Source organism: Anopheles bellator, chromosome 2 (assembly GCF_943735745.2).
Source record: "Anopheles bellator chromosome 2, idAnoBellAS_SP24_06.2, whole genome shotgun sequence".
NCBI classification, from domain to species: Eukaryota; Metazoa; Arthropoda; class Insecta; order Diptera; family Culicidae; genus Anopheles; species Anopheles bellator.
Window position 1 is genome coordinate 16,373,761 of NC_071286.1, and position 141,245 is coordinate 16,515,005.

Sequence of the window (141,245 nt, forward strand, 5' to 3'; positions counted from 1 at the left end):
GTGTCACGACAACCCGACGTCGATGTATCATATTTTTCTGACTCTTCTGACCGGGGCGAGAGAGCGATCCCACACACGATCATCTTCGCCCGCGCTGAAGATGAATGTGGCATGTGGAAAAATTATGCTGCCCTCGGGGGCCGGAGGTGGCTAAAGGTGTAACTCTAACCGTTTTCTGCCCCCCGGGCTCGGGGAGTAAATTGATCCGTAAACTTTCTTCTTCGAGGCTGTGAGTGACGAACCCTCGTGCCACGGCGCAACTCTCCAATTGCATCGAGAGACGGCGGGCCGCCGACGGCAAACTGCAACTTGTCGAGGATGCTGCCCAAAAGACTCCCAAAATGATTACCGAAGAATCTTATAAAAAACTCCTCCAGCTCTAAAGGTGGATCTCCAAGAGCCGTCTGTTGCCACCCAAAAATGACACGTGACACGTTCACGCTTCGCCTATTATTTATGGCACTTTCGTGGACATTTTTTCATTCCATTTTTGGCCAAGAAGACACTCCGATGAACCCATAGTGGTGGGCCTTTCGTTTTATTTAATTTCTCCAATCGTCATCCGCGCGCGGTGGTTCATTTGGAAGTGTGCCATTTTGCTGAAGCGCAGCGCGGCGCGGATCTAATCTCCGAAGGTTCGGTCAGGGGGAGCACCTGTCACCCCGGAGGATGTCATCCGATAAGCCGGCTCGTCGTCGTCGTCGTCGTTACCTTCTCGACCGCCAGCCTTGGGCCAAATGGTGGCCGGCCAAATGTCACACCACACCCTTCGGCGGGCTTCAGCTTCTGGTTTGGCGTGTCCGGGCCAGTTGCTGCTGTTGTGTCGCTGCACGGCGCACGGCTCCGGAACGAGAAGATTCATTGCATCGTGATAACCGCGATCTCCGGTGCTCCAGTGGTTGGGCTGGTGTTTTTTACGCCACGGCCCGGTTGCTAATTCGATTCTGCTCCGCTCGCGAACACTGCGGGGAGCGATGAAGAATTGTGCGCGGCTTTTTCCGTTCTTTCATCCGGGGGCCAAGATTTATGAGTTTCCTGCGCCGAGTCCTTGGTGCGAGTGTCCTTTTGCCGGGGCTGCAATCCACCTCGACGAGGCGATTATTTTAATTTCCCCGTCTTGCAACATGCTGTTTGGCTGTTGTTAATGAAGATTTTAAGATTTCGGAAATGGAGGACTAGCGACCAGCATTTGAAAAGAACTCTGATTCAATTTGCAGCTGCATCACCACCATTTTGTGCTCCAATTTTATGTGTACAGCTGGGGCGTTAGGATGGCCGCAAAAAAGGAGTTTTTGCTACTGGCGCATAATGAGGGAGTCCCATCGGAGTGGCGTTTGCGATACATTATCACACCACAAACACTTTCATTAATTATTTCGAGCAAATATTGGTTCTCGTCGTCTTCGTTTCGGCCCATCGCCCAAGAATTGGGGCGCTCGGGCGAAACCAAAAAAAAAAACAGGGATCAATTGACCGCCGCCGGCCTTCAGTAGTCCTTCAGCTCACATTTTTCGAGTGCATCATTGAACAATTCGGTCGGCAAACATAATTACTGTTAAGCCTTTACGGGGGGCCCGCCCGACAACAACAGGTGCCTGCGTGTGTTTGCTCCCATTTATTGGGCACACAGCATAATCGGAAGGGATTAAGCGGATTTTTGCCCTCTCGCGTTCGCTCCGGTTTTAACGTTTCAATAATAATTGTGGCCCAACAGTCTCCGTGAAAGGAGCCGCCAGATGCGGAATTCGAGCGCGAAGATTGTGGCGTGGCGATCGACGTAATCTTGACCCCCAACGACTGCGGAGCGCATCCGGGGTGAGGTCCCATCTCCCGTTCTGGTCTTGTGGATGTTGGCTGAGCATAACTGGAGAAAATGCGCGCGCGCGCGCGAGAGAGAGAGGTTTGATGGATGCGCTTTCGTCGGGGCGGATGCAAATGCGAGGGTAATGAAGGGTCGGGGCCATCTCCGGTGGTGGCCTTGTGGCGGCCCTCAGCTCTTTGCAGCGGTGACCATAGCCGATTGCCGAGGTCCGTTCCGCTCCGGACCAGCAGTAATCGTTCAGTGTGCCCTCTCTCTCTCACACACGCGTGGTCTGTGCCTCTCCTTCACTCCGCTGCAGACGCTTATCATCCACGTTGTCATTAGCCTCTCGGCCTTTAAATGGCTGCAAAATTACCTTCCAACCGACGACGACGCCGCGACTGCCGAGGGTTCCCCAGTGTCCAGTGCACTCTGCACTCACACCAACACACTCTCTCTCTCTCACACCCACAGACCCCACAGCATCAGCATAACCGCACTAATTAATGGGGCACGGCGGGCAGGAACAAGGACCGTCAAGGACGAAGGTGATATGGCAAATTTCCAAACTCCCCATCACAGAACCCCTTTTGCTGCCGGCGCCCTGCTGACGGTCGGGATTTTGAAAACCTGTCAGAGATTTCAGAGAAGGCCCATGGCACAAAGCCATCCACCGGGGCTCTGGGTCGGGCGGACGTGGTGGTTGATCCTGTCACTCTTTTCCTGTCGTCCGGAGGACCTCTTTCAATCACAGGTGGGGGTCCGGGGGCGACGGCCAGCCGACGGACGAGGACTTTTAATGGATGACGAAAGCATAATTTAAAGGGACCTTCGTGGGGTATGGAAAATTGCGGAAAAGCTATTTTTTTGTTGCGGGAAAATCGGTGTGGGAAATTCACCGCCGAGTGCAACTCGTGTTTCGCTGCATTTTAATTTGTATTTGAAAGCTTTGGTTTTGGTTTGAAAAATCAGTGGGGAAACTAAAATCGCCCCTAAGCGGAACGGAGCTCGTGTTGGATTTCCATCGTGTTATTTTATTCGCTTTACTGTGGTTTGTGGAAACTCTGTGGCCCCACGCTGTGCCGTTCGGTGTTTTAGGCTCGAGAGCTTTGAACCGTGAGCTCTTCGAGCTTGCGGCATTTTTGTGTCACTTTAAGTGGCTCGCCGGCTTCGTTGTTGCTATACTTTGGCCACCGGGCGGTCGTGAAATATCCATAGCCTTTCATCGGTGATGTCCTTTTTCCCCGTTTTTATTCCCAATACATGTGATTGGCGCTGGGCGACGTGCTGATATTCATGACGTAGACCCACGCGAGAGAGCAGTCGACACCATCAAGGACCTTCATTTGTGAGTCACTCTTTAGCGTTCGGGGGTGGAAACAAACCAAAAGTAGCATAATTATTCACCCACGCGGGGCGCAACATACGGGCGGGAGAACACCCACCCAGGGGGAAGGCACTTTATTGTTACTATTTTTGGCGAACTCCACGAGCGCCAAGAGCCATCACACGCTGGCTCTGGCGAGTGTTACTTTCTATTGTTTCATTTTCAAAGGTATACCATCAGCGCTTGAGTTTTCCACACTTAACGCGACCTCGCTCTTTATGCTTGTGAGTGTGGTTTGTGTCTGTGGCTTATACTGCCTAGAGACACACCCCACCTGGAGGATCTGTTTTTCCACGGCCGTTTTCTTTCCCTTCCGAACCGCGGTGTGCCTCGGTGTGCGGTTTAAAACGGATCGGTGCGAAAAGCGACCACGTTTTTATCCTTCCACGTGTGGCCGTGTATGTGTGTGTGTGCGAGAGCCGTTTTTCCGCAGTTCCGGTGGAAAGGCTGGCCCTGCCAAGCGAGGCGAGAAAATCGCAACGTACCGCATCGCGCGATGATGGGTTTTCATCGCGAACCACATCCTTGTGATGCGGCCGCTGACGCATCCTTTTCAGGCGTCGGCTCTGAAGGCCACCGACACACACGCCTGGTGGTGGGTGGCCATGGATCGGAAGAAGTTTTCCGCCCGGGGCCTATTTTTTGGTCGTCCTTTCACTCGAGGTCCACATGATGAGAGTGAGCACCACGAGAGCTGAGTTTCCGGTCGCTGGCTATCCGCACTTAACCTTTCTCGGTTAACATTCCCGAGGGGTGGTTCGCATTTTACCGTCGGAGACCAGCGAAAGTGAAAAGTTGCGGCCACAACAGTCGGTCGGTCGCGAAATTGTGTGACTCCCAAATTTTCCACCCATTCCCCCGATAACCATTCTGAGCTGCTTTTCCGGGCTTTAAAAATATTGATTTTCGTGATCGGTGCGGGCGATGTTGGCAATTTCCGGACCTAGATGTGCCGTTCCGTGGAAAAGGAAAAGCTGTCTCACGAGCTGTCGTTCTTTGAATGCCCCGGAATGTGCTTTCAGCCACGCGCCATCGCCACCGTCATCCTTTCACAAATCCTTTCAACACACGCGCTCCGGCTAACTTGGGGCGAAAGTTTAGGACACGACGGCGACGGCTAATGGAAGCGCACACAAGGAAAAAAAACACGTGGCACACCTTCCGAGCGGCGAAAGAGAAAAGTCTTGGCCGGAAAAACTTTGTCGTTTTCAATTTGTTTTCCATTCGAATGGAAAAATATGCCGGGAAAAGTTCCGGCTTCTGACCTCAGACCTCGGGCAAACAGCGAGAAAGAGGTCCTTTATCCCCCGGATCGGACCAGAAAGCGAGTTTCTACGACGAAGGAAACGGAACGCGGTCGGGTATTTGCTGGTGAAACGATCCCTGGGCTGGCCATGCTTTTGTGATGTGTGCTGTCCATTCACCTTCACCCATCCTTTTCTTGGCGGAAATTTTTCTTCCACGCCCATGTTCGGGTGCGGATCAGGACATCGGAAAAATTGATTTTGGCCCCTTTTTTTTCATGAGATTTTCCTGACCGTTCGGCTTGATTCGGCTTCGGTGTGGTTGATGGTTGTTTAAATTTTTCCCCGCCCACAGCTGGGAAAGTGCCACAAACTGCCACGGTGGAGCAGCATACGGTACAAATCGAACAAATCGCACACCACCCCCCGTGGCGGTCCGTCCGGTTTCTTCTGTAAACATGGAAGGTTAAAAAAAGGGAAAGATCCCGAAGACTTGTTGCGTTCGCCCAGGCGGACGTGGGCGCCGCCACTCCGAAGACCACTCGAGCGATAAGTTGCTGCTTGCGCTTCCGGGGCCGAGGCCCGGTCCAGCTCAGCGGTGGTCTCGGACTTCAGAGGAAGCCCCCGGAAGTGGAGTGGAGAAAATCCTAAACTTCCTCCAGGACACCGGTGGCTCGCGCCGTTCCCTTGCGTGCGCTGAACTGTGTTTAGAGCTCGGCTTCGTTTTTTCTTCCGGTCGGCGTCTTCTGCCCTATCTCTCTCGGCTACATACTCGTATATTCAGCGCAATCGGAACGTATCGAACCGGGCAACGGCGTGCGCGCCCTGTACATCAAACGCAATCGTCGTTGCCCGATCCTGTCTGTGCTTGTGGTCGGCGAACCGGAAAAGCTTCTCCCCTGGCTCCACCCAGGACACCGAGAGAACACAAGGCTTCGCAGGGCGCCACTTGTTGGCGTGCGCTCTCTACACACGTTACAACAATTCGTTCACTCTGCGTGATTTATTGTACGAGTTGATGATAAATGTTTGCTGAATGCTCGGCTATTCGGTTGGGCTGAGTTAATGGGAGTTGCTATAAAAAGTAATAAAAATAAACATCAGTAAAAGATCGATAAGATAGAAACATTAAAGACTGATCGGGATCAATGGGGGCAATGTTAACTTTTGTTAGCAGCTGCTATCTGAGCTCTACAAGCTTCATTCGACTACTTCTTTTCGATACGAAAACGGTTTACAAGCGGAGATCCTAATAACTGGAGCGCTTCCCGGGGCTTCTCAAAGCTCAAGCGAACCATCAGCAGCCAACTCACGGAACGCGGAAGTCACGCTTGGCCAGTCGCGATGGGTGTGCCATTAATACGACGTCCGGGACCACCAAACGAGTGTCCTGGGACGAAGCAAGGAGTGATACAGTACAGTGGGTCTACAGGGATCGCACCGCAGGACTACAGCCACAGGACTACGGGCAAGAGTTGTTAGAGCGCCACCACGAGAGCGCGCGCGCGGTGATGAATATTAATCGCCATCGCGCGCCAAGTCCTTGACACACTAGCGCGTCCCCGGGGGCCAGGACTTCCGATCGATCCGATACGGTATCCGGGGCGCAGAGCGAGCGTATGGAGCCTTCTCCGGTGGGAAAGTTGTGTGTGATTGATTAGCTCGCTTGTGTTGGTGCCGATACTCGCTGATGCTGATGGTAGTCAGGAGTTGGTTCCGGTCTCAATATCGTCATGATCGGGCCCCTCGTTGTGCATATTAATGTTTGTAAAAATCATTCACCCCGCGAGAGACATCGTAGCAGCAGGATCCACAGCGGTTAGTGACCCCGGGGCGCGCGGTTGCTTTGAACAGAAATAGTTTGTTTACATGCTCTCATCGCTCGGGGAACGGCCGCAACCATAGCGTACCATAAATGGACATAACATCATATGCAACGAGTCCCTCGCTCTCTCTCTGTCTCTCTATCGGGGGGTCTATAATATAAACAGCGGGCTGAGTGGGGTGCCGCCCGGGAGGATGTTGTCGAAGGGAACACCTTGCCCGGCGCGGACTCTCTCGTTGCGTGTGTCACCACTTGACCCACTACGCATTAGTCGGATCGAGTGACGACGAGTCGAAGCCGCATCCCGTAACAAAGGCTGCCTTTGATCCGTTAGCTACGGCGGCCTCCCAAAGGAGGCGGACCCCTTCAGCATAAGACACTACCAGGCGGCGGCGGCCCCCTTGTGACCGATGTTTGCTCTCCGGCCCAACAACGAGATGATATGTCGATGCCCGGGCTAGGGTATGCAAATATTTATGCCGACGCACGATTCTTCGGGGCGCAGTGGAAGAGTGTATTGTAGGGGCCTTTCTTCCACTCAGTGCCTCTGCATAGCCCTTTTCGGAGGTGACCTTGCCCGCTGCCGGTAATCTCGGAAGTCTCGGAGTAATTAAACATTCCACTCTGGGACACCCTGCAGTTTTCAGAAGCTCCATGGCAGGAGCCTGACCTGAGCCAAAAAAATAGGTCACGAGAGAGGCTGCCGGTGGCGGCTGTCAACGGATTGATCTTTCGGAATCACGAAACGTTTCTCACCAAACGAGAGACCCCCGCGAGGAGGAGGTGGAAAAACTCACCACCCTGCTAGGGGAAGCGGGGGGGCGCCCTATAGTTGGGGCAAAAACTCCAAAGTCACCCAAAGCCAATCACTCCGTCGAGCCGGTCCGCGGCGTGAGCTGAGAAATTGCGCTCTTCCTCAGGGGGCTAGAGGACCTTGCCCTGGTGGAGGGTCGACCAAGGCGCTCTCCGGCCATCCATCCTTTAAGACACGATCGGCCGCGGTGGGGTGCTGGCGGTGGTGAGGAATTTAATTTCTTCATTTTCATCTCACCGTGGTCTGGTTCCCGCGCGGTCCGAGCGCGCGCCACACACTCTAATCGGACGCGCTGATCTATCAGATGTGGTTGTTATACTGTTTTCCGTTTTTTTTTCTTTACTTCTTGCTTCTTATGCTCCGCTCTGCTCTTGTCTTCTCCGTTTTTGTTCGTCTTCTCGCTTAATTCTCTTGTTATTTCTTCATTCATCTCTTCGCGCGCTCGGTTCGGATTGTGTCTTATTATGCGTTTGCCGCGTTTTTATGTGTGTAAAAGATCCTCTTTGTTTTTGCGCTCTCTCTCTGTCTCTCTCTCTCACTCTGTCGTTGCGTTTAACGATTTGATTTAGACACTTCGCGGAAACGCTGAACGCTTTTTGCGTGAGACACTCCGCTCTGGTCCTTCCTTGGTCCGGAATTCATAAACTCCTGCACAGATCACCACAGTGGCGTGTGTCCGGACACGAACTGGTTCTGGAACTGGCCTAGCCAGCAGAGCCCCCCTGTGAAGCAAAAAGGCTATATGCAATGCAATTACACTGACGGGGCGCGCGCGACGGGCTGTAATTTGTCCGTTGGCATGTTTACCTTCCCTTTTTGTGCTCCGACCGGCCGCCGGGTGTTTTCTTGGGAAATTGACGACATCATCGTCATCATCGCATCGTGAATGAGCCGTGAACAAGTTGGTCGGCGGATCGATAGTTTCCGCCGAGTCGCGATCTCACTTTTTTCGGTACAGTTAGCCTCCCAATTTGCTCCTCCCTGAAACATAACCCTTGAGGTGTAGTGCCCAGGCGAAATCCCCAACTTCATGCCGAAAGGCCGGCGAAAGCACACCAATTCCTGCCGACTCATCCGGTTCGGTCTGGATCCGCCCGAACTGCTGATCCCCATCCATTAGAGTCCGTTGCTGGAGTTTCCGGCCCTGGAGGCGCTCCGATCCCACTGTGGAACCTTAGGTCTGGGGTGTCTCCCCAATTCTTGACCACCGAAGTAGACCAAACCGACGCACCGCAGCGTCATCGCAGCATCCGGCTCGATCCCCGGATAGTGGAGTCGTTTGGGGGGCTAGTGACGGCCGCCCCGCCGAAAAAGAAATGGACAACAACGACAACGGGGTCGTCCTCATCATCATTACCCCGAGCGTTGTATGCGCGGGTGCGCCCTTGATGATCATTGCGCGATCGGAGTCGGCGTCGACTGGGCAGAAATAAGAGCATAACAATCGACTCCGATGCTACCGCTCTTCCCGCACCCGAACGGTGGGAGGGGTCTCGTTTTCGGCCCACACGACTTGTGGGACGAGAAATAAAGCCCCGGCACAGAGATACATTTCCTGCTCGGTGGCGGCAGCAGCCCGGTGTAGAGTACGAGGGAATCAATTGTAATCGTTATTAACCCATCGACCGGTGCGGATGGAGTGGCCCACGGGGGCTAATCCGCTCGCCGCCACCAGGAAGTGGTCCACCAAGAGTTGGTCCCTGGTCTGTAGACTGAACGCCTCCAGGTCTTGTGTTTCTGTTCTCCTCGTCTCTTTCCGGGCGCGCGGCCGATTTGTAATACATCGGGCGGTGGCGCCGCCGCTACAGGATCCGCAGGTTGCGAGGTGTTGCGCTAGGTGCCATTCTCTTGGACCATAGATTAGGCGAGCTCCCCCAGGTCCGCGTCGTGGTGTGGTGGGTTGAGCGTAATTTCGAGCTGTGGCCAGATTGAGATCGCCGAGCCGAGTATTAGGTTGGACCTGGGGAGCCGAGCCGCTTACTCATATCGGAGTTCGAGACCATGATTGGGGGAGACTCCGAGTAGGATCGTCGTTACTTGCGCTCATGATGTCGCCTTCGTCAATTCTTCGGAGTCGCGGGTTCGGCCCAGATTTCTATTCTGCAATTTCGGGCGCATGTGGTGCGAATTGATTGCCGTCTGTCTGGCATTGACGGGCCCCGTCCGTCGGTGCGTGTACTGTCATTGGTAATCCGCAACGAGGAGTGGGCTCTTTGCACCGAGGGCCCAGGGACAGCGTGTGCTTGTAATCCGCTGTAGGAAATTAGCTTCCTCAATAGGTTTATCGTCCCGGGTTCTGGGGTTCTTTTTCTCTGGCTCAGGAAGGTATTATGTGCTGCACGTAGCGACGGGGCAGGTAGACGTGGAAGTTGTAGGCCGTCCTGCGTGGACGTGCTCAAACCGTGGTGCAATTCATTAAGGTATTAGCGCGGCAAACTGGGTCTACTTATCCCGCTTTTGTCAACTGTGGACGCTTCCCGAAGGTTGTGGGCTAATTCTTCAACAGCTCCGAGACTGGTCCGTCCGGACAACGGACTACGACATATGTTTGGTTCGATTGTTAAGCGGCGAACAGCCAAAACAGAGAGAGAGTGAAAGAGAGAGTGAGATGAAGAATTCCTATTCCAAACCCGGGGATGACGAGAATGTCGGTTCTGAGGCTCAGTCAAGGGAATCCCTGCCGCCGATAGACACGTACACGGCGCGCCTGGACGTGCCTTCGAACGCGGCACAATCCCGGGCCGGGGCGAAACCTGAAATCTCCCGCTGTGTAAGGATAATTTTTTCCTCGACTTTGCCTCCTATCGATCCTTTTCTGTTGGTCCCCGTTTCTGTCTTGCGTGGTCAGACGCGGCGTATCCTTTTTGCCGGCGGGATCTGGGCCTTCGGCGGCGGCCATATGCCCGACGAGAACGAGAGCTCGAACCAAAAACTTATTGAGTGATCAATTCCAAACATCATCATCATCATCATCCCTGTGCGCCGGGGTTTGGTTTTTGATTTATTTCAGCCCTTTTCGCTTCGTCCTCTTCTTCTGCTTCTTCCTTGCTGGGCGTGGGCTCTGGTGGTGCCGGCAGAGACGGGACGAGAGTTGGGACCCCCTGCCGCGCGGGCTTGCCGATTACTTGGGATTTTGTTTTCTTCGGAAAACTATCGCCAACGGGGAATAGGTTGAGATATTAGGTGTTGAGCCGCCGCCGCCGCCGCCGGCGTACGTGATGTTATCGCGTTTGGCTGGAAAAGGCTCCAGTTGGAATACTTCACCCAATTTTGGACGAGGTTTAGAGGCCTCGGAACCCGGTTTACATGGACGCGCCCGATAAGCGAACGCCTTTCGGTCGACATTCGACAGCGGCAGCCTCGGAGCGTTAACCAATTCAAATAGCTACACGGCTCCCTGGGAAGGAAGTGCAAATAGTTGAACCTTCGATAAGAGGGGTCCGTCTCACAACGATACGATAAGAAAGTGGGTGATCGGACGCAGGCTGTGAAGCGCATCACTGACGAACTGGCTCCGGGAACGTTATGGAATCGATCGAAGCCACGACTTAGAGAATGTTAATTAGCTTTAAATTATTCATAACTTGGGCCCCCGAGGACAGAGCCCATTCGCGACTTTGATTTAATGAGTTCCATTTCTTTCCCATCATCTTCCTAACGGGGCCACATCAGCCAACGAGCCAGCCAGCCAACCAATCAGATGATCGAATCGATCGGGTTAGGAAAATTGGTTTTTCTCTGCGTCCGACCACCGAGCGCAAGGAAATGGAAATTGAAAATTTATGTTTCAATGCCTTCCGTGGTGCCGCGGCCTTTTGGATTGATTTAAGGATTTTCCCCCGTTTTGATTGTTTTGCTATTGAGCCCATACACGCTGTTCCTCCGTGGGGTGTTCTTGTTTTTTTTGGCTTGGTTGGCGAAAGCGCCGAATTATGTTCCGCTTTTCATCGCATGCGCGCGGAGAACGGAAAATAGAAAATAGCGGTGGTTCCGCTTTCGCTTCTATCGGCGTTTTCTTTTCCGTTCGCCAAGGAAAGCCCGCCTTGCTAAACGCTTTCGCCTGGCAGGGAAATTTATTATCAATGCGTGCGCCGCGCGCCCTGAATGGTGAGCCCCCCGGATGCCGATGATGCCGCAAATCGAAGATTTTCGACTTCGACCCCCGGTTGTGTTTTCGGTGGCTGCAGCGGCGCCGTAACTGGAGTGTGTAGAATTTCCATAAATTATCTCTGCCGTTCGACCTTTCCCGTGGTTGTTGAACCTAAAGGTTTTTGGTGGGCTTTTGGCAAACTTTCTTTGGCCTGCGCCGCCTCGCCAAAAAGGGCATCGCCGAAGATGGTGTTAGTATGTGTGTAAAAAGAGCTACAGAAACTTTCGTTCAGCAGCATAATGGCTTTGTTTTATTGTTGATCGAACCCCTTTTACTTTACCTTTCTTTTATTTGTGGCACTTGCACCGTTTGACCGCGGCACAGTGCGACTACTGCGGATCGAAATTGGGTTGTAATGTCACTGGAAGTAGTGTCGACGTCTGCTGATTGTCATCTGAGTAATTTTTCGCCATACTCTGGAAATGTTCTTTCAATCATTTTCCAACTTTGGTTACATTTCAATCCCACAAACGCTGATCCCTATTGATAGTCGTTGACGGTTGTCGTTGAGTAACAACCTCATCCGCAAAAACACACCGTTACAGAAAGCAACAGAGATGAACATTCCCTTTGGTGCAGGCAAAAACCGTTCAGCGAATATAACCGAACGAGAAGAAGCATATAAAATTGTCTTGACCTGGTTCCATGAAGTGTCATAATCGGTATACTTGAGTGTTTTGGTTTGTATGCGCCACACAAGAGCGAATTTGGGAATTTGATTTGCGAGCTACAATTCCTTGTCTGTGCATCACATTCTGGTGATCGTTTCGTGATCATTGCACCACAAACTCGGCCGACATCGTTTAGAGTCGATCAGTGGAGTCGAAACGAAGAATGTTCTCGAGGGTATAGAAAAAAAAGTTTCGGACCTTTTTGAATATTGGAATCAATATTATATCTGCGTCGCATAGAGATGAATAAAAAATAATATTGTTGACCAAATTCCCGGGAGATTTAGTCCACATTTATACATCTGTCGTAATGATGGAACGCTACAGCCATCGAATAATCCAGTGAATTAAGAGGAGCTCGCTTGTGAGCAGTCCCTTAACATAATATTCGCACTGTTGCGTGCTCGTATTGAAAATTCGCAAACAAACACGGTCGTTCGAAACGGACACGAATTTGGAAGATGTTTTATGCGTGTTTTGCATTGTGCCGTGCAGTTCTCCCGTCCCGCAGTTTGTTTCTGGACCTCGCTGGGCCAACCGTAACCAAAAACTGCCCCATTAAATTGGGCTTCGAAACGAGCGAACTCTCTTGGGCATTTAACTTACACCGCGAGCCCCGCGACAGAGCAACACCACAATGCGCCATAACTTAACTTCCTTCGGAGCGCGGGGGTTGGTGTCTGTCGACACAGTCGTCGCGCTCACATTTACCGGAGAAATGCACGGCCTTCACGGCCAGTGGCCGTTAATCGACCGACCGACGGGAGTCGTCCGCGGAGTGCTCTTAGGGTTTGTCCAATTTTTCACGCTGCCCTGCATTATTTGACTGCCAAGGAAGTGCAGTGCCGCTGCCACTGCGCCCAGCGACCTCTCTTTTCTCACGGGACACACACCAGCGGGGGGGAGGACGTTGTGGCAAAACAAATAAATAAGTGTGATAATTAGGTGAACATAAATATTCGTCCACACGGCGGCGGATTGCGCTCTCGGGCGGAACTCCGTCGGGGCGGACTTCGCGGCCCCTTGCGTTGTCCCTATTGTGTTGTTGGAATGGAATTTATTATATTTTTCTTATTTATAGTCGATTATTTTCTCACACTGCGCGCGCGTGTTTGGGGTTTAAAAATAAAACTCTCGGCGCTCGCGGCCGGCCGGATGTCCTTGGCCGGCGCGGGCGGGGCCTGAGTGTCGTCGACTGGGTTCGCTAAAATAGTCGAAAGTTCATCTTTCTTGTGTGCCGCGGCTGACAACGGGTGCGCCCGGCCCCTCGACTCTCGGCCCTCTATTTATTTATTGCTATTTGACTTCCCGGACTTCGTCTTCTCGGCCCTCAGGGTGATGGTCCTCCATTTCGCCGCCGCCCGCCGGGGGTTGGTTAGGTGTAAATTAATTGCTCTTCGCGCTTCGCGCTTGCCTTGCCGCACACGGTTCCGTTGCGACGGCTTCGTAGCTCCATGCTAATGGATTTCAAAAATCCAACGGCCAACACGGCGCGATGTGTGGACCTCGGGACCGGCCGGCCGGTTGTCGACGGAAAAAGTTCTCCCAGGCGTGTGATTATCCAATAATATAGCCCCTCCCGTACCGGCCCCCGGCCGGCCAGCAGGGGAAGTCGAAGAAGGTCACCCGCCACCACCGGGCCGAAGACGTAGCGCGCCGCGAGGCTTAGCTTTTGGAATTTTCCGATCGCTGCCCGCTGCTGCTCTGCGTGGCATTTCGGAAACTTCGGACTGAAATAAGCTTCCCTTTCGGCACCTTTTTGTTTTGTTTGCTCTCGCCCCCCCCCCCCCCTCGCGCCCCCTCATTCATCTCCTCTTTCTCCGCTATTCTGTCCATGGCGCGAGGGGGTTTGCATTAGCATAAACGAGGAAACGGATCCTCATCAATTCGAGTGAGCAACAAGATTTCTAATGGCGTGGCAACATTTTTCGTCTAATTATTTCCCATTTGTTCTCCCGCCGTTCTCTCTCGCCCGTAGGATTCGGAGCTGGAGCGATGCTACTGGACCGGCCTAGCCCGGCCAACGCCGCCCCGTCCTCGACGATGTGCCAGTGAGGCAACAGGAGCTCTCCCAGCGATCGGACCCGGTGAGTAGTTTAATTATGGGTATGCAGTGTGGGTCTTCACGTCTTCCATTTCCCGGTGGCCACCCCACAAGTTGTGCGGGACGCCAACCTAACGGGACGAAAGGGTAATCATGGCCAGAGTGCTGCTGCTTGCCAATCGAACCTCGGACCGGACTCGCAGACCGGGCCGCAGCATTACGGTACTTCTTCGGATCCGGTGCTGGTAGTCTAATGTCGGTCTTCTAATAGTCGGCTTGTTATGGGTCAGCGAGAAAGTGCTGGTTAGCAGCTTAAGTGGCTTCGACTACTGTGCTGTTGGGAAGATGCATCGATTTCTGGTTCCATAGCTCAGCGAGCTCGATTGAAAGTGAGAGAATGTGTCTCTCGGAGGTACCGAGCTACAAACTCTGCCAGCCGCATCGTATGCATTCTTCACGTTCGAGTCTGTTCCAGGTCCGACCAACCAGTCTGGGGTTCCTTGCAAACCTGTTCCTATGCACTGCATACTAACTAGTCCGAAAAGCAGCACCCCGGGTTTTTTTTCCCGCCGGGGAGCACTCTGGGAGAATTGTTCCCTGGTACGAATTCTTGCACCCAAAATTACCGTCCCGAGCCCCCAGAATCTTAATTTGTTGATTTCCTGAGTTCATCAAAACCGGTGCCGCCGGAGTTCGTAGAGCCGGGCGAAGAAAGGTCCTTTCGCTGGGCCGGGCACTTCGCGGGCTATTCGCGGGGTTCCGGCGACAACCGGTTGCAGGAGATAATTGTATAAATTACTTGGCCCCCCCGTTTACCGCCTTGTTCGGCGGTGGTGGTGGTAACGCCACCACCAGCGTGCGTTGACGAGTGAGTTACAATTGCTTCATTTCACTGTACCGCGAATGCCGTTCTGGTGGCCTCGGTGACTTCGTTGACAGTTCGCTTCGCCCCCCCGGGGGGCTGGCTGGCACAGCGGGAGTTCCCTTTTCTGGGCTGCAAAAGGGACAAAGTTCCCGAAGCGAAGATTGACAACTTAACAGGCTCAAGTTTAGCCGCGCCGTGGAATGCGCCGTGTCCCCCCGACGAGTCGACGACGAGGTGCAGCTTTTCTCTGGGTTTGCTCGATCAATCGGTGGGACGGCGTGTTAGAATGCTGCCGGGAGTTGTTGGTGCCCGGGTTCGGACTGTTGTTGCAGCAAAAAGGAAAGGCTGCTGCCAGTAGTGGCCAAAGAGACACAGTCAATCGATCATGAATATTCATCCGCACAGCGCTGAGGTTTCGTCGGACGGGAAGTTCTCAGTTTTGGGTTGCCATGTCCAAAAAGTGCTCCTTGCTGCTGGCCGGAGTGTTTTTTCACCTTCGTCCTCCGGGTCGTGTCCCTTCCATGGCAACACACCCAGTAGCCCCGGTGTGGAATCCGGTCCCGGGTCGAAAGGACTGTTTTTGGGCATTTTGGGCAAATTTTCTCGGATTTCCTGACCCGCCGTAGCCGACAATTCACTCGCTCTCTCACTCTCTCTCTCGCTCTCGCTCTCTGTCTGTGCGCCTTTTGGGCGCAATTTAATTAATGCCAATTTTCGGGACAATTTCGAAAACCCAGCAGGCGACGACAAGGACCACTCCTTCTCCTGCCAGTGGCGGCAGGAAGGGTCACCGCGTCGCCAAGGCAGTGCGCCTCCGCCGGGTCCGGGTCGGATGACTTATTAGAATTGGAAATGGTCTGTGTAACCGAGAGTCGCTTTTGAACCCTCGGAACACGAAGAGGCTACGGGGTGTCAACTGGCGCGGACCCCGACCGAAATCGAAACTGCCAGATGAACAGCGGCAGCATGCGGACATGGACAAATCGTTCGTCTGTGGAGGACGCGTCGGTCACATTCGGGTCTCGGTCTCGGAGATCTCGATAGATTGACTTATAAAAAAGTATGACGACACTGCTGTGCGCCATGATGTTCGATTCCGATGCCGTTTGTGGGCTTCCTTCCTTTGTGACATCGTCCGAAAGAGGAAAAAGGGCCAGCTGTAATCCGCCGGAAAAAAGGGACACGCCGGCCGGGGGATGCACACAAAGGAGTCGACTGCCTGTGGCATCGGACAGAACCAGGACCAAGTGTCGTAGGTCTTTGGCATCAATTGAAAGTATTGCCGAGGAGCCCCCTCTGAACTATTGTAGAAAGTTTAATAATGACGTCGCTGGGACGACGGAGAACGGATCATTGGTGTCGGCTCAGAAGCAGAAACCATGTGGAGAAAGGTCTGTATGCATTATTAGACCGGCGGTTCCTGGCGAGAGTTGGCCTTCTGGATACCTTGATTTATTTCCCCTGCTGTCCCGGTTGGGTTGGGTTGGAGGTATTGGAATCTCGCTTGGAAGTCGACAGCATACGAATTTCTTTCTCTTGATACCTACAAATTGGACTATTTGCTTCTTGGACGTAGTGGACCCAAGTTCGGTAAATCTAGTTCCGGAGATAAAGACGATCTGAGGACAAAGGACGATTACACGACCCAGCAGGGTTCTAAGTTATTAACGGTGCTCATATCTTCAACTATTGGAAAGAAAACCCATTTCGGGGCCTTGAATTATCACTCGGACGTTCTGTTTCCATTAGAAGGTTAGCGAAACATGACCCCAGGTACAGCAAACGCCATGAATCATACGAGAGCCCATTTAGCCACTCGTGGACTCGTTTAGATTCACCGCGACACGCGCGCTCGGCTCACTCCCAGAGCTAGAGTCCTTTCAACCGAAATCAAACTCGCTCCGTTCTTATCCAATTTTTCAAACTGACATTTCCCGTGAAAGTATCCCCGGTTCCGGTTAGCATCATCACTCGGGCTCTCTCTCTCTCTCTCTCTCTCCCCCGTCGGTTGGGCCTCGCCGATTCCAACTTCATTTTCTTGTGTCGCCATTTCGCAAGAAATGAACTCGCAGCGCAATCAACGCGGACGCGCCCGCTCAACAAACTGACACTGGTGATGATTTGAAATGTTTTCACTCGGCGCCGTCGTCGCCCACTTCCGGAACCGGATGGTATGGCGGGGCACACACTTCCGGAATCCGGAAAGTATTTCGCGGGGAGTGCGGGATTCTTCGGCGAAATCCGGAGGCCACCAAAAAAACGGGCCTCTTGTTAGAAGCGGGCCGCCGCCGATCGGGCAACTTCTTGAACGGTTTTCGGCCTTTTCTTTTCTCGCGCGCGCGCGCCCATCCATCCGATGATGCCTTCCTGGAACCATTTGCTAAAATTGGTATTAATGCGAATGTGCTCTCTCTCTCTCTTTCGCTCGCCACGCAGCGCCATTGTTATGCTTATGATTTTTGGGCTTGTTGCTTCGGTGCCGGCCGGGCCGCTTCTGGGAAGGAATTCCACAAAAGGTTTTACAAAAATGTGTTTCGCCCCACAGCGTGCGCGCGATGGTCGCGAGTTGCCATCGCACCGCAGGACTTGTGATAAATGGAAATGCCGCGCTCGTCGTTCCGGGGTCCGCCGGGGGGGCCGCGGGAGGTTGACGGAGGCTCCTTGCTTCGGGAAAGGAAGGCTTTTCGGTGCCGGGCACCGGGAACCGGACGCCTTAAAACCGGCCCCCGTTCTTGCCGAAAGTCCCCCGGGGGCACAGCGATGGAACATATGCTTCGCGATGCGATGCTCGCGCTGCGTACGCGCCTTTTATGCGTAAACGACGACGGTGTCCCTGGGTTACCGCGGTCCGTGGTCGCGCGAGTTACTTTTGTGGACTTGCTCCATTGTGACAGTTGCTTTAACAAGCTAACAATCACTTTTGTTATCAATTATGTTCCTCCGGTAAAGGCGGGCGGCAGCTTGTTGTGAGCCGCGTTCCTACAACATTCGGTGTCCCATACGTGGTCCCTTATTTGTTTATCCCTTTTTTTTACACTGCACAGCGTGTGTAATTTAATCTTCAGAGGGCAGAGGGCGGATTGGTCCGAGAAAGTGGCTCCGAGCTCCGAGTTCAAAGAACGAAAGAATTTCGCAACATCCGCAGCAGGACGGAGCTTCCCACACCCCCGGGGGCTCAGCAGCTTGATAGCATTGATCATCATCAGCAGCATCATAATAATAATCAGCATAATGATGGCGCGGTACGGTACCACGATTGGGGCGTCATCATCATCCGGCTCATCAGCATAAGCACCGTTTTGATTGCGCCCGATAAGTGTGTTTTCCGATTTCGATCCGAGCGTGAGATGCGATTTTGTTGAGGCCCAAACATAGAGCATAAAAAATGACGCATCGAACATAAAACTGAACCTCGAGTCAAGAGACTGGGGCTGGGCTGAAAATCGGAAATGAAACACACCGCGCGCGAACGGGCGAATCAATAATGCAAACGCGCCCGATGCCCGCTGAATCCGAATTCGATTTCCGGAGGGTGGTGGTTTCCTTCCGTCGCGCCCACATCATAAGGAGCTCCGCGTGGTTTAGCGCGGAACGCGGATCCTTGCCACGTGCCTCGGGTGGGCGGCCGCCAGCCTTCGTTCTTCGTTGCCGGTGCCGGCGGTGATCGAAGGCAAATTTAAACCGACAGCCGTCGGTCGATTGACGGCATAAATGGTCTCCGGTTTTCCGGCTTCGACGTCGTGCTCGCGAACCGCGAAAGTTTTCCCGTGCTTTTCCACCCCGATGAAGATTGTGCGGTGCGGTGCGCGGTGCAAAAATGTGTTTTAACATTCTTCGCGCGCGCCCGTGAAGAATGTTCGCTGCTTCGGTCGATCGGGTCGGAAAACTTCCTAGCACGGCGGGGTAGTCAAAGGGATTTTGCTTCGGAGCTTTTTCCCAATTTTCCTCTGGGCGGAACAACGTCCAGTGCATAAGCGTCCATTTTTATTTAACGTCACGGTGATTCGGTTTACGGTTTTTCTTTGTTTGGTCGATCAGAGGTTCGCTCCACACCACACGGACATGATCTTGTCGGAACTTCCCGAACCAGAAATTCTTCCGGCCACGAGTTTGTTGAAGATAGCTGGCAACTTCATTTAATCTGTGCAGTGATAAAAATTTTATTTTTGGAAGGATTAAAAGCAAAGGAAATTTATGAACGAATGTTGAAAGTATATAAGGACTCTTCGCCTTCATTTAGTACATTAAAAGAGGGTTTCAGCATTCAATCGTGGTCGTGCAAGCCTTAAAGACGATCCACGTCAAAGACGTCCAAAAACAGCAGCAACACCAGAAATCGTAGGAAAAATACAGTACATCATATTGGACAATCGTCGAGTGACTAAAAGAGATTTTGTAGAGAGCCTAAGCATCTCGTTGGGCAGTGTAAGCAATATTTTGACTGATTTTGGGCCCTAGCGATTTCCATCTGTTTCCAGACCTTAACAAAATCATACGTGGAAAGTGTTTTTCATCATATGATGACGTCATAAGAGCTGCTGAAGCGTATTTTAAAGCCCTTCCAGATTCTCACTTCAGGGATGGAATTCATAAATTTGAAATCTCGTTGGAAGAAGTGTATTGATGTTCAAGGAGCTATCATCGAAGCTCAAAACTTATTGAACAAACCAGTATTTTCATTCTTATCCTCTATCTTCATCCGAATGGCGACCGGCGTTGACTTTTAATGCAGCCCTGCAGCGCCTGTGACTTTCTCTTGGGAAAGGTCCCTAAATCTGCGCCCAACTTCGCCCGGCCAACGTTGGCGTTGTATAGGACTCGCCTACGATTGAGCAATTTACTGCAATAAATCGTGACGACCACGACGGACCGATCTATCGACGATCACCGCTGTGCAACGAACCCCTTCGAACCCTGGCTAGTTCATGGCTCGGAGTCGCTTTACATCTTATGTGGCCCGCCAGTCACCGGCGTGTGGTTTGTTGCTTTGTAAAGATCCTCTTAATTCCTCAAAAAGAGCGCGCCCGGTAGAAGACGCAGTTTATGGCGCAGTGGACCGGGCGCGCGAGATACGTCATAAGATAACGAACGACTTCATCAAATTGCGCGAAGCTCGCGGCCGACCGGTAGTTGGCTGCCGAACACCTGAGAGCGACCGATCGTTGCCGGTGAGCGATCGGATCCTTCCAATTAAGACATTTAAGACAAACCGGCGGCCGCGGCGGCGGCGGCAGCAGATCGCCCGAAGGTGAACTGGATTATCTTGTTCTTGTTTTCTTCGCTCAAGACGCGCGAGGCCAACATCCCTCCGGAGCGCTGAGGGTGTCTGGCATTTGTCGGTTGTCTTTATTCCGGACCTCTGGCTCTTATCGCAGTTTGGACATTTTTTTTTCGTCGTCGTTCGGTTTCAATTGAGGTGTTCATTATTCCGGCTCCGCCGCCGCCACCGCCGCCACCACCGACAACTTCTTCGGAACTAATTCGGACGTGAAGAAGATTGACTCCTAATTGGGTTGGATGAGCTGTTGGAGTGAGCTGTAATCGTTTTATCTAGCGGCATCCATAACTCGCGCCGCCAAAGCGGCACTGGTAGCTAGCGCTCTTACTGCCAGCATCATCATTAGCCCCCGCTTACTGTCCGCCGAAGGTCCAAAAAAGTCGGGACGATTTCGGAAGACCCGTCTTTTTAGCGTCTGGTAGCTGGCGGGTCTTTATTTAAAATCCTGCATTCTGGCTCCATTTTAGAGGAGGCCGCTTTGTGAGATAAGCAGTCGGGTTTGGTCGGTGATTCCGTACCTGAAGCATCTCCCACAGCTTAAGTGTCGGCGTTCTTTGGACCTGGACCTGGGCGCAGCTTAGAACCGGTACCGCGCGCTCGCGCAATCACTTGGATCGCGGCCCGAAACAGCGTTGTTAAAATAGGATTTAACTGTTTTCCCTGGAGAGGGTTGTGTTGGCGCTCGCAACTCGCAACATTCACGCGCCAGCCTATTGATTCCGTCCGTCGGTCCGTCTCGTTGAAGCGGGTTTTCTAAGTTTGTAGTGCTGCCGCGCTGCGTTATCGGGACAATATTTCTTCCCCCGTCGCTCTCGAGTGGAATTTCGTCTACGATACCCACTTCGCTAGCCTCTGCAATCATCGCCTTTCTGTGTCTGCCCCGGCGGGGGTTTATGTAGCAAGTATTTTTAGGTTTAATGGTCTCAACGGCGCTAGAGAGAGAGAATGAATCACTTCAAGCACCCCTGACACTGGGTGCCGGGTTGGATAAGGGATTCTCTGGAGATAGTTTGTAGTCTGTTTGCCCGCTTGACTTGAGCCACTCCGGGACATATCGTGATGCTTCCTCCGGCGGGGGCGCTCAGATGCGTCTGGCCACAGATTCGTTTGATGTAATGAAACACGGGTCTCAGACAGTGGTCCCTCCCTCCGGTTAATGGGTAACACACAAAGCACGCACCAGAACGGCGGTGGTGTGACTTCCGCACAGACGGACCACAGGTAATGCGCGGCTTCCTGCAAGAGTTACAACACTTCTCCCGACCGGGGATGGATTACTTCGGTTGCGGCGGACACCGGCACGGCCATGTCGGACATGCTCCCCCGCTGGGAAGCGAACAACATACCGCGCCGAGGGCGACCCGCGCCGATTGGCAGCGGCAACGTACAAATGGCTGCTTGTCAGAAGGTAGCAACGAGCATGACCAGTTCGCGCCCTGCGATTTGATATTCGTCGTCGCCGTCTCGCTGCTGCTGCGGCGGTGGCCACGACACCGCGGGCAGTCCAGGTCCGGGTCGTGGTTCGCAAGAATAAACAAAGTCATAATTGCGCGCCCGTCCTGCTGCCGCGAAGGCGAAGAAGGTCCGCGCCACGTCCACGGGAAGTGCATCGCCTGTTGTCTGGGTGCTCTGTTGGCGATGATGATGCTGCTGCTGCGCTGCCGTTGATGATGATGATTGCTGTGCGCCGGAGTCCTGTGGAGTGACGCGACGCGCCCTGGCAGAGCCACTTCCTGCCAGCATGACTGCGATGCTGGTGTTGGCTACATGGCCAATACCTAAGCGCTCATTAAAAAGCAAACAGAGGAAAGGCAGAAAAATTACGCCATTATTCCAGGTGTCATTATCGCGCCTCGCTTTCGTCCGGACCGTCGTCTGCGGGCGGGCTCCTGGAGCCCCCCCTTCCCAGGGGGGTGATCTGGGAGCCACAAAGTAGTAGCGCGTCTGGTGGCAGTTGTGACTTACTCAGAGGAGTCCGCGGAGTCGCTAGCCCGCGCGGTCCGGTTCCGGCTGGCTGGGTGGCCGCCACATGTCACCGGCGACACGTTCCACGATTGTGCACGTGAATGTATGCGGCGGGAAGGAAGTAATTGTGGCCTGCGCCGCTTCTTATATGTCATACCACTTGAGGGGCCGTGGGGTCCCAAAATGGGAAGGCGAGCCGCTCCACGGCGAACGGCGAAGGTCGATCGGTTGGTCCCAAAGGATTCTCGGGCAGCGGGAGCGGGGCGCAGTAGACCCAATAGGCAAAAGAAGTCGCGGACCGATATGGGATGGCTGGTGTCGACCTGGTTCGACTGGGTGGTCCGCCTCTGGGAGGTCGGCCGCGGGTGGTGTGCTGTCGCCAGGTCGTTATCACCTCGCACCGCACATCGTCATTGCCATATTCGCATAATTCAATAGCCGGACCTCAAGACGACGGCACTTATGGTCCCGAGTTTCCGGAGACACGCGACGTTGTCTGGAGCCGCGTGTCTTAGGCATCGGGACTAACACACATGGGCTGAGAAGTACCGAGCCTAACACATTGATTTTGGCAGTCGTTTCGGTTAATATTAAATTGAATTAAATTAATCTTCAAAAGAAAGCTGTTAAAATTGCATTATACTCTGCTCATAAGTTTGAGTGTTTGGCTTGAAAAGTGTTAAAAGGACTCCGCACCGTTGATTTAGAACGCAGTGTAGAGAAATATTTCAAAATTCCACAAAATCGTTTCAAATGATCGAAAAGGGAAGTTGCTTGAGTTAGTTGACATTGTAAAGATATCAAAAGAACTTTTTAAAACCGGAATTTTTGCGTCGATATGTGACACTGGAAAAAACTTGGATCCACCACTTCTTTCCGGAGTCGAAACGATCGTCATCTGAAGGCGTCTTCACACCAAAATGAACTGAACGTAACGTAGCGAACGACGCGTTGTCTCATATGGGATTCTTTGCGACCCTTCACACCGCCGTCGACGAAAACTTCATACGTCGATGACGAATCTGTATGAAAAGACAACGCTCCGTTTGTGTCGCTTAAAAACTTTGGCCAAGGTTCGTATAGTTGGTTTTTGGGTGAGAGGGGCGAAGTTTGAAAATTCAAGACACATTGAATTTTTGGTGCGACAATTAAAATAGTTTCATGATGAATTTGTGTTTGTATTACAAGTAATAATTAAGTGAAAATTATTTTGCATGCTTGTGATACGAAAAAAACGTCAATTGAGTAATCTTCGATTATTTTTTAACTACCCAAGATGTCTAATTGTTTTCGCCCGAACGAGAGGGCGAAAGACTTTTCCGTTGCCTGTCGCCGCCGTCGTAACCGGTGTGAAAGGTCCGAAAAAGCGTCGCGTCGAAACGCACGTAACGTTCGCTGTGTGAAGACGCCTTGAATGGAGTCCAACGGCTGAATCTTGTCCGAAGCTCCCGAAAGCATCAATCAATTGGCTGGAATGTTTATGGGATCGATATTATGGGATGTGCATAGTGTAACATTTATCGACTATCTTCAGAAGGGAAAGACCGTCAACCGTGAATATTACAAGGCTCTATGAATTGAGCTTCGAATTGATCCCACATCCACCGTATTCGACAGATTTGACTCCAATCGACCACTGGCAAACAAAACAAATTGTTCTACAAAGTGTTAGATTGGAATGATGGATTGATTGTGTGTCGCTCTCGGTTTCCTACTTAGACTCGGGACTTTTCAGCCCATGTCGCCGCAGAAAAGTAGTCCGCATTCGCTCCATTGAATGGCAATGCCCAACTCAACTTTACGGCCCTTTGGGCAAGTGTGTTGTCCATCGTTAGCGCGCGCGCGCACCCCTGCGAGATATTTGTTTGATAGTAAATAATGCAGTTTGCGGGCGCAGGAGTCGCAAAAGAAGTGGAAAATCGCTGGACTCTAGTGGACTCTAGACAAAGTGGCCACAGTCCCTCCGCGCGGGAAAGTAATCGCGGCGACCTGACGGGCGTCCTCGTCCGTCTGGTCGACGCCGCCCAAAGGTAATCCAAAGTGGTTCGCTCTCTGACTCCATATTCCGCCATTACGGAGAGCAAATATAAATTTCACCTTTATTGCTCATTCTTTTGTTTTTCCCCGTGGTCCAACTGCCCCGTGGTGCTCCCCCGGATGCTTCTACTCTTGGCCTCGAAGGGTAATTTTTATACAGACGCCCTTTTCCGTGGCCTGCGTCTTGGGCTGCGGCGGTCCCAGGAATGGAAAACGGACCAAACTGGGCTGGGGTGTGTCGTAGGAATGTTGCGCTGATCCTTGCGGCTCCCTGTGCTACCAGCTTCTAGTGTGGGGGATGTGTCTACTGGCCGGCTGGCCGGTCGGTTAGTTTTGGAGTGGGACCTTCGGTACGCTTTTTATATCCGCCCGTCGGTCCGGTCTCCCCGGTGTGCCATAAATGGCCGACCAACGAGAAGTATCATATTTTGCCCGCTTTTATGCACTGCCAATTTCTTGCTCTTCCTCTCTCTGTCTCTCTCCCGCGGGAGGACGTTGACTGTCCGGCGAACGAGAAGCGACTAATGGCGAACAGCAGCAGGACCTGGAGCAAAAGTCCCCCCCCCTCATCCCGGTCGCTTGCGGACGAATTCGTTCATCCGGAAAGAGTCCATTTTGGGAGTGTGGCCGTCGTCGTCGCCGCCGCCGCCGCTGCACACCGCGCGTGTGTCTAGTTTATCATAAAATATGTACGGATTATTATGAAAAATTCAGCTAAGCGTTAAGACGGCGAGACGAGTCGGGACGAGAGAGACGGAGGGGGGGTCTACGTCTTTCGCCCGGCGACCGCCCGGCACCCCCGACGGCTGGTCTTTTAATATTTATAAGCCCCGTCCCCTTCGCTCCCCCGATATGAATGGTACGCCGCGGATCTGCCACCGCCGCCGCCGCCGTTGCTTGGCATGCAAAATCGGACCCCCGGACCACGCAAGTCCCCATCCGAAGAGCCGGATACCGCATTTGGCAGTGGTGCTCTGTTATTCGACCAAATACTTACAACTTAGCCCTCCGCGTTTCTTGCGTTTTGTTTTTGCCACTACCAAGGGAGCGACTCTCGAGTGCCTTGAGGGGGATGTATCGTCGTCGTCTGCTGGACTCCTGGACGGGACTCTCTGGGACCATAATTAGCATGACGGCGTGAACGCGAACTGGCTGGCAACCGAGTACCACTTTGTCCCGGCCGGAGAGTGTCGGAGATGAGGCCCTCCACCTCGACGCCGTGCCTGATTCCGGCTCCGCTCCGCTCCTTATCAGGCTCCTCTGGTGTTCTAGGCCGATGTGCGTGCGATGTCTGAGATGCAAAAAGGCTTGACCGCTTATTTTTTGCTTGTCGACACTTCTCAGAAGTGGACCCGAGTCCGAGCTGGCCAGTCCGGCGTATCCTGTCCGTTAACCGTTACAGGTTTTTCAACTTTTACGAACCGAAATGGGTTGCGTTTCTGCCACCCAAGGATGTGGCGGATCCGGACGTAGTTTGCTGCTTCGATTCTTGGCCGACCAACGGTTCAGCGGTTCCATTTTTGCTAAAAATAGTTGGGAAGTTTCCCGGACCAAATCCCGGACGGGAGTGGTATGGTTTGGCGCGCAGCGGCTAATGCTTTTAAAACTGTTTTCTTAGCGTCTCGCGCGTTGTAGCAAAGTGCAATATTTGACCCCCCTATGCGTACGTCGTACGTGCGTTTGTCCAGAAACTCCCGGACCCAGAGAGAGGACCCGGACCGAGAGCCGTTGGACAAACATTGCGGCGCGCTGGAAGCGTGCTGTGAGAACGACAAGCACAAGTAATTGTATTTACTTTACGACTCGGGTTTGAATTCCGGCCTTTTGAACCGTTCGTGGGCCGGGGCGGCAGGGAGGGAAGGGGCGGCATCCATTAGCGCCCCGCGGCGCCGCTGTGTCAATGCGTCATCACCACCAAGTCCAAGTCGTTGAGTTTCGATGGTTGAGTTTCGGGCGATTTCGGGCGAGATTTTCGAAATCCGCTCCGCTCACGAAAGTGCATCAAGTGCAGTCGGCGGAGCCACGTGGAAGTATCGGAATGTCCACTCCACGATAACGAAAACAGACAACAAACGCCAGCGGTGCCGTCGCGCGGAGACGTGTGGAAACTTTTACCAGCCAAAGACCCTTCGAGGGGGGACCATCGGGTGGATCTGTTTGCCCAAACCAAACACTGGAGACGATATTCTTACTCACCACACAGAGACGCGCAGAATGCAGAGGTTCGGTTTAACGTTTGTATGTTATTCTTTAGCCAGTGGTGCATCCAGAGGTGCTGGCGTTGGCCATTACCATTTGTGGAGTTACAAAGCTAAATAGCGTAAACAAACACTTGTCAAGTCGAGCTCCAGGCAGCAGCTCCGTTCGGAGCGTATCGGACTGGAACTGGTCCTTGTTCCGATTGGTGGCTACCATCGGCTAGCTGTCAAACCCGCTGTTTGCAAGAAGCGAAGAATTGGAGGAACTATCAGAAATGGACCCATCATCGGCGGTCGTATATGAACCGTCGGCCTGCTGGCCATCCTAATGTAGCTCTCCCGATCCCGGGGCTACTCCGAACGTTGGCAGGAGTTTTAATTGATTTTCCTACAAAATACTGGAACCTTACGCATCGATAGTGAGCCGAGCACCGAGCAAGCAGTTTGCTGAAGGCTTATCGAACGGCACCAAATCCGAGCGGCAGAAGCCGTAAGCCCGAACCTTATTAATCGTATCGCCGCTTTATGGCTCCGCATCCGGAACTAGAACTGCTCAGAGGACTGCGCAGAGCCCCCCGGTTCGCCCGGTGGTGGTCAGCAAACCAATTTAAGTCGACAATGACGATGACACATACCGGCCCCCTGAGCCGGAGGTCCTGTGGTGTCGTGTGTTCGGTGCGGAATCGGTATGCTCCGGGTTTTAGGATAAAACAATCAGCTTAACGACGATAAGCCAACAAGGCGGACTGGCGGCCGTAGCGTGTGCTGTGTGGGTGTGGTAAACGATAACCGTTAGGTTTGACCACACGGCTTACGTGTGCGGAAGAAATGATGGCCCCTTAAAGAAGCCTTAACGCTGCGCTCGATTCTTTACCGCGATGTCCTTTGCTGGCTAACTGGTATCGTTCCGGTAGCGCTTCACCGGCTTCCCGGCAGTGTTTTCCATGTTGACCACGATGCGCTGCATATTTTATCAACGGCACCAAAAACGTGGCCAATGGAATCCCAGGTCCTCGTCCTCGTTGTCGACCACACATCTGGGGTTCGCCGGACATAATTTGAAAACTTTCATCAAACTACCGCCAACCAGCAAAGTCCTTCGGTTCGGTTCCGACGGTGGTGGAGAAATGGATCGATCGGGATGGGTCGCGAATGGGCGGTTGGTCCACACCCGGTCCATGGCAGTGCAATTAATTCCGCCCGTTTCACGTTTGCTGACTTTGCGCTGGCTGGCTGGCTGATTGTTTTGCATCGATTGGAAAAGTTGAAGGTTTCGCCTGCTGCTGCTGTTCTGGTACACGGCGTCTTCTCCGTCGAAGTTTGGCGAGGGGATAGGTGTGATAACCGACCCGGTGGCCGGCCGAGGGCTGATGCTGTTCCAAGCGCCACTAGTCTGTGGTCGGCAAATGGTCCATGCAAACAGAAAGCCAACCGACGACCGGTATTACTTCGGTAAACCGAAATAACTACGGTTGTTCACCGACGGAACCACAGCACAATGGGAAGGTACCGTGTTATGTCCTGTCCGTAGGACTCCAAACTAGAGTTTCCCAATCAAATTTGTTTCAAAACATAAATAAGCTAAATTTGTCAGGAAACTTCTCCTCAGAGTCGTTGCCATCGGTGGCCAATTGTCATGTCAAAACTCCAGTATTTTTAACAAATTCGTCATGGGGCTTTGGTCTTCTAGTGCAAGAATTTTTACCTCTTTTGAAAAACAGTCTCGCTTATGCAGGATAAAATGCGGTACCTGGAACATGGCCACGAATCCACACGGGGACCGTTTCTCAGGGCTGGGGCTTCATCCTTTTCTTGAGGTACGCCCGGTAGGAAGAAGATGAATAGGCCAGGGGAATCGGCGCTCAATTTGGGCAGCTTCCGGACTCGGAAAGCCCATGTCCGAAACCCCATGGCCATGTCGGGCTTTCGTTTTGCATCTCTCCAGCCGGTGTGTCGGTAAAGTTGTTGTCCGGCCGACCCCCCGGGGGGAACCATAATTGGTGTTTTCTGTGCTCCGTTGCATCGCAATCATATGATCATCGCGCGGCCGGTGGGTGGATGGCGACCGTTCGTAGCACCGGAGTTCGATTGTACCGTCGGTGTTTTGCAATGCGCATAAAATCATTGATATATGTTCGGCTCGGCTTCGAACAGCATCGTTTAGCTGAAAAACAGCAGCAACAACCCCCGTTGCCGTTGCCGTTGCCGTTTGATCCCATTTATGGTGGCCTTCGCCGGGTGTGCGTGTTACGGGGTGGTGTGCCGGGGGCCGGTACCTGTAACAATCCTGGTTCCTCGGGGTTTTTTTGTTGCTACATCGCCAACGAGAACAACCGACGAGTTGATTGGCCTTTCATAGTGCTCGTTTCGAAACGACCTCTTTCCAACAGGTATTTAGGTGTTGTGGGCCGACCGTGTCCTGGCCGGCACAATGCGGTCGAAGGACATGGGTCGGTGGTGGGGTGGGGTGGTACTCGACTGTCATTTGTAAATGTTTGGTCCCGCGTGACACACCACGCCGCGGAAGTTCCGCTGTCGGCTCTACGGGGCCAGAGGCTCGTCCTCGTCCTGTCGTGCGTGTGTGTATTCCAAAATTTGGCCCCACTTTCGGTGTGTGTGTGTGTGTGTGTGTGTGTGGGCCAGACCCCCCCCGGAGCAATTACGCTGACAACGGCGGTGTACTCTCGGCACGTCCCCGTGTGTGCGAACACGATTTAAATGCATTTTTCGTGTTCCGTTAAATAGTCGGGCGGCTGTTGTCACTGCCGCCGCCGAGGACGAGGACGAGGACGATGGAATGCCTTTACACGTCGTTTTGTCGCGGTCGCGGCCTGTGCGGCCACGATTAAAGGTGGGCCCCCCCATTGATGGGGCGCGGTGCATGATGTAACATGGCCGCCCTCCCCGGTAATGGGCATGGTGTAGCGGGCTGGAGTTCTGTTGTGCGACAATGTGTGAACGCGATTTGAGTTCGATTTCTGTTGGAGTACATTTTTTTACGGGAGGGCAACCATTTTGGGTTGCGTGTTTACAGGAGACCCCCGGCTGAACAATGGACCCGTACTCTACACCTATCATAGTCGCTCTATGGAATGCAGTTGCCTCCAATTAGTGAAGCCAACCTACCGTGTTCAGTTCGTGCAATAAGGTCTTTATGGCGAGTACCTGAGCCAGTGTTGGCAGCAATTGTTGGCACCCTAGACAAGTGTCGAATAATGAGCTGGTTGGTTGTGATGCAGGACATTGTGTGACAGGTAATCCGGTTGCATTCGAAGCACTAGTTTTGGCCATACATGTTTTACAGGTTCGATCCTCAACAGGATTTGAGAATGGACTCTTAAGTACAACCGCATGTCGTCCAAGTTTTCAGCTTCAATTTCGACGAAGAACCAATCAGCCAACCGATTTCTCGGTAACGTACGCCATCGACAGTTAGGGCGGGTCTTCTTCATTTTCGAAGGGCCGATGATGCGGCCACGGTAGATGGAACAGTTTGAGCTGAAGACTCACCACTTTGGAAATAAGTTTTTAATATGTCCCAATTTTCTGCAATTTCCAAAATGTAATTTGATCGGTTGAAAGTCAAGTGATAGGTACATTTAAATCCAAACACTTGATGCATCACCCTATAGAATAATGTACCAATTTACTTAATTTAGCTTTGAAATATTAAATTATCGACTGCAGGTTGCTGTCGTCTTCCAGTCGAATGGCGATGTTGGTTTATGCGTTCGATGTTAGTTTGATATCCGGGGTCCATGTTCGAGTTCTGAGTTTCACACAATAGTATTGCCCACTAATCAGCCGCTATCATGTAGCTAATCAGTCATTACGGTTACGTGAACGGCTGATTAAAGTTGGGGCTTTTATTTGCTATTTGCCATATCTATGTGGAGGTTAATAAAGGGACACAGCATGATTTATCGCCGAAAGTGTATTGTTTTTCGTAGCAGAGAGCTTGGGCAGCAACGTTCATTAGTTGGCAGCGTCATTGTATATTGGTATCGGCCGCGGGAAATTGGGCGCTGAGCTATCGCGTATCCATTGTGTGCGTGCATTTTCAATTAATTAACAATCTTCAATCAAGCGGATGCACGTTGCCATGGACGCTGCAGCATTACTCGGGACGCTATTTTACCGAGAAAAACCCGGAAAATTGCCGCGGATGTTCGAAAGCAATTTCCGACAGGTGATGGTGGGCAGGATGTGTGATAGGGTCTGACGCACGCGGAAGTAGCACCCGAAACAATGGACCAGCGGCACGTGTTTTTGAATACTTTGAACCAATAGTGGGGGAGGTATGTAACGCGCCCGATCGATCTGGAAAAACTGGGAAATTCGACACTCGCCGCGCCCCTCTGTGGTCGTCATTGTAATTTTCACCGGGGTTAAGGTGGTTCTCCGAGAAGAGAGCCCCAGGACTTCCGATCGGCGCGTTCGTTCAGGTTGTTTTGGGCGGACCCGCGTACGTCATTACACCGTGTCGCCGGAGTCTCCGCGTGACTTCCGGGAACCGGTGATCGGTGACCGGGTTCCGTTCGGTAGGATTTCCCACAAGCTCCAGCTGGAAGGGCACAGCCCCACGGAAAACTAATACGCTGGACGGGATGTCTGCTGAGGGGTTTCCACCGCGAATCACTTCGCTCCGGTTACGGCCCTGTTATGTGGGGTAATGGGTGTTGGTGTGAGTTCAAAGATACAGCTTTCGGTGGGGCCAACTTTTTGGGGCCACATCCTCAACCGAAGTTCGCCCGGCGCGGCGTTGCCAGCCAGCGGCAAGAGAGTCTGTCTCTCCGTACGTGATCCGCCGGGGAACGAAGGCTGGCTGGCCGCAAACATTGTGCGGTCCACAGGTGTGGATGAGGTTTTACCTGCAGAGGGCCCCCAGCTCTCGTCGCCGGGCAAAAACTCTGCTGCTGCTGCTGCTGGCTACCGCAGCATAAATTTTCATCAGCTTCCAAAACGTGTGCGCTTTATTGTCTGCGCTGTGTTTGCTCAGCCATGCACGAGTGGGCCCCCCCCGCCAACCCGGCATGTGGCCATGGTGGGATAGAATTTGCGCACAACACAATCACCCTTGAAATGAGGCCGTGCTGAGCCGAGCGGTGGGCTCCTCCATCGATTTTGCATAAACAGGACGGTGGCGCGCTCTCCGAAAGTCCGCGGAGTCGCGGGGATGGTGGTAGCCACATGGGCACATGGGCGTCATGACGATTGACAGACACACACCGGCACGCATGAACACGGTGGACTTTACGGCAGGAGATTCGGATATTCGAACCCAATCGTCGTATCGGCAATTCCGCGGGATGCGAGTGGCTTGCTCTGACACGGCGAGACCCGGGGTTTTGGGATTCCGTGTGACTGGAATGGTTTCGAATGGCACCCCCGAAATGGGTCTGCCCGGTGGGTGTGCTGATGAACCCACTACAATTCTATGTGTCGCTCACGATGATAGAGTCCCCGGTTCCACGGGGTGCGGCCTCCAGGACACTCTCGAGTGCAGTAGACTCTGCGGGGTAGACACGTGAGCCTCTGATGTGCCGATGATTGGGATGTTTACTGAAACTCTGCTATCTCTGGCTCGGGCGTGGCGTGTCCGGAATTGGTGATTTATGTTCTACAGCTCTAATTCGCAAGTTGTTTTGCATCTGCTCCACGTGCGGCCCGGCATAGTGACAATTGACAGTGATCGTGTTGTTGTTGCCGTTGCCGTTGTCGAGCCTGTCGATTGGATTGCGGGTTGGATTTCCTCCGATACTTGGAATTCTTGTTGGAGCACAGGCTTAGACTTTAATGCCAATTAGTGGACTACGAGTGGTGTGTCAGGTTACACCACGCTCCGGGCTGGAAGTTTCTAAAGCAGAGGCCAAGTGCCACGCCGTAGTACTTGTAGACTTCTTAAGGGATTCTTCGTTTTTCGATTAGCCTCTCCCGGCAGGACCGATTTCGGGTGGACCATTCTGTCGACGGGCTTGGCTCCCTTATCGATCATAACCGAATAATCCACTTCAATCGACACGTTCTCTTAACTTTTGCCACTTTATGGCCACAGCGATTGGTGTGTGTTGGACGAGCACCGAATGGGGAGAAATCGATCAGCCGGTCCGGGCACACTGCTCTTCGACGGAAGTCGAGGCCCCGGCATCATAAACCGGCCTTTCTCCGGACGAATATTTATTTCGATCGCTCGCTTTTATCACTGCCATCTCACACTCATCCCATCCCGTATGAGCGCTGATCCGGCGAGATATGGTCTCCTGCCTTTCCTGGCTGGAACGAAGTCTGTGGGTTCGTTTTTTTTTACGGGAAGAGGTGTAGGGAACCGGCCTCCCCTTATAGGGTACTTTGCACGAACCCCCCAAAAACCATCCGTTTTTGCGCCCGTCTCTCTCTCTCTCTCAACAGCACGCCTCGTACGCCCTTCCGATTGACGGCGCGAAATACGGTGTGTGGAAACGTGAGATACATGCTAACGGGCGGATAAACGAAGTCTACTTCCGGCCGGCCGGTTCTAAGTCCGGATTCTGCGCTGCCGACCTCTCCGGATTTGGCTGTGGCTTTCACCATAACCGAGGCCGACACTTTGCTCGCGTAACTAAAATCAACGACCACGAGCGCTGGGCCGCCGTACTCTGTGGGCGAGATAAAAACTGGGCTATAGGGTGTTTCCTACTCTGGACGAGTGGTGGAAAATCTCAGTCGGGTGGCGACAGTGGCCAAATTTTTACACCAACTCACTTCACGAAAGAAAGTGAAGTTACTGTGAGCGGGAACCCGTGGGCCAATGACCCTGCCCGGCTGAGGATGACAGAAGAATTGTCCGGGAAAACCTGGGGTCGCTCAACCAATGTGCATTTTTCATATTCAAGCGCTGCATGACGACGTCACCGAGAAGACGAGGACAGGAGAAAATCCACTCCAATGTCCCCACGTCATATTTAATTGAAAAATTAATTTTGTTTGCACCTCCGGTCACCACCAGCTGTGGGAAGGAGAGGTCCTCGCGCGTCATGGTGGCTTTTTTTGCCGCGTCCATCTTTATTATTATTATCCTCCCGAAAAACCCCGATAAAGATCTACGGGCGTTCATCGGCGTTGTCGTCACGCGGAAAGGAAAATGTGAAAACTCACGGTTTCCAATCGCGACCAACAGAGCTCGGAGGGTAGCGAATCGATAGGAAAATTCCTGTTCTCGAAAGCATTGCTGGACATCAGCGCACAACCGCTGCCACTGAGATGCTGAGACGACACTGGAACGCAGAAAAAGGCTAAGTGAACGTAAACAAACGGACCGAGAGAAAGGAAAAGGAAAACTGTAAGGCAGGCTGAGCTCGACCGACAGATGGTGTAGGCGTGGAAAAACAAATGACGGAAAAGCGTCCGTGCGGGACGCGGAAGCAGCAATCACGGCGCGGAAAATGGGGGCCACCTTGAGTGGGTTGATGAATTTGAGAAGCGAACCACACAATCCGCAATCTGCTGAATCATCAATTTTAAGGGATTATCATATGATTTATTTTGATCACGCTCTGATTACGGGCCTTCGCCATTTTCCATTGGCCGTTTCCCGTGGCTTTGCTGTTTTATGCGCCTCTTCGCATCCAAGATCTTTGAAGTTTTTATTGATTTTGCTGATTTTGCGTCGTCCTTTTTGCCGTGCAACTGTCGCGCAGTTGTTCTTTCCAAACGCTTCGTGTTTTCTGTGTAGCCTAGTTAAGGAATTTTTCCTTCGTTACACGCGGCCTGTACTTTTTAAAGGACCTCAGATTCATCGCTCACTGCGCTACTTTAAACATTACCCTGTTGATGTGATGAATGTGCCTACCTCTGGCAGTAGGTTTAAAGTTTTTCCGGACGGTTGTAACGAGCGTCTTCGGGGTTTTTTTCGGGACCTCGTCTACAAAGGATGAAGTAAATATGACACCATCATCATCGTCGCTCATCGTCGTCGTCCCCGTTCCCGTTGTCGGCCCTTCGATCGATCCGAAAATACAAAGCTTAATTAAGCCATAAAATTTCCAATTATCACGATGAAGTAATTAATCGCCGTCGGTGGTTTTTACGCGTCCGGCTGTGTCGCTCCCAGGACAAGACTTTCTCGGGGCTGTCCGCCGTTTGACGTGATTTGCGTTGTGGATAGTCCAGGCAGCGGGCGAGCGTTGATCGGATTACGGTCATGAGCGTCGTAAAAGTATCCGTTTCTGTGGTCAAAGGAATTGGCGTTTCCTTGCGGTTCGGGTCTGAAGGATAAGCCACAGCTCCGGCCACGGCAGCTGCTGCCCCCATTGATGGTCGTCGTCCTGACGGACGATAGCTTTTAATTTCCGTTTGCTAGTTTGCTTCGCGCCAAAGGACCGCCCCAAGACGAACTACTTACGGTCTTACGAGTTCACGGTGACAGACAGGAGAAAAAAAAGCTGAAACTAGAAATTAAGCCACAACTTTCTTGTTGTGATTTCGTCGAAGGTTCGGCGGTAACGCGGCCTCACCAATCCCATTTGCCGCACGAGTGGCCAGCACCTTTTCTCTCTCCGTGTGCGCGTTGTTTTTTTCGCTGACTAATTGTGAACAAATTAAAAAGTTTAATAATTAATTAAAATACTCGAAACCTTCCATCATCATCGCGATCGCCGGGTAGCGCGGGGGACGGACGGCCGGCCGATCGGGTCTGAGGCCGCCGCACCTACGCGACGCGAACTTTTAATGAGCTTCGCTTCCGCGGCACCGATTTCCTAATTTTCCACGCCATTTTTTGCTTTCTACCTCTGCGCTTTGATTTTCATCCTGTTTTTGATGTGTTTATTAATGTTTGGAATCGCTTGTTGTTGCTCTCTCTCTCTCCATCTGCAGATATCGAACGACGGCCGCTTCCTTGGGAACGACGACATCATCCGACTGTCATCCGGTGCCGCCATTTTGTCCACCGTTTTGGACCCCGTCCTCCCAGCCATGTGGTGGCGAAGGCAGTGAAACGAAGCGAAAGTGTGCGGTGGGCTTGCGTGTGTTGTGTGTCCTAGCGGCCCTAGCGGCCAGTTGGCTCCTCGAATCGAGTGTGCCTGTGAGTGTCAGTTTCTGTGTAAACGGGGTTGTTGCGTGTGTGCATGAGTGCCGTTTCCTTCCGGTGAGAAGCAATAGGTTCGTTCTATGTGGGAAATGATGGATCCCGATCTAGAGTGTGGCACAGAGTGTGGCGGACCGGGGCCGCCCCCGGAGTTTCTGGTGCCGCCACCGCCGCGGCCACCGTTTCTGGCCGAGCTACTTAACTGCAACGAGGAGCAGCAGCAGCAACAGCAACAGCAACAGCAGCTACCGTTCGGTGTGGCCACCGGCGGCAGCAGCAGCAGCAGTTCCTTCGCCGACGTCGACATGTGTGAAGCGTTTCCGGTAAGTGGCCTCATTACATAATGGTCGCCGTTAAGACACATAAACTGACACCTGCGAAAGCCATTCAATTGACCCCCTTCTTTTGGTGGTAGCCAATTCTTCAATTCGCTTCTGACCAGATTTTCTCAAACCTATCTAAATGAGACGTCCTACCTAATGCTCTGTAGTATGGTGTGAGTCCATTAACCTTTTTTTGGTATGAATTTTCCCAAAAATATGGTTCCACAATATCGCAGTCCTCATCGACGGCAGAGTCCGGTACCATCCGGACCGAAATTGCATGAACCGGAAGTCCTACAGCTGGCTGCAATGCAAGAGCTGCAGGTCCTGCGTCCGGACAATAATCCGGATTGTCGAGTCCAACAACGGAGACCGAGGTCTTTAGAACCCTTCCCGAAACCCGGAGACGCACCCCAGCAGCAGCAGCAGCAGCAGCACATACGTTCGGTCGGTCAATCTTCACTCGAAACAGCCGGACTTGGACGTTTCGTTTCTCGAAGCGACACTCGAATCGGATTAGCTGTAATTGAAAGCCTTTTTGCGCCCCCTTAAAAAACCCCGCACGTTGTCCTTCCCTTGGAGGGGATCGGGAGGGCCATAATTCTTTGCCGCCCCATCGATCAGCTCGGCGGTCACAACACTCTCTGCTGCCATCGACGGCTGCTGAGGCCATGGCGGCTCTTTGGTCCAAGTTGTCGACTTGACTTGCGCCTTTTGTTTACGTGCACGTGTGTGTGCGTGGCGGAGAAGGTTTTTCATAATTGAAAAATTTCCCGCCGCCCACCCGCGGCCACCCAGGGAAACAGACACAATGGGAAATCGATTTTCCACCATCGTTTGGTCCGATTGCCCGGGACGGACAGGACTCACCTTTCCGTTGCTGGAGCTGGACTTCGGCTTATCACCAACTCCGGACCGACCCGGACAGGGACCGACCCGGACCGGGGAGAACCCTTTTAGCTTCCTCGAGCCTATCAGGACTCCGGCATCGCCACTGACCGGGACCGGGTGGGTTGTTTGCCGCTTGGTGCTTGGTTACCGGGGACCCCCCGATACACCTTATTGTTTGTGCGGAGCGAACAATAAACTGAAATCTTTTGCACCACACACTGGGGCACCCTCCTCTTCCGGGTGGCACTCCGTGGCATTCATTGTATGCTCCGCCACCACCAGCATAACCACCCCGCGCCCGGTTCGATTCGTTCCGTTTTTTTTCGGGCTTTGCGCCGACGTGAGTTATGAGACATTGCTTGGCTTTTCTTCCGCTGGATGGATGGATAAGGATTGTGATAGAGGGCCGGTGTGTGCGCGCCATCCTCCTCAGCCCTTTTGGGGCCGAGGTCCCGGGAAAACCGGCCTCCGGGTCTCCTCGGGAAACTAGTTTTGGCTTGGCCCGCCGGCCCGGCAGTAAGCAGGGCTTTGTTCTTCTTATCATAATAAATCAAACGCCAAGCAATGAGGAGGTCTGTGCTGTTGCCACGACGATAATGTCTGTGTGTGTGTGTTTGGATGGGGTGGTGGGGGAGGGTGGGGTTGTGTGGGGTCTAGACGCTCTATTGTGTGGCGCGCACTGGCCGACTCGGTGACCTTTTTCCATTCGATTCACCGGGATACGGGCCCACACCGTGGAATGTATGTGTGGAAAATGAAACCACCTTCCTTCTCGGCCGATACTGACCTTTCCCCCCCGTCGTACCATCAACCGAAGTCTTGCAAAGGAGTTACCGGAGGGGTCTTCAGTTACGACGGTGTTGCAGAGGTCCCACCACTCCAACGATCATTGCGCGCCCGCGCGAACTGCGATGGTCCGAATGCGATATGCTGTGGCCCGTTTCATTTGATGATTGCAGAAGGCCATCGGCAGATCAGCGGCCATCGCATCGCACGTACTCCGGCAGCAAACAAGCGGGCCGGAATCGCTACGGCGGACCATCTATAAAATTCTGTAATATCAGTCTGCAAAAATAATGGCCCGTGGAAGGGCCCATATTCTGGGGATTCCAGTCAGCGTGCCTAAGTTTTTTGAGACTACCCTGGACCTTGATAGAAAAACATTCCTCGCCAAAATCCTCTAGAAAAGCACCTGATTCTCTCCAATTCTCCGGGCTACCTGGCTTCCCGGGACTCTCAAGCAGCAGAAAAGGATAATTGGGGCGCCAGTGAGAGGGTGCCTAGGACCAGGCTTTTAAAGCCTCCGGAAGTGAAAGCTTTCAACAGTGCACTGGAATGGATTTATCTTTGTCTAGTGCCCTCCCCAGAAAAGGGATTCGCCCCTATTCGTCCTGTTATTTTTAACAAATCAAATACCCTCAACTCTACTGCTACTGTATCCTGCAGTCCTCTCTTTAGACAGTGAGGGAAAGAGAGAGGTGGACCCCTCGTTGCTCTGGAGAGCAGCGCAGGATCAGCACTTGGAGCAGGACTTGGACGGTCCCGGTGGAAGGCTTGCGCTATTTTTCCAGCTCCCACTAGAAATAACAGTCTCGTGTGGATTCTTGTTTTTGCTAGCTCGACCATCTTACAGCCCTTGCAGAGAGGATGGCTTCGTCCGTCCTGGCTGGGATGGTCTTGGGACGGCCCGTTTTTAGTTTACAAAAAGCCGGTGATACTCTAAACACACACAAACACTATGCCCTGCGCCTTCATCCCAGACCGGAGCTTAACACGAAGTTATCGTTCCGTAGATTTGGTTAGCTACACGACGTTCTTCTACCTCCGCCCGGATGGCCTAATGGCCGAGATTCCGGCTGCTGGCTGGCTGGCAATGCTCAGTGTGTGGGACTGTTTTTTTTCTGCCTCGTCGATTTGTGTCCCGTCGTGGTCCTTGCCTGCCAACTGTCGAGCAAGCAAGGCCGCCGACCTGAAGGCAGGGCCTAGCCTCGTGTTTGGAAATCCATTAACGGCACTATAAATGTCGAATAAAATTAAGCTTTATGTGAACGGCCAACGGTGTGTCCTGTTTTGTGAAACGCTAGTCGTTGCGACCCGCCCCGGATTTTCGAAGGCGCGCTCCGCTGGCGAACTTTGGAATATGGAATGTCCTTGTCGGGGTGCTGCCACACAGCTTAGCGAATCGTTTGTTTAGATACTGGTAAAGCCGAAGCTTTCGGAGCCCAATTAACGGGGTGACCGGGGAACGCCACCGGTCCGATGACCGGTTTCGTAAAATGGGGCCCCCGCCAGGCTTTAGGCCGCGCGGGCGTAAAGTGTCCGTTCAGCCAAACACCGTTCGGTGGACGTGTTCTAATGCAACCATTCAAGACTTAACGGGTGAACGAAAAAGCTGAAAGCACCAAATGTGTTTGAAAAATAGCAATTCATGATTCGGTTTTCAATGCTTCAAAGCTCCGAACGCGCGCAGGTGAAGGTACCCGAACAAGGACCCGAAAAATAAACAACCCCCGAAATATTGGCGGTTGAAATTTATCGCGCCAATAATCGCGGCGGGACTCCGGCGAAGCGGAACGGCCCTAAAGTGAGCAAACATATCAACCTCGCAACATAAAATCATAAAGCTACTAGCCCCGGCCCACCGGCAAACAGAGACCGGTTAGAGAGCAGCGAAGACCCTTGCGAGGTTCCGATTCGGGTGGTACTTTCGTGAGTTTCTTTTTCCACCTCATCGAGCGCGTTAGAACCGGTGCTTTATTTGAACACGGCGGAATGTTGTTCACCGTTCGTCCTTTTTGGTGACACGCTTTTTTTTCTCCATTCCCAAATTGAGACCCGGTTCTAGTGATTTAGGGCAATGGAAATGAATTTAAAATTCTTCAAAAATTTCCCTTTTTCCTTTTCCCGACCTGTTTTTTTGCCGACCGAAACGGCGACCATTCCACCGAGTGATGGTCGCAAACAGATGTTTTTGTCGTTGTAAAATGAATTTCAAACTTCAACAAGAGAAAATCAATGGAGCTTTTCATGGGTCACTGCAAACGACGATCCCCGACGATTGAGGGTCGATATCCGCTGGGCGCAATGTTGCTGCCCGCTGCCCGCTGTCCATGTCCACATGATTGAACAAATTTATGTTCTATTTTTACGCTCCATCGCGCTTTCGCCGCGCTCGCCGTCGTTCCAGCAAGGGCCATTTCCAAAGCAAGTCGTAAATGTTTTGCGCGCTGTTTTATGGTCCTTAATTATAAATTTTTAGCCATTTTCGTACCACCAAATGGTTACCACGGCGCCCGAGCGCTGGCTTTTGTGCGCGGGTTTTCTTGTGTTGTTGGGGCCATTTGTTTTTCCACAACCATCGCCATTGCAACTTTCCATAGAAATCCGCCACAGCACAATAGGCGAGAGGGGAAAAAAAGCTGCGCACTTTGGAAGCCGAAAGTTTTATTGTGAAACTTTTAAAGGATGGATCGTCTTTTGTACTTTAGCGTTTTCTACTTTGCTTCGCGGTCCGGACGGGCTTTGTTGATGTATTTAGTTGTTTATCTATCCATTTTTTGCGTCCTGCGAAAGCAATCAGTGGGCTTAAGTTTTTGCTTCCATTCTCGCCATTCATGTTGCTCTATTTGTGAGGTGATCATCTTGTTGGTGAGCCTTTGCACGACTCGTTAGCCTATCGAGCGTCCTCGAGCAGCCTACGTGTCGTGAATTTAACTTCGTTCGGATGCTCGTTCTTTTTCTCAGTTTTTCCCGCTCGGCCGGTGAAGGAGTGCGAAACTCGATGGGATTTTTATCTCCAAAGTTTTCACTTATGGCAATAAATTTCCCACAGCAGCAGCCAGCCTCCCCATTCAAATGAGTCGTATAAATTGCCTTCGAGGAGGTGACACCCTCGGGCTTCGAGCTCGGTGTACTTGAGTGCCCGTCGGGTTCTTTCAATTCAATTCTTCTTCCGTCGTTCGTAAAATAGTCATCCGCCACTCCGAACGGTTGGGCCACGAATTTTAATGTTTTCCCCCCTCGTAAGTTTCGTCGAGAGAAAGGCTCTTTCTTGAAACATGGAATCGAATCACATTCGGTGGCGGTGTATCTGTTGGGCTAATATGTTTCGAAAGTTCCCCGGGCGAAGGTAGCCCCCGGTTCGGTAGCCAAAGTTTTGTCATTAAAAATTGTTATTGAAATTATTTTTAATGCCCTCCTAGGCGATAGGCAGCCACGCCTCCCAGCAGCTCAAGTCCAGCAGCTGCTGGGGTTGTTGCCTTGGTTTGGACTTGGTTCGGACTTTTCTTATCAATTTTTCGCCACTGTACCAACAATTTGGGCTACCATTTAGGGGTCCAACTCTACGGTCCGTGTTGATTGGTCCCCTATATCGCAAAAGTTTTTCAATCAGCTTCATAGTTTTGTGTAGGTCCGGCTTCTTCCCGAAGTGTAGCATTGGACAAAAAATCTGGAAACTCCAAATACCACTGCTTCTTTCGGGTTCTGGGAAAGTGTGTCAGTAGTGATGTTTTTTTTAATCCCACGCCCATCGCTCTGGCGGCGTAATTTGGTTTTATGGATGCGTAATTGGAACATTCATAATAGACCTGAAGCCACCCAGCTATAGGGGCTATTGGTTGAGTTATTAATTGGGTGTTTAGTTTTCATTAACGTCAATTTGCCCGCAATGCATGATTCTTGATCAATTAGCTGTCCGGACGGCCATGTTCTCGCAGTTCGTTCAATGATCTCACACTAATGCTTGATTCTTTCGCTTCTCTTCTTTCCATTGCAGATCCTCGACGCCAGCTACCATAGTGGCCCATCATTCCAAACCTCCGCCATGATAGTGCTGTGTTCGGTGCTTCTGTTATTAGTCATTTTTATTTCATCGTTACTAGTGTGGAAGTAAGTATACCATTCCAGTCGCACTTGTTGAATTCTTCCTCACGACACGACGACCCACGACTTTTCAATGATATCCTCTCTCGACCGCTCTGGTAGTTCCTTTGCAGACATTAATTTCCCCGCCCGCTTTTCAATCATTCTGTCGATAGTGTCAGTCCCCAGACCTCAGAGGCGAGCTTTCTGAGGGCAAGGTCTTGTTGTGTCGTTCAGACTTCAAACAATTTTCCCCGAGAACCTCTGTCCGCTTGTTAGTGAGTTCGGTTGGTCCCCTCGAAGAGAGTGGTCCCGGTCCACTTAGTTAGCGTTGGCCTCTGGCGAGAGCCGTCGAGTGTGGTTGGTTTGCTTCCGTCGCCAGACCGTCGTCGAGTTCATTGATGTTAATTTTTGCCTCCGACTTTGGCTCCTTCGACAACACCGATCGCCGACCCGGGATAAGGACTCTGTTTTTTCTCCGACCCGATCGATTTTTCACAATCTCGCTGTCCTGTCCGCACCGCACCCGGCTGTTTGGTCGAGCTTTTCGCTGAAGTGCATACTTCCATAATGACCCCAGCAGAGAACGCGGGAATGATAAGACATCCGGCGACACTTTCTGAGTACGCGCCGGGCACTTCCGCACCAGGACCGGACGGGGCAACCGTTGAAGTTTGTTGTAAATATGCTTCAATTAAATTAATTAGCTGTTCACAGGGCGCAAAGGACGATGCCGCGCACTGTGAAACCTTCGCTGGCCTCGCTTCGTGGAGCTTTCACTAGTGGTTCTAGTGGCAGTGCCGGAAGTGCCGTACCGCACCGAGAACGGATGGCCTCTCGACACAATAGTAGTAGTCGTAGCCTCAGACAGGACCTTCGCCGGCACCCCCTCCCTGGCAAACAGGGTACAAATTATCAAAAGCAAAGCCGAGGCAAGGCAAGAGTTATCCTCGGGATTCCGGGCCGCTCGTCGACCCAAGACGGGGCAAGCATATCCGTAGCCGTGACGCTAGAATTTGTTGAAAGTAAGCGAAATGTAGATAAATTACGTGTTGTGCTCCGTTGCCCCGTGGCCGGGCCGGGCCGGGTATGGTACGCTTTTTGCGCAGCTTTTCACTCGTATGACGGCGGCGAAACTTGCCCTGCAAAATGTGGAAGATACTCCACCGTAGAACGCGAGATTGTTTTATGATATTTATGTTTTGAGAAAGGTTGATTGTTTTGTTTGGATAGTGGATAGCGGAAAGATTTCTCCGCTTCTCCCGGTGGAAGTGTTGTGCTTTGAGGGCTTCCGAAGGTTCAGGCTATGCGAGGTTCTGTGGATGAAGATAAGGACCGCCCTGGGGCCAAGTGATTGATGGCGAAGTTACGTGATGCGGCCAGCAGACTGCCAGAGCGGCACCAGCAGCACCATCCTGTGATAGTGGCGCTGTTTGCCGAAGGCCACCGTGTGAAGCTGTCTTTGGCAATCATTTAGTGGATCCGGGGGCTCCGTTGCTGTTCATTGCTCAAACATTAAAGCTGTTTGTGTGCTCAGGAGTGGTTTTCCAGGATAAATTCTGTGCAGGACGCGTCTGCACGCGACGCGGTTCGTTTGGCAGGAGCGTCGCTTCATTACGCAAATATTTAATTATCAATGGCGGGAGCCCAGAAACAGCACTCGAATCAGTTATGGCTCTTTCCCGATTTTTGCCATATGACACGCGAGGGAAGAATTTCAAATTAAATAATTTTGTCTCGAAAAGAATGTCCGCATGTGTGCTGGGGTTGATGAGCCAAGCGGCAATCGTCTGGGGTCAATTGTGAAGGACTCCCGTGTATCGGCGTTGTTTGCCAGCATCGCTATTTCAATCACGAAGTTTTCGCTTCGCTTGAACAGCGAGCGCCTCGTGGAGTATCTTTTATCTTCGCATACTTTTTGCGTTTGCCCAAAAGTATTTACTGCTCTGTTGTCAACGTTTTCCGACGGGCCGCGCGCAGTCAGCGAGTTTCGCCAAAGTCCTTTTTGGTTCCGGGCCGAGCTTTTGAGGCTTCCCCTGGCAACTCGTTCCGTAGCCAGCCGAGCTGCGTGCAATAAAAATTCCCCTGCTAGCAGTGCTTTCGGTGGCTGTGGTTGAGCTCACTCCGCAGTTCCCGGGTCCGCCCCGGTCGTCACAGTTCATATAAAATTGCTCAGTGCGCACTGTGTGTCGCATGAAAATCCCTATCGATCGTGAGTCCACCATGAAACCGAGACGGCACGGACCGAACTGAAAATTAAAGCTGAATGCCTGCCATGTTCTGGTTTGCGCGCTCTATTTAGAAAACTTCCCGAGTTGCGGAACGCGGGCACCACCAGCTACCGACAAACCGGCATGTTTCGGATGCCGCCCGAAGAAACTGTTTTTCTTTGCACACCAGAGCGTGTCGTGTATGAGTGTGTTTGCCGTGTGGTGTGTCCTGCACGCCCGAAAGATACTTCTTCCGTGTGTGTAGCCTAACCGACACCGGTGGTGCTGCCGGCCAAAAGTTTCCGGCCAAAAGTTCGATGCTGGGCCACCGAAGCCCTTCAGGCGACCGGCGGGTTCGCCTGCTGGGCATGTCCTGGGGGTGGTAAAATTTTCGTTGATGGTTATCCACGTGGAACGAAGCCCCGGGACCCGGGGGTTGCGCTGCCGAGAGACACTGCTGCTTACCGTGTCGCTTCATAGATATTTGCTGCCATCGACAGTCTTCGTTTTTGCCAGCCACTCCGGTCTGGGGAACAAACACAGGACGAGTTGGGCAGGCTGGTGGCAAGAGGGCCTTCCAAATAGTAGCGCTCCTAGTTGCCGTTTGGAAAAACTTGGAACTTAATTGTTCGGCCCAGTAGCAGTCTTCGGTCTCCCCCAGAGGCTCCTTGGAGGATACCAACCGAACCTGAAGGCCGGAGAAATATGAGTTCAGATTCCGCACATAGTTGGTAGCTTTTTTCGGGAGGTGCAGTTTAATTAACGCAAGTAACTGCGCGTGTGCCAAATGCTGTTTATCGAGCGAAGTCGGTGTGTCGATTTCGTGATAGTTTGGTTCCCTACGCAAACACAACAGGATTGACTCTTAGAGGGATTAGAAAACTTCCGGTTCCATCCTTGCGCGCTCCCCAAACAATTACCAATAACCGATGATTGCGAAATCCGAAAGTGCAAACGACGCATGAACGGATCGTTGAGGCTTCAGAAATCATGATGCTATCAAAACTGATGAGTTGGACATACCTGGGCCGGACCGGATTCCGGTTCCCCCCGCCAGGACCGGTTCTAAAGTTTCTGCTTTCGTCTTCGGTGGTCCACCTAAGTTTCGTTGCGGTAACGGTTTCATTGGTTTCCGACAGTGTTCGCGAGGGGGTTTTAATTTGCTGGCGAAAGGTTAATTATCGAACGAGTTTCAGATCCGATAACCTCGAAGTTCGAAGACAGACCGGGCAACGATAGTAAACTTTCGGTCCCCGTGGTTTGTATGGTTTCGGAGTTCGATGGAATGGAATTGGTGCTGACATGGCGCAGAGCTGGCAAATTGCTGAGACTTTCAGAGACTTTTTGCTACTCAAACCCGCCAGAAAGCCAGAATTAATTGGACGACTGGCGGCTGTGTCTAAATCAGAACCGTATCGACCACTTGGGAACCTCGCTTTTCCGAGCGCGGATCTCCAGAGGCTCTCCAATATTTCGTTATACACTGGGGCCCTCAGGGGCCCCAAGACTTTGAAGGTAAATTTAGTTTCCGAATCCATTGCCCACCCATTGCCCACTTAGTCGTGTCCCGCGACGGAACACGGAAAGGGTATAGATTTCAATTCCCCAAGGACCTCGTGGCATTTCGAAACGGGGCACCACTATTCCGGGTCCGAGCTCGGCGAGCACGAGACTGCCGATGTTCGTCCCGCCGATGTTGGGCGTGGTCGTAACCGATGTACTAGTTTCTTCGGTACGAAAATATTATGTGCCGTGCCGTTCAGACTGTCGGCCGTGCCCGGCACGCGCCGAGGGACTAAAATAAAACCTAAAAATATGTCATCCGCCCCAAGATGAACCCAGCTCTCGCGCGCTAAGACTAAGAACCTCGCGAGTCCATCTCTAAGTCGTTTTAATGTACGCACCGCGCCGGAGAGACCCTGATACATGGTTTTTTGAGGGGGGAAACTTCCTGCGCCTCCCAAGTTTGAACAGTTTACGGGCGAGAGAGAGACGCCTCGGAAGACACCGCGGAATGCGCGCCGTGTTCTACGGGAACGCCTCCCGAAACAGTGCGGTCTACGCGTTTGCGGTTGCTCCACGTTTAGTGTGCCAGGTTAGGTTAAGGTTTTTGCGGTGCGGTGTACCTCGAACCCCCCTCCGATTTTCTGGGGGCCCCACCAGACATTCCGAAGGGACGACGACTTGAAGACGCGAGCGCGCGCGCCAAGAAGTATCGACTACCCAGCGCGCTCGGAAACGAGAAACCCGCCCCGGTCGATGACAAAATGAAAGATTAATGGCATGTTTGTCTAATACCGTGACACGCTCTACTCTCGCCGGGCTCATTGACAGAAACCCATTTCACAAAACGTGAAGGAGATATCATTAACGGCGGCACCGTTGGCCCATAATGAGCTCTCTTAATGGGTTTATTTTGGGGGCTTAAATCAAATAAACCTTTCTATAAAGAACCATTATTTACGCCCAGTCCAGCCAAAGTCTAGTCCAAGAGTCGGTCGGTTAATCGATCCTCCTCTGACGTTTTAAACGATTCGGTAAGAATTTAGTATGTAGACAAGAAGACTTGTCAAGTGTTCCTCACACGGATCCCCCCGGGAAGCCGATACCTGGTGCCTTCTTTTGAGTCATAATTTTTCTTTCGAATTCGAATCCCCCTACGGTTGGTGCCGTTGCTGACGTTGTCCTAGCCAGACCAAAACCAGAGCCCCAGACCATTCGGGATCGGAAAAGTATCGCTTTCCGATTCGAACGGTGGACGACGGCTTTTTTCGGTGTGTCTCGCCCCAGGTATCGATTACTTCCAGAGGTATTTAGAGAAGTGACCCCCCCATCCCCGCAGATGAGATGGGCTAGAGAATGGGCGGTGGCCGCTCGTGTTCGCAAAAGATGCTCGTGGAAAGAAAGCTGAAATCTTCAGGAAAAAAAAAAACGGATGCCACTTCATTCTGCTTTTGTTCTGCTCCGGGGAGGGCTGACTTCGACACTTGTGTCTGACGCGCTCGGCTTAGTGGAACCGAGTTATGCCAAGAACTCGATATCTGGGAGCCCGATAAGCATATTCATTTTCCAATCGAATACTCATTTTCCTTTATCCGGGCCGGGCCAACATTTGCCAAGGCGAGGACGTGCTGCAATCCTGGCGCTGGAATATTGGACACATTTTTACCCAACACCCGGTGCCGGTGCCGGTGCCGGTGCCGGTGCCGGTGCCGGTGCCGGTGCCGTTGCCGGTGTGCGGTGGAATGCTTCTCGGAATGGAGGCAAATTTACACTCGCTCGAAATATGTGAATGGGAGTCCTTTGCTGTCTCGTAAGTGACACTTCTGTTGTCGGTGGCGCACAATAGACACTGCAGGCACTGCTCGTGCTCGTTCTCGATACGGTCCCTGCCACGTTCCTGGGCAGCATCCTTTTCGACCCCCGGGAGGAGTCGGACATGACACTTCGATTGGTTTCAATTCCACGCAACGCAATATTGCTCGCCTCACAAAGCGGATCCCGATCCCGTATCGCATTCCGGGCGTCCACTGCGTCTAGGCAGCACGCACACAACCCGGGCTGCTGCTGCTGGCTTGGCTTGATAATCGCACCGGAGATTACACCATTAGCAGCAAACATCGAAATCTGCACCGGGGCGGGTCGGGCATCTTCTGGCACAGTGCGAAAGCGAAAGTCTAAAGGGTTTAAGGCGCTCGCTCTGCTGGCCCGGGGCGCCTTTTGTCGATGCCACGAAGACGAAGACGAAGACAAATGCGCCTGTTATGTTGCCTATTCTCTCTCCCGTCCGCTCAGTGGTCTGTACACTAAACCGAGTGCTACCAATAAGTGGATATTGAACGATTGTGAACGGTTTTAAGGATTACAAACCGGTGGCCATCACCACACACCCGCATACCACAAGGACCCGACCCGTCGGTGTACGTTCGATAAAAGTACCAAGGAGCATTGCTTGGCACACTTCAGCCGGGGGCCGGTGGCGGGCGAGATTAAATAGTAATAAAATATAAATGGTCCGGAATCGAGCAGGCATTAAGGCGGGCTACCATTGCGGCCTGGCTGGCGCTTGGCAAGAGCTTTGCGGCGATAGAGGGCGATAGAGCTCTCGCTCCGTTGGGCACCCCACACTGTGCTGTGGTGCTTCTTGTGGTTATGGTTGCTGCTGTTGGCTGAGGGGATGCCTCTGCTTCTTACGACGCTGCCGAGCAATCGAATTCGATTAGAGAAATTAATAAATGCTCTTCGGCAATCGATTTAGGGCTTTGCTGAAATCATTTTGCGATTTTGCGAGTTCTCGTTCTTATTCCCGGTGCACTTTTCGATGAACCCAACCCGAATAGTGCTTCGCAAAACTTACGACAGGGCTTAAGGATTGAATGAAAAGAACAGACGAAAAACGGCGCGCTGAAAGAATGCAAACCTTGGCCCCCGTGTCTGGGGCCGCCCCGGCTTAGACAAGCACGAAACGGGAAAGTGTTTCGGAAACGATCGTGCGTCTTCTGCCTCTGTGGCTGCCAAAACTTGCTCGTTAAGATGGACCCAAGGAAAGGCGAAAGGTTTTCGGGGCCAGCCATCGCGTTGGATTCGAGCGTGCGGCTGGCAAAAAAAAAAACGCTCTACCGGAAAATGTAGTCGCAGACTTTCCCCCCCAGCCATGTTTTCCACGACTCCAGGACCGACTCACCGGCCGATTATTCAAATAACGAATTTCCAATCGGAGAAAGCTTTTCTCGCTCGAACGGTACAGAGAGTTCGTTTGGGGCCGTACACGTCGGTTCCGTCGGTGGTTTTCCGCTGCTGGGTTTTTCCTCGTTTTCGTCGGTCGGAACAGGTTCGTTTCCTAACTAACGATCGGCTGGCGGTGGCCGTTGCCCGTTTCGTGGCAGGGAGGATGGAGCAGCTACTAATGCCGAGAAGATATGAAATAGTTTATGGAAATGTCTGCCCGGGATCCGGGCAAAAACCCGCTCCACCCCGGTGCACAGGAATTTCGCTTTCCATTCCGAGGCGGGCGCGAGCGGCAAAAGCTTTTCCCTCGAGGGAGGCAAGGAATTGTTTTTCCACATACTTTTATCGGTTGTTTTCCCACCGAGAACCGGCGGTTCCATTCATCTGTGTCGGGCTCGCGGAGTGCTAGTAGAGCGGCATCGATTTTTGGGAATTTCCCGTCGATTTCCCGGTGGCCACCATCCCCGTGCATTGCTCGATTCGATTCCGGACAGTTAAAGAAAGAAGCATCTTTATGTGCCCTTCCTGCCTGCCTGCTGCAGCATCGATCGGCATGCAACGCAGCGGATGCAAATGGCAGCTGTTGTTTAAGATTAGTTTGCATTGTTGGCGCTGGGATTGAAGTTTTTCCCGAGTTTATTTGCCGCTGCTCGTTGCGGACTGGTGCGGGTCGAACGACGTCTGGCAACTCGATGTGGCACTGATTTTGATTGAATTTGAATCAAAGGCCAGCGGAAGGGCACGTCCCCCGGGTTGTACGTTCGTCAGGATCAGCCGGGGCGTTTGATGTGGCATTTGGTGTGGCAACCTGCCGATGAATGAACGGGAGATGTTTGCGCAAATTCCGATTTATTCGAGGAATGTTTATCGACTGCAAGTTTTCATCGTCTGTTTGCTCTCTGCTCTCGTCACGAAGCAAGGTTCTTAATTAATGTTTAATTGGCGTAGTTGCTTTTTTAGTTTTCTTTTAGTTTCTTCATTGCAAGCCGTTGCTCACTTGGAACTTGGTTTACCAGTTCTAAACATGTTCTAGCTCTCAATTTTGCCCTTTTCATTATGATTTTTTGGCAACAATGCCTTGACATCAGACAAAAAATTTCATTTAGAAAAACAAAGTAAAATTCAGTTTGAAACTTATCGTTTTTGTGCCTGAAAATGATGTTTTGGGAGGATCATTGCTTTTCTGCTAGTTACTGAAGAAAACTGCTACCGAATCGCATCAAATGCTTGTTGAAGCTTTGCTGTTGGTAGATCCCAGTGCTTTGGGCGGGTTGAAAAATTTAGAAATGGCCATTTAACAGTTAACAAGCAAAGAGCGTCGGAAGACTCCAAAAAAGTTTTTCTTTCTGATGTGGACCAGAAAGATGCGGTGTATCACAAGCTCCCAAAAACCTGATGAAACTGTTAATCGAGACTCATTGAAAAATTAAAATACAATCACTCTTCTAAAATATAAATAGGTAGTTGATTAGTTAATTAAATGATTCAATAACCTCATAGAGGCAAGCGAACCACGACGCTCAGTTTCAGATGGCTTGCCTGACTAATCCAGCTCGTCCTGGGCGGCTGATTCATCGATGCTGCGACCCACCGCGAGCTCGGCACCGGGTGGTGAATAATGTTGCACGACCAGACGACATGATGCTGTCGGTCTTCTGCGTGCCACACCTTGCGACGGACGGCCCCAGACAGAGCGACAGCCGACTGACACAACCTTTGATCCGCTTCCCTTCCCCGGCAGCCGCCGTGGCTGATCGATTGCCACGTCTATTTGCACATCGGAGCGCGCATCCAGCATGATGCGTGGACCTCCACCGAAGGACACCGATTTAGAACGCTTCTAATTACCACCGGGCGCGCGAGACGCGCGAGCTCGCGCAGTTTGTTCGCAATGTGGCAGCTTGAGTAATGGCCACTTTTACTGCAACGGCAGTGCATATGGTCGCGCTCCTGCTTTACGTACGTCCGTGTAGCGCCTTGTCTTTCGGGTGGCCGTGCTGCAGTCTCTCACTGCTGCAGGCGGCGCATAATTGCGCTTCGGCCGATTCTTCTCCCCCCCGAAAAAGGTTTGTTTGTTTTCGCTGCAGCGATCCGCGGCGCGAAACACGCGGCGGAACCAAAATAAAACGGACAGGGACGCGGAATTGCGAACATAATCATCATCTTCGCGCGCTTGTCTCGTCTCTAAGGCGGTGGCCGCGGCCGGAGCATAATTGAGCATCTTCTCTGTGGGCTGCATCTTAATTGAGAAATTATTTTTAATCCACCCATTCGGTCGGTCGGCCCGGCCGCGGCCGGCCTTCTAAACGCCGCCGGTTTATGCTGCCGATGATGATGATGACGATGATGGGGAACAGGAAGATGCGCGAGCGCGCTACGGGAGAAAATTTATTGAGATATGCCGCAATTAGTGCCGCGCGTTTTTTTTTTTTATTTCTCTCTCCGTCGACTTCGGGTTTTCTTCGCGGCACGAAGGCCACGAATCGCAGGCCAAAAGGGAAAATGGGGAAAACCAGAAAATTCGCAAAGAAAATAATGAACAGCAGGCAAAGTCCAGGCGACCGCGAAGCCCGAACGGGTCCACTTCCTTTACTGCGTTTTCTTCGCGTACGTCTACCTCCTTATTATATTCGTCTCTCTCTCTGTGGACCGCCGGGTCCTTTCGGGGAGGCAGGCCACCGACCCACCCACCGCCCCGCCGCATCGCGCTCTGTGCCGAGGAGACAAACTTGTGAAAAATGATGATGTTGTTACGTGGAGCACTTCAATTAAAATAATTGCGGTTTTTAAATACCATCTTTCCGATTTGGTTGCCAGCAGAGCTCGCCGTCGTCGTCGTCAACGCGGTCGTCGCGGTTCGCGCTCTTATGCTCCGTTGGTGGTAGTTATGCTGCCTGTTCCTTGGGGGAAGTTTGGAGCGGCAGAAAGAGAGACTGCGACTGTGAGAAAGAGAGAGCTACTCCGGGTTTGACGGGGTCTGGCTGCTGAAACCAGAACCGGGCTTTTGCTGTGGGTTGGGTTTAAATTTATGACAGTAGCATCATGAGCCCCGCGGCGGGTGCTCGTCCTCAGCCACCCAGCTGAAGATAGTTGTCCTCAGCAGCCCAGGCCAACCAGCGAAATAGTTGCGGTTCGACGAGTATCACCCCAGCGGGGGCCAGGATGGGGTTCCCTATCGTTGTCAGCGCACCGTCTTGTGTGAAAGGACTGTGATAATTGCAATTATGCTGCACTTTCGTCTTTGGAGCTGTCGCTCGCCGAGGACTCACAGGACCTTCTCTCTCCCAGAGATGGGTGACAGACGGTGATTTTGGGGCCGGCACCGCCACCAATGGCTGGAGGGTGGCTCATTACCCCAAAAGCTGACAAAGTACCCCCCAACACACACATACACCACTGACACAGACCACTGACTTGGCGGTTGGCGTAAAGTGATCTTTAGCTCATCTTCAGGGCGCACACTTGGCGCGCGGTGATTTACCTTCATTATGCTGATTTCTTTGCCTTGCCGTGATTATCGCACCGCATTCCACAACCAACCAGTCCAAGTCTCTCTCTCTCCCTCTGCTGATAGAGAGCAAAATGTGTCGCTCGGTCTTTGCCAGCCGCCAGCCAGGATAATGATGATGGATTGGCGGAGCACAACGCGGTGTGGAAAAAAGGTGACGTCGCTGCGCTAAGTGAGTCACAACATTGCGCGCCAACATCACCGCGGGCCGAGCATAAAATTGAAGTGCCTTCGGGTTTGTGTGTTGGAAACCTGTTTTCCGTACTCACCTTGCCGCGGTCGCTCTCTCTCTCTCTCGGTGTAATGCAATCATGACACTCATTGTTTGCTGTGTGTGGTTACCGCGCAGGTATTGTTTGCGGACGGCGCACCGAACGCAACCGACCGGCGTCTTTTATGCTGCCGTAGCGAAGCTGCTTCGCTGTCAAAATATTTTCTGCCCGATACGGACCCGCCAGCGAAACAGTTTTGTTTTGACAGACCGTCTCTGGGAACTCTCGGGGAGGACTCTACATCGACGCGGTGATAGTTTGCCAAATAAGGTTACTCTACTTAAGAGATTTTTCTTCTTTTCCTCCAACGTAAAATCCTTTTAAAGCGCGCGCCGCATTGAGCGCCGAATTCCGGTCGGTCCAAAGTCGAGTCACCTGGTCCAGAAAAAAATCGTTTCGGCATTCGGGGAAACCGAAACCCGAAAGTGTTTCCTTCCGTGCACCGGAAAGCCCGGAAACTAGGCTCCCGAGCGGTTCGGGAAAATCGGGCACACCGAGCGCAACGACCTCGCGTGAAAATGGTCGCTACTCGCCGAAATACTGTGGTTGCGCAGCGATTTGAAGTGAAATTTATTACCAACTGCTGGTCGCCGGGGCGGTCATAAATTTTCACCTTCCCATACGCGCCCGCCCCCTGTTCTGTCTCTTTTCGGCCCACTGGCGAAAATGTCGGTGCATCCAAAATTATAACGCCGCGTTCCGATCGATTTTTCGCTTCCGACGATTCGATCGCCCGAAGTCGCCGAGTTTGCTGCGCGGAATGTCGCTAAAAAAGGGGATCATAACTAAATTGCGGCTTAACTCGCGGCCACCAGCGCTCTCGCGCGCCGTTTTATGGCTAAAGAAATATAATATTCATCAAACACGCGCGCCACCACCGTGGTCGACACACAGGGAATGTCCACGATGAGCTCTTTCGAAGATCAAACCAACCGATCGGGAAGGTGAGCACACGGACGAGCACAGATGTTTCGATCAAGCTTCGCAAAGCGATAGCAAAGCGGACCGTTTAAGATAAAGTCGCTTTGGCGCGCTGTTTTTTTTTGCTGCCGAGGGTCTTAAGTATGATTTAATGACACGTGGGGAGTGCGGCTCTTGTGCCCGACCTGGTATCCCTATCGATCGCGTCGGCGCACCCGATCTTCGGTCCATCGATACCAGACTCCAGTTCTAATGAGCCGGGGCGGCTACCGGGCTTTAGCGGTGAGCCGCTTAATTCCATCTTGATGGGTGAGACACGGTGACATCATAGCAGCAGCAGCAGCAGATCTTGGGCTCTCATTCCACGGGCAGCGAAATAAGACAATTTTTTGTCCTCTTTTTAGAAACGGCACACAAAAAACTGTCCCAAAACGCAATTTTAGAATAAGAAAACCTCCAAAGCGACTGCCGCCGCGTAATCCGCTTACGGGAGTGCCCGGTAGCGTTTCGTCCGTACGAAGCCTCCGAACTTCAAACAATCTGACGGTCGTCTTTCCGATGGTCCTTGTCAGGGGCCAAAAAAAAAAGCGCAGACGCCGACAGCTGTCCATCTGTGTGGGGCTTCCGCGAAGGCAAAGGCCACCTCAGGGCACGGGCTGCCCTTTGCGACTGACGGACGGATTTCCATTTTATTCTCTCTCTCTCTTACACGTTCGCTATCGCCTACGGGACTAAGGAGTCGGCCAGACACATCAATTGGTGGCGCAACGAACGATCGATTTTCTGCCACATTAAATCAATTTTATTTACTTTTTCCCGTTTTTTTTTGCTGTCGCCTTTTTTAAGAGTTTATTTACTCGACCATCGATTCTTCCCCGAGGCCTGGGACCGAACTTCGGGACTCTCAGTCTGTCTCTCTCTATCTCGCAAACACTGCGTCGGTTTTCTGGGTTGGTCCAGTTGAGGAAAATCATTCCACAAAACCCCGTGCGAATCGCACGGTGGAAAACACCTCCCCATTTTACAGCAGCAACTGTGCAACAGATGTTTTTCGACGACGGCGACGCCGCGGATTGCCATCGTCGGGCCGAACCCGGAAAAGCATTTCCGGGAATGTCGAATTGCCCCAATTTAATGAAACTTCAAAAGGGTTTTGTGCGCTTTTGGTGTGGGGAGAGGGTGGAAAGTTTTCCCGGAGCGGAAATGGACGCCGGAAAGTTCCGCGAACTTCCGGTCCACTTGGGAGTGGGCGATATTTTCCTTCTCGACGGTCAAAGTTTTTCCCGCTCAGTGAAAACGCGGTGTAAACGATGGATTGTGATCCGGTCAGGGTTTGAGGTGGCCGTGGTCACATTGTCGCTTCATTGTGGTCGCTCCACTTCCCTCCATCCCGCCGGTGGTCCGAATTTGTCGAGACGAACACATAGCGCCCAGCGACCGTATCCTCGTCGGTTCGGCTTCGGCTATTTTATAGTGCGCGGCAGGTAAATCCTTTTCCCGCGCAAATAACAGCATGTTATTTGATACCAGTTCCTTCCAGTTCCTTTTCGTAGCATATCAGTTAGAAAGACAGTGAGAGAGAGAGAGACACCAACAGGATGATAAATAATCACAGCGCGTAAAACAGAAGAAAACAAAAACACGCCACAAACACCACACATGGAACTATGAACCACGAACGTGGACTTATTTATGTCCTTCCGCGTCGCCGCCGCCGCCGCCGCCGTCCTCCACCGGCAAAGGATAGGAATTCGACCACAAAAAACACCGAGCGTCGCGCGAGATGAGAAACGGAGAGTGGAGCACTGAAAATGAAGTCATTAAAACTGGAACTAAAGTGGGGAACCGAAGTCAGCCACGGCCAGCCGTACCAATTTCAAACGTGGGCAGAGTGCGGGCTGCAGCACCTCAAGTCTCTTTCCGGGCACAGCACCATCAAGTGTCGCGCCATCCCGCGCGGACGCTCGTTAGAGAGGTTACGGAGTGATATGTGGACGAGCCTTTTTTATGTGTTCATTTATCACTCACAAACGCACCACGCGAGAACCGTGTGCACGCACACACGAGAGACAGAGCATCATCAGAATTAGTTCTCCTTATTATGGCGGGCGGCCGGGGGTCCCAACCCGTTCGGTGGGGCTCATTCGCTCATTTTGTTTATGTGATTTTTTCTTCGATTTCACTTCTTTGTCATCCTCCCGTTTTTTTTTGCTTAACGTTTGTGTCTCCTGCGCGACGTCTTGGACGTTCGATTCCTCTTTCGCTTTCTCCTTCGGCCGCGAGCGCGCGCTGGATTGTTTTCTCGATCGACCGCGAACCAATTGGTCGAATATTCTGCTGTGTGTCGCTGATGAGCTTCTTGGGGCTGGGGACGACCCCGGCTCGGACGTTCTTTCCCGCGCGCCGATAACTGTCATCGTATATTTCGCCTCCCGCGGCTCAGACCCCGACCGTTCTGGATCATCAAAGGTTCCTAATACTCGTTCTGTAGCATCATTAACAAAATGATCACACCGAGAGGACCTGGAGCACGGGCACGTCCCACTCTCGCTCTCTCTCTCTCGCTGCGGCGGTTGGTTCCGTTTTGTGGTTTCATCTTGTGACGGTTCATTTCGATTCCCAGCTGGAGTCCGCGGGCCCCGGAAGAAGAAGCCGAGCAAGCCAACGATTAGAACGGCCGCTGGCCTCTCTAGATCGACAAGACGATGATGATGATCGTTTCGGGCGGCACCTTGTTGGCGGCGGGATTGGCTGTTCTGGCGTTCTCCGCGCGTGTGCGTTAATCGAAAAATTCCCCAAAAGCTTTCCCTTGAGCGGCCCAATCAGTGGCCCCCCAAAAATGAGCCTCATTAAAAGTCGTCGGAATCCAGCGTGTTCGGGGTGAAAGCTCGGAACATCAAGTCCACGAGAGTACTGCGCCCAGCGGGTTCACAGCAATCACCAGGATCACACAGGACCGTTAGTTTCCAATCAACACCGGGGCGACCTTCGCGATCATCTTAAGCACAATTTTTTTTTTTACGAGAAAACTCGCGACGAACCCTGGCACAGGTTAAAAGTTCAACCGGACCAGACATTGGCCTACGCGGCCTTTTTTTTACTCTATCCAAACTCTCGCTTTTTGTGTTCACTTATTGCTTTTTAATAAGCCGCTCCGTCGCTCAGATTCCCACCGACGCCTTAAGTTCCCTGAGGGTCTCTCCATTCTGGAGAGACTACGAAAGACTTGCTGCGGGGATATGACTCAAGCTCAATTAAGTAATTAAGACGGACAGTGCGTAACGCTCGCCACGGCGCCCGCCGGCCGTTCGCCGTTAAGTGTCGACGAGTGTGTGCAGTGTGGGTGTGTGGGTGGCCAAGATGACAACCCTCATGACGTTGACGTGTGCTGTCTGAAGTGTCTAGACCGTGTGGGCCGCCCGAGCTCCGATCAGTCTCGGTTCGTTAGACGTGGCAGAATGGAATGACCGACTGGCGACTGGTGTTCCCAGATCCCACAGTGCTGAAGTTGCGCTTATCCACGTTTAGGACTGTAGTCTGGCCACCGGTTTCACTTTTTATGTAGTCCCTCTTAAAACGAGCGACCTACGTCCTCGCGAGCACCCAAAAATACACATGGGAATGGACCGCAAATGGTGAGTTCCGGAAACTCGTTCGATGGACTAAAAATAACGCGCGGCATTCGGGGGCTGATTGAAACGCTTAACCTAAACTAATCAAACCCACGGGCCAAGAATAATTGGAGAGATATGATTGGAGATATGTTGGCCCTGGCCGGGAATTATTCCCACCGGGCGGGCAGCGATGGCCAAATTGTCGGTCGATCATGCAGCCTCGTATTTATGCGCAACACACACAACAATAGTTTGGGTGGGGGGCCACACGAATTGTTTATGCAAATTTGTCCTATCCGGCAATCGGGTCACATCTGTGCTCTGCGGGAATTCAATTTTCGCGCGCGCCCACTGCCAAAAAAGCACGGGACGCACTCGTTAGGGAATGGTTTTTTTGGGTTAGGTCGGGTGCTGCTGCCACTTCCGGATTTTATTTGGGAGCCCCTCGCCGTCGCCCGGAAGCAGGCCCCACCCGGGGCCACTTTTTTCTTCCTTTCTTAAATCGTTTGGCTGCCATGCCATGGACCCGGCGGAATTGCGCGGACGTGATAATATTTTCATCATCAGCGTTTGCGGAGAACCGCAGCAATCGCATCGGTATGCTCCAGGCGCCCGGCATGCTCACATAATGCTGCGCTCTAGTCGGTATTATTATTGTTTATTCCCGGGGCCGCAGTGCCCGGAAACTGATCGCTTTGACAGTTGCGTCACCGTGCGGAATGCGTGCGCCGCGACGTCTCAGTGGATAGTTGATAATTGAATTATTCCCAGTAGCACCGCCCAGTGATCCGTGCCAGGTTGACGGGAGAGTACGTGGTTCGTAATCGACACGGGGTGTCAGTTACGCTGCAAGTTACGCGACACGGATGCAAAGTTTTTTTTTATTAGACCGGACACAGAGAGCCATTTTGAGGCATCAAGTTACGAAGTGACCCGGGACCGAATGATCTACGGGCGAGCCACACAACGAACACTCAAAATATTACGGCTAATTAGCGACGGGATTGGCATTAAAAATTCAGAGCCACCAAAGGAAGAAGTTGCGCCGAACTGGAGGACTTAAAATTTTGATCTTCGCTCAGCAGAAGAAGATTGCGACCCCCGAGGCGATTGGTTGTTAGTGCTTCATTGTTGTCGCAATTCAATTTCCCCCCCAACGGGTGCTTCGCCCGCTTCCTTCCCAGGATGGAGGCTCCCTGGAAAAATCATTTCGAGTCCCGTACTATCACCGTTCTTTTGCAAAATTCGATGCCCACAATCTTCGATCTTTTTGCACGCCCGGCCGTCGGTGGCCGTGCATTTATGATCATCTCACGGCCGCGAGAGCTATGCTAAAATATGCTTCAATTTGTTGTGTGGCGGCGGCGGCGGCGGAAGACTTCATTGGTAGCGACCCAAAAAAAAAAAAACGAAACGAAAGACCGTCCGCCGTAAGATCATATCAAAGATCGGCTCGCTCAAGAAAGAAGCCCGAGTCGCTCAGGGATATCCGGACGACGAGCGGATGCCCGAAGCGCTGCAGATCTCGCTCGCGTCCTTGCGGACGCTTATTATTGGATTGTGGCCAATGGGATCCTTGGGCGGCCGGCCAGCTGATGCCATCGGGCCGATATGTCCACCGCAACAACTACCGCCATTACGAACACCACCAGCGGACACGGCCGACAGAGGGAGCCAAACACACCATTAGCATATTTATGATAATGAGATTATTATGCTTATTATTCTGTGCGAATGGTGGCGGCCAGCAGCGGGCTCCGCAATCTTTCGCACAAAAATACGTGTTTCCAGTTTTTGTTTTTCGTCGTCACATCGATTCCGCGTGACGACGCGGCCAACAAAATGGTTGAGCTGGCCCGAGGTCCGCTCCAAGAGTTCTTCGGCCCAGATGTTGCACACTCCATTGGGCCGCAAGATGTTTCAGGCAAGCAGGCGAAAGAGAGAGAGAGAGAGAGAGAGAGAGAGAGCGAGAGAGTCACTTCCGGTGCGGGGTTTATGGTTGGCAGTTTGTGGTTCAAAATTTTCACACATCTTGGTGTCGTTCAACTGCGTGCTGCGCTGCGCTGTGGCCAGCGATCTAACAGGGATTCGACTACCGGTGGGCAGTTTCGGTATTTTTTAGCCTTTTAGTCTTCCCCTGACAAGGCTGTGAAGGAAAGGGAGACGCGTGATGTACGATTTTAATTTCGTCAAAACTTCTGTCCGCAGCTTGCCGGACAGCCCGGTCGACTGAAATTGGCTGACCTCGAACCCCACCACGCCACTGTCTCCATTTGGTGTTTTCTCTTTCTTCGTCCGTGTCTTTTACGTTTTTTGTTTCGATTTGCAAAAGAAAAAAAACCGTTTAACGAAGTTGACTGAAAACTTTCCCCCACGGGGACCGGGACCGGGAAGACATCATCGGGAGAACTCATTTGATAATGGGGAGCCACCGAAAATACGCCCCAATTGTTGGGAGAGAGACAGAGAGAGAGAGAGAGATAGAGATAGAGAGAGCACGCAAAAAAAAAACCACGAACCGAAAGGAAAATTTATTGCAATTTTATTCTTCGTTTCCGGCGGAGGCAGAATTCCGGGCAGTTCTTTCGCCGACTCTGGGTCTGGGTTTCCGGAGCGCGCGGGAAAGCATTCATCTCTTGGTGGCTCTTTTTGCTGCCTTTGTTGGTGCTGTCTTGGGGCCGGCCAACATTGCCAGCAGAGTAAAGTTAACGGATTGTGGGAGCAGCAGCAGCAGAAAAGAAATCCAGCCAAAGCGCACGACGGCGCAACTTGGCAAGCCCTCGATTATTATGGGATTGCTCGCTGCTCATCCCCGGTGTCCCCGGTGTCTTTGGCCGTTGTTGGGCGGACATTTGGTGGACAAGAAAAGCTTCGCCACGATGAGACTGGAAAAGGCATCAAAACAATCCGTTCCATCGTTCGGTGGAACATTGTTGCATCGCTCGGGATACTCTCACGCGGCAGCGCACGTCGACACTTTTCTTCGAATGAACACAATTCAGCGAAGACACCGCGTCGTGGTCGGACTTCTCGAAAACAGGCGTGTGCGACCTCTAAAAATAGTCTCCCCAACGATATTTCTACGTACAAATGGACGTGGTAGTGCAAACAAACTCTCTGCCGGCGATGGCGATGCTCTCTTTCCATCAAAACACACGGCCTCGAGGCAAAAGTCCGAGAAGTCAACGCGATGTAAACAAACTCTCGAGGACGGCAACATTCAAACGGATCGTTTGACGACCGATTGGCCGAGGAAGTTGGTTCGAATTTCCAACGCCCAGACGTTGCCACGGCGAACGGCCCGGGAGCGTCCCATTTATGTTTACACGAAGCATCAACAACACGGCAACACGGCCCGGAGAGACCTCTCGGTTCTCGGGGACACACCACCACACAAGCCGAAACGAGTCGTGTAAGTGACCGTGCGCCAGGTTTTTGGTGTTAATATCGCTCTCTTTGGTGCCGGCCAATGCTCCGAATCCTTGATGAGATCCTTTCGCCACTGTCCTTCTTTTTTCGACCACCGGCACGAATCAATAAACCGAGTCGTGGTCGCCCAGGGTGGATAAACGGGGCCCTGGGCCCACACAGGGATGCACAGGATCGCGCTCCGAAAGCCTTCAGATCCCTTCACGCTGATAGGAGGGCTGACGGATTCCCGTATCGCCCGAGGCCACCAGCGGATCGATTGTTCCGCGCACGGAAAAGGTGATCATTTTACAATCTCACGCCGCCCCGTTGGGCCCACGAAGCGAAGGAGTGAGCGCCAGTCGAGAGGGTAATTTCCGTGCTGCAGGTCACGCGAGCCACACAAATGTCTTCATCACGATCACGAGCCCGCGCCCGCCCAGATGAAGACGGATGTCTCGGCAAGAAGAAACATGTGCCTCGCTGGCGACGGCGTTCCGTGATTACCATCATTGAGGGTAATGTTTTAGTTTGAACGCGAATAGGGCCAGCGGTGGGTGCGTATCCGCTACAGCGTCAGGGGCGATGCATATGGTCGAGGAGCCCTAGCTGTTGCGAATTGGCGGCTGTGAACAGCGACCTTCAAAATAATTGCTGACATATTGTCACGACCTCGTATCTTCCGGACTTGGACCTCGGAAATTTCCTCAATTGCTCAACAGAATTTAACCAAAATTGCTCTAAGCTTAGCGTAAGTTTCGTGTAGGAAACGTTAGTTGCCTTCTGAGCAACTTTTCTTCACTCGTCTTAAGTGAAGTGGCCCCAAATGAACTCCCTGCCCCAAGGTTGTGTAAACCTTCCCCCGATTGCTTTCGCCCCTGGCAGTGGAAGCTAATTTCGCTTCGCAACTTTTAACTCTCGTCAGCAGCATTTTTTCCCTCCACTAAAAACTACTTCCCAGAGCCTGAGGGCGAAAGAAAACAGGAACCCGGAGTCGTACTAAATAGCGAACATTAGCTTGCTGAACTTGGCCGAAACGTAAGACCCTGCTGCTCCCGTTCGTCCAGACTGCACGCTGGGGAAGCTCGCAAAACAAAACCCTGGTAATGAATCCTGCCTGGTTCCTGTGGGTGGGAAAGCGTCACCCTTCGCAGCGCATAATGAAAAATCAACAGAACTCTAACGCTCTCGGAAAACTTGCCGGCCCTCTGGGGAATGTGTGCTTTGCCGTCAAATCAACGCGCGGCGGGTGGTGCGGAAAACTTCTCCTTCCTTCGACCCCCGGACACGTAGACGGGAAAAACACTTTCCACCGAAAACAAAACCATCCAAAAACGAAACACAGCCGGAGATATGACTTAAAACAGGGCAAACGTTACACATACACATGCATCAGCCGCAGAGAGAGAGAGAGGTAGAGAAGGAGAGAGAGAGAGAGAGTAAGAAAGTTTTGAACAAATCGCGCAAAGTAGCTGAAGAAATTTGTGAACAAAGAAGCAAAAGCAAAAGGAAAGAATGCACACACAGTTTCTGGCTGTTTGCAAAGTTCGCTCCTCGCCCGGGCTGGCGGAACTGGAAAATGTTTACTCGCGAGATGTGTGCGTTAGGAGGAAGCATCCGGCGGTGCACTTCGGCCGGATTCCGGGCGGGAAAACGCGCCAGAATACCGCAAACAGCATGAAAATGTTGGGAAAGCTCACAAAAAACCCGTTCACACTGGTCAGAGTCGCGCCCGCCAGCCTTGGCACTCTCGGAGTTGGCGATGGAGGCAAAGAAACCAGAAAAAAGCCAACCCATCAGCCCGTTAAAATAATTAAAAGTAAAACTAACTAGTAAAACTGCAATAAATTTGAAATTAAACAGCATGCAGCGTTCGGGTGCGCGCCCGGCCCTGGGGATGAGAGCGTCCGGGCGCCAATGGCCGTCGCTGCTGGGTTCCGGCGGAAAAATCCGGCGCATCCTTTCTAAGTGGTGTACTCCAGTACGGTTTTTTGTGTCCCCCCGCTACTTTCCACGTTCGCGAAATGACCACCGAGGGATTATTGGAATGCGCTGGAAACGGCGGAACGGCGGAACGCGAAGAATTGGCTTCCTTGCGGGGCGATGTCCGGCTGGCGAGGATTGTTCGGAACGAGAAATGCTGGTTGGAATGCTGGAATCGCCGGAACAGCCGGTTCCGGAGTGCCACTGATCTTGATCACATTTAAGTATCGTCCATTCCCATCTGCTTAATGCCGACGCCCGGGCGGGCTGATGTATTGCCGACTTCAACGTGAAGATGGCGTAAACGTAAACGTAAACGAAAGCTAGCTGAATTTGTCAATCTACTGACAGTTTCTAGTCAAAATTTCCAAATTTCCTCGCCGCTTGGGAGACGTCCACACACTACCGGCTAAAATATCGCCAGAATTGTGCTAGACAACCACCGAATCAATGGGAGGAGATAGCAGAGGTTATGAAGGACTTTAATACCATTAATTATTGTAACCAAATCAAACTCATTCATTTGCCTAACGTTCATCCGCTATCGGATCGTCGTCGCAACATGGCACGGTTATTTTGAAGATTCTTTCCAATTTAATAATGGACTCTGCAAACTATTTGTGTGGCTCCCCAAGGACACTAAGGTGAAATGCATCTCCTTCACCGGCTGCAGCACCGTTTGCTGCAACGCGCGTAGAGCGGGACAGGTGACAGTTGCAATTAAATTTAATTAAACAGTTGCGCGCGCCAGCCGTCGCTTGATACCACGGCAAGATCCAGTCGGAAGTGGTCCGCAAGGCGTGTGCGGCGGGATCTCGAAATCTCCGCAGTGAGTTCCGCAGTTGGACGCAGAAGTTCCGTATCCCGTAGTAAACACAAACAGAGGAAACCCGGAGGGGGGGCTAACAGGAAAGATACACATACACGCTACCGAGCAGTGAAAGAGTTGCACACTTCCGGAAGCGGAAGCTGTGCCGTTTGAAGGCCAGGCCTGTTGCAGTTCTCGAACCAGGTTTTGTAGCATAAAACGTTCCGGTTGCGCCCGAGAGCGTCCCCAGAAAGTTTGCTGGTTGTTGCACGCGTGCATTTGCTAAATTAATTAATTAATTTTTGAAACTTTCCGTTCCGGAATCACCCGGCGCGAGACGTTGCGTCTAGCACCGTGTGTGTTTTTGGGGATCCCTCTTTTTTTTGCTGCACCCAAAAAGGATCGAAAGAAATAAAAAATTACCCACCAAAAGCACAGATCGCTTTTGACGTTTAGCGCGGGCGTGCGATAAATCCGATCAAAAAGCAATAACACCGAGACCGGGCAGTCAGAAAGGGTCGACACGGAGCTTCAGGGAGCGCTATAGGGCAAGACAAAAAACCCTGTGTTATGCTTTCGTTGGAGCATCCCCCGAAAGTGGCCGATTGAAAGCAACTGAACGCGCGTCCCAAAGCCGTAAAACGTGCCCAAAAATCACGGCCCTGTTGTTCTAACCCGACCCCTTGAGGGCTTAAGGGGCCCGCGAACCCGAGTCCTAACAAAACACGACCCAAAAATTGATCTGAAATCACGGCGCGCACTTGTCCGAGCCGAGGACTTATCGCGCTCAGCACACAAGTCACCGACGCAAGCCATTCGCGTGTGTGTTGGAAGATTTTCGGGAAACTTCTTCTCACGAAGGCCGTGCCCGTTCCGGGAAGTCCCGCGCGATGAGCTTGCACCGCGTGCGTCTCGGATGTGTTCGGGGTCCTTTATCCTTCCCTCACGGTACTTCACGGTTGATTAATCTTTTTGTTTTTCGGAACCTCTTCGCCGTTGTTGTTCGGCCCTCGCGCCTATTACGGCTTAGGGTTCAATCATGTTTTTGTTGTGTTTCCCCCGGCTGATCTCAGATTAATAGAACTTTATTGGACACGCGAAGGGCATAAGGCAGTTTCGGGGGTTCCTGTTGTTCTTTTCTCTTTCTGCTTTGCTTTTTTATAACTTCTTCGAACGGCCGGTGGACGGCGATTAAAACTTGAGAAATAATTACGGATTAAGGTGTTGTCCTCGGTGCGGTGTTGGCCGTTGTGTTGTTCTTGGCCTTTCTTTCGCCTCTAACCTGTTCCATAGACTCTTCTCCTAATAACATTAGGCCTTAAGCCCTATCTCTCTTTCCGTTCCTTCTTTTCCGTGCCGTGTCCCGTATGTTGACTTTGCTCCCTCTCTCTTTCACACGCCCTTTGGAGCCCGTTCAGTTGTGAGCATAGAGCTGTCGAAGTGTTTATGTAATGCCGCGTTTTTACGGCTTATCGCGGTTCTGTCGCTGTTCAATCTTCCGGTCCCTAGTTTGACGTTGACTGACTTTTGGGGCCGCTTGCAACACTTTCTAGCCCGGTGTGGTGTTTACTTTCCAACTTGTGCGCCGTGATTAGAGGGATTTTCGAGTGTGGTAACGCTTAGAGCCCAGCCCGGTTCAAGTTTCCGAACTAACTGGTCGTCTGTCGCCACTTGCCTGCCTGCCTGCCTGCCTGGATGGGATTAGTTCGTCGAAGCGAGCCCCCAATTGTGCTGGCGATTAGGAGAGAAGCCTTTGAAACGCAAAAAATGGACCACCATTTGGAACCGGAAGTGCCGGCGTGGAACCTGATACGAGTGTCCGGCTCGGCCAGGTCCGCCGGTTGGTCCGGTGTGACCATACATCACCACAGGAATACTAATTTGCTGGCCTAATAGTGCTTCTCGCGCCCGGCCTGACCCGACCACCCTTTGAGGCCTGCCTCGGTGTTGAAAGGAAAAGGACGCTTTCCGTCCGTCCGGATCCGGGGAAAGCGGATCACGTCGGCCGGTTTTCGGGGGGAAAAATGTGTCGTTCTCGGAATGACAAATTGATGTCGAGAGACCGACGGCTGCTGCTGCTTTTCTTTGTCCCGATAGCGGAAAGTGTTTCTCGATGTTGTTTTTTGTTGTGTTCTTTCTAACTTCCATAAATTAGCGACCCATCACGACGTCCTTTTTGGGCTCAGCGATCGTCTAGATTAATTTTCCCTACCACAGAGCGTCGTAAAAAACCTTCCATCGGAGGCTTGTTGGGTTTCTCATCGGCGCGACCTTCCTTCCTGGCAGCCGGGAAAAGGCGCAATAATTTTCCAATCAACCTTTCTCCGCGGCGGGTTGGGCTGAAACCGAACGCCAAAAAATGCTGCCCTCGAAGTAATTAAAATTCCCGGTACCGCATTTTCCACATAACGAGACGTGCCGATGCACCAAAAAATAAACCGAGCGCTCCCGTTGCGCCTTTGTTGGAAATCACTTTTCACTTTAACGCCTACATGAATCAAGATCGGGAAATCACCGGGAAAACAAAACCGACTGCATCCATAAGCCGCTGCCCCCCGGGGGAAATATGTCACGATGAAACCAATTTCCTTTCCCATTTCGCCCGCGCACACGGCGGGGCATTAGAAAGTCCCCCCGCGATGGCCATTTCCCGACCACCCGACATTTCTCAACATCAACATCTGAAATCATCCGGAAATCATCATACCGCTTGTGCGCCGCCGCTGCCGCGCAGAAACATTGCGTACGGCAAACGGGAACATCAAATCACCATTAAAGTGCCCGAGCCGAGCCGAGCGGATTGTCCTTTTTCGCCCGTGGTGTCTTTGGTGTGGGGCGGCCCACAACACACTAATCAATGTTTAATGGGCCAACTGATGCCTCCAGCCGGGAATGGACCTCTCCAGGACTTTTCCTTTGTGGAACTCTGGAAATTTCGGGGCGGCATAAACCGAGGGATAACCTCTACCTCGAGGAGCCTCAGAAGCAACGAGAAGGGAAAAAAGTCCCATATACAACACGATGGGCCGATTTTTTTCCCCTAGTTCCCGGGTGATGGAAATGATAAATAATTCAAATATTAATTTTCGGTAATAGCGAAGCCCCAAGAAGTACACTGTGTAGCGCCTTCGAGAGGCCAGTCGCAGTCCCAGCCAGCCAGCCGGTGGGGAAGAAACCGGATAGTTGCTGCTTACAGCGACGCTAATCGATTACTACACCAGCCCCAGAGCACCGCACGACAACAACCGGTGCAAATCGAGTTAGAAATACCCGGCCGCCTATAAAAGGGTCCACACCCGGGCAACGGTGCCCGACAACAATCGAACCCTACTGCTGGCTCCTTGGATTCTAGAAGGGGCCGACCTGAACAGATTGTCACGTTAAACTAATAAAATTATACAATCTTAATTACGATCGCATAATGTAAGCTTAATTTAAGCTCTCGGCACACATACGCGCGCGGACACACCAACGTGTTCGACCTCCATGTGGGAAGGACAATTTCGCCCGGCTTGGTCGGCCAACTCCTGGGGCCAATCTTGGCGCTGGTATCTTCTAACGGGGCCCGGGATGTTGTTCGCGCTTCGGGCGACCTGCGATTACAGGAAGTCGGTGGCCACCAGCGAATGGCGCAAGACGAGTCGAGGAGATCCACCTCAAGTTCTACGTGTCCGTTGGGCCGGTGCATCGGGAGCATCGGATTAACGGGCACCGCCGCCAAGTGCTATCAAACTCCCGGGACTCGGGCGCGCGTCAGGTGATACCCAATATCCCTCTCGATCTCTCTCGGCTGGGCTATCCAAAAACTTTCGACCCACCAGAGGGGAGCTTTTCGCGCGGAGAGCTAACGGTGCCGGCGGAGGTCCCGGGTGCGCGTTGGACGTCGGAGTTCGCTGCTCCCAACTCCCGAGAGTTGTGGGGTGCACCTTTGGAGCTTTAATGGCACCATTATCGCCGTCATTATCGCTTCGACTGGGTGGTGGTAACTAGAACATGGCCCTTCTTCTGAGAACCTGGTGCGTCCACACGATGGTTTGCCTGGCGACATACGATCTCTGCCCCACAAGAGAAGCCCCGCAAACGCGAAGCCTCTCTGCTGGATGCGCTTCGGCGGGGTTGGTCGGCTCTTGTGCGTCGTTTGAATCGCTCTAATTAAGAAGAACATTTAATTAAAACTAATCCACGTTGCGGCTGCGGAACGATGACGGCGTCTAGTGCTGCTGCCTTGGGTACCAGCGTTAGGATTGTCTCACAGAGGTCGGCTTTCTTGCATTTCTTGTACGGTGCCATTTGAACAACGTTGCAGATATCGACCCCGTGATAACATATAATCTGTTGCCATCCAAACAATTCATATTCCTTGTACTTCAAAGCAGGCAAAGGCCTTCGAAGGGATAAGTAGGGCAAGTTGTGTGACTTCTCAGAAGGCTAGTATCTTCTGACCCATTGTGGTCGTTTTTCGATCAATGGTTCAAATTGATCATTTGATGTGAGATGCGATCTGAATTAACGGTTTCACGCGGTGTTAGGAGCTTGTGGTACACCACACCTTTCTGGTCTCATCAGACACACAGTATTATCTTTTTATCAAATCGATTTGGTTGTCCCGGATTGACCCATGATTTTTTCCATTTGCCTTATGTCAAAACAGGTCGTTAGTGTTGCCCGAAAAACATAATGAGGAGGACCAAATTGACAGCTAGAGCCATCTGTTTACACAGTTACTCACCATGAGTGGGGTTGGATTGTCGTGGTTTGCAACAAAAAACCTGCAGCCCGTTGGAGCATCAGGTGCTTTCTGGGCTGACCTACATATGATTGTGTTTGGTCAGCCAGTGGCCGCCGATTTAATGCGCCCCAGATGGGTGTGAAGAGATAAACATTCATAACCCGCCGTCGGTTTGCGCGTTCTGGTATAGCAGTGTGCGGAATGTTTGCACGGCCTGGTCCTTTCCGGAGGCTACGTAATCTAAATGGAGCATCATCGAAACATCACAGAGCACCACACGAAGCGCTTCACTGACCCCCGTACCATAAATCGGCAGATGGTGAAAGAGCTTTCAATTTATGTTTGTTTGTGAATGAAGCGGCTGGCTGGCGGGCTGGGTGTTAAACTGTATTTACCCTCACAGGGAGTCACTCCCCAGCGTTCGTCCAAGGTCGGGTCAGTCGTGACGCGCAGAGGAACCCGAAGCCCAACACTCTGTGCCACGTGTGTGCCCCATTTTTAATGAATCCTTTTTCTTTTCACTTCTCGTTTCAGGTAAGTGTCAGCAGCAGTTAATCAACAAACTTCTTCTCCAGTGTCCTCGGGGCTCCTTCCTACATTCGCCGCTTCAGTCGGCGAATGCGACCGCCCAATGGAGGTGGAAAAGCAAATAGTGCCTTTCCCTCGTTCCCGAAGGCGCCCTTGCGATCTTTCAATTGAGTGTTTATTTCCCTTTCCGGCACTGCGTTCCTTTCCGGTTCCCCGGTGCGAGATTCATCCACGGTTCGTTGTGCACAATTTCCCTTAACGGGAAAATCTGTTCGGGTAAATGTGAACTTAAATTGACGATTCGCCCGCCCGGGCAAAATGGGTTTTCTCAGGACCCAGTTTTCCCGGCCGATGGCCAAGAAGAGTGTCAACAAACGGGGACGGGTGGCACACAGACACACTGCTTCGGTTCATCGATTCTCATTCACACAATTCGTTTGGTTTGCTTTCGCAAGGAATTAAGGACACCAGAAGAAGCGGCGTCGAAGGAAGTGGTCTAAGGTCCGGAACATGGTCCAGAATCAGTCGGAAGCTGCTGAAGTCCGCAGATAATGGTGTGAAAAATGCGTACCCAATGCAAATGGGGGTTTGCTTTAGTTTTTGCCCAAACGGAGAAAGTCGCTCGGGGCAGCTTTTAGGACGACAATCGTAAAGGCAGACAGCAGAGTTGCAAAAATGAAACAGAAATTTATTCGCACGACTGAAGCAGTCTTCGTCAATAATTTGCCTATTAGGGTTACGAAATTGCAGCAAAGTTTTTTGGAAGTGATCCGAGTATCCGAGTGTCGTTCCGCAACATACGAGCTGTGGGTTTAGACTCGGGACAGATTATTGCTCTATGAATGGACGCGCCCGGCGCGACTCGTTTTTGTAACGAAACACGACGCTCAGGATGACGGTTGCTTTCGTCCGGGTTTTCTCTTCTCTCTAAGCGAATGCCTGTCAGTTTCATAGAGTTCCTGTTCCGTTCCGGGCAGTGAATGCAATGAAAAATGCAACACTTGAAAGTGTTTAGTCTTGCATTTGTTCCTCCAAACGGTTTTGCCGTCCGACATGCGAGGGCAACATAACAGATTATCACTTCCACTGCTGACAGTCGCTCGCTCCGGAGTTGACAGGTTGATGGCTTCACTCGTCGCACTCGGGCCACAGTGTGCAAAAAGGGCTCCCGAGAAATAACACAGAACCTGTCAGTCTGCTGTCCAGTTGTGTTGACCACGCGCTTGAGTGTATGGAATTTTTCACGCGCCCGAGAGACGCGCCACTTCCTGGCGCATCGACCCTTAGAACAGCTTTCGCAAAAATTCTTTTTTCCCCGGCGATGGTTGGCCACAGCTCTACGTGCTCACGGTCCCATTTTGCAACTTCTGCAGCGGTTGCCGTAAATTTGGCGATTTATGCTTCTCATCCACACCCGGTGGCCGGCGGACAGCGAGTGGAAATGCTGTGGTTTTGTCACTCTCTCTCTCTCTCGCGGCTGTATGTTGCATCCGGTTGTGTTTTACACCAACAAAATGATAAGACAACACGGTTTTCAAACCCCTTTTTGCTGCGTTTTGTGGTGCAGCATGTCCTAGTTCCTTGAGTCAGCATGAATATGAACGTTTCCTAACAGCACGTCGTCGCATGTTGTGCATGTTGAGATGTTGGTGCTCGCTTGTAGCGTACCAATTTTGACTCTCGCTTAAGGGGTAAATTTGATTTATTTATTTATTCATCAACGGGTCATGAGGCCTAGCTGACACTGAATACTAAACAGAGGAAAATCTAGAACCGGGCGCTGCAAGGAGCGTCAATAAGGACAGAAAGCAGAGTCCAAATTGAGCGAACATTTTACATGGGAACATGGAAACATTTTAAGTTAGCCTTTGCTGCAAATATCCATGATAGGTCCTGAGAAGATTCCTGCAGGCAGAAGAGTTGTATCAACAGAGGCAGCAAAGGGTTTCAGGCGCTATCATCAGCATACAATAGATGTTGTGATCAATTTTTAATAATGTTGCTTGCTGCTTCAGGCCAGCAAAGTGCATCCTTGTGGCGGCGCATACGCAACCGTTTAACATCCACTTTACCGATGACCCCGCTTAATTTTAATAATCCTACAAGATTCGCTTCCCTTGTTTGCGAATATCAGTTTCGCCCGAACCGGACTGGCGACCGGGCGACCGTTGGGAAAGTTGATCAAATATTGAAAACGGACCCATTTCCTTCGGATAATGTGTTCCCCCATTTTCAATCGGATAATGTGTTTCATTTCAATTCACTTTTGGATCCGCCATTCGGTGGCTGACGTGCAGGCACATTAATTCATATTAATGCACAAATAAATCATATTTCATATTTATGGTCCCCCGCACGGCATTGGGTGGCCAATGCTCGAGCCGCGCGTCGAGCTCATTTCATTCGGTTGTGTGCCATGTAAGACACGGCCGGTCGTGAGTTCGATTCGCGGCGACGCGCGAGATGGTTAATTGTGAGTCAATAAGACCGCTCCGATGCGCATGTTCCCGTGTGCTTGTATCGGCGATGCTCATTCTATGCAAATCGTCGCGTATCGCACGCTCGTAATCCCGCTTCGAAGGCCACGGGACGCGGTTGCTTCAATTTAAATAAACAAATAGTCGCGAGGGCAACAACTACGACGATTGTTTTCCCATTTCGCGACCGGCGCACACGGTCCGGAACGGCGCGGAAACCCGACGGGGGGACCGGAACAGGTGTGACAACACTTGGGTCACGAAGTCGCCCGCCTGGCGATGCTCCTCGCGCGCAGCATGAATTATTGATGTAATTTTTTTTTTCTGCGGCGCTGAGGACCCCCGGACCCGGGCAATCTCGCATTCGCGCGCATCCGCCGACGTCACGTCGCGTGTTCTTAATCTTCCTTATCTCTGTTTGATTCTCGGACGTTTCTCGTGCGGAAGGTGGTCCTCAGAGACCGGCAGAGCCCCGTGGGTAGTGCTTTCTCCAGGATCCCTTGACGCGCGTCCTGACACACAAACAAACGAACACACAGAGAGCGAGCTCGGCACAGGGCTGTGTGTTTCCATCGAGCGGAAAATCAAATATTGGTATCCAATTTCGCAACACACCGCCCTCGTCCTGCCCGGGCCCCCTCGCTGCCCGGCCCTTAAGAAGCCCAATGATTTGCTTCGTTTCCTTTTTTGCTGCTCCGAGGTTGCTTTTCCGAGATTTGCCCGGGCGCACGAGGCAAACTAGTCAAAAGTCAACTGTTTACCTTTTTGTCTGTCAAATTAACGCTCGAGTGGCGGCCGGCCGGGCCCGTCCCGGCCCGGCCCGTGGATGCCTAAATTAGATTTGTAGCGATTCGCTCGGTTCGCGTCCTGCGGACGTGCTTCGTTTCGCCATCTTCAGCTCTTCGTCGGACCGGCAGCAGGAAAAAGCGCCGAGTGCAAAGGACGGACCACCTGCAAGGGAGGAGGATTTATACGGTGGGTGGCCACTTTGGCGGTGGGCGGCCACTTGGAGATGGATGTATCATTTTATTAACGCCCCGGTAGAGCGGGAGGTAACTCGCGCAGGTGGCTCGTGGTGCCCCGGAAACCGGCTAGCAGACATCCATTATCATTTGTTTTCTCTCTCGCCCAAATTGCTGAACGATGTATGCTCTAGGCTGGGGTCTCAACGACGACGAGGAGTAGACACAGGATTTTAAGATGCGCGGATGCTCCAAGAGCCACAGCTTCCGATCAATCAGGCTAGCGAACGTGGAAGGATTCTCACCGCCTCGTGGGCTGACGCATCACGGAGACCGCGATCCTTCGCGTCAAGGCAGGCCCCCCGGGGGATGAAGATAAAAGACGTCGCAAAAATCGGAACGCCGCCACCGTCGGAAGGTGAATCAAAAGGGACGTGCCACATTTAGCTTCCCTGCGCCTTGACGGGGCTCTGAGTTGGGCTTTCGGTCGGCGAAGGCGTAACAAATTGGCAAAAAATCTAATCAAAGCGCGCGCGCTGCAAAATCCTGAGACTCTTGTAAAAGCCTGAGAAAATATTAAGAGGCATCAATTTCCGGAGCGCGCACTTCCGGTTCCCGGGGAGGCTTCGCTTTTTTTTCTATTCTCCGAAGCCTTCGCTGGAAGCAAACCCGAAATGCGTCTTCGCACACATAAATTGGAAATAGATTACTTGTGCCGGGTGTGTGTCTGTGTAATCTCCTTTCGACAAGCTAATCACATTACAAGTCGCGGAAGTGAGTGGTTCCGATAAACCTCCCCAAAAAAAAAAAATTAAGAAAAAATCCGCAACTCTGAGTGGATCATAAATTTCAACCCGCAAGTCAAGTCAAGGCAATGTCCTCCGGTGGAAAAGGGGACATTGCAGAAAACCCCTTCCAGGACGACGAACACCACGACCGAACGACGAAAAGCCTCGTTCTGGAGCGCTCTTGGACGGAGCAGCAAACATTGGCAGAAGAAGTCTCGGGTCCTTCCGTCGAAGAAGATCCTTGGGTTCACACCTCCCGCTCGCCCGCTGTGGACACTGCGCTAAGTGTGGCACCACCACCAAGGCACCGTCAGCCGGTTTTTTCGTCCCGCTCGATCGATCCTGCGCCATCCTGCGGAAGATGTCCCCGGACGACGGGCTACGGGCCGCCATTGTTTGCAGCCCTCGGCTCGGGATGCCGGGCATCCTGTGCACATCCCGGAGTTCCCTTTAAAAACACTTAACCTGCAACCGGGTGCCAACAAGAAACTGCGCTTCCCTTAATGCGCGGCGCGCTGACTTGAGACTTGAGGTCCTTCAGGTCCTCCAGGCCCGGTGGGGCTCTGGGTCCGGTGTCCGGTCAAACCACTTTCGGTCCGCGGGACGGTCGGTCGAGAGAGAGCGAGCTCCTTCGTTCTTCAAGGTGCCGATGCCTCCCGGAGCTCCCGGGCACTGGCACTTCCGGCCCGGCACCGGGCGGCTTCTAAAATGATTTATAATGGGTAATGGTCTTAGGGGCCATTAGGAAAATGTTTTTAATGTCTCCTTCTCGGTCCGTGTGAAAGTGAGACGCTTTTCTCCGCGATCCTTCCCCCGGACCCGGTAAACACCGGTAAAAGAGGCGAAGCTCGCTAGGCTTCTACTTTTTGCAGTGGCCAACACAGAGGCAACCATTTAAGAGCTTTGCTTCTTTCTTCGCGCGACCAAAGACTGCTCCGAAAGTCCTTGGCTTGGCCCCACGTTTGGCCCGTGGATGGATCCCAAAAGTTTTGTTGAAGGCCGCCAGGACCTGCGCTTGATTAGCGTCACCCCGAGACAGTGTGCGTCCATTAGCGAAGCGCGACGGCCAGAAGCGAAGCCGTGCGTCTGGTTGTGTCCTGCAAGGACATACCTCCATTATCAAATTGCGCCACAAAGTCAGCCGGCCAAGATAGAGAGAGAGAGAGAGCGCTCGCTGCGGTGTTAAGTGGTTTCCAGTGACCCTTGCCGACCCCGTGCGTGTCTTTCTTGTGTCCAGCACGCTATTAACGTTGCACTTCTTTTCTTCGTTTGCGCAGCAATAAAATGAAAGAGATGCACTTTGCACAGAGATGCTGCCCTGCGTGATGGTGATGGCCGTGTCCCTGAACCACAATTTAATATTCCTCCCTGCCGCGGGTCGGCGCGAAATGTGAGAAGAAAACGTCGTATCCGTCGCACAGCCCGGCAGCAAAATGGCACCCTGAAACGCGAACAAGAATGCGCTGGATGGGAATAATGAAATTAAAAAATGCACTCCTTCACCCGCCCCGTGCCCCGTGCAATTATCCTTGAGCGCCAACGAGAGATTCATTTTTGTGTCCGACTCGCCTTGTCTGGATGATCTGCCGGATAATCCGTCGTTCGTTTTCGTCCTCTGACGACGTCCCTTGGCTCGACAGTAAAAAGGAAAAGATAGTTTTTTTTCTCGCTCCAATAACATTTTCCATCCTTTGTCCGCGCTTTGATGTCGACGTCGCGGAAAATGCGAAACGCCATAATTAAAGCCATAAAAATGTGGGCCAACAGAGTGGGCGTTACGATGCACTTCAAACGCCCCGCGAAGTCGGTCAAAAAATGCCGATAACATTGCTCGTGAAATTAAATTCAATTTAAACATCGGCCCCGACGGCGGGGTCACGCCGCGCCATCCATCCATCGCTTCGTTAAACACCGTGCGCCTCCTTCGCAATCGACGGCCAGCTCGTTTTCGCCCGGACGCGGCAACAAGTCCATCTCCCAGTGGTCCGGTGGTTCCGGGGGTGCTAATGAAATGAGTGCCATCTGATGTCAGCCGAAAAGCAGGGCACTTTTTCCAGGGGACCTCATTTGTGTATTTTGTAGCTCTCCAGGCGCGGGGGACCTATCGGTCGCGCTTAGAGCCCGGACGACGATACGATGGCGATGAAGCATCGGCATCGGCCATCAACTTTGATGTTGATGCTGAGCTATGGCGGCTGGGCTATTGCGTATTATGAATTTCACATCATTCCACAGCAGTTCGTTGATTCGTTTTTTCGGCCCCTTATTGCCAAACAGGATCATAAACAGGTTCGCCTGAGATCAATCAGAACAGTTTTCTAGTTTGACATTTTTTTTAACAAACGACACTTTTATGGCATTGAAGTTTGAAAAATCTACGTTATTCGAAGCACTTCCCATTTCTCTCTTTCTGGCAATTCGTGGAGGTCACGCCTAGAGAGTTGTTCGTCTTTTGAAACAAGCGATTCTGCCAAATTGTTGATAGCTCGCCCTGGACTTACGCAAAACCTTTGACGGTTTAGGATTCTCAAAACGAATTGTCTTTTCATCGCCAGTCACAGCCAGACAGCAAAGATGGCTTCTTGAATCTCAATCAAATGATCCGCTTTTTATTGTCATGTTTCTTCGTCCCAAGAACATAAGCTTTGGCAGGGCTACAGCATATCTGTGCTGGCGGCTGTGGTATAGTTGTGGCCCACAATTGGTTTTGCTTTAAGATGAAACCCTTTGCCAGATGTTAAAACAGTGGCAGTGTTGCCAGCTCTATGATGGGTGCTACATTGACACCTACAGTCCTAGTCTTCATTTTAGAAAAAAGTTTAACAGCTTCCAAAAGAGAACTTTTTCGAAGCTTAAAATTACATCCATCACATTCTGGCGTCCTTTAACTTTCGACTAAAGCCTCGTCATACTACCAACACCCGTGGCTCCTGCGAATTAAATATGAATGCCGAACCGTTCGGCGTGGAACCTACCAAGAACCAAGAACAACCAGGTTTCAGCTAGGCTTTTAGTGATTTATCTCCCCTTTTTTTACACCAAATCTCGGCTATGCTCCCGAGCGCGCCCGGCCCGGCACTTAGATTACACATTAATAGCGAGTCGGCCATATTTCCCCACCAGCTTCTCGCCACCGCCAGCCGAAAGCCCCGAAGGCGGGCCGCCCCAAGTAATCTACGCCATGGTCGTTCAGCAGCATGCGAGATGTGAAAGTCATTATCGTAATGTGTTTAATAAAGTTTTAATATACTCACCCACCCACCCCCCCGGGGGGCCACATCCTGGTCGAGCCTTTAGGTCTTTCCGGATCCGGGGACGGTCACAGTAACCGATTTTGCACGCCCAATGCGGACGCTTCTGCAAGTTGCTCCTCGGCAGTGAATTTTCGGCAACTCCAAAGTGCTGCAAGATAATTCCCAGCTCTCTCTCTCTCGCTCTCTCTCTCTCTCTCTCGCTCTCTGCGCCACTGACTCCCAGTGCCTGTGGCGGCGAATTAGTCGAACTTTCGCAGGAAGGACACTTTCCGGATGTCACACCATCGCCGCGCTGCGGACATCAGCTGTGGTGGGTGGGCCCAGCAAAAGCCGGGTGGGGCGGCCCCATCGGCTTGCGCGCCGTGCATAATGACGTATTCATAATGATTACGCCGAACAAGGGGCTCGTGTGCATTGTGTGACGCGGGGGCTCATTATTTTGCGGCCAAGCCTGTGTGAGTGCTTTCGCAGGATCCGGAGGCCGGAGTATGTCCTGCCGCTGCCGCCGCCACGGCATGTCATTACGTTAGTCAGTTGATTCCTTTTAATTACACTCATTCACCATGATGCCTGCTTGTGTGTGTTGAAAGGCAAAAGGAACATGACGCCGCGGAATTAGATCCGCTTTGGGGCGGGGAGCGCTCTCAGATTGTATTTACATTAATTGTATTAACGAGCGAGGGCCCATCATCGTTACGTCGGCGCCCCGGCCGTGCATTGTAGGAAGCCATTGCCATTGTTTCGTAATTTTTTAATTTACGCCACGCAAAGGATACAGCAGCCGAGAGGACACTTCCACAAGGCATTCAAGGCGTTTCGTTGCCGACGGAACCGTTTCGTTCCGGGGACCGCTTCAGGTTTAAATGAGCAACATGTTTGCCGGCTTTAAACAAACAACGCGCGCCTGTGTTTGCACTATTTTTGAACCAATTTCGGGAGCGGACACGGCCGGTTGCCAGATGGTATCGAAGGTGCATCATTACACGGAGCCTCATCTCAGCTCACGTAGCCAGGGAATCAGTTCAGCTGTTCAACCAGCCAGCACAGCACACCCTTTACCAGCCAGCCAGCCAGCGTGGCCACGTGTCCGAATTGGCGATAAAAATCGACGGGCCCCGGGCGGAACCCCTGCTGTCAAGGAGTGTCCTTAAAATAGTTTTTTTTCCCCGGCAAACGAAAATTTCCCTCCCGAATTGAAGTTGTGAGGCGGAAACAGGGCTTCAACGTTCGATTGTTTTCGTTAAATCGCCGATCGGGCTCAGAAGTGCGTCAAGATGGTAATTGATACGCTCTTGACGCGAGGTCCTCAAGCGTCCGAAGCGTTGGTCCTGCGCTCGGTTGGAGCATTCGGTAATACTCAGTCTCTAGAACCACTTTCTGCTGTGACCTTCACATAAGGGGGGTTATTTTTTGAGACGAGCACGACAATGTGTTCGCTCCTGCTGATTGGCATCTTGTGAAGCGTAATTAAAAGTGCCGCCTGTGCTTCCCACACGCGTCGAGGGAGTTGTTGGGCGTGGCCGTACGTCACCCGGCCGAGGACATCACGCCCTAACCAGGCAGGGCCTCCTCTTCAACTCGAAACCCCTTTTAATCACAGCGTGCGCTCCGAATTGGCAACAGCAACAGCAGAAAAAAGGATAATAATCCGTTTTCATTACCGCTAATAAGTGCCTGCTAAGCCCAGGCGCGCGCCAGCGCGTCTCCTGGTCGTCCTTGTCCATTATTTCACCGACCCTCGCACGGCCACGTTTTCGATTACCAGCGGGTCCTGTTGCGCCGCGACGAGATCGAACCGATTCTCGATTGCACGTCGGGCGGGGAGTGCGCAGAGAGAGCATAAGCCCCTCCAATTCGTTCCGGGCCCCGTGCCCCCTGCGGAACTCTCTAAATATGTTTGGTCTTTGCGCGGGGCGATGATGATGATTCCTCTTAAGATAACATTAATGCTGTCGATGGAAAATTGGAAGCCACTTATCGGTGCGAGCGACCGGAGGACAATACGAACGCATCATCATCGTCGTCGTCGTCGCCTGGGCTGCTGGCCGGAGAGAGTGGGTCCCATTATCATGTCCTCCCCACCCCGGTGCTGGTGGCGATCGATCGAAGGATTTGGCAGTCATTATCCTGTGCCGGCTTCCCCCTGGGGGCAAACCGTCGGTCGTCAAGCAATTTTCTTATCCCGCTGATCCGGTACGGTCCACCCCGAGATGACTAGACATCTCCCCCCAGGACGTGAGGGGCCGAGCGTGTACTGTGCGTAATGGAGAGGTCCCTTTTGTTGTGTGCCGACCCGTCAAGTATGATAAATTCCCAGGTTTCGACAAATCGGAGCTCGGCCAGGGCTCGCTTCCACAATTCTAACTCTCCCAAATGGCGGCCGATTCACCGTCAGGAGTGCCAAAAAAACACATTCGAACTATCATCTGGAGGCAAAGTCCGCCAAAAAAAAAAACTGCCTAACCACAACGGGCCCGGGACGCCGGGACGCCGGGCTCCAAATTTATGCAAAATTGTAATGCCAAGCAATTTCCGGTCTTCCTTCCTGGCTCCCCACAAATTACGTTACTTCCTGTTGGCCGCTGTACTCGGTACTCGGAAAAGCCCGCGCGACTTTGGAATATTGGCCACGTTTTTCGCGGTATGCTCTGCCTTCGGGCGTGGTGCCGGCAACCAAATTATGTTGTGGTTGTGTGCGATTTATGGCGCACGAACGGCGGTACATTACGACGACGACGACGACGGAGAGATCTTCGGTTTCGTCAGCAAAAATTAAGATGGTATTCTGTTTCACTCTTGACGCTACGGAGATCCTGGGACCCGGGACAGGGTTTTGATGACACACGCTTGACGATTATGAAGAGTTGGCAGGACTCGCGTTTTTTTTTCTTCTGCCAAGCTTCATTACGCCTCGTGGCACACAATTCCGGAAATGTTGTCCAGAAAATGGAGACCAGGCCTGTAACAAACGCTCATGTAACATCATAATTCAGCGAAGCGCCGTCGAGCACTATTTGTCAACGGACACTCGTTATTTACCGGTTTTGGGGTCGGGTTACTAACGGCCCCCCTGGACTGACCAGATCCCGTTTCTCCGGTGCAGCCAGTCGTTGGGAACCATCACCATCATCATCATCATCATTATTATTATTATCTTTAAAACTCAACTTAATGCCGCGCCTGTCAACGGGCCCGGAACACCACCACTCTGCCATGCTCTACCCCTTCGGAGCAAAAAAAAAGAAAGAAACGAAATCATAAACTGAAAACCCCGTGCTTCGTTTGGCTCATAATGCTCAGGTTCCATTCCGCACCATGCCCTCTGCGGGACCAGACCAAACAATGGACCAGAAAATGTGCACCAACCGAAAGGTTGCCCGGCCTTAGTTCCCTTGTTTTGCTTTAATCAAAACCACCGAAAATCCTTTCTGGTCCTCTGCGCCGGCCGCGTGCTAGGTTTCAATTTCACACCCCTTCGCTGCGCTCGGCTGGAAGTGAGATTTTAAATTAGAGAGAAGCGAACAGGGTTCGGGGACGACCCGGCACCGGACCCGGCACCGGCTTTCTTGAGGGGCCACAACCACAAGTCGCGCGTCACTGATTCGCGCGCGAGATTCTTGAGGTTATCAACGCAACACGAAGGATTCGGTGAATTATTTGTGTACCGAAAACGGGCACCGCGGGCACCATAAAGTGCTTACGTGCGGTCCCTTTGCCGTGTCTGCCGAGTCCAAACACCTTACGGGGCCCGGGTTAAGTAGGGACAAAAACGCTCCTCGCCGGTTCCTAATGCGTCAACAAAGTCCTGAACGCTGATGAGCTCCCCGAGACCACCGGGACAATGGACAGCGGAAAAAATCCCACCAGCGTTCCGAAGGGCGTCTCCTATCGCTCGCTAGCATCGCCGCATCACATAATCGCGCGGCCACGCATCGCAGGATTCAGCAGGATTCGGACGGAGGACGGCTCCCGAAAGGGTTCCGCTTGACGACGGGGCCCGGGCAACGTGTTTCGGCGATGGAAGTCAAGAACGCGGCTCTCGGAAGCCACACGCGTTTAGCACACAAACAACGGCACGCTTTTTTATGCTCACTCACACGGCGCACACCAATCCGAGGGAATCCCATCCTTGGTAGTAGACCCCTCGGCCGGAAAGGGGAACGCGGAGATCCGCGCCGAGATTGTTGGGAAATAAAAAGGGGTTTTCCGACATTTTATGCTCCGCCATTGAATTAAAATGAAAATAATACGACAATATTTTCGCGGGCCCCGCCATCGCCGCAGCGGGTATCTAGGAATTTTATTATTTGGAAACCCCCCCCCCCGGCCCCGGTGCGTTGTTTCACTTTTACTGCCACTGCGGCCTCGTCGGTGCTGCCCGGTGATGTGCTCCTTTTATTTTTGCACTTTTTCCGTGCTTAGCCTTTTAAGTCTCGCCGGGGCCATTTTGATGTTGCTTGGGCTGTGGATGGTGTTGGCAATCTCGCAAGTCAGCACCGCCACCGCACTTCCGGCGGTGGCGACGACGGATGACGGCCACACACATGCCATAAGTTCTTCGCGACTTCACAGGCGACCATATGGCGCGCTGAACCGGGAATATCGTTTTATGTTCGCCAATCTTCCGACACAAGTTGCTGAGTTGTGCACCCGCGGATCTGGAAGTTGCCGGGAAAGGGTTTCCGTCGGCGTTGTTTTAGCAAAACCCCGGGCCTGATGGTTCGAGCAACAACTTCCCCCGGTGTGTTCCGGGATAATAGGGTTTTCTCCGGTCGCTGTGTTTCGAGTTCTTGGCCGAGGGCGCGCTATTAAGGCGACCTGTGTGCGTTGTGTTGAAGTTGAAGAAGGTAGCGCGCAGCGGCCAATGTTGTAACGTCATTACCGGGCAATATATCAATATCAAATGTGCATTAATAATCAAAGTACGCGTTTCGCTGGCATTCATATTTCATGATCATTCTTCGCTTACACATCTCCGGTGCGGCCACCGCCACCGGGAGAGGGATTCATCATCGATCCGTTATGCTACAGCCGGCCCCCGGGGGCGAGAACCACACGGAAGGGTTGTTGTTTCTGCGGGTTGCGCGAAGCACCGCGTTACGATCCAATCGTAATCTCATTTGTTGCATTCTCTTGCCCGTGTACCTTGGCCTCTTTTGCATCGAACCGCGCGCAGAATACGATGAAGAAACAGAAGACCCATCATGGTGCAGTTCCCCAATGCAGGTTACATTCTTTAACGAGTACCGATCGGCTTCTAGTTTATCGAATTTTAAAGCAATATTCTCGTGTGATCGAGTGCCGCTAATACAATTGGCGATGTACGATGAGACTTGCTTCCTTTCGTAGAGCGACTTTCGATTACTCTCGCCATTCGATTTGCCAGCCACCGGTCCAGCTCTCTGTCCCAGGTATTAATAATTAAAATGCAGTCTGTAACCTTTGATCTCCGGCCACGTCCGTCAATAATATCCACCACCTGCTGCCAACGAGTTTAGCGTCAAAACGTCTCGGCAGGATATGTCACCGACTCACGAGAGCATATCCAACAGCGATGTTTAATCAAACGGCACCAGTGTTCGAGGCACCTATGTCAAGATCGTGCGATTCCGGGGCCGTGGTTTTTGTGTTGGCCAGAGCCCAGATGGATTACGTTCGAACCACCAGCCGCCAGGTGTGTGCCGTTGGACATGTTTACCTTTTCAATTACCGTACCGAGCGTCCCGCCAGACAGCAGCGACAGCCGAAGGAGGATTTTAAAGATTTATTTGAACTGCAATCGTTTGCGAGGTCCTGGGGCCCTCAGCTACTCGCACTGCTGCGGTTGACTCGTTGCAGCGAGAGAAAAAAGCTCACAGCGAACGCAATGGCCGTTGCGCAAACAAACAATCTCACGCGAACGGAACCACGGGCGCTGCCCGCTCTATGCTCGGGCGATGAAAACGCAAAAAGAGGCACACATAAACCGAACGCGGCGCTACATGGCCCCCCTCCGCACAGACACATACACAGGACGGTTTCGCGTTTTTCGCACATGCAGCACATTTGCATATTCAATTATTTAAATGAACCAATACTTTACGATTTCATAAATCTTGTTGTCCACCCGCAAAAACAGCATCGGAACCATCGGAGCGCGCCGCTCGACCGACTGCTGCTTAGTGTCTTTATCTAGCTCTGGCCCCGTTAGTGTGCCCTGGAGACGGGGTGCATGTTTGATGCTCGTTGCGATGCGAATTGCACCTCACACAGCCACCCACCTGTGGGCGGAATCCGGTAGCTACCCCCGCCCGGATAATCGGGCGAGGATCGGGGTCGCCGCTACGTGTATGTAAACCACCGGCAGAGCTCTCCCACGGCTGCTGCTGTGGTTCGGTTGGCTTCGCTGACCATGCCGGATGTGGCCGAGGAATTCCTGAGGTGTGTCGCCTCCGAAAGACACCACCACACTCGGCGCGGCTTTTAATTAAATCTTTTTTACATGTTTATTAAACGAATTAAGATATTTGAGATACTTCAATTAGATCTCCCGCGTGGTGGCGGTCTCCGTCGGGGTCCTCCCCACGACACGGGACTTGGAACATGCGAAAACGGTCCCGGTCCCCCCGATGTCCAGGTCCGTTTCACGGCCCACAGCCTAGAGCTACGAACACGCGGGGAGCTGATCGCTATGAATATTCATGGACCAACCCCCACCCACGGGGAATAGTGTTCTATGACTGCAGCCAGCGTCAGTTCCCCTGGGGAGCGACACACGAGAGAGAGAGAGAGAAGGAGAGAGCCTCAATTTAGCTCCGCCATTTGGAGGCGAACCATCAATTCAATCCCACCACTGCTTACACCAGCTCGGCTCGAATCCTACAACTCGCGGAACTCCAAGCGCGGAACCCAAGAATGGCAGAGCCCGCTCGTGCGCACCCGCGTGTCAGGTTGTCCGGGTTTTTTGCGCGTGCTTCCGATTCCGGGTCCCCCGCGGGACCGGGTGTGGGACCTCTATGCAAAGGAGCCTCCGCGGAGGAGTCAGGCAGTCAGTACGCTGCCGCGCTGCTGTTCACTTGTTTTCACAAACAGTTTTCCTTCCCGTTCATCATTCTGACACATTCGGTGAAAAGGAAAACGATTCACTTCCCGAGCCCGGGTGCCAAAACAATAGCACGAAACCGCATAAACATAAATCTTAGTCGCAGATAATAGTAACAACAAAATGCGCATGTTCTGGCAGCAACGGCGACGACCGGGACGAGCCTCGGGCTGGTGCAGTCGTGTGCGCAGCCTGCATTTGATTTTACATGACCTTTGCTCGTCGTGTGACGAGCCCGACCGCCGGGCGAAGGTGAGTCGGAAGTGAGTTATGTAGCCTCCCTCGGCGGGAAGTTGGCGCACTGATGATGGATGAAGACGCACCCGGGAGAACTAACCGCCAAAAGCTAACGGTGGCAGATTGAATTAAAAGAAAAATCAATTTGGTGTGCCAGATAAATAGAACCTTGGCGGTGGCAAGAATGAGAATCATTTTTCACGCACTTCGCTTTGAGGTTGGCGAAGATAAATGTTGGCCGAGCAAGCATCAAGCATCGATTTAATCCAGGAGTCGTGCCTTACCTGCCACGGATCAGAGCGCGCTCTGGTCTGGGTTAGGTTCATATAATCAAGGTCCTCAAGTTCTCCATAGTTTGTGAGGGGAACTTGGGGACGAACTGTACCTTGGACTCTTATGTAAATGAAGGTCGTTTTCATCGTGCTAAATATGCTTGGGGTAAGAAATTAGCAGCAACATGAATTGAAAAACGTATGGGCAACATCTTAACTACAAAATCTCTTCAAACCGTCAAATCCGTCACTATTCAACGAAAGCTTCAATCGGAAGGTTAAAAGTCCGACATACAATGGCTGTCCTTGTTCATAAAATGGGTCCGAACGCAATTAAGTCTATTCTGAGGAAATCATGGAAAGTGCTTGGAATATTCTTAGAAAAGGTTCTCAGGAATCTGGAATTGTGGATGAGATTCAACTACAGTTTTGTGAAATTGAAGCTTTCTCCTCAATGGGGTCTACATCAACATTTGGAAGCAATTTACAAACGCTTACCATAACTTGATGAAAGAAGTACTAATTCCTGAAAAAAAAAGTCGTAGTGGTTCAGATATCAGACTATACAACAGCATAATGCGGCAATTTACAAGACACATGCCTTTATTGTCAACTCGAACCTTGACCGTGCTTGATCAACTTGAGTGCAAAATTTGAACCTCCTGAATACCTGAGAAGACCTCAAGTAATTTAAGAGAATTAACTCTATTATTCAACACAATCTAATTAACATTAATTCCTGAGGACTGAAGAAAGGACCGAATGGCAAAGATACTGTTTTTCGAAGAATTGTTTCACGCTGAAGGCTTGTGACTTCTGATGTCAAAACCGGGTACAGGAAGTCTCTCACCCGTGTCAAGTTTTGTGGAACGCTAGACTTCCACAAACTGTTTTCTTTCAAGTATGTTAATGCATCTGCAGTGTGCATAATTATCCCATCCCAATGGTTGGCCCGATCGACCGGGGACTCATCTGCACTCCATCTGGCGTTCGATGGGCGCGGTCTGGTGAGTGGCGAAGGATGCACGGACGCGGGAACTGCCTGAGAACGGTCAACGAGGCGTCGAGCAGCGGCGCAGCAGCAGTATTTATCCCCTAAATAAACAGTGCCCTCCGATCACGTGTCACGTGGCAGAGGTTTTTTTTCCTTCTTTTGGCTCTCGGAACTCGCCGACGGCGAATGCCAAATTTAGCCACCATCATCATCATCGTCACCGTCATCGACTGGGACCGGCTGAATGCATCGGGCCCAGTGTTTTGATGAATATGGCGAGGATAAATATTATTTTTAAATCGGAATTCCTTCGGGCGCACCAGAGTCGTCGTCAATCATTGTTCGGGTGCCACATCCGGGTGTACGCGCCCTGCTCTCAAGTCCTGTTCCGTGGTCTGCGAAAACTCCGGTTGTTTTATTTTCTTCCTTCGGACCTCGTCCGCAGACACAAACAAACACCGGAAGTCGCCGCGTTGACAAGCCATCGGGAAATGGCCGATGATTTACTTTCCTTCCAAACAAACAATGTCCGTGAAATGTTCCTCCGGACGGGATGATTTATGAAGCACGGCTCTTGGCTACGTGGCTTGGGTTTTCCGTTGGCAAGAAAATTTTAAGGAGTGTATCCTTGAGATGCACGCCCGGCCACGGTCCGATAATTGGTTTCCCGTCGTTCGAGTTTCCCACAGTTTTTCCCCGAAAATGGGCCACTCTTTGCAAACACACTGCGTCCGTCATCTGGGCTCTCGAGGCTTCGGGTGGCTTACTTTCACTCAACGGTCGCTTTCCCGTTAAGCCGATGACAATTAATCTCACCCGACGACGACGACGAACCAGAGAACTACACATGGGCGCTGACAGTGTGGGTCGGGTGTCGGCTGCGTTTTTCACATCCTCCCTTCCCGATGGGTTTCGTCGTACGGTCCGATCGAGCAGCGACCCGTTAAGTTGTATTTATTAATTTCCAAAGCATCTTCACTCTTGTCACGAAGTTTCGTCACGTCTTGACTTGCAGCATTCTGGCCGCTCCGGGGTCCTGTTTTTCGTCCGCCGCAAACTAACAAACCCCCGGGAGAATTTTCTTCACCAAAAAAGCCCAACCTTGTGGTTGGCGGTGGTGCGGTTCTTATGGTGGCTTTGGGATCAATATTCAGCAACCGTCTGTCACCCAGTTTAATGGCAGCGCAGAGCCTGGCTCCCGTTGTCGCGTGGTGACCGCAGTCACTCACTCCGGCACGTTAGTTGGCTCACCGCCGATATCCTGCTCGGGGGATGCTGCTTGGCAGATGATGGGCAGATAAGACACGAACTGTCACTCGGGCACCGGGCGGTGTTTGTATGTCAAGTCGGGTCGGGTCGGCCCGTAGTCGAGTGAGGCCACAGTGACGGGTGGCGTGTATCGACCCGGTACGCATTCGATCAGCCTAACAAACCGGCGACACTACAGTTATGCCCACCACTGTACCCGCGGTCGATGCAAAATTAATACGCGCGGCGTCGTACGGAAAAAAGGACCCACCCGGAGCACGAAGAAAAAACTAATTTATTCTGTCAAGACCCCTCAACCAGAAGTGTCCTTTTGGCGGGTGCTGTGGTGAACGGAAGGCACCACGGCGCTTGTTGTGTGTAAACATGTTAACCCCGAAAAACCGTAATTCTTCCCCCGTTTGGTTTGTGAAGGGGTTGTCCGGGGGCCGATACTTGGGCGATTGCTGAAGTTTCTAGGTTAATGGAAACAATATTGTTCCGGCCGTCGTAACCGGATCCCACATAACCCCCCATCGACAACGGTCGATCGGCTGGCTGTACGAGGAAACGGAAAAATTGAGGCCAAGGAAGAGGGCCACTACCAGGAGTGATGGGCGTAAGGAACCGAATCGGATCTTCAAAATACCCCTTCGATATCAGTGCGTTCGAATCGAGCGTCAATGTGACGTTTAGCTTCGAGGCTCCGTTTTATTTTATTGCCCCAAAGGCTCAAGGGGGGGACCCCAGCCAAGGAAGGAAGAATGACATTCTTTTAAACTCACTGTAATACGCCGGCGATGGTCCTTGTGTCGGTGACCACGAGAGAGAGAGAGAGAGAGAACCTTAGAGAGTACCGACCACAAGGGAGGACCGAAGGAGCCGAACTTTCTGCCTTCTGTGTGGGGCTTCCCTTCGCTGCCATGCCCTTTTCCTCTCTCTCTCTCTCGCTCTCGCTCTTTTATGGGCTGTTATTCTTTTTTTTCGTTTTTTCGTCCCTTTTTCGGGTTTTCCCAGAACGCGTCCTCGAAGGGCGGGCGTTGGTGGGGCGCCTAATTTATGATGCTGTAAGGGATTTCGGCGTCATTTCCGGCCAAAGGTCGTCCGGTCTGGTCGCGAGAGGCGAAAACTTTCGAGCGGTCTGGTGGGCGTTGGGCGTCCATTGTGTGATTGTTACTTTCACCACATCAAGCGGAAAATTACACTCTGTTCTGTGTGGGAAGGCGGCCGTGTCGTCGGCCCAGTGTGTATCCTGATGCGACCCGAATTTTTTTGCTGTCCCACTTTGTAGTTCACCAAAGACGCGCTGACAGCATTCCGGGATTCGATGAGAACGGCCCACCGAGAGGCGAGAGTCAGTAATTAAAATGTTGCTTGATTCGGTTTTGGGAAATTCCCGCTTACTTTTGAGAAGGACACCCGGTGGCACCCCGTTTGTGAAGCTTCGTTTCAAGATTAGCTGATTGTTCGACTACCATCGACACTCGGGAACTTTTCGTCACATCCACTTCGCTCTCTCGAACGCGATCCTTTGTTCCGATTTTCTTTTACATTTTATGCGCGCGTAGCCAGTAAAGCCCGATTCTCCACATCGTCTTGATTGGGGCCCGCTTTTGGCAGACGGACGAGCTGCTAGTTACGGTGCCGCAACGGTGCGGCCACCACGGTATGTTTCATTTTTATGGATTATTTCACACTCGCAGTTGATGATTATGTTGCACGATTGCCAAAAGTAACACTTTTGGTTGCAGTTTTCTGGTGCCATCTCAAGAAGGCGCCAGTCACCAGTGTTATTAAAACTGTGTCGCAACATACGGCGGCGGCGGCGGCGAACTCGGGGCACGGCAGGAGCCCCACCAGGACACACAATTTATGACACACGTTGTGCTTGGTTGCGGCTCAAGAATTGTGGCTTCTGCTGGGTGCCGTTGCTGGTGTCGTCTGTGCGGCTCCTTCCAGGCGCCGCATTTGGGTCCGTTTTTGTGTGGAAGATTAACGGGCCCGCGCTCCCGGGGCACACTGTCAACTCCGGCGGCAAGGCGCGCCAGGACTCCACTCCGGTTAAACGCAGTGGAAAATTTTATTTCACCACCACCGCCGCTGCTGGACCAGTCCGAGACCACCGGGCGGGGGGGTCCCCATTTTGCTGGTGACTTCTTGCCGCCGGGCCCGGTCCCGATCCCGGTCCCGGTCCCGGTGTTATAAATATTATTAGCGTGTTGCGAACATCCTGTCGCTCCGCCGTCGTTGGCACTCGGCACTGTAGTTTCGGCGAAGGAAGGAAAGGACGCAGCTTCTTTATCATCGCTCGAGTTGCTTTCTTACTTTCCGTGGTGGCCGGGCCGTGGATTGGGTTTTATTGAAGCGTGTGTCACTTTTATCGCGTTGATTGCCCGGAAAGCGTCCATTGAGTTCACATTATTTTGAGGGATCGGTCGCCGAACTGGAGTAGCTTTCGAGCAACTGTTGAAGAAATTGTAGATCCAAAGCTTGAGCGTCAATTCAATCGGGTTTGAATTCGAAATGGATCATTTTATTTCGATGTCAATAATTCATTGTTTCTACATTGTAACTACATTTCACTACCGATTTATAGTCAAAGTACTTAGTGCTACAAAGCCGATTAATACATATTAATAAGTATTAATACAACAACGTTTTCAACTGTTTCTCTTGTCGATCGGTCGATCGCTAGCGAAGGCCCCAGAAGCCTGTGGTTCTGTTTCGAACGAGATCGCTTGCCATCGGTTTTGTGGCCGACCGTTTCCAAAAATGGACCCAAAACTGACACTGGCTTGCCAAGAGATAACAAGACTGCAGAGAGAAAGACATGAACACTTTCGAGTTACTCCACACAAACTTGACGCATCGCGCATCGTGGCATCGTGGACATCATCGTTCTTTTTTCGCTCAATTAAACATAATGGCCATTTTTGGCCAGCGGAGCTGTCTGGCGTTTTTGGGGTGAAGAATTCCTGGCCTGGCCTGGCCCGGCCCGTGTTTAGTGTTCTATTCGCGCGGCCCGCAACAACCCGCTGCCCAAATCCCGTAGTTACATTGTTCCCCACCCGGGGGTCGTGGTTCTCACGTGAAGTTTGATGTTTTTAAGTGGTGACGCCGATTTCATCTGCATTATTACCGGTGTCCCACCGGCTAGGGGCCGCCGCCGCTTCCTGCCACGACCCGCACCCAGCGATCGATATCGGCGCAAAAGGTGTTTCGCCAAAACTCCGGGGGCCACCGTCGCCGCCGCCGCCGTTTTTGGTGGCTCACCGGTTCGCCCTCCGGCGGGGTCCGGCTAATATCGGTACCCTTTGGATGTCCGCAAAACGGGGACCACGAAGCAGACACCGGCCATTATTTGGGTTGTGACGGCGACGGGACGGAAGATACTCCGCGCGCGGAGAGTGTCGTCGCGGGAAAATTTACATAATCACCGGCCGGTCGGTCGGCCAGTATCAGTGGCCGAGGATCGCCAGCCGGCCGGACTCACGGACACACACTGTCTCGTTTTGGACGGTCTGCCATAATTCTTCCCAACAACGCGCGCCGCAATCATCGTTACCGATCTTCGCCGACGGTTGCTGCCGGTGGTTGCTGCCGGTGGTGACTCTTGCTGGCTTCCTTCCTCGGTCCCAAGAAAAAAACCCAAGTCCCAGTCCTCCCAAAAACCGATGAAGATCATGGTCACCAGTCGTGCGTGCGTGCGCAGTTCCGATCGATCGTTCGATCGCATACACACCAAACCAGCCGAGACCAGGCCGTGCAGGAGAGACCGCTCACTTACTGCCGGTTGCCCTAATTTATGGGGCACCGCTGGAGTATCTCCCGCTTATCTCGTGTTGTGATTAATTTATGAATCTATCAATGTAATAAAACCGTTCTCTGTCTCCGTCTCTCTCCCTTGTGCTCTCATGCTCTCGAGGTCCAGACAGTGGCAGGGACAGTGTATTAAAATAGTCACCCCAAAATATAGCTTCGCACGCTGATAAACTAGAAAAAACAAAACCCAAAAACCGCAGTCATCACCAAAAAGGACCCCGTCCGCCCGTCCTGCCGGCCGCGTGTGCATGGGTGTCATGTTGACAAAACCTCGGCCGCGCGGTGTGCGACGACCACCTTTTCCGGATGTGGAGACGACCCCAGGAGCTAAGGTGTAACCCTACTTTATGGCGACCACCGGATATCAGATCCACCGCCCATTGTGTGCAGAAGGGCGCAAGTGCAGAACAAATGTGACCACCACCGCCTTGCAGGAGAACTACAGGTCGGAGTCGACCGCAGACCGCAAAAATCGAGCAAAGGGATCCGAGTCCCGCGGGAAGGGCACAAAATAGAATGTTAATTAAGATTAGGAGCGTCTTTAAATCCGTTTAGCGTGAACAGAGAATGTCCCGGGCCCCCCCGAGACTTCGCTTCCTTCGGTCTGGCTGTTTGTTGCTGCAAATAGACAACATGCAGCCGTCCAAGTCAGGATGGCGCCCAGGCGAAACGCTTACTCCTGTTTGCCAGTGGCCAGTTGTTGCCCCTTTTGCCGGGGCACGAAATGGACGAAACTTTTGACACCGGCAAATGCAGATGACAGCTGCCTGTCAGAGAACGAGAGAGACAGAGAGAGGGGGGTTGGTTGTGCTGCCGGCGGTTGCCTTAGTTACGGGTTTCGTCGTGCGTTCCGGACCGAGGGTGCATTTACTACGTGGTGTGCCAAGTGGTGAACCTTGCTTCCAAGGGGCCAATATTAAACCAGGGCACTTTTTGATGGTCTTCCACAAAATTGAACAAGAGAATGGTATCGATATAGAGTGATAAAGCAAGTGTTTGGATTTTAAACGACCCATTAGTTGACTTTTAAAACGTGGAACTTCATTCTGGAAATTGTAAACTATTAGTAAAAACTTTGGCATTTACGAAATGGAACGCTATACGAAAGGGGGAATTGGGAAATATTCAAAAATTTATTTCCAAAGTTGTGAATCCTCAACTAAAATTCTACGAAATTATTGATTATCGTTCTCACTAACTCGTTTCATCTCAGTAACTGCTACTCAACTTAAAGCGGATCTCGTAAACCTTCCTTTTGGAACCCCCCCATTGCTTGACCGATTCTCGTCAGAGTAAATATGTTGCGCTTTCAGCTGGTGGTAGTCCAATGACTTTCCAAGCCACGCAATCCAAGTCCAATCCAATTTCAATGGGCAGACCTCGGGGAAAGGTCCCAAATCGCAAGTGCAACACAATTCAACCCAAAACTTCATTAGCAAATGCGCGCTCCACTCCGCTCCCACTCTGCCAGCAGGTCTTGGGCCTAGCCGGCGGGGCTTTCGGCAAAGTTTAACCGGGTTTCGGCCTTCACTACGAATTACAGCAACACCCGCGTGCACCAACTGGCCCGGCGGCCCTCTGTAAGCTGTCACATGATTAAGTTCTAATCCGTGCGCATCCGTGTGGCCCGGGCCCCGTAGCGTCCATTTTCACTTTCGCCCCGGCATCACGTTCAATTTACACGGTTTTATGCTTCCGGTTTGGTAATGTTGAGTAGTTTTTGCCCCTCGCACACAACAGCGTGGTAAAGTTTTTTGTGCGGTTCCGGGTTCCGGCTAAAGTTTGCGCTCATCCTTTCCAATCTTTTTTTGGTCTGTTTGGGCCGGCCGGATCCTCTTCTCCGTCCGTCCGAATGGCGAACGGCGTCAAGGACATGTCAACCCTTCTCCGGGGGGGTGAATCTCGGGGTTTTTATGCCCCGATCCGGCGGAGAGAATGAAAAGGGCATCCGGGAAGGTATGGTTCGCCTTTCAGCAGCTTGCCCACTTAAATCCTCCCTCCGGACCATCGGTCCGGTTCCGGTTGGTCCCGGTCTTGCTTCCGTCCGACAGAAGGGTGCTGAAGTGTATCCGATCCGAAAGTGATCCCACCGATCGCCCGCTCTCAGTAAAAACTCCACAATTAAAGCTGTATCCGGTTGGCTTTAAGAGATTAGTAAGCTAACGCGCCCGGCGGGGGCCATTTATTTCGCTCCTCACATCGCTCGGAAACGTTGCCCGAAAGGTCGAAATCGAGCCGCTGGACCGAACCCGGGAGGGCGGTGACGTAAAATAAAATGGATCATCCTACTTTTTACCGACCAATTTCGTCCAATTTCGCACGTTCCGGTTTCCACGTCCAGAACCCGCCACCGCCACCGGTGAGTCACTATCCTTTTTTTTTCTGGGGGAACTACGTGAAAGGATGAAGCTTGATGAAAATTTCATCCGGAACTTCGCCCGGCGCCGGTGACGGGATATGATGTCGACCTCGGTCATCGTCAACTTGTGGAGGAATGAAAACCAAGTTCCAGCACGACGTGGGACGTGGAAAGCCTGGAAAGAACCGCTCCTTTGGTCCCGCTCCGCCGTGTTGTCATCGATTTGTCGGTCGGAAAGAAAGTACGATCCGCGCCCCGGCTAAGGCCGATCCTTTTCCGGTGGTCATAAGAAGCCGAGAAGTTCACCATGGTCCGGATTTACACCATCACCGGACACACCGGACACCGGCAGAACAGGTTCACACCATCACACCCAGCCCAGGTACAGGATCTCTTCCCCGGGCCGGAGAGTGGTCCCGGATGCCGGAAGGTTTGCTTTAATGCTCCACCGGCAAACATCAAACCACACACAGCACAGGACTGGGCCAAGAGAGAGAGAGAGAGAGAGAGAGAGCGAGATAGGACCCTTCTTGGGCGTGTAAAGCGATGCTCCGGTGGCCAAGCTTTATCCCGTGGCCGTCGTCGCTATCGTCGCGCCACTGAAGCATGAAGAAAATTGACTTTAGTTTAACTTTACGGCTGGACGACACTTTTTCACTTCGCGCGCCCCACAATGCGGACTTCCTTCCCCGAACCGGTCCCGTGCCCTGCTTTTGGTGGTGTGTGCAGGAGCCGGAACCTCAGACCACCGGCTTTGCCGGCCTCACCGGTTAGTTTTCGGTAACTTTCTTAGCCCAAGATTCAGCACAAGGTGCATCCCGCGGACAGATCCTCAGACATCGCCCGGCCACGACGCCGGAGAGGATGGTGAAATTGGGAAAGTTTGCGGGAAAAGTTTAATAAAAGTCAAGGCCCGGGGGTCATCCCCACCAGGACCACACAACACACCGATGCAACGCTCGTCGTCGTTGTCTTCCTTCTTTTTTGTCGTCGGTCCCCTTGATTCTTTGTCGGCCGAGAAGACAGTGGGCGAAAGCTTTCCGGTTTTGTGGGGCCGGCCACCCTAGAATACACGCCAGGGGTCAACGTCATCTCCGGGTGCCGCCTGTCGCATGGTAGATAAATTAACTTTATTAAATTTCTGCTACGTTCCTCAAGTCCGACGGCACTGTTTTTTTTGTTCACTGCAAACGGGGCAAATTGCGCGATAAATCCTTCACGACACGGATCCACTGCGCGTCAGAGATGCCCGGTGACATATCCGGACTCGGCGTCCGACAGGAGCTCTATCTACCACCATACTTGGGGAGCTTGAGAATGCTTAATTACTCGAAACACAATCGCACTTTGCACTTGTGACTTCCTGGGACACTCTGGGCTCTCTAGTCGGTCGGGATCGGGTTTACAAACGGAGCACGCGACGATGACACCCGGGTTAATCGATCGATCGCCCTCCGAGTTGTCACCCGATTCAGTACCCGGGCGAGGTGTCAAGTGTAAGTAATGAGATAAATCAAATATTTACCCAGAGCGCGCGCCACAACGGTTCATCCGGATGGTGGCCTCGTGCCGGACGATGTCCGAATTGGAAACTTACACCATTTCATCGGGATCGAATCGGAGGACTCTTCCCGTAAAGACTTGTCCCCAGAGTGGCAATAACAGTAAAATTGATCCCAGACCTCCCGGGCCGACTTCCAGTTCGGAAGTCCAGTCGAAGAAGTGGACCTAACAGAGCACCGTATCAAGTGGCGCTCGCCGGCAGTCGCAGTGCCGCCGGACCTGGTAGAGCTTCCTCAGTTGCTGATTGGTGTCCGGACCCGGTGAGAGTCAGATGTCTGAAGTGGAAATCCAAAAACTGTCTCACCGTAGTTCTTCGTCGTTCGGTGGGTTGCTCTTGCTTGTTTGCCTTGTTGTGGCTTTCCCAATCAATCCATCAATCCCCAAATCCCCTCCACGCAGCCCGCGCAGCAGATATGATTTTGATTTCATCCGCACTTTTTGCCTGTAAAGGATGTGTGGGATCATCGGCAAGGACGACTCTCCTGTGTGTGGCCGGAGAATGCCAACCCGAAAAAAATCCCCAGCCCGGCGGAAAATCAGAGGAAAGCAAAATTGCACGCCAAAAAGGATGCTCCGTCAAGCGTTAAATAAGATGAAGGCTGGTTCGTTAACTTGAGCCTCGGGCCGCTCGCGCCCCGATTGAGCGACAGTCGTCGGTCGATGCCGTTTGTCGGATGTTGCGTCAACGCTCGACGTGGGTCGAACAGGGATTGAGAAGGATTAACGCGCGGGGCGCTCCTGTGGTCGGTGTAACCTTCGAGGTGCTTCGGAATCGATACGACGGCCACACTCCACTCGACGAACACCGAGCATTTCGTGAACGGGAGCCGTTTCATCTCCGGGACCAGATTTCGCACACCGTTGATCTTTTGCTGCGCAACCAAGACTTCTCGGTCCGTGAATGGTGTTTTGCGTTTGAAGTTCCAACGGGGCTGCATTCCAGCGACGGAAATTGTTCAATGAGGCGGTAAAACTGACACCTCGCCAACAGAGTTTACGATTGGAAGCCATGGGTTTTTGGATTGGCCAACTGGTCCAGCCACCGGCCGTCCCGGCGTTGTCGCATATTTATGTTAATTCGAATGATAATTAGCGTCACCTGGTCGTGGCGGGTATCGAAATCCGGCGAAAGGCCTCAAGTCGGGAGATGGTCGATGCCCTGATCGGAATGATTGTGAGTGGAATTAATGTACCGGCAGGGAGTGCGACACTAATTGGCATCGAGTTCGATACCGTTCCGATGGCTGCTGCCGTGAATTGTCTCCAGAAGGTGCGTACGTGGCATATATTAATATTTTACGGTGGTAAGGATCGACTCCTGAACGACTCCAGTCCTGTGAACGACTTGCGCGGTACTGTTCAGAGCACAGAAGACCATCTCCACTTTTCCCACGGGAGCAGGGAAAATGGGTTTCCCAGTGAAAAATTCTCCGACTCTTGCGGCGGCCATTAATTAGCTGTCGCCGCGACACACCAACCCAGGAGTTCTTCGTCGGTCTCGGTCGAGAAGAAGTCGCCCAGAAAAATGGGGATCCTCATCAATAGATAGTTGAGACACAGAGAGAGAGAGAGAGAGAGAGAGAGTGAGTAATTAATCGACGTTTTTCTTCTCGTTGCAGACATAAGCGAAAAGTTCAAAACTTCCTGCCATGCAAGACGCCCACCCGGGGCGGACCTCACCATCCGCACCTGGACGCGGCCGGTGTGCACTCGGGAGCCCACTCGGTAACGTACGAGGACCCGGACGTACACCTGGGCCACCATCCGCTGGTGATGCGGCACCATCACCATCACCACAACATGGAGGTAAGTTGTTGGTCTAGACCCCCCGAGACGCCTCTCAGATATCCAGAGAGCCCCTTGGAATGCAAGTGGCCCACGCTAGACCCGCGTGCTGCTGCAGCTGCACACGCATTTATCCAAGTCTTTGACACCGGACGCCCGAAATTCCCTTAACGCTCATGTGGGAACCTTCAAACACTGTTGTAGCCTCTCCCGACTCTCCTGTTTTGTGGCCAACCCACTTGTAACTTGTCAAATTTAATTTGCTCTGTCAGATTACATTAAATCATTTTTAAATTGGATTACTCAACGTGACATTTCGTTTCGGGCCTTTTTTCCGGTCCCCCTTTTACGTTACGAAACCGAAACCCCCCCTCGTGATGGTGGTGGTGTGGTAATCAATTTTTAATTTCCGACTGCGCCTTTTTGGCCAGTCGGGACACGTTTTGGCCGCTGGCTGGCTGGACGAAATTGTCATCAACCGCATCAACCGCACGACATCACGATCCCCGACGTTCGATCGATCAAACGGAGCCGTTGGCTAATTGATAAGCGCGGCCACTCGCGGGAACTCGCGGGTTTTGTGTAATGTTTTCAGTCCCCCCCACCAGGCCAGGCCCCCGGTGTCTTCGGCTCGTCAAGAGACCTCTTCACAAACCCGGCCACGGACGGAAGTGTTCGGTTTTCTTTTTCTCGGACTCTCGGGAAGGATGCTTTGAAAGGATCACGGGCTCGACGCGGGGATGGAACAATGGCCCGCCGCGAGGCTTTGTTGCCGCCGGTGTGTGACACAGGATCACAACTGTCATAATATTACGACCAACCTTGTCAAAGCGTCGGTGACAATAGTTCGCTCAGTTCCGGAGAGCGCAAAAAATGCGAGCGCGATCCTGAAGGAGGATCCCGAAGAAAAGAAGGATCAATGACAGCGGAGCATTCGGGGCGTTGAAGAACGGTCCAGGTCCCGCTCCTCGATCCAGGATGTGCGTGCCACGCGAGAACAACGGCGGTTCTCGGTTGCTTAACGAACGCGAAGAGGGCACCAGCAACGGCGAAGTGAAGCAAACAAAAACCTGATCCTGCCGACGCGAATCAAGTCCCCCTGTTTCGATTCGTCCGGCCGTCTGCTAGGGGTTGCCGTGCACTGGCGCAACAAGAACAAGATTTTAAGACGTTCCCAGCCTGGTGCTCAGTCCCAGTTACACACATGCAGCATAGGAATCATAATCGCACGGGCCCTCGGAATGGAAATGATGACTGACTCCCGTCTTGAAACCGAATCCCTCCTCCGGCCGGTTGGCCGGTAAGAAAAATGTATTCCCCAGCCCTGTATCGTATTTCTTTTCCACCTCTACCCGGTTCGGCTTCGGCTGGCTGGCTGGCTGGCTGGCTGGCCGTGAAGCCGAACCGCGAACGGAATAGAACCCCGGCAAGAAGACCGGAAGATCGTCGTCGAAGACCGGCGAAGATCCGCGGCCAGCAGAAATGTATAATTTTGTGATGGTACCGAGGGACACGCCGCGGTGTGCGCCGGCTGAGGAAACTCTCATCTTTCAGGTGTCACTCGTAGACGAGGAGGAACGACCGTGTTCCTCGATAGCGCAGCTCCGGGCCTCTGGGCCTCTAGAACCCCCTCGCCAGAAGAATCGGGTTGAATTATTATTCCGCTGGATCCTGAGCCGCCTATGAGTGAGATATCCCCGACCTCTAGTAGGACTCTCTCTCTAGGACGGTGGTCCATTCGTTCGTTGCTCAGCGACTCCACTTTGTAGCTCGGACCTCTGGGGAGACCTCTCCTAGGCAAGGCAGGCTTTAATTTATTTGTTTCCATTTACATTTCATTAAACTTTCGCCCGTTGGTGGGCCTCTCGGCTATCGGACGCGAGCCTATTCTCTCCGTAATCGGTGGTCTCTCTCTCTCACTCTCTCTGTCTGTCGGGTGAAATGTCAACGAAAGCTGGTGTGACAGCGAGTCGCGTTCGCGCGAATGATTTACCGCGCAGAAGGACCTCATTCCGGTGGCTTCACCGAGCAGGGGGACTCCATGGGCTCCACGTGAACGCGCTCTCGCTCAGGTTTCTGTTCCCTCCATCAAATGGCTTCTCGAGATCGGGCGATCGAGCATCTCACGGGGGTTCTGCTCGGGACCTGGGCTAGGTATGCTACGACCGCGGCCGCCAAGGTCTTGCGGTCGCCTTGTGGTCTCGCCGGGGTTAAGGGGTGCGAAACGAATTATGATTGGCGTGTGATGATCAAATTTCGTGTGCCTGTGTGTAATAATGCTGTCAAACATGTTTATTCCGCCACCACCCAGTACCCTGGACACCCTGGACGGCAATGCGCACGGACAGCTTCTCGCGCCAGCTGTGGCGCGCGGCTGAGAAGCTGTCATGCTGGGATTGAGTCGCCGGACAGCCTAGCTCGGCCCCGCGCTCGACCCACAACCCCGTGCGCTAATTAACAACCGCCCCGCGAGGAACCTCAGGCGCGCGCAGATAATTAAACTAAAAATGTGCGCGCCGTCTGCCGTCTTGTGGGGGGAAGTGAAGCCGGGTTAGCAGCAGCAGCTGGCTCGGGAATAGCGCCGGGACCGGCGGGCATCGCGAAACGCTTATCACTCTAAATTATTTTGGAAATTTGTTGAAAAAAGGGTCGTTTCTCAAGTAAGTCTATTGCCGCCGCTAGGTTATGTGCCCTGCTAGGCCAAGAAGCAGGCGGCCGCACCGGCGCCGGAAAGCCAGCTGGTTGAGCCGATAGACAGGCGGCAAATGTGTTTAGATCGACTGACAACCGTGGCGTCGAAAGAGGCAATAAGGAAGGGGAGCTCTCAAGTCCACTGCGCGAAGGCAGTTTGGCTACAATCAAAACCGTGTTTTGGGATAATCCGTTTTATAATCGGTTTTATTGATCGTTTGTCGAGGCTGGATATCCTAAACTACATTTAGATCCATCCGTGACGGGATCCATTTGAAGTCGTTGTAAACCATGGATGTAGGTGAAAGAGCGGCGCTAGATATTTAAATAACTTTGATGGACTTTTGAGATATTCGGGGATTGCTCATGGTTTTTGGATATCTCCAAATAGCAAAGGCGAACGTAAGTCAATAATTAAAAGCTGACAAATAGAAGGCTCCAATTTATTAAACCCGCAGTTATTACAGTAACAAAATCTATTTTACAATGTTCGGTTTAATACTGGGTTGTCCATTTCGTAGTTTCTAAATCATACAGTTGACACCTTACAGTTTTTGAATATAGACAACTCAAGTGGCTATCTTTTTTGTTGAATTTTCGCCATTCTAGAAAATGAATCGCTTAACAACAGAGTAACGTCTTAAAATTATTAAAACTTACTAAAATCTGGGGATTCAACGTAAATTTGTTTCGCACCATTAGAAAATATTGTGGGCTTCAACTGTACAGTCAGATTTGGCGAACATTTGAAGAAACGAAGAAAAGTCTAGCTAACCGAAGGATTGTAGCCTATTGACAAGCAACAACGAAGACAATACGCTAATTAGGTTCTAGAGCAAAAGGCCGAAAAATCAAATTTAGCCAATTCAAAATAGGTAACCGATTGATAATAATTATTGGGCATAAACATTTGCGTACGAAAATTCTGTGTTAAAGAGCTATTAGGGCTAGAAATACGGCCCGGTCCGTTCTTCTAAGATTTCAAAAAAATCTATTAGGGCTAGCTGAATAAATGAAAAAAATTCTGAAGTCGGTTTGTTGTTACAAAAGACAAGAATTACATCCATTACTACATTCTAGAGGCCATCTAGCAGCTGATTAACTCGACTCACTCAAGACTCGGTTCATGGTTGATGCCAGATTGCACTAAAATATTGCCCAATATACGAAAAGAACTTCAACTCCTGGCTCTTCACACTTCTGACAGTCATTCAATTGGCCAATTAAAAACTTTCTTTGAACATCCGGTCAGTAAATCCTCTAGAGCAAACATGTGGCCATTGAAAGTTGCACAAATATTTTCCCAAAACATTCAAACACAACGACAGAATGTTCCAACAGATCCAGAACAGCGTTTAAGCCAAACTGCTTGTTTGTCTCGTGAAGCATTGCAGTGCAAAATGAAAGGTTTATGTTAAACTTCTTTACACATCGCCCGCGCTGTCTCTTTCTCTCTGTTTGTGGCCATAGGATCCCGGCCCTCCCCGGTTGGGATTCCGAGATTCCGGCGAAACCGCAACCAACGAACCGAACCGCGAACCAAAAAAAAAGCCAGACTCCCAAAAGCATCCTGAGCCGGGTGTGAAACCTTTCAACATATTCGCACGTCACGCTGCACGTCACTTTCTTCCGTCGCTCAACGCCCGGCCGGCCAGTTTGTGGTTCACACGCCTCGCTCGCTGCTTCGTGCATTGTTTTCCTTAAAACTGTGTGTCTGGCCGCGTGTGGTATGCGGGGGTTTACTGCGTCTAGTCGAGTTCTGTCGGGACACCGAAGCAGAAAAAAAAATTACGAAAGAAAAGACTCTCCAAACAAACAATATTTAGTTTCAGCGCTCCGAGAGAAACCTCAGCGCGCCCGGGTCTGTGGTCAAGCGATCCCCTTTCCCGTTGGCCCCCCCTCGATGATCGGCCGACGTGAAGTTGATCGACGTGCCCCGTGCACACTCGTGGAGGATATCAGAGAGGGCCAGTTAATGGGGTCCGCGCGGTTGCGCCACGCCAATACATCATCAACACGCGTAGTGTAGCGTTGTAACAACAACAACACACACATCGAGACAGGCACGGAGCATAACAAAACACCGACACAAAGTCGCGGCCACGGACTTCTCGAGCGTGAGGCCCTCGAGAGAGCGAGAGCGAGAGGGGCGATCTCTTGAGATCGCCCGCTCCTTGGGTGGCATTCTTGGGCCTGCTGCTGCTGGTGCTGCTCCGGGACACAGCTGCGCGGGGTGGGACCACACACAGCGACGGCGAACGAGTTGCCGCGGCCGTTCATCATCACACTCCCCATCATCATCATCATCATCGCGCGCGCGCGCGAGCGCCCCCAAAGATTAACCTCGCGGCGACCCTTCCCGGCGTGTCCGGTGGGGCTTCGCTATCTAACTTGAGACGGTTTTGATAACACAGACACACACGGAGGGAAAACACTCGAAACAACCGAAACTCCCGGCTTGATGTTGTTTATCCAGTAACGCTTGATACACTCGCGCGCTGGCCCCGGAACCCGGGCCCATTCAAGATCATGTTTCCGCGCCGGTGATCATTCGCCGCGCTACCTTCCACCGCTCAAGTGTCGTGTTCCCGCCCCTCCATCGCTCACCGTCCCATACTCCGCGAAGTTCTCAACAAGCCGGTTGAAGAGATCGGGGCTTCGGCTAGCCCCATAATGATATCCGGAAACACGAACAATCGAACTTCTCTTGGCGGTGGCTTCCCACTTCACGCGCCGCGTGACAACAACAGGCAACAAAGCATGGCCAGTGGGCGGGATGGGGGGTGGGGTGGTGGTCTTTCAACACCTTCAATCGCTGGACCCCAGGCGGCGGTGGCCCCTGGGAATGTCTTGCGCGAGGCTGCATCAAGTGCTTCTTCAGTGCTGCTGCTGCTGCTGCTGCTACTGACAGCTGGCGATGGTGGCCCTCGGTGAGCGTTTCTCCTTTGCATTCGAATGCGCGGTATGCATATTTATTCGATGTTGGAAATTGGAGAAAAAACCCTGCACAAGACTTTCTTGGGGGCCACCACCTCCCCAGTAGCATCGTTCATGATGGAGCACCAATCCGTGCTCCTCGCGCGGTGAAGTGCCTCTCGAAAGAAGCGAGCCCAGTCTATGTCGGAAAATTCCGTCGCCGTCGAAACGTCTTACATACTCCCCAGGACTCCCCCTAGGACTCCCACCCCGATATGCAGTCCACTTCCTGCAGAAATAAACATATTTGGCACACACAGTACGCTGTGGGACCGGCGGCCGCCGAGATCAGTGCAAACATCCCGAAATGGCGGCACTGACACTTCGTTTACACGGAATAAAGGAAAGCGCCCTGAAAGAGTGGACAGGTGAAGCGGCCACAGATTGCGGATCCTGTGTGCCGCTGTGTGTAAAAGTTTCGCTTCGAAAGGACGTTTCCCAGTTCCCGAGGCCGATGCTGAAATCCGGAAGAGCTGGTACCAGTTGTTTGGAAGCTTTCGATCGCACGATCAATGGGACCGTCGAGCGTCCGGCAAAGAAACCAAACCAACCTTCCCACTGAGCAAACTGCTTCCGGTCCGGTTGCAATCGATTGTTGACACAGCACACAATACATACTTTCAAGCGCAATCCGCAAGCTTCACACTTTCGCCACCATCGCCACTTCTTTCCGGCTTTTCTTCCTGTGGCTCTCCGTGTAACTTCGAGTCCTGCTGAAGCAGAAATGGTCCAAAATATGGTGCTCAATCGAGATTTACATCGGGCAGATGGGTAGAAGGCAATCGAATCAGGTGCGCTGTGTGGGGTGTGTGCCATCCTCGGATTATGGGAAACTTTACGGGTTTGTTCGCATCAAGCATCCGAATGCTCCAATGTGTTTCCGTTTCCTCGTATTTTGTTGACTTAAAATACAACTTAGAAATGTTAATGAGATGGTGCCCCAATTAATCGATTAATAGGAAACAATTGGTTGGGATTAACAAATGAGACGCCAAACATAATAAATATAGATTAAAAATAAGATGAATGCACAGTGACAGATAAGAAACGTGGCTCGAACTGTTTAAGAGTTCCATTCGGACCATCCGAACATCTTAAAGACAGTTTTGAATGACACCCAAAACTAATGGATGACTTTTTCCCCAACCTTATATGACTTCCATCCCTTAATGTAATGGAATAAGTAAGAACTGCAAAATATGCTTCCACAGCTGTTATTACCTCATCAGTTGATGAAAAACGCATTCCAATAATGAATTTGTTTAGGTCCAAAGGGACCACATTTAGTCTAAATGCAGCGTACAATGAGATGCAATGAGATGCCTAGAGCTTCTACTAAATATCCTTCAGTCAATCCCCGATTTTCCAGTACAATGCTGTTGCTGTTTTTGGACGACCTTGAGATGGGTCGTCTTCATGGCTTCATGGCGTCGTCTACGAACACGTGTCAATTCAACCCATCCCATCTGTTTAGTGTATTAATTGAAGGCAAATAGTCCTTATACACTTTCAAAATTCGCTCATAAATTTCCTTTGCTTTTAAAGCTTACAAAGTGAACAAAAAATGAAGTAACAGATTGAAATAAAACTTCACATACGTTCATATGAAGAGTTTGCTAACATAGAAATTAGGTTAGTAGCAGCGCCCTCTATTATTGAAGCTCAAAACTTACTGAACAGCCTGGTATTAATGGCGCAATGTTCAAACGTATCAAAAACATAACTTTCAAAGGCTCGCAACGGAGTACCGTGAAGCGTGAAATGCGTCAACTGTTGGCCAGGTAATGTTTATGAAAACTTTACAATGAACTCTCAAACTCCAACACGCGCCACACTGGTCTTTGTGCGGCGACACTCGGGTTTCTATACCTTCGCCTTGTAATCTCTTATCAAACACTCCCCTCCAAAGAACAACAATCGTCGACACACACACATGCACACTCACGTTCATTGTTCGCAGACTCTTCGCTTGAATCGCCACTCGACGCGAGAGATGTTGTGGCGCGTGAAATGGCGCACAATGAAGTGCACACATTTTCACACCTTTCGGCGAGTGCACCATAATCATGGCCATTGTGCCATTGTGCGTTCCATTGTGTGGAGGGGCCCACAAAAGAATTAACCACCGGCTGGGAGTGCGCGCGCTCCAGACGTAGAAGGGCCCCCTTGAGTGTCCTTTTCAAACGCATCCCCCCCAACGGCGGCTCTCATTTACTGAAAGAGGGGTCCTTAAAAAGGCGTTTTTAGTAACCCTCGCTCCTCTCCCTTTCCGTTGCAGCTGCACGCGAAGCAGATCCACTACCCGAGCGGCTACCCGATGCCCCGGTCGCCGCCCCTGTTCATCTGCTCGTCGCCCGGCCCGGACCCGTACCGGTCGCACGACAACGTGTACGAGGAGCTGGAACACGGCCACCTGCACCACCACCACCACCACCATCCGCATCACCTGCAGCAGCAGCAGCAGCAGTCGGTCGGCGGGCGGGACACGGACTCGGAGCCACCGATCCAGTCGGACGATGACTTCGCCGAGGATGAGCTGAGCCTGCCCGGGGATCGCTCCTTCCACAAGTCCCCGTCGGACGCGACGACCGTGGCCACGATCTACCACGACCGGAGCAACGGTGGCGGCAGCAGCAACAGCGCGGTCACGACGGCATCGGCCGCCACCGTCCCTGCGTCGGACCTGGGAGGCGGTGTCCTGGAGCGGAACCGAACCGAACGGAACTCGCTCCTGTCGTCGTCGTCCTCATCCAACGCGAACGACAACCCGATCCCGCTGCCACCGCGCGGTGGCAACGGGTCGAATGGTGGTGGTGGTCCATCACCCCCTGGCGGTGGTGGTGGAACCGGAACCGGAGGTAGTCTCGGCAACAACAACAACAACAACGGAAGCAATAGCAGCAGCGCCAGCAACAGCAACCGCAACTCGAACTCGAGCGCGGACTGCGCGAGTGGCCACAGCGGGAATGGCAATGGCAGTAGTGGCGGGAGCAACAACAACAACAACACCGGAAGTGGGAAGAACGCCGGCGGAGGCCAGGCGGACCAGGGAGCGTTGCTGGCCGGCGGGCTCGGTGGTCTGTTCCGATCGCACCGGAAGCAACACCACCACCCATCGGCCACGCTGGGCTCGGGAAGGAGCCGGGGTCGGAGAGGCGGAGGACAACACCCACTTCCGGCGGCGACGGCACCGGCCCCGATTCCGGCACCGGATACCGATCCGATCGGGTTGCCGCCGCTCTATGACGAGCGGGGCATGATGACGCTTCCGCCGCCAGCCTACCACCACCCACTGCACCACCCGGTATCCGGTGGCCACCACCACCAGCACCACCTGATGAACAGTCTGAACAACAACAGTGCGAGCAGCGCCAACAGCGGCGGGCGCTCGAACTACTACAGCACGATCGACGACGACGAGCTGCTGGATCCGGTGGAGCGGCGGAACCGGATCAACGCGCAGTTGTCGGCGGGGCCGGCGGCCGTGTCCACCATCTTCCGGCACCGGGGACCGGCCCCGTCACCACCGCTACCACCTCACCACCATCAGCACCATCACCACAACAACAATGGGCCACTGCGGCTCGGATCGCGGACGAACCCCCGGAACGGGGCTGGCGGCGGCGGCAGCGGTATGCTGCGGAACGGGGTCATCGCGGAGCCGAACCCGGCCCAGTACATCTACCACGAGCCGGTCAGCTTCCACGAGGGCCTCATCTACGACGGGTGCCTCTCGTACAGCGATCGGAGCGGCGGAAGCGGCAGCACCGGTGGCAGCACCGGAACTGCCGGTGGCCATCCCTATATCCTGCCCCAGTTCAGCACGTTCCGGAGCGGGTCCGGTTCCGGTGGCGGCGGCGCAGTCATGATCAGCGGAGCTCCCGGTTCTGGGGCGGCCGCGATCTACTCGCGTGACTCCAGCTTCGGGTCCGACTCGGGCTACAGCCAGCACACGCAGGCCTCGAACCGGAGCGGTGGCGGCTGCTGGCAGGGCCATCGACCCCACCGGCCGGCCCCGCCATCTGGCGGACCGTCGGTGAAGCACGGCGGTGGAAGCGGTGGAGCCACCGAACCGACACTGCAGCCGGTCGTCAGGCCTCCCAGTCCGGTGTCCGGTGTCGGCGGCTCTTGAGAGAAGCCGAACGATGGCGAGGACACGATGGCGACGGGTGCCGGTGCCTCGCTCGAACCCTTCATCATATCCAGCATCGTATACGGCAAGATCCTGCTGTGAGCCGGAGCACACCTCCATAAGTCAAACTTATACCGCGCGCGCGCGCCATTAAGGATGTGTAGAGTGACAGAGGGCCGGAGGAGTGGAATTGGAGGAGAGGAGTGTAGGACTTAAGATACGTGGAGCGCCCCCCCAGAATGTGATTTTAATTTTAGTAGACATCCGGATCCGAATCCTGGACCTCCTCGTTTGGTGTCCAGAGACCGATCCAGAGCATAGGGGACCCTAAGAGATGTCCGAGACCGACCGATTGTACAGCGCTAGTGGTAGTGTATTAGACTGGTCAAACTAACAGACACCGTGAGAGCTTTCCTTGGGCAGCAACCCAACAACCGCACAGCAACAACAATGTCCGTGGTCTGTTCAAACACTTTCGCGACATTTAAACTTCCGAGAATTTTTTGTTCCGAACTTCCGAAAACTTTGTTGCTACTCATGTCTTATTACTGATGGTGAAAAGTTTGGCCATTTTGAGTAATTAGTTAATTTTTGACAACTGTTTTGCTTCGACGTATTTTGGCTCATCTTCGATTTTTTGTCTCTTCAATAAAAAAGGATGGCTAAGAACCTGTATCAAATTTGATGTGAAACACGAAATTAAGAGTGCCGGACGCATTGCGGAAATCGAAAATTGAATATACGTAGCCCGCGAGATACCGTATTTTTCCGTGTATAACGCGCACCCGTGTATAACGCGCACCCATATTTTACGAGAACAAAATTGGAAAAGAAATTTTTTACTTTACATTTTTCAGATATGTGATATCCAACAAATATCAAATGATAATAATGTATTACTCTAAATACTCTATAAATATTCTAAAGTAGACTAAAGATAAAATGCGTATACATTGCAAAAGACATACTAGTATTTTATATTTCGGAATAATCTTCAAACTCAGATTCACTGCTGTCTGACAAATTGATATTCTCCAATTGCTGTTCAATGTACTCCTCATTGTCACTCTCTGAAGAGTCCTCATAAATTGCGACATCTTCAGATCCATGCTGATGCCACATTTTTTAAATGATTTCACAACAACTTCTGTTTTAACTCCCTGCCATGACTTAAAAACGATATTGTATGGATAATTATATTCCTAACAAGTGTTTCATTTTATAATTTATTCAATAATACTATAGAACATGTACCTAAAAGGGCACATTTGTATGCTTGGAGGAGACAAAATGTTTACTACCCTTGTATAACGCGCACCCAGATTTTAGAGCTAAAAAAATTGGGAAAAAAGTGCGCGTTATACACGGAAAAATACGGTAATTCAAATGTCGTGAACAGTTTCGAACAGACCACGTGCCGTGGTGACGAACAAAGAGACCCCTTTAAAGTAGCAACAACTGTACAACAAATGAGCACAGTCCAGGTATCCTACAAAGAGAGAGACAGAGAGACAGAGGGAGAGAGAATCTCGTGAGGGTCTTAGACGGGCCGCGGGCCCCTTAAGTGGTAGTCGTGTTGTACATAGAGCAGACACCTCTCGGAAGGCGTCGGCGTTTGTCGTCATCCTTTTTGATTCCGTCGCGTTCCCCGTTTTTTGCTTTGGAACCCCCCCCCAACGTGCACACACACATTCGTGTCGCTCTCTACTCGTGTGGTTGTAATCCTGTGAATACGACGTCGCCATCTCTGGGTCCGTGGCGCAGCACGCAAACAATAGAACGGCGGAATCAGGAACCAAGGATGGCCGGTGGTGTCGTCCTCTCTCTCGCGCACGGTTTTGTGGACCCCAATCATCCTGAAGCCCAACATGTAATTACACGATTCCCCTTGCGACAGACATCCATCATCCATCACGCCGCGCCGGTGATGGGCTCATCGCTGTCCGAGAGATCCGGACCTGGCGTTTTCGGCCACCAATCCGCGTCGTCGTCGTCGAGCACTCAGCTAATGGTTCGCCGCCGCCGAAAAAATGGAACAATTGTGCAAAACACGACAGGCCTCCGGGCCGAGGGGTCCGGAGGTCCGAGTGGCGACGGCGGTAATGACAACGTTTACGACCGTATCCGTTTCGGTTGAGGTGGCCGTTGTTGAGTACGCCCGAGCACTCTACTGCTGAGCCGCCCCATCAAAAGGGTGGGCCCTTTCAGCACTTCTGCGTACGTGCGTGCTTGTGTGTGGGGAAAATTGCGTACCCATCCCCCCTCCCCTCTTACCCTTTGATAGGCCACGCCTTTTGGTGGGGCGTTCTCATTGTTTGGGTTTTATTTCTTCGTTTCCGTTCGCGCAAAGTGGAAACGTGTAATTTGGGCGACGCCATCTTCGATGCAGCGCCACTTTTTAGTCTGACCCCTCCTAACACATGGGCTGAAAAATCCCGAGCCTAAGCAAACGCGTTTTTTGTTTGTTTAAAGTTGAATTCTTTCTTCAACGTGATCTTCTTAAAGACACATGCCACATGCAATCCTTCGAGCACCGCCCTAACATTTCATACCTCTTTTATAGATCGAATTGTCCTTTCCCATTCAAAATATGCCACAGTTTTGTGGGATAACTTCTTCATTTGGGTGAGATTCGATGAGCATTCACTGACCAAAATTATCAACACGTTCGTGGTTTTGGGTCAACAGTGAGCAAACACGGCACCTACTCTGAACAGAGCATAGTCAAATGTTAATGCAATTGATTTGATATCTTTACAATGTCAGCTAACTGACGCAACTTCACTTTTCGATCATTCAAAACCGATTTTGTGGATTTTCTTATGTTTTCTGGCCTCATTTGGACGTAGTAATAACACGTTTCCATCCATCGCTTCGTTTGAATGGCATTTGTCCCATCAAGAAGCAGTGTAACGTGAAAACACGAAGTTGTGTTTGATGCATTGTTTTGAACATTCGAAAAAAAAGTGTCAATTTTAGCATCACTCTCAAACTCATATCATGAAATTTCAACAGCTTACTTTTGGTGATTTGTACTAACTGAAAAAGCGATGAATGCTATTGTGCTATTTACTAGTGCTATTTATGCTATTTATGTGACTAGTGCTATTTATGGATTAGGGCTGGAACTTTTCAGCCCACGATGCTTTACAGGGGCGGCGAGTCGGAAACAAGAAGCCTTCAGAAGTTGGGTGGTTGAGATCGCGACGCAAAGAGAGAGGACGGGAGCGCCAGGTCCTGTAAATAGCGCGAGGGCCCGCGCGGAGTCACAGCAACGATAGATGGAACATGTAAATATGGCGACAATGACGTGTTGTACAGTGATTAGTCAGTAGTGACGTGAAATAAAATGAAGTAAATTAAAAACCCCCCGCGTAACTGTTGTGCCGAGAGGCAACCAATCAATGGGAAGAGCTTCCCTATCCCCATCCGTCTCTCTCGTCAATTCCGGTTCCCGTCCCTGACGAAAACCGGCCATTAGGGCCCCGTCCCCCGGTTTGGTGTGGTGGCCACTGTTGAAGATCTGCCTTGCAGCGGTCGTGGATGCTTCTTCCCAAGTCTTCAATCTCTGTACCTGGTTCTCCACTCCTTTACGAGAACTGACAGTAGTGTAGAGTTGGAGTGTTCGACTGGTTAGAATAGAGAGAGAGAGAGAGAGAGAGAGAGCAGAAGTCAGGGTCAGGACAACACTCGGAAACAGACACACATTGATGCGCAAGATTACCATATCACTTTAGAGAGTAGGAAAAGGCGAAGCGTAAACTGTAAACCACAACCAATGTAAACCATCGTCGTCGATCGACCAAACACACAGGCAGAGAGCACAGGAAAACCACGACAAAACCAAAAACGCCGGAAATGGGTGGAAAACCTAGAGTGTTCGTGAGTCTCCGATCGTGAGCCGATCGCGCGTTGTGCACAGGGAAACCTTTTTGTAAATAGAAACCCTCTCTAGGACCGTAGGACCGAGAGCAAGAATTGAGTCAAACGAGGCGATCGAACTAATGTGCAAAACAAGTTCAAACAAAACTCCTAGAAACTCTGTATAGATACAAAATTGCGAACGAGCTCTGCGCGCCGCCCAGTGTGTCACTAACCGAGCAGCGGCGTAACCGAATCAATCATCTTCAGTCAAAAATCAATCAATCACCTTCTCTTGCCGATAAACAATAACGACACAGCGTGGCAGAACGTGGCAACCGAATAAATATCGTGTAGAAAACTAGCGGAAAAGTGAATTAATAAAATTGAAAACAATAATACTGATGAAAACCAAATGGCTGCTGTTCTGACTTTTGTTACCGGTGCCGGTGGGTGAATTGGGGACACAACACCACCACCACCTACACGGAAAGAAACGGACCTACTACTGAGTCGATCTTTTAGTTGCAATGTCTACCGTTTTAGAAAATGAATCGTTTGACAATAGAACAACGTGTCCAAATTATTAAAATTTACTCCAAAAAACGGAGGGACCCTATTCAAAGGACCCTATTTTTTTAATACGACGAAGGGAGGAACAGTATCGTCAATTCCGAGTGCTACCGTCAGATGGAAACAAATTTTCTTGACTTGTAATTGGAGATGAGGACTTAGAAGATCGAGCGAGATTTTTGATGGGCGCATAATTTCGCGTTTTGGTGACGTCAATGGGCCACCAAGATCAAGCGATTGCGACACCGATCTACTTTTTCTTGTGGGGCTACGCAAAAGATCGTGTTTACGCTGACAAGCGTGCAACTTTGGAGGATTTGCAAAATAACATTCGCCAAGTTATGGCCGAGGTATCATCCAAAATGTGCAAAAAAGTAATTGAAAATTATCCTATCAGAATCGACTGTTTCCATAGATCCCGCGGCGGCCATCGGAGCGGCATTGTGTTTCGCGCATAATGGCAAACTTTATGATTAAAATATATTTCATTTAAAGTGCTTTTCAAAGTTCTTTTTTGAAACAAGAAAATAAGTAACTCCTAAAAAAACTCACCGTCAAAGGGATTATTTTTCCATCATTCGCGATCATGATCCCGGCCAAAACGAACACTTAAAAGATATGCTGGCAACATTGCCCCTTTTTTGCGATGCCAGAAAAATCCGTTTTCTTACCAGGCCACCATACCAACCCGGCAGTAGTTGAGGGTTCCGACGTCCGGAGCTCGGCGTTGAAATCGGCGCTGAAATTGTGGCGCTAATTAGTGCATTCGACCCTGTTCCGACTCTGGCCACCTGGCTGGAGAAAGAAAACCGAACAACAAAAAACGATGGCCTCGACCTCGGCTTTTCGACGGATGGTGAGGCACAGGATGTGCCGTTAATGATGGCGAATCAAATGTTTCACCCACTCGCCCACTTCAAAAATCGGAAACGGCCAGCAATTCGCCGCGAATGGAACGCAAAACGCAAGTGCTCATTTCGAGCACCCAAGGCCCGAAACAATAGTGCACAGTTCCCAGAATGGGATTGTGTGTGTTTTTGGCGCTCAAAACCCTGAATGGAACACAGTGCCGTATGCGACGCACAATGAGGAATTCAATTAAATTTTCGTGTACATTAACACTTTCGATTGAACAAAGGAATGGCCGGGAAAAGTGGGTTGTTGTGTTCGGCCCGCGGGGTCGCACAGGCGAACCTTAATCGAAATCATATTCGGTCGAAATTTGGTCGCCGTGTAATCAGGACATTCGGAGGGCGCAAATGAGAGAGAGAGAGCTCCCTTTTCTGCGTCGCTCCATCGAAGTGCGTGGGAATATATTCGACAATGGCAGTCGAGTGCGCGGTATGTTTCCTTTTTGCCTCTTTATTGGTGAAAATTTATTGAATTTCCCAACCCAATCAAACAGGAAAACACGCTACAGGTTTTTGCGTAATGTAAAGAAGAGGGCATAATTTATGTTGCACGTGCACGTAATTTGGTGTTTCGCCCTTTCTGCCATTAATACACTCGACTATTGGTTTGTTTAACCTGCATTTCAATGTAACCCCTACGTAATGTGCTGCCCTTCCGTTCCCGATTGTTCCATCGGAGCGTTTGTTTTCCGAACAGCTTAAAACAGTTGCCAAAACCTACTGTTTGCAGTGTCCTTTCGACGCGTTTAAATCCGGGGACCGCGCGAAGTCGATCGTTCAAAGAGCGTCACGCGGTTTGCATAACGTGCAGGCGCAATCACCAATCCCACAGTAACCCTTACGGCCCAACGGCCTACGTATCGGTGGCGTTGTTCCTGTCGAAAATACTGATAAAGAGTAATCACACAATGGCGAATGTGGTTTGTTTTGATTGTTTTACAGGGCACACATGTGCGTGTTATCGGGCAAACACGTGCCCCCGTTTGGGTGCAGTCTGCAAGCCAAAACGATAACGCATTAACTACAAGATGAAATGGTTATCGCACCGACATAATGTTCCGTTTTTTGTCGTTAAAAAGTGTGGCCGATCGCATCGATCGATATGTGGTCGGTCGAACTGTAACTGATTGATTTCATCGTTGGTTTTTTTGTTACTGTTTATAATCATTTAATAACAAAATTCCTTTTTCGAACCTCAAAATCTACCCCAAACAGGCGAATGAAGAAAGAAAGATTCAACTCCATTTGATAAATTTGATAAATTGACAAATAATCAAACGATTAGACGGTTAATTTTTGTTTTAATCTTAGAAGAACTTGGACTTGGCCGTAGACGATTAATTTTTGTACATAAAATTACGTCACTACGAAAGCTTTCGTCAGTAAAGAAGTGAACAAAATTGAAGAAAATGTTCTTTTACATTAGAGTTTTGTGGAGTATTTTCACAATTTACTAATCAAGGTGCGTCGTCGAACTCCTATCTCCGCTTCACGCACGATCGAGCAGAGTGACACCGGAAAAACGGAACCGTTGGGCTGATAAAGCGCGAGGCAGCAGCTGACATAAGATTCGCGGGAGACAATGTGGAACATTCTACGCACCGATTGATCACCAGATAGGGCCTTGTTGTCGCTGCTGTGCTTATCAACACCGCAGATATCACTTCCTGAGCAGGTGCCATAACGTTAAGATTTTAGAGCCTTATAAATATCGAACCGGCGTGGGAAAGACTCGATAGATCAACGAAGTCACTCGAGGGCACTACCATGCGCACCGTTCAATTGCTTGCTGCCGTCCTCGTCCTTGGCCTGGTGGCAGAGTTGGCCAGTGGACAGATCGTCTCGTTCGGTTCCTGCCCGGATAATCCGGTCGTCGTGAATTTTGACGTTGCCCGGTATCTCGGCCTGTGGTACGAAACGCGTCGCTACGAGCAAGTGTTCCAGCAAAATGGCGAGTGCATGACGCCCGAGTACTCCTTGAACGAGGATGGCAGTGTTCGGGTCTTCAACTCGATGGTGGTCCCTCCCTCCCAAGTACGCTTGTCCGAATTGGGCCGTGCCGTTCTGGCCTTCCCCGATCGATCACCGCTTGAGGCCAAGCTAAACGTCAGCTTTCCTCTCAGTAAGTACCACGCGGAAGATACCCTATCCACGGTTCCCCAGCTTCTAACGTGTCCGCACGTGTGCGCCCCTTCATCGCAGCTAACTCGGACCGAACAAACTACTTTGTGCTGGCCACGGACTACGACACCTACGCCGTTGTCTGGAGCTGCTTCAACGTGGGGCCAACTATGCGGTCCGACAGTGCCTGGATTTTGTCACGAACGCCTCAGATGCCAGCAGCATCGGCCACCCAAGTGCAGCAGTACATCGATCTGTATCTCAACGAGGCGGACCTGCGAACCACCAACCAGGACGAGCAATTGTAAGTGGTCCAGAGGCACTGTACGAGGCAAATGGTTCTAAGACCTGGCTCCCTTTTCAGTTGCTGTACGGTGGATCCTGAAGTAACCGCATTCCCGCAGTGTGAGTAAATAGTGCGATTGTCGTTGGAATCTACTTTTATTTGTTCCATGAATAAAAATCACACACTTCCTGAAACAATCAATTGACCTTACAGTTGTTGCCGTTTATTCCTCGAGTGGTGGTTACAAAACTAATTTGGGTAGTGCTGGGGTCATCCCAGAACTCAGATTCCAATTTATGTAATCCGTGTGATGATCCAGAGGTAATCTGGAAAGGCTGCAAAATACGGTTCCGCTGTTGTCATTATCTCAACATTTGATGATGTTCTTAGGTCTAGAAATAGATGGAAGTGGCTAAGAGCCAACCTGTTGCATACGGTGGATGCTACAAGAATTCGAAGATTAATTCAAAGATTTTTGTCAAAGTCATAGAGAGTTTGTCACAGATCTTATGACACGAGGCATTGTCTTGATGAAAAACTGAAAAAAACTGATGCCAACACCTTCTTGGCCGATTTCTGGACATGAACTCCTTTCGGAGCTGAAGAACCAGATGTCTTGCCGTATTGTATGTAAGTTCCTATCTCCGCTTCACGCACGATCGAGCAGAGTGACACCGGAAAAACGGAACCATTGGGCCGATAAGGGGCAAGGCAGCAGCTGACATAAGATTCGAGGGAGGCAATGTGGGAGATTTTACAAACCGATAGATCGCCCCAGATAGGGCGTTGGTGTCGCTGCCATGTTGCTTATCAACACCGCAGATATCGCAACCTGGGCAGGTGCAATAACGCTCAGATCCTACATTCTTATAAATATCGAACTCGATAAATCAACGAAGTCACTCGACGGTACACAGGTCTACTACCATGCGCACCGTTCAATTGCTTGCTGTCATCGTCGTCCTTTGCTTGGTGGCGGAGTTGGCCAGTGGACAGATCGTCTCGGTCGGTTCCTGCCCGGATAATCCGGTTGTCCTGAATTTTGATGTCGCCCGGTATCTCGGCCTGTGGTACGAAACGCGCCGCTACGAGCAAGTGTTCCAGCAAGATGGCGCATGCGTATCGGCCGAGTACTCTCTGAACGAGGATAGTAGTGTCCGCGTCTTCAACTCGCTGTTGCTCCCTCCGTCGCAGATACGCTTGTCCGACGTGGGCCGTGCCGTTGTGGCCTTCCCGGATGAGACACCGCTTGAGGCCAAGCTAAACGTCACCTTTGCTATCAGTAAGTAGCGCACGGAAGAAATCCCTTCACCAGCCTCTAGTGCGTCCGCGCGTATCCGTCTCTTCGTCGCAGCAGGTATGGACCGGGTGGCCGACTACTGGGTGCTAGGAACGGACTACGATACCTTTGCCGTTGTCTGGAGTTGCTTAGCGGTGGGCCCGACTCTGCGCGCCGAAAGTGCCTGGATTTTGTCACGAACGCCTCAGTTGCCGACAGCATCGGCCACCCAAGCGCAACAGTACATCGATCTGTATCTCAACGAGGCGGACCTGCGAACCACCAACCAGGACGAGCAATTGTAAGTAGCCCCGCAGCACTTTACGAGGCAAATGGTTCTAATATCCTGCGCACCCTTTTCAGTTGCTGTACGGTCGATCCCGAAGTGACCGCGTTCCCGCAGTGTTGGTAAAAGGTGTGATTGTCGCTGGAATCTACTTTTATTAGTTCCGTAAATAAATATTACACACTTCCTGAAGCAATCAATCGACCGTGCACTTATTGGCGTTTATTCGTTGAAATGGTGGTTACAAAGCGAATTTTGGTAGTACTGAGGTCATCCCACAACTCAGATTCCAATTTATGTACTCCATGTGATGATCCAGAGATAATCTGGAAGGGCTGCAAAATACGGTTCCGCTGTTGTTATTACCTCAACATTTGATGAAAATCTTTTTCCATGCATGATGTCTTAAGGTCTAGAAACAGATGGAAATAGCTAAGGGCCAATCTATTGAATACGGTGGATGCTACCAGAATTCGAATTGTTATTCATGTATTTTTGTCATAGTCATAGAGAGTTTGTCATAGATCTTATGACACGAGGCATTGTCGTGATGAAAAACTAAAAAAAACTGATGGCCGATTCCATGGCCGATTCGAAAACTAAAAATGTAATCACTGCGCGATACTTGATTTTTCCTTTATAAAAATACATTTTCACGTCGATACTAAGAGAATAGTTTGATAAACGAAGAATGGATTGACAGATTGAAATGAAACTTCACATACAGTACGTTCATAAAAAGAGTGTACCAACAGAACAAAATAGATTTGGGCTAGTAGCAGCGTCCTCTGTTGTTGAGCCGCAAAACTTACTGAACAACCCAGTATACGGCATTATTTTAATAACAAACCGCCTAAGTTTATCATTTTATTATCCTTTCACTGTCGTAAAACATTTAACTGTCTTGCCGTATCGTGTTTAGGTTCCTATCTCCGCTTCACGCACGATCGAGCAGAGTGACACCGGAAAAACGGAACCATTGGGCTGATAAGGCGCGAGGCAGCAGCTGACATAAGATTCGCAGGAAGCAATGTGGGACATTCTACAAACCGATAGATCGCTCCCGATTGGGCCTTGCTGTCGCTGTTGCTTATCAACACCGCAGATATCACTTCCTGGACAGGTGCTCAGGAACGATTAGGTCCTACAGTCTTATAAATATCGAGCCGGCATGGGAAAGACTCGATAGATCAACGAAGTCACTCGAGGGCACTACCATGCGCACCGTTCAATTGCTTGCTGCCGTCCTCGTCCTTGGCCTGGTGGCGGAGTTGGCCAGCGGACAGATCGTCTCGGTTGGTTCCTGCCCAGATAACCCGGTCGTTCTGAATTTTGACGTCGCCCGATATCTCGGCCTGTGGTACGAAATGCGCCGCTACGAGCTAGTGTTCCAGCAAAATGGCGAGTGCGTGACGGCCGAGTACTCCCTGAACGACGATGACAGCGTCCGCGTCTTCAACTCGATGGTAGTCCCTCCGGCGCAGGTACGCTTTTCCGACGTTGGCCGTGCCGTCTTGGCCTTCCCCGATGAGTCACCGCTGGAGGCCAAGCTAAACGTCACCTTTGCTGTCAGTAAGTAGCGCACGGCAGAATTCCCGTCCCCAGCCTCTAATGCGTCGGCGCGTATCCGTCTCTTCATCGCAGCTGGCACGGACCGGGCGGCCGACTACTGGGTGCTAGGAACGGACTACGATACCTTCGCCGTTGTCTGGAGTTGCTTCAACGTGGGGCCGACTCTGCGCTCCGAAAGTGCCTGGGTTTTGTCTCGAACACCTCAGCTGCCGGCAGCATCGGCCACCCAAGCGCAGCAGTACATCGATCTGTATCTCAACGAGGCGGACCTGCGAACCACCAACCAGGACGAGCAATTGTAAGTGGTCCAGAGGCACTGTACGAGGCAAATGGTTCTAATATCCTGCGCACCCTTTTCAGTTGCTGTACGGTCGATCCTGAAGTGACCGCGTTCCCGCAGTGTGAGTAAATAGTGCGATTGTCGCTGGATTCTACTTTTATTTGTTCACAAGCGAATTTGGTGATCAGGCGTTAATCGCGTTGCCTGGATTTAGGGGCATTTTTGCTTGAAGTGTGAGTGCTGGTTGCGTGCATTTAGGCGTAGCTGCCAGACCGATGAGCGAATATAAAATAAATTACTAAATCAAACATTAGTACGTCGAATGGAGAAAGCGTAGAAATCGGGAAAACGTTTAGCCGATCGGCACGACATCAACAGCTTCGCAAGGTACATGGAACACCAACGTGATGGCATTCAGTGTGACCTTTACGTCTGCCACCTGCAATGTATGTTCTAGGACCTCGCGCCAAGTCAGTGACCTCAAGCGGGAAACTTTCGATTTCTTGTTCATTTCCCCCCCATTTGGTGTAGTTATTATCTGTCAGCCGTGCCATACGTCTAGCGAAGGTTATCAATTCCAAACCCGGTGATCGGGCGGTGCGGGCGGTAGCTCGTGTTTGCTGACCGCCGAATGTAAACATGATACTGGCAACCGATCGCTACGAGCGCGAGCCAGAGACCAGTCTTGTGGTTGATCGCCTCGCGAGTAGGTTCCCAAAATGTTATCTCTGCTGCTGTTCGCCATTTTGGCGCTTCTCAGCACCGCCACCAGTGGGCTGCTTTCGGACTCCGAGTGTCCCCAGAATGTGACCGTGAAGCAAGGCTTCTCGTTCAAAGATTACCAGGGTCGCTGGTACGAAATCAAACGGTACGAGCAGGACTACGAGCAAGGCTTAGACTGTGTGGTGGCCGAGTACCAACAGCAGGCGGACGGTAGCTTCTCCATTAAGAACGGAGCGTACAACTTGGCCAACAGTAGCGAGGTAGTGGCGACGGGCACCGGGGTCCTGTCGTTTCCGGACGAGCCGGTTCCTCAGGGCAAGCTGAACGTTGCCTTCTTCGGTGCCAGTGAGTTGGAAGGGAGAGAGTCTGCCGACTGATCTGGGGTGAATTTAACAACACTCAACACACTCTTCACTTCGACAGAGCCCGATCGGAGCAACTACTGGGTGGTGGACACGGACTACACGTCCTACTCGCTCGTGTGGTCCTGTGAACCGTACTACAAAGACCCAGCGAAGAATGTTGGTACGTAACCAAGCGAATAAGCGGACTGTGCATGGTAGTGAATCTCTTCTTCCGCCCGACGTAGTTGGATTCTGGGTCTACTCCCGCCAGCCGACCTTCTCGAAGGACGAAGCTGTTGTACGGCACGTGGATGCACTCGTCAAAAAGTACGCCGACGAAACCAAGTTTGAGGTCCCGAACCATTCGGACGCTAGGTGAGTTTCCTAACCCCCCTTCCAAGACCCCATCCTGTAAGTACAATGCTTTGGCCTATTGGCCTATTTCTGCAGGTGCCCCCGTTCGTACTAAGAAAAGCTAGACGTCATTTGTGTTCCCAGCGGGTTGTTGGATATTATTTCGTGACGTCACTGCGGAACTGTTCGATTCAAAACACTGGACACCTGTGGACAACAAGATACATCAGCGACCCGAGGCACGACCCCACACTTCCGCCACCCCTTACCGGAGGTCAATCTGCTCAGTAAAGCGAATCTCTTCCCGGTCCATGTAACGCCTCATAATGCTGTTGATCCGAAACAGGGCGTCACGGTCGCTGGTGAGTGTCGGGGTGCGCGACAGCAACCAGAAGCTCTCCTCCGAACGGTTCCCCGCCAGGTCCTGGCAGGTCCAGGCCAGCGAGTACGAATGGTAGTCCGTTTCCAGGATCCAGTAGTTGGTCTCTGTCGGACGGCGGACTCCCGGTTAGCGGACCAGGGAAAGGGCTCTCATAGTGCCCAATACTTACGCTCGCCATCGTACGTAACATTCAGCTTGCCTTCGATGACTGGTTCATCCGGGAACGATAGTACGGCCCGGCCGATCAGGCTCCAGATTGAGTCGTAGAATAAGTGGTATCCGTTGTTCGTTACCGTCACCGTGTCATCGTTGTTCGCGGCATACGTCACCTGGATGCACTCGTAATTCAGTTCGTACTCGGTCCGGTAACGCTGCAGCTCGTACCACTTGCCGAGGTACGCTTCGAGCGAGAAGTACTGCTGCGCTTCGATCTCCGTCCGGCAGGGACGATCGTAGACGACGCCGGCCGAAGTCAGCCCGATCAACAGCAGCAGAAGCACGCTGACCACGACACCTTCCATGACTCAAGCGGTCCAGTTGCAGACCCCCGGACGATTGATTTTATAGAGGCTCTGCCGACTATCTGTGAACTCCGACTGCCGGGGTATCTTTGGTCGATAGCGCCAGAAAACGCGATACTGTGTGAGAGATTAGAATCTAAACACATCGCCGCCAATTGCCTCTTGTAAACACGCCACCTCACGGTGGACCTGTTTTATGCCTCCATTGTGCCGAAATGCCGGTACCGCTTGTAGCTCCGAAGATGAGTTTCCTGTCGCTGTCGGTGGACCGTAAAATTGCTTCCGAAACGGGCGCAACGGGCCCATACCTCCGATAAGGTATGTAACACGGAGCGCCTTATCGCCCAGGTGCTTCCCACGGGGCCGCTCTCCATCTCTCGTGCCACGTGATTTGATTCCGGTTGAATAATATTTCAATTTTCGGGGCTTCAGGGGTTTGTTGTGGTACGCGCCGTGACTCGGCCCATAAAACGTCGTTATTCTCTCTCTCTCTGTTGTTATCTTGCTTTCTGTCTCTCTTTCCACCATTGAGGCCTGAAAGTCGGACATGATGAACGGCCAATGTTGTGCCGTTTAATCATCCAGTGTCCGGGGTGGCCGTCCTGATGTCGAAAATGATTTCGGTTATCTCGCAGTTGTAGCGCTCAGCATCCAACTACGCCTGTTATCTATGCAAATGTGATATAAATAGGGCTGTGGATGGGTTCGGGGCGTTCAGTAGTGAAGATTTGGGCCTTCACCAAACGGCCCGGCAGTGAAATGTATCGGTATTACCTCTGTTTGCTGGGCGCCCTGAGCGTCGGGCTGGGCTCGGTCCAGGGAACGTTCTTCGATCGGCCCTGCCGGACGCTGGAGGTCGTGCAGGACTTCCAAGTAGAGAAGGTAATCACGACCGGACCGGTCTCGTGCTAATTAAACATTCACGTCACGTGCCCGTATCGAACCCCACAACACAGTATCTGGGCCTGTGGTACGACCTGGAGCACTACGAGGCGGCTTTCGAGCAAAACACCGACTGTGTAACGGCCGAGTACAGTCTGCGTGAGGACGGGTCGATCCGGGTGTTCAACACGGCCATCCGCCTGTCCGATGGGCTCCTGTACGCGGTGGACGGTCGGGCGGTCATCAGCTTCCCGGAGACGGCAGTCCTCCAGGCCAAGCTGAACGTATCGTTCTACGGAGCACGTAAGTTTTTGCAAACCTCGGGGCAAGATCTCGCCTTACCGCCGCCGCCATCGGTTTGTTTCGCCAGCCAACGATAGGTCGAACTATTGGGTGCTGGATACGGATTACGAGAACTATTCGATGGTCTGGAGCTGCGAGCCCGTCGGCCAAGATCGATCGACCGGTAAGAGAGTGGTGCATTTCGGAGTGCAAGTCACGCCGGCTTCCGGTCAGGTTTCCGCGGTAGGTTTCCCTTTTCATCTTGCGCCGCTTTGTCCTTCTCCCCAACTCCCCCACAGAGTACTTCTGGTTGCTGTCGCGCACGCCATCCCTGCCGGAGGCCCTACAGGAGCGGATTTTCACGGTCAAGGAGCAGAGCGGCATCGAGGCCGGTGAGCTGATTGTTACGGAACACTTTGCTGAGGCGTAAGTTTGGCTGCCGCGAGTTCGGTCGGTTTTCTTGCACCGCGCTAATGCCTACGGTTTTTTAGGTGCGGAAATAAACGACGCAAACGCCAATGGCTGCCGGCTGCGGATTCGGTTTGACCAAATGGTCAAATGGGTGACCAAATGGTTTGACCAAATGGTCATAAGTATTGGCAAACGCAAATTATTCACGGATACAAAATGGCCGAAAATACCTCCGAAGGTTTCATCCTTTAAAACTGAAGTGGATTATGTTGAGCGCCCAATAAAATAAAATCTTTTTACTGTTAAACGCAGACAATAAATTAGACCGTGACTCATTCAAATTAATCGTTTTGTATGCTTAAAAAAAAAACAAACATCTAATAAAAACTACTCATTGAGAAGCCTCATGAAAGTGATCTAAAATTGGGCGATTGACTCCGGTTAACTCCTGAGGTTATGCAATGCGCCGAGCGCCCCAAAGGGCTCGATCGAGAATCGAGCAAACGAGCCGATCGCGAAGAAAGGCGCGCGGAGAAAAGCGGTGGCCGTTCGGAAGCGGAGTTTGAATCTTAAGCAGATGATTTCACCGAGAGATCCGCAGTTCTCCGGCGGAATCCAAGCGGAACGCATCGTCTTTGCTTGACCCGAGTTTAACCCAAAGTGTTAAGTGACCACAACACACGTGCTAAGATGGCAAAGCTTCACGCCGTGGCCCTCACGATGTGGCTCTGGATTGGACTGGCGAACGGCTACGTAGTCAAGGACGGCAACTGTACGCTCTCCACCAAAGGCCTTCCGGTGGTGGAAAATTTTGAAGTGCAAAACGTAAGTAGGAACCGCTCAGGACTGCTCAGGACAAGGGTTAGTGGTCTGTGTGTGGCTGTGAAAAAAAAACCAAAACAAATCCATGCTGGAGACCACAAACGGGACGCCAAATGGGTCGAATCGTTCACGGATATTACATAAATATTACGATGGTCCGCGCGGTTGCTCCCGTGCCGTGGAGCATATAATTGTGTCACCGGTGTCCATCGGTGGGCCCTCGATTGTTGTGGGTTTGCTGTTGCTTCCTTAATTATGCTCGGGGCGCACGACATCGCAGCCGCCGGTCGTGCTAGCTAAAGGGAAGACGATGTTGGGAAGATTCACAAAGTAACAGGGCCATCATTACATAATCCCGTCTGCGGTCGCGTTTGGATAATCTTTCGGCTCTTGGACGGTGAGGGCCCGTTGGGTGCCGGTTAAGGCTTCGTATTTACGTAACTGATAGCAGAGGCCGCCTTTCGGAAGCCTCATTCCGATTTCCATAACTCTCCATGCGCTGAAGCGTTCGAAAGGCATCGACATGGCATCGACTACTTCCATGGCACGTCGGAAGATGTTGCCAAATTGTGTAGTGCCATGTTGGTGAAACGGATGAGCGGATCCTAATTCGCTTCGGAAACACAAACCGCTAGGCTTGCGGATGTGTTCGCGAAATGTTGCATCAACCTTCCACTTTAGTGCCCATAAAGCAATCGTCAACTGTGACCTTAGCAGCGCTGCCTAGCTTAGCGCACCGTTTTGTCCCCTAAATCCGCTGCGAGGTCTTTCGCACAGAAGAAGGCTGGATGCCTTCTCGAGAAGAGCCAGCTAACGACGACGATGACCTGTCGCGTGTGCACACGGATGTGCCGGTCGTCGGGCCTCGGGTGTTATTAACGTGGCCTGGTCAAGGCCACGATTGATCATTAAATTTGCATAACCCGCCGCCAGTGGCTCGCGACATTTTATCTGCTAAATTCGCTTTCGTCCGCGAGGACAGCCAAACGACGGAGCCGACGACAGTCCAACTGTACGTCACTTCGCAGCGATCGTGGCGCCAGCGATCGAGGCATTAGCCCGAAGCCGTGACTCGTTGAACTTCAGTATTACGGTTTTGATTTATTAGGAGCCGGCTTTGGTGGGTTTTTTCTCCCACCGGACGCCTGTTGATCGCAAACGGATTTGCTCATTAGAGCTGATCTTTTGTCAACGGTGCCATTAGTTACATTGCCTTTGGCCAGGGTGACCGACGTTGAAAGGTGAAGTTAAAGCGGCACCTCGTCGTTGTTGGCCCTTTATTCGATTCGCGTCAGCTGATCTGTTTCATCTTCGCAGTTTACCGGCAAGTGGTACGAGCTGGAGCGGTACGAACAGAACCACGAACGCGATCTGGAGTGTGTGACCACCTCGTATCGCAGCAGCGAGCCGGTCGGTATGCTGGAGATCCAAACCCGCGGCTACGATCCATCGAACGGAACCTTTGTCACCCTCACGAATATCGGCGCTTTCGAGGAACTGTCAAACTCGACCGGTAGCGTTGCGAAGCTGACGATCAACGCCGGCAAAGGTAAGCCGGCCCGAGCCAACTTCGAACCGAATAATGAAGAGGCTAGCCATCTCTTCCACAGCACTGCCTGTCGGTGCCGAGTACCGGGTCGTGGCCACGGACTACAGCAACTACACGATCGTCTACGGGTGCCAACCGTTCCTGGGACCGGACCAATCGGTCGAGGGCTACTGGCTGCTGTCGCGAACTCCACACCTCACCGACCAGCCGGAGGTGCTCGCAAGGGTAAACTATCTGCGCTCGACCTTCTTCGTAGCGGGCCACATACGTCGCACCAACCACTCCGAGGAACTGTACGTACTGATCGACGCACGAGATTCAGTGCAAAAATCTTAGCACAAATTTCCCATTTTTCCCGAACACAGCTGCGGCAACGAACCGGACCTGCCGGCGATACCGCAAAGCATTATTCTGCCACCACCGATTACGGTCCCGTCCGAGGAGGACACCACATCGTTAAACGCCGAATAGAACGGCAGAACGGTGGCGGAACAGAGCGTAGCGTAGTGGTCGTGGTATCAGCAGATAAGTCGAAGCCGTGTGTAGCAAATAAACGAACTCAGAGTAAGCAAAAACACAGCCACGCAGAGATTATTTTCGATTCCTCCTGTCGATGGGGCCAGCGAAAGTGGCCGTCAGTCAGTCTGCTGTGGTGTGCGCTAGCGATCAGATCATGCCGATCATGTCGAACCCCTGGGGTAAGGTTATGTTAGTGGCCCTCATATCGGTGGCCCTTCCATGCCACGGACAGCGGATCGTGGATCGACCTTGCGCCGATCCGGCCAACCTTCCGATCGTTCAATACTTCGACTTGGAGCGAGTAAGTTGTGGGGCGGAACAGAACAGAGCACGGCTCCGTTTACAATCCCGGCCTCACTTTACCGTAGTACGTTGACGGGCGCTGGTACGAGATCCTGCGCTACGATCAGCACTTTGAGAAAGACTGTGACTGCGGGTACGCCACGTACACACCGCAGTCGGACGGCTCGGTGAAGGTCGAGAACTGCTGCGAGCGGCTGCCGAACACCACCGTGAAGTGTAGCGTCGGCCGGGCGGTGGTCAGCTTCCCGGACGAGTTTCCGGTGCAGGGAAAACTGAATGTCACATTCGGCGGACGTAAGTACGATCGGTCGGTGATTCGGTAGGGGGCTTGTGTTAAATGATCATTGCGCCTTCGTTCCGGCAGCCCCCAAAAACTCAAACTACTGGATCCTGGAGACCGACTACGATCACTTTGCGCTGATCTACTACTGCAAGAACATCTCCGAGCAGAAGTCGGCTGAAGCCGCCTGGGTGCTGTCGAAGCAGCGGACCATCAGCCCGAACGTGAGCGAAACGGTCGATAAGTTGATCGAAAAGTTCTTCGTCCGGCAGGACATGCGCGTCACCGAGCAGAGCCAAACGAAGTGAGTGTGGGGTCTGCGAAGTCTGCTGGGCTACCTTATAAAACCCTGTTTTCCACAACAATTTCAGGTGCGAATATCGATCCTAAGGCACGGTTGATAGACACCCGAGGTACGCACCAATCGACAATTCAAGAGGGACTACTGTAAAAATTAATAAAAATGCTCACAACCCCTTCTAACTACTTCACTGCTCGATATCGATTCCTTTCCGATCTCTCAACCCTGACCAACCTGGGCGAGTCTGGAGTTGTAGCAAACCAAAGTGTGCTTCCTTCAAGCGGCCTCGATAGGCCACCCAAAGTTTCTACTTTGCTGCGAGCTTTCCACCCGGCCCGGAAAGGCTGCCGGAGCAGTGCCTGCTGAAGCCGTCTAATGACTTTGGCTAATTTTTATGAGTACACCTCGACCGGGACCGGCCAACCTGGTCGGCGCCGGAGTGGAGGCAACCGCGAAAACCCTGAAACCGATCCCGGCGCGAACTGCATCGGTCCGGGACCGGGAAAAGTCCTACAGAGAGTTCGGTTCGGAGAGCAAAGAGCGCAAAGTTAATGAAATCAGAGCCGCCGGGTTGGTGGAGAAAGTTTTTGGCCACCGCCAGCAGACCGGCCGGCTGGCGAGTTGGTTGATAATTAGCTTTTGATAGAAAGTAAAACTGTTGCGAAACTTTCAACGACGGACGGACGGAAACAATTTTAAAGCGCTGTGGCTATGTGTATTCAGCTGGAAGTTTCAGCCGCGATTTTTGTGGGCCACAAAAGCTACCGGTCTTGACCGGCGATCCCGCAGTTCCGTTAGGACATCGGACGCTTCCTAGACACGGAAGTGTTCGCTGGGATTGCAAGTAATTTGATCGCAAAATATTCGTAGCGTAGATTCAAATAAATGGCGAATCGGGATCGGTGCAATGAAATGTGTCATCGTCGTAATAACTCTCCACAAATCGGCTCCTCACGCGGACACAGCTGAAGCTGCGATAGTGGCATCCGTTCTTGCAGTAGTGGGCTCTGTGGCCCCTTCGAGACTGCACGCACACACCAACACACGGAGAAAGCAAAACTGATTAGACGGATCGTGGTGTCCGCCGATCAGTTCGCGGTTGGCGTCCCTCTGCTGCTAACGTTCGTAGGTCACAGGTTCCCCTGGTGTCAATCGGGCCAATATGGATCGGATCGCCTCGTGGACGCTTCTGGCGGTGTGCTTCTCGGCGGCCGTGGGCACGGCTCACGGTGTGCTGTACACCAAGACTTGCCTAAAGTTCGAAGAGCAGTACACCTTCAAAGAGGAAAAGGTACCGAGGATCGAGCGTCTGATCGTTCGTTCGCTAATGCCTCCGCTACGCAGTTCGCAGGGAAGTGGTACGAGATACGCCGGCTGTACGATCCCAGCGATCCGGAGCAGGAGGACTGCGTGGTGATGCAGTACCGGCTTGGGCCGGAGGGCAGCTTCACGATACTCCAATCGTTCCAAATCACCGACGAGGGCAAACCGATCTATCGCAGTGGTAAGGCCGAACCGAGAGTGTTCCACGAGTCGCGCGTCCCGCAGTTCTACGAGCGCTTCAATACGACCAGCGCGGCCGATCCCGGTAAGTGTGGCTGCGGCTAAATGGCGGCCAGTGCAAGATGGAGCGGGTCACCAGTGTGTTGGTGACCGCAATGGCTACCGAAACGGACCTTTGCTTATCATGACCGACTGGTGTTTCAGATACTTCGATCGATATAATCGCCACGGATTACGCGAGCTACGCCATCGTCTACTCCTGCACGCCGTTCAACGCGACGCACCATCTGGGTAAGTGGTTTCCGTGCGGTGCGGTTGTCTCGTGATTTTATTAAGTGTGTGCCTCTGTCCCGCAGAGGCCTCGTGGGTGCTCTCCCGGCAGCCAGCCCTCGAGAAGACCGATGTCGATCTGGTGGACCACTACCTGCAGAGCCGGTTCCACCGTGAGGACCACAAGTGGCGCGCCACCCAGCAGACGCCCGAGTTCTGCAAGAAGTCACTCGTCGAAGATGCGGCCCCCGACAGTGGAGCCCTCAGAACCCTTTCGACCCACACGGTGCTGCTGGTTTCGCTGGCAACCCTGCTCGGAACCTTCCTATCGTAGTTTGTTTTTGTCCAACAGTAAAACGACCCCCGCCCGGGGTCCACGTAAAAGCTTATTTGTCGTTCCCTTGGCGCTCTGCGGTAGAACTTAAAACTCTCCACCCAGTCAAGGGGGCCGCACATCCGCAGCACTTCATTAGCCAGCGTCGCTAATTGATAGTGCAAACCGTGAACACTGGCAGCCCGGTTGACAAATCCGATCCCGGTCGTGCCTGCTCAGTGTCAAGTGCAGTTGTCGGTTACAGCGCTCGAGTAACTAACCCAAGGCCACGATAATCTCCACCGAATCGGAGGAGGAGAGAGAGAGAGAGCGAGAGACAGAGCTCTTGAGTCGCGATCCAGTTTCAGTTCGGGAATTTCCGAATCCGTCACCCACGGGACGCGCGTTTGTTATTGTGAGCCAAGCCGATTCCGATAAGCGACTTGGGCCAGCCTGTGATGTGTCAGACCAACCAGGCACCAACTTCACCAACTCCTGAGCCGGTACTTCCAGATTGTTCCGAAACTTTAACTGAATTCCACCCGATTGTCCACCAACTCGCTTCCCGCATTAGTTCTGCCCCCGAAACTTGATGACTTTGCTTCTAATTAGCGGTTGGTTTGCGTTCCTCTTCGCGATTCGCGTGAGACACACCGGCGGACGATAGTCGGCGCGGGCCCGCCTTGGCAGGAAGTCTCCGTCAGCTTCCGACTCAGACGCATTTCCGGGACTCTCCCGCCGCGATGGCCGTCAATTGACAAAGGGTTCTACCATCCTTCTGTCTCCTTCACGGGTTGCACGGGTGCACACGCATAAGACATGGCACCGGAAACGGAGGGCCACGACCAACGACGACGAGCGGGTGTCCCTAGGATTCTAATTAATGCTATTATCTGACGGCGGCTCCGTTCAGGGACCCGATTGCAGCCGGCCGCAGGGCTACGCTCGCAGACGTTAATTAATGCTCCTTGCCGGGGAACGGGTTTCCGTGGCTCGATGCGAACCTCGGATCCTGAACGAGTACCCCACGAGAGCTTCTTGGGTCCGGCGGGTCCAGACTAAACAAACTCCACCAACGGCAGGCTCCACGTGGCGGTTGGCACCTTCTCGGCAAAAGTTAGCACCGGTGAGGATGTTGAAGAATGCTTCAACACCTGCAGCACCAGCTGCTTCACACTTCACGCGGAATCGAAGGACTTGACAAAAAAAAAAAGAATCGAATCAGACTTCAGTGAGGACCCCGTCGGTCCGTGAGTGCGTAAGAAAATGCAAATGATGCTCTGTCACCTAGCTCTGTCCCCGCCGAGACACCCGGCCGCAGGCAAAGGTGAATAAGCGGAAGATACACATAATTTAAGCGAATCGGTGGCGGAGGAAACTTTTACCGTTTTCCACAACTGTCCGATGGGATTATGCCACGGACGAGAAGTTTCCCGGGCCGGCTACAGCGCCGGCGTTCGATACGCAACTTTCGTAACGAATTCGTGAAACTTTTCGCGGAACGAAGCCGAAGAACCCGGCCCGGTGAATTCCATCAATCCTCTCGGCGTAATGTATTTATGTCCCAGCCCAGACGCAACCGACAAATTACGGGCGCAGGGGGTTTTCGGTTTCCCTTTCGAGGGGTTGTTCTGGATTCCGTTTGGTTTTGTCAGGTCAACTTTCCGTAACCCTGGTATCTCACCTGTCACTGTGTAGTGGGACTTGCGTTCCTCGTGTAATGCGCCACGGATTCCTCCTTGTAACGATATTTCCAGCAACTGGACCCTGGATTCCTGGAACCGGACTGTACTGAACACTTGATAATAGCAATTTAAAATAAAGTACTGCACTTCAAACAGCGATTTGCATTGTAAACGAGAGCGATTGGGCGCGGTCCTTTAGATCGGTTCGCGAGAGTCCCGACGGCCTCCGCGCTTCGAAATGTTTGCCCCAGCGCAGGATTCGGCACCTTTCCGACGGTTTCCGTTCGAAGACAGTCGGCAAAGTTGTTGTAAAATGCAACACTCAAAGTTTCCAAAACCGTACCGCACCGTAAAACACGCCGTAACCAAGGACCCCCGGAACGGGGTCCTTCTTATTGTTTCTTGTTTCGGGGCTTCAGGTTTTGAATTTTAAAACTCCCGTAAAATCGGTGCGCCGCCCGGTGCCTTCCGACACCAGCGTTCCGGAGGGACATAAAGCTTCTGGAGACGGAAAAAAATCGACGGAGCCAAACCCGAAAGCGACTCACACACATACACACCGTATGTCCTGTGCCCGGTATTATCTGTTCCATTTTTGCATAATTTATGGAAAACCCTGCCACTGCTGCAGTGGCCCTCGCACGGTGAAAAGATGCGACAGTTCGCTTCCTCCCGTCGGTCGGCCCGGAAAACCTGCCGGCGGAATATCGGCAGTAATGGTTTAAAACAAAACAACAGCCCCTCGAAGCAAAACAAAAACGAACGAAGACCGAAACCGTGAAGTGAAGTGAAAAGATTTTAATCTACTTTACATAAATTATGTCGTTACGTTTGCCGGCTTAAGGAAGCGTCCGACTGCTGGCAGCAGCTGTTGTACTTTGGAAGAACCAATAGTGACACCGAGGGCTGACCGTGGAGTTACTATTTACATTTAACGGTGGTCGAGTGGCTACTTTGAAAAATGATTTCCCGCAGAGCATGCAAAATTCGACTAATGTCACGCGGTTCGGTAGTTCTCGGTGTGCGTCTCGGGGGACTTTTGACCATCTTCGGTGGCTCACTCACTGTTCGGTGAGTAATTTTAAATATTGAATTTCATCTTACGACGCTGACCGAAGGGGTTTTATAGGAGTTTTTGAACCTAATCGGGAACCAGATGACCAGGTTGTGTGTTGGAAAAATTCAAAGTGGCGTAAGTTGAAAAGGCCACTACATTGCGGTAAGAATTTTACAAATACATTGGAAGCAATATCGAAAAGAATTTTAATATTCTTCGAAACATAGTATCTCTGTGGCCAAAACATAACGGGAAACCGTCATTTTAAATCAGAAGAGGACCAGTTTTGGCGGAACTCTAGCGAGCTCTAGCCTATCATGGCCAATGTTTCTTAAATAGTGAATTAAAAAAGTATAAATTTCATAATCTATATATATAAAAGAAAGTCGCCTAAAGGTTACACAATTCATAACTCAAAAACGACTGAACCGATCTGGCTGAAAATTGGTGTGGAGGTAGCTTAGAACCCAAGGAAGGCTTTAGGATACTTTTTATATTCCGACCGTGTCACAATAAATCTGCACAATGATTTTTCTTCGTACTGAAACGAGACAGACAGAGTGCGTAACAGCAAACAATTGTTGGCTTCTCTTTCTCGCTAAAGCAGCGTTCCCTCACCCCAAGCAAGCGCGGCAGACGAAGCGCGCAACAGCAAATAACTATTGGCCTCTCTTTCTCGCTAATGCAGCGTCTCCTCCTCCCAAGCAAAAATAAGCCCCCCCACCCCTCTCTCACGACCGCGTGTTTTCATTCCCTTCTCGAGAAAGGCCAGACAGAGAGCGTCACTACGAGCAAAGGTTGAGCGAGTTTACAGCGAGTCTCTCTCTTTCTTATGTTCTCGCGAGTCTCTTTCGTGCGATTACTTTGACGATTTGACAGTCTCTCTCGCACATTCTCGAACATTTGGAAATTTTTTATTGTTACTTAGCTGTCGTTTTTATAACTGTCAAAATGTATTGAAGTAACCCGCGAACACAGCGTAGTATCGTGATATACCGGACAGTGAATAACAAGTGCCTCATACATTTCCTTAACAATGCCGCGACCAAGACGGTCGAATCTTTCCCGACAAAGCCGTAATGCAAAAACTATGCGAAGTGTTGCGAATGAAATGACTGAAGAACAAAAAGAAATTGCTCGCGAAAGGACTCGGTTGGCAAACAGAAATCGGCGAGCGAAAAATAGAAACGCACAAGTAGATAATTTTCGACAAGATGCCGATTTGAATATTCGCTCAGTTTTTGTTGCAGAAGAAGAAGCTGATTTGTATCGGGCAGCGTTTCGATACAATTGCATCGCTAAGTACAGCGAGCATAAGAGCGTTCGCATTGGGCCAATGAACGTTCATTGTGATAAGTGTGATGCGTTGAAATTTTCCGGAGAAACGGCCGGATTGTGCTGCCTCAGCGGAAAAGTTAAATTGCCTTCACTGACTCCGCCACCAGAACCAATGGAATCATTGCTTCGTGGCGAAACTCCCGAATCACGTCATTTTCTGGAAAACATTCGAAATTACAATGGCTGTTTCCAAATGACGTCATTTGGGGCAAAGATTATCAATGAACGAGGATTTAATCCGACATTCAAGGTATTTATTTATTTTTTTTTACTAACACACAGTATAGTGGAAGAATAACTTATTATAGTTATTCCTACGTATTATGTTTCTTCTTCTTCTTATTGGGCAACAAACGCTGAGCGCTCTTAGCCTGAACCAGAGACAATGTTAATCTCTGATGCTTTCTGTAAGGGTTTGCTTTTACGGACGGGGTTGTTGGTCCCGCGCCAACTCCCTCTGGCACGCCGGTATCGGGAATTTTTGCTCCTGATAATAAAACCAAAAATGTAGTGTATCATAAGGTGCTGAACTGAACAAAAAGGAAAGCTAATCATAATAAAAAATATTTACTACATAAAATCCAAAACCTGCTTACTAATTGCCTTTGGGGCGGAACAAAGTTCGCCGGGCCTGCTAGTTTCAAATAAAAATATAATTAAACCAGAAGGTCGAGGGTTTCTTTTTAAAAAGAAGGTAGGAAGGAGAGTTTTTTTGGTAGTTATCGGTTGAAGGCTGGAGAAGAACTGGAATGCGTCACTATCGAGATCATTCCTGCATCATTGGCATTTGCGCCTGTAGGTCGAACTTGTCTATCCGGAACTCGACTATATGTCTCCCCCTCCGGTGGTTTGATGTTTATGTTTCGTGTTGATACAAAATGGGGTCATAAATGAATGGCATGATCTGGAACTGGAGTGGATTACGGTCGCAAATGAAAGTTTGACACCAACAGGAAGAATCAGAAAAGCCAGCATCAGGAAAACCGGCATCGCTTGGAACAGCGTTAAAAAGGAAGTCATTGTTGGGCTCTTCAGAAAGACTGCAAATCTGGCCTGGGAAGACTGGAACTGCAAATCACCTGGATGTGGCTGATGATGAGCAAATTTATGTGAAAAGCGACCAAAACCAAACCAAATTTGAAAACAAATCACAATTCATAACTTATTGCGTTTCCAGTAAGTTTTTTATTCCGCAACATTAACTCGTACTTATGGAGTTGCTTTCTAATATTGAAAGTCATATCACGATGGCCAATCGATTGGCCGACGGTGCTCCTGCACTAATCTGCTTATTATGGAAAACAACATTTCCACCACAACAAAGGGGGAAGCCCTCGCTGGGGTTTCTGAAAACAATAGCATTCGACACGCACTGTCCGCCGACCAACTGTTGTGCGCCTGGCGGCCCCTTTCGCTCCCGGATGATGATCCGGGATGGTCGCGCGAAATCTTTGCTCCCGGGCAACCGAATCGAATCGCGGGAACCGGGACCGGCAGTAGCGTGCCGACCACAAACCAATTTCGCTTAACCGTAGCTAATCCTTCCCGTTCCCGGCCGTCCCCAGGACACGGTACTATAAACCCGAACCCGAACCGTCGGTGGTAGCAGATTGTGGCCGCACCGAGTGGCGTTTTTACATCCACATCCATTTCCGAGCATCAACAAACCTGGCAGATTTGGGGCGGAGTACCCCGTTTCTTTTGGGCCATTTTCCAGCAGCCATCTTGCGGCACACTGGAGAGCTGACTAACTCGGCTGACGCAACAGAAAAAAAGCAGACATTAATATTCAATTAACCCTCCGAGAACCGCGCGCATCGGTTTCCCATCGGCCCATGGTCGGTGGTCGGCAAACAATTGTTTAGCGGTGATGTTGATGCCGGCGCCGGCGTCCTATCGGCGCTAATGTTCCAGCTTCCGGCTTCGTTTAATTGGGTTTATTTTGAAATGTGTCAGTCGTCGGGTTTTTTTTCGGTTCCTCTGATTGCGCCGCATAGCCGCGCCGCGTAGTCAATAAATCTTTGGCATTTTAATTAAAATTTCCACTTTTCCCCATCAAACTACACACCGTTCCTGGCTGGCTGCCTGCAAATGGCGGGGTTCGTTTGATTTTGTGTTCGCCCCACCTGTGAGTAATGGCGGTTCCAGTTCATCATCCGCGAACGGCCGAACGGTGGAATCCAGATGGATTGGGAACGATCGCCAAGAGGCAGACCGCTGAGGCCGCTGCTTACAATTCGAGCTTCATCCATAAAACCTGTCATCCTGTCGGCCGTCGGTACAATTGCGGACGCGTGAATTATTTACAACGCGGCCAACGCGGTGTTCCCCCGGGGCAGTAAAAGTTTTCCATCGGCAGCCAGCCGCCCGCGTTTTTGCCGATTACACTTAATTCCACTCGACTTCGGCCAGATTTAGCGTGCCGTCGTTTAGATTTGAGCGCAGCTGAAGACCGAAATCGTGTCTTCGACATCGGCGACAAAGAAAGTGTGCGGCAAGGACGTGCGTGCCACCGGAGAAGCCACGGAACACACGCAACATTACCGATGGTAATTGAATTCAACGTGTCGCTAGCGCGCCCGAGGACTTGACGGCTCTGTCAAGCGGACCGACCGCGCCGGAGCTCCGTAATTAGTTCCTCTACGCGAAGTGCCGTCAGCTGCAGACCGATTTCCGCAGCCTGGCGATCCTATCCTCTGTCCCGACGACCAACCGGTTAACGTGCCACCCGTTCCGTGGGGCGCTTTCAACCGCCGCTCACATAATTCAGTAACCGGCAGGCGGGTGTTCTAGGGTGCCCAAGGCGAAAGTGCCACTTCAAAAATACTTCTCTGCACTCTTTTCGAAGGACGTGCCCATCAACCAGCTATTGCCCAGGCTGCTGGCGCGAGTTATTAGCAGTTTCCATTCGTCAACCGGGGGCTTGTGCATTGCCTTTCTGCTTTTCCCACACACCATTTTGAGGGATGCTTCAAAACACAGTGCCACGTTTGAATGGTAATGTGTTTGAGTTGTTTTACGAATTCTTTGCATAATGCATTCATTTCTATCTTGCCCAAAGCATGGCCTAAAACGAAGGAAAATGGCACCGAAAAACATTAACTGATTTAAAATCAACGAATCACCATATCGGGACTTTCAGCGATTCATTTATTTGATTGTTTGCAACATTTACTCAATTTCGAGCTTTCGTTCGGAGCTTTAGCTTAGAGAATTTCCACTCACCACCTATGAGAACCACGATAAGAAAACGGCACAGAACACTAAGAAACTTCAAATCGCGCGCTCTACGCAAGTCAAACCGTCCATTAGGTAGGGAAACCATCGCTTTGAACTGAAGCGGAATGCGACCCACGCTTCCTTAGCCAGCACTCGGCCGGAGCAGCGAGCCTTCGTTCCGGAAGAATGCCTCAAGTTCCGCGACTCATTGACGCACGGTCGGTTGTGTCTGGAAGAAAGTTCTCTTGCGTTCTCTTTGAACCGCCATCAAGCCGCATTGCTCAGCGCTCGAAGAAAGGCATGCAAATGTTCGCCCTGCTAAACATACGCACCCCGCGCAGCGCCCGTTGCCTTTGCCATCATCGCGCCGGCGGCGATTATTAGCTTATCCTTTGCGCCCGGCACAAAGCGCGGCGGTTCACTTTCTCAAGAAAGGCACTACTTTAAAGGCTCGACCCTCCGACCGCATAATGTCGGCAAAATTTATCTAAAAGCCCGTTCCGGCGCCACTCTCTTGCCGGTGGCCCGCTTTTTCCGGTGCCATTAGTCATAAAAGTGCTTCAGTCGGAATTTATATCGTCTACGTGCTGTTGCTGTCGAACAAGGATCGTTGGATGTCCCGGGTTGCCGGTTTCGATGCCTGAGTTTCGCCCCATCCGTGTGTGTTGTGTGCCTGCTTTCGATACAGCACGAACCTCGACAATGTTCTGCCCTTCGGTGCACTTTAGTTAAATGCATTTTCTCCTGCCAAGAAAAACTATAGAGAGCGAGAGAGAGAGAGAGAGAGAGTGAGAGAGACAGGCCAGCAATCTTATGGCCACCGGTGCACACATGTAGTCTTGAATTCTAATGTGAAATATAGATTGCATTCCGGGGTGTGTTCATAAAAAGCCTCCCAGCCAGGGAGCCGAGTGGACCAGAAAGATAAATAATTCTTCCCGGAAGATTACTCTCGGGAGTGGTAAATTATTGCCGCCCGGTAGGATTGCCAGGACGAGCAAAAACACCGCCCACCGGGTGGCAGGCAGGTGCAAACGGCAACCTCAATACACAGCAGCTGCCGAAGGGGGAAGCTCGGCCGGCCACATACAACATGGAAACGGAAAAGATTTAAGAGAATTGTAAACCGTCCGCTCCAATTCGCTGTCGGACGCAAAAAAGGGGGTTAACGCAGCTGGGAGGATAATCAGATTGCATCAGAGGAAAGTGCATTTAGCATCGATAAAACTTTGGCCCAGCATGAATGCGGTCATGGGCCACAAAACCTTCTCGATTCAAGCGCATTTCATCACAGCTAAGCAGTGGGTCAGTTGTGTTGAAATGAAAAGGCTTAACTGCCGAAGTTAAGCCAAAATGGCAGTAAACGGCAGAAAGTTTTCCCATTTTTCGAGAAGTGGAATGAAAGCCACATTGCAGCTCGATGATGATTTAGATTAGGTTCAAGTGGAAATGCCACAAATATTAGTGTGAGGTGATAGCATTCCAAGTAAACGACACAATTTTGAATCGGTTAACTGAACCGATTGGCGGTGTGGCGTTTGGTCCATAATTTACAGCAAATCCTCTCCATTAGTTCATACGTTTTGGGTGCAATTGTGAAATATTCCACATTGTAATGTTGATTCCAGAAGAATGAGTGAAAATATGCTCTCTGCGCGATACAATTCAGAGGCCATTCAACTTTATGCTCCAAACGCTGCAATGCTGCTTTTTAATGCTATTTATGCTTTATGCTCCAAACCTGGACAAATAATATTGTATTGTTCTTTTTTGTTTCCCGGAACTTCGAATAAGGATGTAATATTTTACCAAAACGCTTTCCCTCAAATGATAGCCGTTGTTGTTATTGCTTTGCTATTTTGTGCATCAGGCTTATTTCATCTCTTTTGCTGGCGTTATAAGTTTATTGTTTAGGAATTATTTGTTGATCGGTTTTGATTTATTGGATTGTTGATAGAAGATAGAGAAAACACGTTTGTTCAGTACGAGGGCTCACGCAGGAAAAGGGAAAATTTATTTACCCTAATAGGTTAGGAAGTGACTCAGTCGTCCTTCAGTGGCGTTTCGTTACACAAGGTAGCTGGACCTCAACCACGCTCTTCAACTCCTTTGCGCTAATCGCTTTAGGGTGTCCACAGAAAGAAGCTCCAAATTGAAACAGCAAAAATTGCTAACTCAATAATTTTATGGTAAAGGTTTCTTCAAAATATCGTATTATCGTTTTATTCGACAGAGTCCTTGGTAGATCGTTCAAACGATGGCTAATGGTTGAAACATTTCGTTTACAGATTAATTATCAATTTTTGAGTGAAACAGCGCCTGCAAAACCAATAAATAAATTCGGCCGTTTGCCCAAATTAGAAGGACACAGAATATCGTGTTCGGTTGATGTCGTTGAAACTAAACTCTCTTTTATCACCGGTATCTTCTCACTGGACCCGTTGCCTTCCATCAACGGCCCAGCTGGTTGCGAACATTTTATTGTGGCAAAAACAGCTTCGTTTGGCTGCCACCGACGCAAATCGCTATTCCTTCAAAACCCACTATGCGCCTCCATCGAAGTTTCGCTCACATTCCAGTCCCGTCACTTTCGTAGTCGAAGCAAAAGTCGACCAGATCAACCTCGCGGAGCGGTATTCGCTTCTCCATACCGATGTTTTGTTGTTCCCGCACCCGCACCCGCACCGCAAACACCGATCGGCCGTTCCGTCAAATTTAATTACCGAAGAAAACTCCAGAAAGCAACACCGCCACCGGGGCACCGCGCGAAGATTGGTAGCGGCGCGGGTGCGGGTGGCGCGGAATGAGCAATGAACTGATGGGTGGAAAGACCAAAAAACATCCCCTTAAAGCGCCGTGGCCGTCGTACCGTGAATTTATCGCCTACGTCAGCCGAACAAGGCAAGGGATAATGCCAACCCGTTTGGCAACCACGCGCGCGGTTCGGGAAAACCCGGGGAGATCGGGCGGGAGAAAATTTATCGCTTCATTAAATTTTCACCAAAAGAAAAATGGAGCCGTAGCGCCCGGGGCCGGAGGCGGAAACTTTTCCCGTGGTGATGGTGCCCGTTGACGAATCCACGGGCACCACGCAAATGGCGCGAAACGTGAGAAAACACTTCGCCGCCGCCGTCGGCGCAGGGAAGCCAATGGACCATGAATCGGCAACAGGGTGGTGGGCCTGGAAAAAAAATGCGACGGATTCTTGGGACGGACCTGAGACCCCGTGTGTTGGGCGGAAACAGAGAAATGAGAGGTTCTTCTCGCGGCAAGGCGCGCGAAGGCGTGAATGTGTCCACGGCGAGTGAGCGCAAACGGAATGAAGATGCGCAAGCGGAACCGGCGGCCGGTGTGCGGGGATTAATGAAGATAATAAATGTTTAATTTTTTAATCGCCCCAATGAGAGTAATTACTAAAAGTTGCACACTTTCCCGCTTTCCGGTGCATGGATTAGAATGCTTCGGACGGAAGGTTGCCCGAGGGCCGGCCGAATTTTGAAAGGAAATAAAACTCTTCCGAAAGTGCCCCGTGGGAACGGGGAAAACGCCGAAGCGAACCCTTCGAAGGACCCGGTTTCCCGGCCGGCATCAACACTCATTTTCCTTTCAGTGGGTCGGCTTTCTTCTCGAAACCCGGTCCCATGAGGCGTTCCGTGGGAGGCAAGACAAAGCCCTGTTCCTTATTCGCTCGCTAAGCGTTAATGGTACTTACTTTGGGCCCACCCAAGGTAAGTAGATAACGGAGCTGCTTGGTGGGTGCTAAAATTTACGACATAATTCCCGTTGCCGTTTTTTTCCCGTGGTTTCCAAAGAAAGGCGCTCTTTGCAGAAAAAAAGACTCAACCATCCATCCTCGCGCACGGGCAATGGGACCGTTGGCTGGCGCTTGACATGATGCTTTAATTGTGACCGTAATGTGATTACAGCCTGACGGAGCCCACCGGTCCCGGCAAACAATGGTCCTGCTGCCGACATAATTCATCTCCTGAGCCAGAATGCGCATCCTTTCGGTGGTGGCCGTGCGCGATTTATTGGCGTCCCGGGTTATCTAACGCCATTCAGTAAGACGTTTCGCTTTTTTAAGGCCTTACTTTCTGAAGGGGCGACCACCATAATGCATTTTCATAATGCCCCCGGAAGGATTCGGGGGCCGTTTTCCACGAAGGTCCAAATCGTTGCTTGGATCAAATGGCAAAAAACGAAGGGCTTTAAATGTAGAAAGAAACGAGCTACATAAAACCATTAACCGGTTTCGGGGCAAACTTTTCGAACTTTGGCTTGGTACTTCCGCACCCGGCGGAGGCCAAGTGATTGGCCAACCTGCCCGACGACATATTGTAAAGATAAAACACACTTTAAATGGAAACTTTTCCGTTCCCCAGCGCGCGCATACGTGAAAGTGAAAGCCAAGCCAGTGAGTGAGTGAGTGAGCTTGCCATCGAACAGAGTTCGCCCAAGGATGGCCCAGCTGGGCCGGTGGAGCGACCCAATGACACATGTCGGACGGGCCAGGGAGCCAGCAAAAAAGTTTCTCCAACATCACCGTAACCAAACCACCGGAACCGCCGGTAGCCGTCCACGGGAGATCTGCGTATTAGCCTTCCAATCCCGGCACACCCGGGTCCTTTTTGGTCGAAGCCGGTGCCTGCTTCTGCCCTTAATCCTACCGGCGGAGGCAAAATGTGTGTGGCTAAACTTTACAACCCGGAAAACAGAACTGTAGCTCCTGACCGAAGCGGTAGGTTTTGCCATTCCTTGCTGATAAGGCAAAACAGTAGGGCCTTGGGGGAAAAGTGCGGAAGTCACCGGCCGAATTTCTGAGCATAAATTTGAGGCATTCCAGATTGGTGACTTCGTAAAATTAAATCCCATGACTTCCCATGCGGGCTTTGTGGGTCACATTCCGGTTCACATCACCGGGCTGGTCATTGATCGCCGGCCGACCACCACCGAGATCACATCAGCCACCGTTTTTTTATGGAATTTCCGGTTTCCCGGTTCGTGGCGTTCTCTAGAAACTTGTTTCTGAATGTTGGCGGAACCACCGTCGGAAGGCTGGAAGGTTTCGACCCCAATTCGGTCGTAAAAACTAATAGCCTCCGCATGGGCGGATGTCGTGGGGGTCCATGCGTTTCGCTTTGAACCGGAAATGCGTTCTTGTTGAAAAGCGTTTGCCAGATGAACAGACAGGGCCACCGATTTGGAGTTTTCCCGGAATTGAACGCGCGCCTAAAGTCATCAAGTGCATCAAGCGTGCTCTATTGCACTGACGATTAACCCTACACCTGGTTCACATCACCAACTTAGCCATCGGAACGGAATGACCACAAAACCGGTTCAGTGTAGCTCCGTTGGGACTAATCAACGCAATCATTAGGCCGTCCATTAAATCCTGAATGAAATTAAACTAGGAAAAAGTCACAAAAAATGCATCCCGATGCAGTGCCCGACTGCTGAGCTCGTGCCACCCATTCAATTTTAATCAATCCTGGCCACAAAACTCCAGCACTGGAATCAATTATAGCACACATACATCGCGATGGTGTAGATTAAAAAATAGTTTAAAATTGAATTGACCAGTTCCACGAAGGCCCGCACTCGACTCGCATCGATCATCAGGCCATAAAAACGTGCGTTGGCGCGAAAATTATTGGCCGCACTGTAGGCTGGATCCGCGGTGCTTGTCGAGCCTCCGGAAGGACGTGGCTCGAGTGCTTGGCAAACAGGACGAAACGACACGACAATGAGAACGAAACAGGCACATTTTAAATTGAATCAATAGAAGCGCACCCAATTCGGTGCGAAGCCATTGCCCCTGGGTGGTGAAGGCGATTAACGAAAATTGTGTCATGATTGAACCAATAGAAGGCGTACGCTGCGAAGGGTGGAAACAAAACCAAACCGCCATCAGCGCTGCTGGTGACTGATTGTGGGTGGCTGAGGTTCGAACCGCTTTTTATTATATGAGTTTCCCCACCGTTCGATGAGCGATCGCACTAATTTTGGTCTCCCAACGGAGGCCCTCAACTGACGTGGTGCTCTCGCTGATTTATTTCGACCCCCGGTTGGGTGTCGAAGTTAAAGTTTAGTACCTTTTTGTCTGCGATCGCTACTCATCCAACGAGCCCACCGTCAGAGCAAATTAGAATCCAAATCAATCCGAAAGCCACACTGGAACGTGTTTTTCGGTATGCAAAACAGCAAACTCCAACACACGCTGAACGCAGCCGGTGTCAGCTTCCTTCAGTTCAGACCCGTCATTAGCAGCAGCCGCAACCATCGATCATCGGTGCATCGGTTGATGCCGGCGTGGTGTTGTTGTTGTTTGGTGGACGTTTTTCGTTTGACGGGTGCACATGAAACGACACCCAGAAAAATGTCCCGTCCGGGGATGGAATCAATTTTGGGATTTAATTGCGTCGAATCTTTGCCGGGACATCGCTAGCGGCCGCTACCAACCTGCCGTAGGTGAACCCGAGCGTCCAGTCGGAATCGAACGAGCCGCGAATTACCGTGTCCGGGAGGTCCACGCGGTAGCAGATGGTGCCGAGAGCCTGGCGCTCCCACCGGTTGATGGCAACCGACGAGCCCAACTGCAGCATGTCCGACACTTTCCGCCAGTAGCTCAGATCGAACGCTTCCGGTGAAACCGTGGCCGCCAGCGTCCACGTTTCGCGATTGTATCTGTGCCGTAAGAGAAAGCAAACGGTTAATGATGGCATCGCTTTGAAGTTGACAACATGGTGGTCATGCTATGTCAACGGCAGCCTAAGCGATAGGTCGCCAGGTCCAGTCGAAAATGAGATTGTGTAAACGGATGGCTCCTAATTTGGACCTCCTCATTAAGCATTTTTGGCAACATTATCTTGTTCTAACATTTGTCAAAAGATTTCAACTTACAACTAAACATGTTTTAGTCGGCAACTTGCGGAATTGATGCCCTCTTATGTGCCTAAAAAAGGGAATGCGAACATCATAGGTATTTTGCTGCAGAATCGCATCGAAGACATGGAACTTTTCAATTCACTAACAAAGAGCGTGGGAAGCATCCAAAACTGATCAAGAACGCTGAATTACAAGAACTTTTGGGCTATAATAACACACAAACGCCACAACAACACGCCGGTCAGCTAAATGTATCGAAATACACCACAACCCTACGTTTGAAGGTCCTGGGAAAGATCCAGAAAATTGGAAAATGGGTGTCACATGAACTGAACGAAAGAAAGCAGCAAAACCGAAGTGAGTGAGTGAGGAAAGAAATGGATTCATTTTGAGAATCCTGCAAAGAAAAAATCAAGGGCCAGTCAGGGACAACCGTCAACTTCGACTGCAAAAACGTAATATTGTGTGTCCGATGAGACCAGCAAGGTGTGGTGTACCACAAGTTCCCAAAACCTGACGCTTCGGATTCAGATCGATTAAATATAATAAATAAAATAAAAAAATAATGGGCCAGAAGACACGGTAACATAACTTTGGCGAGGCATCCACAAATTATCAATTCCATAAAAAATAGTCTCATTTTCGATTCTTAAACCTCATTATTTTACATATTTCTATGCTTACAAACATACATTAGAAAGGAAAAATAGAAAATTTAGTTTACGTTCGCCTTTAGAAAATTTCGATTGTTTTTAAAAAAAATGGTATCTTCAGCATGCAAGTCGTGCATTAGAATTGAAATTGAGTACCACTATGGACTAAGCCGTCTGAATTACTCGTTTATCAAAGAATGCATTGAACTGTTGCTAAGGCATTAGTAACTCATTGCAAACACTAAACACACACAAGCTTATAAAATGGCGGTAGACCGCTCAGGTATTTAACAATTAAGGGAAGTCAGTTTCATTGAAAAGCCATAAAATGGTGAAATCCCGAATGTGGTATGCGAAACGCGGACCGGGACCATAAAACTGCTCAACAACAACCACCGTTTGTCTGAAAGTAATTCAATTCAAACGTAGGCTACTAGATTCGCCCGCTGGCAGCACCACCACCGCTGCTTAATCGCATTAATTAAGTGGCTTGTAGCCGTTGTTCCCGGCTGCCGCTGCCTGCTACGGAGGTGCTGGCCGCAAAATTGTCCCCACTAATCCCGGCTGCACTTATTTCTAAGACCCCGTGGCCGGCATGGCCTGGGGGGCGAGCTATATTCACACCCACCTGCTGGCGAAGGCCACTCCCGTACGGAACACGCCGCGGTGGCACTCGGTCAGGACCTCCAGCCCGACGCACAGCCGATCGTTCA

At 51.6% G+C, this 141,245-nt stretch overlaps 6 protein-coding genes across 6 annotated transcripts in view; 5 read left to right on the forward strand and 1 right to left on the reverse strand.

The window, feature by feature from the left end:
• The first annotated feature begins 35,426 nt into the window (after positions 1-35,426).
• On the forward strand, positions 35,427-104,767 carry LOC131207084 (hornerin). Its single transcript, XM_058199693.1, has 4 exons — positions 35,427-35,666; positions 41,335-41,447; positions 94,803-94,989; positions 102,914-104,767. The coding sequence occupies exons 1-4, from the start codon at positions 35,427-35,429 to the stop codon at positions 104,765-104,767; spliced, it is 2,394 nt and encodes a 797-aa protein (XP_058055676.1).
• Positions 104,768-111,879: 7,112 nt separating this feature from the next.
• Positions 111,880-112,646, forward strand: LOC131211137 (apolipoprotein D-like). Its single transcript, XM_058204500.1, has 3 exons — positions 111,880-112,234; positions 112,315-112,537; positions 112,598-112,646. The coding sequence occupies exons 1-3, from the start codon at positions 111,880-111,882 to the stop codon at positions 112,644-112,646; spliced, it is 627 nt and encodes a 208-aa protein (XP_058060483.1).
• Positions 112,647-113,446: 800 nt separating this feature from the next.
• On the forward strand, positions 113,447-123,796 carry LOC131207085 (uncharacterized). Its single transcript, XM_058199694.1, has 23 exons — positions 113,447-113,801; positions 113,874-114,099; positions 114,162-114,202; positions 115,396-115,656; positions 115,729-115,954; positions 116,017-116,057; positions 116,315-116,382; positions 116,647-117,004; positions 117,083-117,184; positions 117,249-117,378; positions 117,454-117,461; positions 118,952-119,142; positions 119,217-119,445; positions 119,513-119,608; positions 119,724-119,816; positions 120,497-120,660; positions 121,975-122,206; positions 122,268-122,503; positions 122,572-122,770; positions 122,830-123,026; positions 123,094-123,322; positions 123,393-123,612; positions 123,680-123,796. The coding sequence occupies exons 1-23, from the start codon at positions 113,447-113,449 to the stop codon at positions 123,696-123,698; spliced, it is 3,921 nt and encodes a 1,306-aa protein (XP_058055677.1). The 3' UTR covers positions 123,699-123,796.
• Positions 120,497-122,766, forward strand: LOC131211135 (outer membrane lipoprotein Blc-like). Its single transcript, XM_058204499.1, has 4 exons — positions 120,497-120,660; positions 121,975-122,206; positions 122,268-122,499; positions 122,572-122,766. The coding sequence occupies exons 1-4, from the start codon at positions 120,526-120,528 to the stop codon at positions 122,675-122,677; spliced, it is 705 nt and encodes a 234-aa protein (XP_058060482.1). The 5' UTR covers positions 120,497-120,525; the 3' UTR covers positions 122,678-122,766.
• A 922-nt stretch (positions 123,797-124,718) lies between the features above and the next one.
• LOC131211134 (apolipoprotein D-like) lies at positions 124,719-125,771 on the forward strand. Its single transcript, XM_058204498.1, has 4 exons — positions 124,719-124,900; positions 124,954-125,197; positions 125,317-125,403; positions 125,469-125,771. The coding sequence occupies exons 1-4, from the start codon at positions 124,772-124,774 to the stop codon at positions 125,714-125,716; spliced, it is 708 nt and encodes a 235-aa protein (XP_058060481.1). The 5' UTR covers positions 124,719-124,771; the 3' UTR covers positions 125,717-125,771.
• Positions 125,772-139,126: 13,355 nt separating this feature from the next.
• Positions 139,127-141,245, reverse strand: part of LOC131207086 (mitochondrial import receptor subunit TOM40 homolog 2) — a 2,752-nt gene continuing 633 nt past the window's right edge. The window contains exons 2-4 of the mRNA XM_058199695.1: positions 141,161-141,245; positions 139,454-139,678; positions 139,127-139,235 (exon numbers count right to left, since the gene is read on the reverse strand). The exon at positions 141,161-141,245 is cut by the window's right edge and continues 241 nt beyond it. Coding sequence (XP_058055678.1) covers positions 139,127-139,235; positions 139,454-139,678; positions 141,161-141,245 — 419 coding nt within the window. The remainder of the gene's footprint in view (positions 139,236-139,453; positions 139,679-141,160) is intronic.

What these genes read in the sequence shown, in the direction of transcription:
- LOC131207084 (XM_058199693.1), top strand. Translation starts at nt 35,427, where the DNA reads ATGTGGGAAATGATGGATCCCGATCTAGAGTGTGGCACAGAGTGTGGC. An exon ending in ACATGTGTGAAGCGTTTCCG is followed by an intron (nt 35,667 to 41,334) that starts GTAAGTGGCCTC and finishes TTTCCATTGCAG; the next exon opens with ATCCTCGACGCCAGCTACCA. An exon ending in TCATCGTTACTAGTGTGGAA is followed by an intron (nt 41,448 to 94,802) that starts GTAAGTATACCA and finishes TTCTCGTTGCAG; the next exon opens with ACATAAGCGAAAAGTTCAAA.
- LOC131211137 (XM_058204500.1), top strand. Translation starts at nt 111,880, where the DNA reads ATGCGCACCGTTCAATTGCTTGCTGCCGTCCTCGTCCTTGGCCTGGTG. An exon ending in AAACGTCAGCTTTCCTCTCA is followed by an intron (nt 112,235 to 112,314) that starts GTAAGTACCACG and finishes CCTTCATCGCAG; the next exon opens with CTAACTCGGACCGAACAAAC. An exon ending in ACCAACCAGGACGAGCAATT is followed by an intron (nt 112,538 to 112,597) that starts GTAAGTGGTCCA and finishes CTCCCTTTTCAG; the next exon opens with TTGCTGTACGGTGGATCCTG.
- LOC131207085 (XM_058199694.1), top strand. Translation starts at nt 113,447, where the DNA reads ATGCGCACCGTTCAATTGCTTGCTGTCATCGTCGTCCTTTGCTTGGTG. An exon ending in AGTGACCGCGTTCCCGCAGT is followed by an intron (nt 116,058 to 116,314) that starts GTGAGTAAATAG and finishes CGACATCAACAG; the next exon opens with CTTCGCAAGGTACATGGAAC. An exon ending in AGGACTTCCAAGTAGAGAAG is followed by an intron (nt 119,143 to 119,216) that starts GTAATCACGACC and finishes CCCACAACACAG; the next exon opens with TATCTGGGCCTGTGGTACGA.
- LOC131211135 (XM_058204499.1), top strand. Translation starts at nt 120,526, where the DNA reads ATGGCAAAGCTTCACGCCGTGGCCCTCACGATGTGGCTCTGGATTGGA. An exon ending in AAAATTTTGAAGTGCAAAAC is followed by an intron (nt 120,661 to 121,974) that starts GTAAGTAGGAAC and finishes TCATCTTCGCAG; the next exon opens with TTTACCGGCAAGTGGTACGA. An exon ending in ACCAACCACTCCGAGGAACT is followed by an intron (nt 122,500 to 122,571) that starts GTACGTACTGAT and finishes TCCCGAACACAG; the next exon opens with CTGCGGCAACGAACCGGACC.
- LOC131211134 (XM_058204498.1), top strand. Translation starts at nt 124,772, where the DNA reads ATGGATCGGATCGCCTCGTGGACGCTTCTGGCGGTGTGCTTCTCGGCG. An exon ending in ACACCTTCAAAGAGGAAAAG is followed by an intron (nt 124,901 to 124,953) that starts GTACCGAGGATC and finishes TCCGCTACGCAG; the next exon opens with TTCGCAGGGAAGTGGTACGA. An exon ending in GACCAGCGCGGCCGATCCCG is followed by an intron (nt 125,198 to 125,316) that starts GTAAGTGTGGCT and finishes CTGGTGTTTCAG; the next exon opens with ATACTTCGATCGATATAATC.